Genomic DNA, 121896 nt, shown 5'->3' with positions numbered 1-121896 from the left:
CCCCAAAGGCCTCAGCAAGCCCCAAGTCCCTCCCAGGAACCCTCAAACCCCTCAAACCCAGCATCCCCCACATCCCCTGTAAGTTTCCCCCATGGCACCAGCCATGGCCATGTCTCCACATGTCACTGGCCATGTCCCACCATGTCCTCATCCATGGCTGTCTCCTCACCATGTTTCCATCCCTGTCATTGTCCCCAACATCCGCCTCTGTGCCCCTGTGCCCCCACGTCCCCATACTCCTCCATGTCCATGTGTCCCTATGTCACTCTCCATGTCTGTGTCCCACCATATCTGTGTCCACCATGACCACACCCATGTCTTAGTTCGATGTCTTTATTTTTACGCTTGTGTTGGATATTTTAAAGGGATGAAGAGAAATTAAAAGAAAATCAAGCTTAAAAGAAAAAGATTTCCATGTCCGTGCCTGTGAGAGTCTGTCCAAAATATCCTTCATTTTTGCCTCACAATTGTCATGAAGAAAAGACCACCGAAAAGTTAAAACTGTTGAGCCAGTGGGGAGGGGAAGTCATGCGATCATCAGCTTGTTTCCACAGGTGTTATTTGCATAACACACCACGCTGAACATGAAGAGGGCATTCTGCCCCTCCTGAACAATGGACTCTCCCTATCTCCTGGCCTGCCTGGCTTCAGCTCTGGGTGGTCTCCCACAGAAGACCCCTCTCATCTGTCCTCAGCCATTGTGACAGACAAGCAGAAATGCAAGCCTCTCCATCAAAGAACCAAGACTAGAAATCCCCGTGCAAGAAAACCCCCCTCGCACCTTCTTCCAGAGACTGGGACTGAACCCCCCCCAACTCGGGGGAGGTGTGCACAAAGGGGGGAAAAGCTGCCCAGAGTAAACGCACCTGCGAGCATTGGGCCATGGAAACAATGATTTTGCCTGTTGCTTGGCTAGGACTCTGTGTGCCCCCTTTTCTGTTCTTTCCCCCTCCCTGGAGACCTTTGTTTCGGCTCCCCTTCCCTCCAACGAAAAATCATATAATTGGAGCCCTGGTTTGCCGTGCTTTTCGAGATCTCCCCGGACGTGACTCAGTGAGCTTCAATGGCTGGACCCCAAAGGACAAAAGCGGCATCATGTCTCGGTAGCTATAACCCATCTTACCTCTTTTCCTCCCTCTTTCCTTATCTTCTCCCTTTTTTCCCCAGTTCCCCTTACCAACGCATTTCAGTTGTGGTTATTTCAATAAACCTGCATTTTGTTGATTTGTTACTGCAAATCCCCTGTGCCTTGTTGGTTATTTTTGCACCTAAAAATCATCGCGTTACCCATCCGCTGGGATGGATCGCAACAGTGCCGGCTGAGGTTCCACCTGCTTGGGTGGGAGAGAAGAACCTTTTTTGGTGGAGTTTCTACCCTACTGTCTCCAAAATTTTGGTCTTTTCCTCACTTTTTCATCATCTGCCTGTGGAAGACGCCCTTAGGCAACAGGAAATTAAAATCATGGAATCCCTGAAGTTAGAAAAGACCTCCAAGACCATCCAGAACTCCTTGATGCCACCAGAAGATAGGACTGAACACAAAAGATGTTCTGGGGTTGAAAGTCAGGAAATCTGCTCTCCCCAAGGAACTCCCATTGTTGGTCTACATCCTGATGGATGTTCTGCTCTCTGCATTCATCCAAGTGTCCAGAGGGAGCCAGGAAGATGTGGAGCCCCCCAGCCAGGTGTCATCCCAACACACATCACCAGGGCACTGCCTAACAGAGGTCACTGGGGATCATCCAACGTGGATCCTCCCATGGGGGATGGAGCTGGAGCAGTGCACAAAGCTCTTCCCACACTCAGGACACTCACAGGGCTTCCCTTAGTGACGCCTCCGTTGGTGTTTGGTCAAGGATGAGCTCAGGGAGAAGTTCTTCCCACACTCCCCACACTCTTAGGGCCTCTCCCTGGAGTGGATGCGCTGGTGGGAGACGAGGGCGAATTTGCGGTTGAAGCCCTTACCGCAGTCAGGGCAGCGGAAGGGCCTCTCGTCTGTGTGAATCCGCTCATGTCTGAGGAGAGTGGAGCTGATCTGAAACCTCTTCCCACACTCAGGACACTCATAGGGCTTCTCCCCGGTGTGGCTGCGCTGGTGTTTTCTCAGGTCTGAGCTCCACCCATAGCTCTTCCCACATTCCAAGCAGGTGTAGGGCCGTTCCCCCGTGTGGATCCTCTGGTGCTGGATCAGGTGGGATCTCTGGTTGAAGCTCTTCCCACATTCCCCACATTCATAGGGCTTTTCGCCAGTGTGGATCATCTGGTGCCGGATCAGGTCAGAGCTGTCTCTGAAGCTCTTCCAACAATCCCCACATTTGTAGGGTCGTACCCCAGTGTGGATCACCTGGTGCTGAATTAGGCCAGAGCTCTGTCTGAAGCTCTTCCCACACTCCCCACACTCAAAGGGCCGTTCCCCAGTGTGGATCCTTTGGTGCTGGATCAGGTTGGAGCTCTGGCTGAAAACCTTCCCACATTCCAAGCACTTGTGGGGCTTCTTCCTGCCATGAGGCTTCTCCACCAGCTCTGAGCTCGGGCTGCATCTCTGGCCATCTTCCTTGCTCAGGGGGGCTCTTTCCTCCTCGCAGCTCTCTGGGCTGGGTTTGTAGCCACTCCTTGTGCAGGATCTCCAGGGCTTTTCCTCGTCCTCCATCAGGCCAAGCCTTGGGAATAAAAAATCCTGGTTTGGGTTTAAAAAAAAAAAAAAAGAAAAAGAATAAGAGGGTGCCTTGTACTGGGAGTTCCTCCTTGCCCAACTTCATCTCAGGAACTAACTGGACATCTTGTGTCTGTAAGAACCTCCAAAACACCGAGATTCAGCACAAAAATTCTCCCAACACCAAGACACAGATCAAAAACTCCCCAAACATCATGATTTAGCAAAAACCTCCTCCAAAAGATAAAGATTCAGCCCCTGCAAAAAACCAAAGCACCAACATTTAGCCCAAGAAAGCTCAGAAACACCAAGATTCACCCCAGTGAAATTAATGGATCCTCCTCCCCAGATATCTGCTGCATATGAGGGGGCAATGCTCCTGGGGCTTGGGGTAGAGCCTGCAGATACAGGGAGAGATGGAACCTTGTGATGCTTCCTGTTTCTGCTCCTCCTCCTGTGTCTCCACTCTTCCTCACACTCGTCTTCCTCCTGCTATTCCCCCTTCTCCTGCACAATCCCACCTTCTCCTCCCTTGTGCATCGTTTGACCAGTTTGTTCCTCAACCCTGCTTCTCCTTCCCTTCTCCTCCTGCCCCAGGCCCAGCTCCCACTGCCGGCTCCCTCTTGCCCCCAAACCCACAGCATCCCACGGCAGGGGCAGGGATGGAGCTGGGGCAGGTCGGGCTGGGGCAGCGCTGGGCTCTCGGCCGCTCCCGCCCGCACTCGGTCCCCACTGCAGCCGCTCCCGCCAGGACAGTTAGGGGGGGCCCGGCCTTGGCGCTGCCCCACTCCCACCTCCCCAAATTCCCCTCAAGGGGGGCGCTGGGGCCGAGGTGGGGGCACAGGTGGGGAACGCTGGGAGCTGCAGGTCTGCCTGGCAACTGCTGAGTCATCATCAGCATGTGCCATGATTGGCTGAGCACTGCCTGAGGGGTGGAGCTGCAGCAAGGGGGGACACCCTGCTCCCGGGGGGATGTCCCACAAATGGGGGACCCCCATGAAAGGAAGAAGTGTAAAGTGTCTTTACAAACAGATGCTGTGAATCTGCTCAGAGACAGAGCCAGGAACTTGTACATAGGAAAGTGACAGGAGAAGCCACCAGTTTCAGAAAATGTTATTAATTAATGACAGACTGCTGCTTAGCCAAGGTCCTGCTAAATTCATGAACTTCGAGAAGAACGAAGACTTCACAGAGCCATAAATATCGTTTGCTATACGAAAGTGGGGAGCATATTAGGAAGGGGAAGTAGTAGGTGGATTGGGATGTCTGTAGCTCTCAAGTACTTCAGCCAATACGGAAAGAGAAAGGGAGATGTAGACAGGAAACTTAGGATGAACAGGAGGCTGTGTCCTCCAACAACTGGAGAGACCCCATAGGAAATGTCCCATGGCTTCTCCCATTTTTTTTGGAATGAAATTATTTTTACGGGAGTTCTCTGTATTCCATCTGAACAGAAACCTCTGGTGATGTCAATTTTTCCACACACCTTGGGACTCATCCAGAATTCCTTCCACTGTCGGGAGCAGTGGGCAGTGAGTGCAGCTGAAGGTGCCTCACCCAGTTTGGGTGATCGGCTCCCTTGGGGGGCAGCAGCACCGGGGATTGATTGGGTACCCGAGAGTGACCAGGAGACAGACGAGTGACACATCAGGGGCGGCTCTGAAGAGTCAGCAGGGAGAGAGCACTGAAAATCTCATCAGTGAGTGCACTGGGATCTTTGGGGAGTGAACATGGCAGGGCACCCATGCAGGGTAGAAAAGAGAAAGCCGGGAAGGGGGTCCTGTGCCAAAGGGATGATGATCCCAAACTATCTCTGAAGGGATCCATGCAAGAAGAGTGAGGGAGTTTCCACATTCTCCCGGAGGTAATTAAAGACATGGATACCCAGAGGGACAATAAGGGAAGTGGAGAAGGGATTTGGACAACACGGGATGGATGGTGTTGGTGTTCTGGGAAGAGACTGGGTGAAGGGGAGTGTGCAGCAATACGGTCAAGGCAAGAAGCAGCCAGAGGAATCTATGTGGTAAGAAAAAGAAAAGAGGAGGAAGAGAAAAATACCGAGGATTGGGATGTTTTTCAGCAGGGTCTTAACCTCAACATTTGCCAGCTGATCATTTGTATCCCTGGTTTCCAGGAGAGGAAAACAAGGCGGTCAGGGTTTCAGGGGGTTTCTCTGTGGGGGGCAGCGGCAGCACCGGGCGCAGAGCTGCGGCACCGGGAGCACGGGCTGGGGGCCTGTGGGGAGCTGCGGGGCCGGGCCGGGGCTGTGGGGCAGCCGGGGCTCAGCGCCGGGCGCTGCCTGACCCCACCAGCCCCGGGCAGGGCCGGCAGCGGCCCTCGGCCCCCAGGAGGCTGCGGGACGCCCCGGCCGCTGCCCGGCCCCGCGGAGCTGCCGGCCCTGCCCGCCGGGGGCGCCTTTGGACACTGCGGCAGGACAGGGAGCGGCTCTGGGATACGGGCTGGGGAGGGCACCCTGAGCACAGGGAAGAGGAGCAAGGAACACCTGGGAAAGGCGGATTGTACACGGAAAGATCAGGATTTTTCTTTTAAGGATTTTGTTTGGGTCACTGGAGATACGAAAGATTTTGCAGAAAGCTCAGCAGCTGCCAGAGGATGAGCACCCACAGGCACTGAGGGGGGCTGCAGGAGGGGCACAAGAAGGCCCTGCAGCACTTGGGCACAAAGGCACAGCAGGTGAATGCAAGAAGGGAGCAGCAAAAGGCCAAGCTGAAGGCAAAGGCCAGGGCACAGTTCCTACAGCCCCTGAGGGATCAACCCCAGGGCCCAAGGGGGCCCCAGCACCCAGGGCACGGCTCGGCCACAAGCACCTGGCAGAGGCATTGCCCTCCTCGGCAGGGGAGAGCCCACCCAAACAGCCCCTGGCAAGGAACCAGGGCTCCAGCTGCAGGGCACAAGGACACTGCAAGCACAGACAGCAGCACCCTCAGGACCAGCAAGTCCACCCCTTGATGGACATGGATTGGCAGGGCTGTCACAGCTCCCATCACACCAGGGACCCTCCACACTGAGAACATTCAGGCAGGGTCTGCATTGAGAGGAGGCCTCCCTTGATGGACACAGGAGCCTCTCAGTGCACTTTGAATCTTAGACCCAAGGGGGGAAAAATGCTAAAAATATGTTTAATTAGTGAGGAGATAAGTGGGAAAGAGCAGTGGTTTTATTCAACCACTGTTAGCTGATGTGGGAAATGGGCTTGAAATGCATGAATTTTTACTTGCTCCTAATTGCTATCATTATTTACTGGGAAGGGTTTTGATTCCTAAACTTGAAATGCAAATTAATTTTATAAAAGGTGATACAGAGGTCAGTTCTGTTGTACCTCTGTGTCATATATCTGTCTGGGCCTGCACTGCCACAGCTGCTGGGGAACACCACGGCACAATTCCACTCTGGGGCTCACTGACACCTACACTCTGGGCTGGCTGGAATAAGATTACACCATGAGAATGTTGTTTCTAATTAATGCTACTTTGATATTGTCAGTTAGGTTTGGGCCAGGGACGTGAGAATCAATTTTTATTCTTAGCAGAAGAAGTAGAAAAAGTCTTTATTGCTTTGGATTCTTTTTCTCGTGTGTTTGCGTGGCTGTTGGAGATTGCAAAATTTTGGTCTGGGTTTTCTGGTGTTTAGCTTCAGGCTGCATTTTGCAAAACTAGAAGAGCTTTAAAGGTGGCCCTTTAACTCATAAACAGTTAATAGAACACTCTTCAAAAATAACCCCCTAAAAATTAAAAATACCCCAAAACCTGGCTTTGAGGGGGGGGGGGGGGGCATGTGTGAGTACACCCTGGAAGAGAAGCTTCATTCCAGGCAGCCTCCAGAGGAGCTTTAGAAATGCAAATGAATGCTGCTGGGCAAAGTGTGGACAATGCACCTGGGTCCCTTGCCTGGGGCAGGAATTGGGCTGATTCCCTCTGCCCCTCACCCCAAGCTCTGCCTGCTTGCACTGATGGAATTTGCACAGCTCAAGGCAGAGCCCAGGGGGAGGATATCTGACCCTGCAACACAAACGGGTGAAGCTGAAAAGGGAAACAGCACATGGAGAATGTTGGGAAAACTTCACTATAAATAAATGGGGGGGGAATCATCCCTCTGCCCACTCCAACACGTGCTGTCACTGTCTGTGTTATATAGGGTGTATTAGAGCACTGAGATGTTCTAGCTATCACAAGTTCAGGGAAATCAGTTTGGAATCACAGTATCTGATGATTTAATTAGAGAAAAGTGGTCAATTGATGCAGTCTTGGCTCAAGGGAGCGCCCAAAAATGGGGAAAAGCTGAAAGACCACCAGAACAAATCCTACAACACCATGGACCAGCCCCTGGGAACCTGAACCAATTCATATCAGGAGCCACAGAACCCATTTCTCATTTCAATGGCATCATTAGATTACAAGCTATCCTCAGAATAACCAACCAGACAGCTCCAGCTCCTGACCTTCCTGCTGACCAATCCACTGAAATGAGGAACACAACACTTCACCATGGGATGGGATCAGATCATCTGTTAGCAGAAAAAGGAGGAGCTTGTGGAAAATTCAATGATTCAAACTGCTGTTGGCAAATAGATGACAAAGGAAAAGTGGTGAAACAGATAACAAAGGAAACAAGAAAGCTCATGCACCAATCCAAACGTGGAAAGGATGGGAATGTGTCCTAGTTTAAGAGGAAGTAAGTTTTCTGAGATATGCTCTAGTCAGCAATAAGTGTTCAGATTTTAAGATTAGCACCTAGTGTAGGCACTAGAGACATTAGACACGCCTCTGAGAACGCAGGGGTTAAAGCAAAGCACTCGCGGGGGGAGTTCTCTGGAATTCCAGCGAGGGAAGCAGGTCAGAGCTCCCGGCCCAGCTGCCCGCCGCTGGGCGGGGCAGGCGCAGCCAGGCGGTGCGAGGTAGGCCGGGCCTGGGACAGAGATGGGAGGTGAAGGGTCCCCAGCACAGAAGGGTGGGAGAAGCACCAGGAGGCATCGGGCAGCACCCCCACCCAGAGACAGAGCGAGCCTGTGCCGCCTTGAAATTTGATATCAAGTGCTGGCAGCACAGCCCGGCCGGCAGAGAAGGAGGGGGGGGTTGCAGCCAGAGGGGGTCCGGCCGCTTGTGGGAGCTTTTAACCCTTTCTCAGACAATGAAAACTTTGCAGAACATTAACCTTTCCTAGAAGAGAGATAGAGATGAAATGGAAGAAAGAAGTGTGCAAGTGTGAAAGTGAAGAATCTTAAGTGAGAAGAGACGATAAAGTAGCTTAGCCAGACTCTTCTGGTTATAGCCATGGACAGAACCATGTTCCTTGTGACACCGAAACTGCATCCAGAGGGAGGAAATGGCTCAGACCCAAGAAAGTTCAGTGTTAGTACCCCTCAGCACCAAGGAGGGAAATTTGAAGAAGACAAGTGTCCCAAAGGTGAGACTGTGCTCTGTTTGGAACGGGACAAAGCATCCTTAAAAAGACAACCCTAGGAGCAGCTCTAGTCCATGTTCAGTAGTGAGAGCACTAGACATAAAGGGAAGAGGTCATGACAGCAGATTTACTCTGGGCGGTGCCACGAGTGACCAGAAACACACGCAGTTTCAATGGTGTTTCCAGAAGAAGCCTGAAGCACGAGAAAGACTCCTCTCCTCTTGATGAATTGAGAATTGATTATCTAAAGACTAGTGATAGACTGAGAGTTGAAATTTGAGAAATAGATGTATTAGAATTTAGTAGAGAGAGGAGGAAATGTTTTTACAAAGTTTTCATTTTCCCTGCGTATTTCTTGTTATTTAGAGTTGTAGTTTAGTTAATAAAGTTTTCTTTTCTTTATTCTAAGTAAAAGCCTGTTTCGCTTATTCCTGGTCACATCTCACAGCAGACACCAGAGAGAAACTAATTCATAGGAGCACTACCATTGTGCCAGCCTCTAACCATAACAGAATGGGACACGGTTTCGTGGCTCCCTGGCAGACCATGGGTTATACAAATGCTGTTTCTCCTCTCATGTGCTACAGCAACTTTCATCTTTTTACCATGCTCCACACCTTGAGGGTGCAGCTCATTCAGCAGCGGAGCGAGGGGATGCAGGTGGCAGCCAGGCCTCCTGATCCAGAAACAGCTACAGACGGACAGGGAATGAGGACACTGAGAATAATCCCAAAACGAAAGAAGACCCAGGAAGAAAAAACAGAGTCAATGAGTGAATCTGCCTGGAGATAGGGTCAGGGATTTGTACATAAGGAAGTAATGGGAGAAGCCATCAGTTTTAGAAAATATTAGAAATTGACACAGAAAGTTCCTCAAAGTCCCGCTGAATTCCTGAACTTGCAGAAGAACAAAGACTTAACAGAGCAGTGAATATCGGCTGTTATACAAAAGTGGGGGTGCACATTAACACGGACATGCAGTTGGAGGATCGGGAGGTCTGAACCTTCCAAGCACCTCAGCCAGGGGGCAAAGGGAGCGGGAGATGAGGCCGCGAAAATGAGGATAAAAAGGAGGCTGCGAACTACAACAATGGCAGAGAGCGCACGGCAAATGCCCCACGGCCTCTCCCTCTGCTCAGCAATAAAGTCACTTTTACAGGACTCCTCTGTCTCTCTGGGCACAGAAACATCCGGCCACGGGAATTCCCCGCACAGCCCCGGGCACGGGGCAGTCCCCTCTGTCCCAGCCACAGGAACCGGGCCGAGCCAGCGCTGCTCCGCCAGCGGCTCCTGCCGAGGCAGCGGCCGCAAGGAGACCGCGGGCAGGGGATGCCCGAGAGAGGCCCCGAGCCCCTGGGAAGCCCCTGCAGAGCCATGGAAGCGGCTCCTGGCGGCACCTGTGAGCCCGGGGCGATCCCCGCTGGAGCAGCCCGTTCCCGAGGGATGTGTCCCGTGGGAGGGACCCCAGGCCGGAGCAGGACGAGGATTCCTGTCCCTGAGGGGAGGCTGTGACAGGACCGGGCTGTGACCCCCATCCCCTGCGCCTCTGGCTGGGGAGAAGCGAGGGAATGCGGGACAGAGTTAAGCCCGGGAAGGAGAGAGAAGTGGGGCCAGGATATTTTCGTAGGAATTATTTCAGTTCTCATTCTCTTGCCCTGCCATGTTTGATCATAAATTCAATTAATCTCCCCAAGCCAAGTGTGAGAGGAATGATGGATTTTGTCCTTTTAAACAGGCTGTGGGTCTGCTGGTAGATCAAACCAGCACTGAGAGATCAAAGAAACAATGGAAAAGATTCCACTGATTGATGAATGGGAAAAGATAGTTGCTTTTACAAACAAACTTTAGGTTTGCTGATAAATGAAACTGAACACTGAAAGATGAAAGAAACAAAGAGGGAAAACCCTAAATTCCATAAGAATTAAAAATTAAAAGGGAGGTTGTACATCAGAGGGAAATCTTAAGTATCGGGAATAGCGGGAAATTTGAACCTCTCAAGTACCTCAGCCAATGGGGAAAGAGAGAAGGGAAATGCGGCCGGGAAACTGGGATTAAAAGGGAGGCTGCGTCCTCCAAAAATTGGAGAGACCCCAGGGCAATGCCCCACGGCCTCTCTCTTTATTCGAATAAAGTAAAAGGATTCCTCTGTCTCCTTTTTGGACATAAACCTCTGAGGTTTGTGGATTAATTCTCCTGACAAGTGCGTTGTGCCCGTCACCAGTGATTGAACTGTCCCACCCTCACCCAGACCCTCGAGCCTTTCCTTACGCGCTCTGTTTCCTGCCCAGGGGGAGGAGGGAAGTGACAGAGAGGTTTTGGCCTCTCTCCAGCATCCCCTGCTCCGGCCTGGGCTCCTGCCGGGGCTGCAGGTGGGTCCCGGCTCCGTCCCGCACTCACCCCAGCTCCCAGCGCCCTCAGGTCCCGGTCACGCCGAGCTCCCGGCGGTTCGGGGCAGCACCAGCGGCTCCTTGGCCTCCTGCCCGGGCCGGGCCCAGCGCCGAGGCCGCTCCTCAGCCGCGGCTGCCGGGAAATGCCGGAGAGCGGGGAAAGGGAGGCGGGGCCGTGCCGTGTGCAGAGCCCGTGCCGTGTGCAGAGCCCGCCCCTCGCTGCGACTATCTGATTCTGCCGTCACTCTTCGTGCTCGCGCGGTGATTGGTGAGAGCGGGGCCAAGCACGGCCTCCGGTGCCGCCCCGAGGGCGGCCCTGGCTCGGCGGAGCCGCCATTACCGGATCGTCCGTGCGGGCCCGGGAGCGGCAGCAGCGGCCGGTGCCCGGTGAGGCGGCGACGGAGCTCGGAGGCGGCCCCAGCGCAGCCTCTGGGCACGGGGCAGCCCCCTCTGTCCCAGCCACAGGAACCGGGCCGAGCCAGCGCTGCTCCGGCAGCGGCTCCTGCCGAGGCAGCGGCCGCAAGGAGACCGGGGGCAGCCGCTCCCGCAGCGCCCTCACGCCAGCGGCAACACGGGCCGGACACGGCACAACGAACCCGCCCGAGCCCCCTGCCGCCCCCGAGGCCCGCAGCCAGCCCCGAGCCCCCGCACAACCCAGCGCGGCTCCCACCTGCGCTGCGGCCGCCCCCGAGCTCCGCCGCCGCCTCACCTGTGGGGTCCCGGTCACTCCCAGTATGTTCCAAATCACTCACAGTAGGATCCCAGTTGCCCCCAACACGGTCCCAGTGGCTCCCAGTCATGCCCTGTATGGTTCGTTTCACTCTCAGTCCCTCTCAGTAAGAGCCCCGTGTGGCCCCAGTCACACCTTACACGATGCCATTTACCCCTGCTGTGGTCCCAGTTGCTCCCAGTATAAGTCCAGTCACCTCCAGTATGATCCCAGTTACTCCCAGTACTATGCCAGTCACTCCAAGTGTCACCCCATCAGTCCCAGTATAATCCCAGTATGACCCCAGCATGGGCCAGCTACTCCCAGTATGATCCCAGTTGGTCCCTGCATTATTCCAGTTTCTCCTCTTCACCCCTACTACAGATCTGATCACTCCCAGTATGATTGCAGTCAGTCCCAGGATGATCCAAACCATTCCCAGTCCCTCCCAGTATATCTCAATTGCCCCCTGCATGCTCTGAGTTGTTCCCAGTCGCCCTCAGTGTAGTCCCAGTATATCCCAGTATGATCCCTGGTGCCTCAGTTCTGCTTCCAGTGGGTTCTTTTCCCAATCTGTCCCAGTCCATCTCAGTCCCTCCCCAGCAGCTGCTGCCATTTCACAGATCCTGCCTCCCCCCCCCCCCCCCCCCCAATTCCCGGGCACTGGGACCCCCCTGCATCCCCTTATCCTGCACCAACACCCCCTGCACCTTCTTACCCTGCACCAACACCCCCCTGCACCCCCTTATCCTGCACCAACACCCCCCTGCACCCCCCTTTCCCGGGTATCCTCCTCTCCCGGCCCCTGGATCCCCCGTTTCCGTGACCCCGGGGACCCCCGGGCCCCCATTCCCGGCCAGCCCGGGGCACCTCAGCCCCAGCCTCCCTTTGCTGGGAAACCCGGCCCTCTGCGGCCGCTCTGGGATTTGTGATTCCCCCAAAGGAAAGGGAGAGAACAGCAGAGGGAGAGAGAGAAGGAGATTGGGAATCAGGGGTCGGGTCCCAGCGCCCAGCCCTGCTCCGCCGGGGCTGGGATCCGCACCCGCAGGAAAAATTGGCTCCGCTGCTCGCGGTGCTTGCCCGGCTTTGGGCCGAGCCCAGCGGGGTCCGGGCAGAGTTTGAGTGCAGGGCCGGGAGTTCAGCACAGCCCGGCCCGGGGGTCCCGCAGGGCGCGGCCCTGGAGGGTCCCAGACGGATCCCCGAGGGATCCAGAGCGGGGCCAGGAGGGGATCCAGGTGAATTCCCTGGAATTCGCCCTTTTCCCCTCCCCCTTTTCCCCTCCCCCCGCGCTCCTCGGGCACTTTCGCTTTCGCGTCTCTCCAGCTGCGCCACAGCCGCGATCGGGGACGGCTGCGATGGCTCCAGCGCTGGGGCTGGGGGTGCTCTGGGGGCTCCTGGGGCTCCTGGGGAACCCGGGGAGCGCGACCAAAGGTGAGTGGGACCCCCCGAAACCGGGACCCCCCTGAACCGCAATTCCCGGGCACCGGGAACTCCCTAAACCTCCATTCCCGGGCAGGGGAACTCCCCTGAACCCCCATTTTGGGTCCTGTGATCCCCCATCAATCCCCTTCCTCGGCACCGGGACCCCCCTGTACCCCCTCATCTGGCACCGAGACCCCCTGAAACCCCATTTCTAGTCAGCAGGACCCCCCTGAACCGCAATTCCCGGGCACATGGAACCCCCTAATCATCCATTCGTGGGTACCAGGACCCCCCTGAACCCCCATTTTCGGTCCTGTGACCGCGAGCAATACCCTTCTCCTGAACCGGGACCCCCCTGTACGCTCTGATCTGGCACCGAGACCCCCCTGAAACCCCATTTCTGGGCTGGAAAACCCCCCTGAACCCCCATTCCAGAGCACGCGGACCCCCTTGAGCGCCCATTTCCGGCCACCTCGACCCCCCCCTGTACCACCTTCGGCAGCACTGGGACCCCCCTGTACCCCCTCATCTGGCACCAGGATCCCCCTGAACCCCCATTTTCGGTCATCGGCGCCCCCAGAACCCCCATTTTCGGGCACCGGGACCTCCTCGAACCCCGAATTCCGGGAAGGAAACTCCCCCTGAACCCCCATTCCCCGGCACAGGAACCCCATGAACCCCAATTTTTGGGCACTGGGACCCCCCTGGGCCCCCCCTAATTCCCCGAGGCGTTTCCTGGAAGGGGTTCCAGGGGTCCCAGAGGGTCCCCCGGGGTCCCAGGGGGTCTCAGCGAGGATCCAGCGGGATCCAGATGAATTCCCTGGAATTCCCCTTTTCCCCGTCTCGCTTTCCCGTCTCCCAAGCTGCGTCCCCGGGATCCGCCCGCCTCTCCCAGCCCCAGACCCCCCTTCCTGTGACCCAGGGACCCCCTGAACCCCCATTCCTGCCTTTCCCAGCTCCCAGACCCCACTGCCCTCAACACCGGGGATCCTTGGACCCCCTTTGGTGGGCACAGGGACCCCTTGGATCCCCCATCCCGCCTCTCCCAGCCCCTTCCTTGAACCTTGGACCCTTCCCGGCTCTCCCAGTTCTGCTTCCCGACCTTTGGACGCCCCCAGACCCCCCAATCTCTGCGTCCCCCCAGTTCTCCACCCCCTGCGCGTCCTGCGGGGGGTCCGGGCAGGTTCCGGGGGGTTCAGGGGAATTCCCAGGGTTTCCTCTGTCCCCCTCCCCCTCCCCGCGCTGCCCCGGTCACTTTCGCATCTCCCAAGCTGCGGCTCCGGGATCCGCCCGGGCACCGGGGACTGCCCCGGCACCAGAACCCCCTGACCCGCAATTCCCCGGCACGGGGACCCCCCGAACTTCCATTTGCGAGCGAACCCCCCTTCCAGGGCACAGAGACCCCCTTGAATGTTCATTTCAGACTACCGGGACCCCCCTGCACCCCCTTCCCCAGCTTCGATATCCCCTGCACCCCCTTATCTGGAGCCTGGAACCCCTTATACTCCCATCCCCAGGGCACGGAAACCGCCCTGAACCCAAACCAAATTTCTGGGCACCGGGTCGCCCCCGAACCCCCATTTCTGGACACTGGAACTCTCCTGAATCTCGATTTTCTGGGCACCCGGGAAGGGAACCCCCCTGAACCCCATTTCCTGGATACTATTATCTGGCACCAGGTCCCCTGAACCCCCATTCCGCTGAACCATGACGCCGTCGAGCACCCCATTCCATGTGAACAGAGACCCTCTGCACCCCTTCCACAGCCCCGGATCCCAGCCAGGCCATTATCTGGCCCCTGAACCCCGATTCGCAGGAAGGGATTCCCCCTGAACCCCATTTCTGGTCACTGGCACTCCCGGAACCCCAATTTTTGGGCACCGGGACCCCCTAAACCTCCATTCCCGGACAGGGGCACCCCACATAGCCGCTTTTTGGGTCCTGTGACCCCTCTCAATCCCCTTCCCCAGCATCGAGACCCCTCTATACCCCTTTATCTGGCCCCGGGTCCGCCCTGAACCCCCATTCCTGAGCACGTGGACCCCCTTGAGCGCCCATTTCCGCCCAGCCCGACATCCCTGTACCCCCTTTGCCAGCACCGGGACCCCCCTGAACCCCCATTTCTGGTCACCGGCGCCCTTGGAACTGCTGTTCCCGGCCACCAGAACCCCCTCGAACCCCAAATTCCGGGAAGGAAACTCCCCCTGAACCCGCATTCCCTGGCACAGGAACCCCCTGAACCCAAATTTTGGGCACTGGGACCCCCCTGCCCTCCCTAATCCAGGACTGGGATCCCCCCGCACTCCCATCAGTGCTCCGGGACCCCCTGCACCCCCATTGCCGGCCATCCCGCCCTCCCCAGACCCCAGTCCCCCCCTTTTCCTCGGCTTTTGGACCCCCAGATCTTCCAAATTTCTGCGTCCCCCCAGTTTTCCATTCCCGGCGCTTCCTGGAAGGGGTTCCAGGGCTCCCAGGGGGTCCTCCGGGGTCCCAGGGGGTCTCAGCGAGGATCCAGTGGGATCCAGATGAATTCCCTGGAATTCCCCTGGAATCTCCCCTTGGGAGACTTTCCCGTCTCCCAGGCTGCGTCCCCGGGATCCGCCCGCCTCTCCCAGCCCCAGACCCCCCTTTCGGTGACCCAGGGACCCCTTGAACCCCCATTCCTGCCTTTCCCAGCTCCCAGACCCCACTGCCCTCAACACTAGGGACCCCTGGACCCCCTTTGGTGGGCACAGGGACCCCCTGGATCCCCCATCCCGCCTCTCCCAGTCCCTTCCTTGAACCTTGAACCCTTCCCGGCTCTCCCGGTTTCCTTCGCGACTCTTGGACGCCCCCAGACCCCCCAATCTCTGCGTCCCCCCAGTTCTCCACCCCCTGCGCGTCCTGCGGGGGGTCCGGGCAGGTTCCGGGGGGGTTCAGGGGAATTCCCAGGGTTTCCTCTGTCCCCACCCCGCGCTGCCCCGGTCACTTTCGCATCTCCCAAGCTGCGGCTCCGGGACCCGCCCGGGGACCGGGGACTGCCCTGGCACCGGAATCCCCTGACCCGCAATTCCCGGGCACGGGGACCCCCCGAACTTCCATTTGCGGGCGAACCCCCCTTCCAGGGCACAGAGACCCCCGTGAACGTTCATTTCGGGGCACTGGGAGCCCCCTGTACCCCCTTCCCCAGCTTCGATAACCCCTGCACCCCCTTATCTGTAGCCTGGAAGCCCCTGAACCCCAAATCCCGGGCATGGAAACCGCCCTTAACCGCAATTTCTAGGCACCGGGACCCCCCGAACCCCCATTCTGCTGCACCAGGACCCCCTCGAGTACCCATTCCTGTGAACAGAGACCCCCCGCCCAGCCAGGCCATTATCTGGCACTGGGACTCCCCGAACCCCGATTCGCAGGAAGGGACTCCCCTGAACCCCATTTCCCTGGCACCGGCACTCCCAGAACCACAATTTTCGGGCACCGGGACCCCCTAAACCTCCAGTCCCGGACAGGGAAACCCCACATAGCCACTTTTTGGGTCCTGTGACCCCCCTCAATCCCCTTCCGCAGCATCGAGACCCCCCTGTACCCCGTTATCTGGCTCCGAGATCCCCCTGAACCCTCATTCCCGAGCACGCGGAGCCCCTTGAGCGCCCATTTCTGGTCACCGATGCCCCTGGAAACGCCATTTTCGGGCACCTAAACACCCTCGAGCCCAGAATTCCGGGAAGGAAATTACCCCTGAACCTGCATTCCGCGGCATGGGAATCCCCTGAACCCCAATTTTTGGGCACTGGGACCCCTCTGAACCCCCATTTTTTAGCATTGGCACCCTTGCCCCCCTTATCACTGAGATCCCCCCGGACCCCCATCAGTGCTCTGGGGCCCCCTGCACCCCCATTCCCGGCCATCCCAGACCCCAGTCCCCCCCTTTTCCTCGGCTTTTGTACCCCAGCTCTCCCAAATTTCTGCGTTCCCCCAGTTCTCCATTCCCGGCGCTTCCTGAAAGGGGTTCCAGGGCAATCCCTAAACCTCCATTCCCAGACAAGGAAACCCACCCGCACCCCCATTTTGGGTCCTGTGACCCCCCTCAATCCCCTTCCCCAACAGTGGGACCCCCGTGACCCACAATTCCCGGGCACTGGTACCTTCCCGAACTTCCATATCCGGGCGAATCCCCCTTCCAGGGCACAGAGACCCCCCTTGAACGTTCATTTTGGGGCATCGGGACCCTCCTGTGCCCCTTCCCCAGCCGCGATAACCCTGCACCCCCTTATCGGGAGCCTGATTCCCAGGCACAGAAACCCCCCGAACCTCAATTTCTGGGCACCGGGACCCACTGCATCCCCTTATCCGGCACCGGGATCCTCTGAATCTCAATTTCCTGGGCACTGGAACCCCCCTAAACCTCAATTTTTCAGTCCTTCCTGGAACCCGGGAAGGAAACCCCCCTGAACCTCATTTCCTGTGCACCGGGACCCCAGTGCATCCCCCTCATGCAGCACTGGGACCCCCTGCACCCCCATTCCGCTGCACCAAGACCCCCTGCATCCCCATATCCAGGACGGAAACCCTCCCAAACCCTCCGTTCTCAGGCACAGGACCCCACCCTGCACCCCCTTATCCATCACGGGATCCCCCTGCACCCCCTTATCCAGCCCCGATGCCCCCCCCGCACACCCCTTTCCCGGCCCTCCCCCTCTCAGACACCCCAGCCCCCCGCTTTTCCTTGACCCCGACACCCCCTGAACCCCCACTCCTGCCTTGCCCAGCCCCCACCCAGCACCTTCCTCAACACCGGGATCTGCCCGTGCACCCCCTTTTCTGGGCACGGGGACCCCCTGCACCCCCCACTGCCCTCACCCCCCCTTCCCCTGACCTGTGACTCCCTGAACCTCCGTTCCTGAGCATGGGGACCCCCTGAACCCCCTAATCTGGGACTGGGACCCCTTCCTGGATCCCCCTTCACGTGTTCTGGGACCCCCCCGCACGCCTCCCCGGCCCTCCCCAGACCCCAGACCCGCCCTTTTCCTTCACCTTTGCACCCCCAGATCTCCCAAATTTCCGGATCCCCCCGGTTCTCCACTCCCGGCGCTTTCTTAAGGGGGTCCCAGGGGTTCCCAGGTGGTTCTCAGAGGGCTCCAGGGCGGTCGCAGGGGGATCCAGAGGGATCCGGAGGGATTCTCTGCAATTCCCCCGTCCCCTCCCCCCGCCCCGCCCTCCTCGGTCCCTTTCGCTTCCGCGTCCCAACCTGCGAGACCGGGATCTGCCCGGTGACGTCACTGACAGCACGGGTTGCCATTGGCGGGTAGGAAATAGCGGCACCAATGGCGGGGCCGGAGGCTGCTCTGGGGGCGGTGTCAGGTCTGGGGCGGGGTCAGGTCTGTGGGCGGGGCCGCAGCGGAGCAGCGCCATGGCTGCAGCGCTGGGTCTGGGGCTGCTCTTGGGGCTCCTGGGGGACCCGGGGGGCGCGACCAAAGGTGAGTGGGAACCCCGAAACCGGGACCCCCTGAACTTCCATTTCCGGGCTCCGGGACCCTCGTTAACTTCTGTTACCGGGGTTACCGGGCCCGGGAACCCCCCTCCATAGTCCCATTTTGGGTCCTGTGACCCCCTTCCATCCCCTTTCCCAGCACCGGGACCCCCCTGTACCCCCTCATGTGGCACCGGGACGCCCCTGAACTCCCATTCCTGGGCAAGAAAACGCCCCTGAACCGCCATTTCCTGGAATCTGAATCCACTGAGCCCCCGTTCCTGAGCACGGGGACCCCCATGAAGGTTCATTTCCTGGCAGCGGGACCCCCATGCACCCCCTAATCCGGCCCCGGGACACACCGGAGCTCCCATTCCTGGGGATCAGGATCACTTTGAGCCCCGAATGGCGGCACGGGAACCGCCCTGAACCCCCATTTTTGGGCACGGGGCCACCCCTGAATCTGCATTTCCGGGAACTGGGACCCCCCCTGCACCCCAGACAGTGCTCTGGGACCCCTCTGTCCCCCCCTTTTCGGACATCCCGCTTTTCCCAGACCATTTGGACCATTTCGTTGACCTTTGGATCCCCCAGATCATTTCAGACTACCGGGACCCCCCTGCGCCCCTTTCCCCAGCTTCGATATCCCCTGTATCCCTTTATCTGGAGCCTGGAACCCCCCTATACCCCCATTGCCGGGCACGGAAACCGCCCTGAACCCAAATTTCTGGGCACCGGGTCGCCCCCGAACCCCCATTTCTGGACACTGGAACTCTCCTGAATCTCGATTTTCTGGGCACCCGGGAAGGGAACCCCCCTGAACCCCATTTCACTGCACCAGGACCCCCTCGAGCCCCCCATCCATGTGAACGGAGACCCCCTGCACCCCTTCCACAGCACCAGATCCCAGCCAGGCCATTATCTGGCACTGGGACCCCCCCAAACCCCGATTCGCAGGAAGGGATTCCCCCTGAACCCCATTTCTGGTCACTGGCACTCCCGGAACCGCAATTTTCGGGCACCGGGACCCCCTAAACCTCCATTCCCGGACAGGGAAACCCCACATAACCCCTTTTTGGGTCCTGTGACCCCCCTCAGTCTCCTTCCCCAGCATCGAGACCCCTCTGTACCCCATTATCTGGCACCGGGACTCCCCTGACCCCCCCACTCCTGAGCACGTGGACCTCCTAGAATGCCCATTTCTGCCCACCTCGACCCCTCCATACACCCTTCGGTAGCACTGGGACCCCTGAACCCCCATTTCTGGTCACCAGCGCCCCTGGATATGCCATTTCAAGCACGTGAACCCCCTCGAACCCTGAATTCCGGGAAGGAAATTCTCCCTGAACCTGCATTCCATGGCATGGAAATCCCCTGAACCCCAATTTTTGGGCACTGGAACCCCCCTGAACCCCCATTTATTTACACTGGGAACCCCCTGCCCCCCCTAATCCGAGACTGGGATCCCCCTGGACCCCCGTCAGTGCTCCGGGACCCCCTGCATCCCCATTCCCGGCCATCCCGCCCTTCCCAGACCCCAGTCCCCCCCTTTTCCTGGGCGTTTGGACCCCCAGATCTCCCAAATTTGTGTCCCCCCAATTCTTCATTCCTGGCGCTTCCTGGAAGGTGTTCCAGGGGGTCTCAGCGAGGATCCAGTGGGATCCAGATGAATTCCCTGGAGTTCCCCTGGAATCTCCCCTTGGGAGACTTTTCCCCGTCTCCCAGGCTTCGTCCCCGGGATCCGCCCGCCTCTCCCAGCCCCACACCCCCCTTCCTGTGACCCAGGGACCCCCTGAACCCCCATTCCTGCCTTTCCCAGCTCCCAGACCCCACTGCCCTCAACACCGGGGATCCTTGGACCCCCTTTGGTGGGCACAGGGACCCCCTGGGTCCCCCATCCCGCCTCTCGAGTTCCTTCCTTGAACTTCCATTTCCTGGCGAAGCCCCCTTCCGGGGCACAGAGACCCCCTTGAATGTTCATTTCGGGGCATCGGAACCCCCCTGTGCCCCTTCCCCAGCCACGATAACCCTGCACCCCCTTATCGGGAGCCTGGAATGCCCTGAACCCCCATCCTCGGGCATGGAAACCGCCCTGAACCCCGATTTTTGGGCACCAGAACCCACTGCATCCCCTTATCCGGCACTGGGACCCTCTGAATCTCAATTTCCTGGGCACTGGAACCCCCCTGAACCTCAATTTTTCAGTCACCAGAGCCTCTTGAACCCCGGAACCCGGGAAGGAAACCCCCCTGAACCCCATTTCCTGGGCACTGGGACCCCAGTGCATCCCCTTATGCAGCACTGGGCCTCCCTGAACCCCCATTCCGCTGCACCAAGACCCCCGTGCACCCCCATATCCAGGACGGAAACCCTCCCAAACCCTCCATTCTCAGGCACAGGACCCCACCCTGCAGGCCCTTACCCATCACGGGGATCCCCCTGCACCCCCTTATCCAGCCCCAATGCCCCCCCCCGCACCCCCTTTCCCGGCCCTCCCCCTCTCAGACACCCCAGCCCCCGCTTTTCCTTGACCCTGGCACCCCCCTGAACCCCCACTCCTGCCTTCCCCAGCCCCCCACCCATCACCTTCCTCAACACCGGGGATCTGCCCGTGCACCCCCTTTCCTGGGCACAGGGATGCCTTGCACCCCCCACTGCCCTCACCCCCATCCCCTGACCTGGGACCCACTGAACCTCCGTTCCCGGCATGGGGACCCCCCTGCACCCCCTAATCCGGGACTGGGACACCTCCTGGACCCCCCTCACGTGTTCTGGGACCCCCCGCACCCCTCCCCGCCCCTCCCGCCCTTCCCAGACCCCAGACCCGTCCTTTTCCTTCCCCTTTGCACCCCCAGATCTCCCAAATTTCCGGATCCCCCCAGTTCTCCCCTCCAGGCGCTTCCTTAAGGGGGTCCCAGGGGTTCCCAGGTGGTTCTCAGAGGGCTCCAGGGCGGTCGCAGCGGGATCCAGAGGGATCCAGAGGGATTCTCTGCAATTCCCCCGTCCCCTCCCCCCGCCCCGCCCTCCTCGGTCCCTTTCGCTTCCGTGTCCCAACCTGCGAGACCGGGGTCTGCCCGGTGACCGGTGACGTCACTGACAGCTCAGGCTACCATTGGTGGGCAGGAAATAGCGGCGCCTATGGCGGGGCCGGAGGCTGCTCCGTGGGCGGGGTCAGGTCTGTGGGCGGGGCCATAGCAGAGCAGCGCCATGGCTGCAGCGCTGGGTCTGGGGCTGCTCTGGGGGCTCCTGGGGCACCTGGGGGACCCGGGGGGCGCGACCAAAGGTGAGTGGGAGCCCCGAAACCGGGACCCCCTGAACTTCCATTTCCGGGCCCTGGGACCCCCCGAACTTTCATTTCCGGGCCCTGGGACCCTCCTGAACTTCCATTACCGCGCATGGGAACCTCCCCATAGCCTGTGGGGGGCTTGTGACGTCCACTTGATCCCCTCCCCCAGCACCGGGACCCCCCCCCGAACCCGCCATTCCCGGGCATCAGAATCCACTGAGCCCCCATTCCTGAGCACGGGGACCCCTTGAGCGCCCATTTCTGGGCATAGGGACCCCCCTGATCCCCCTTCCCCAGCACCGGGACCCCCTGAATCGCCATTTCCCGACACCGAGACCCGCTTGAACTCCGAATTCCGGGTAGAGAATCACCTGAACCCCCATTCCTGGGCAGGGAAAGCTCCTGAGCCCCCATTCCTGGGCATGGGGCCTCCATGAACGTTCATTTCCTGGCAGCGGGACCCCCCTGCACCCCCTTATCTGGCGCCGAGACCCACCGGATCTCCCATTCCTGGGGTTCAGGATCCCTTTGAACCCTGAATCGCGGCATGGGAACCCCCCTGAACCCCCATTCTTGGGCACGGGGACACCCCTGAATCTCCATTTCCGGGCATCGGGGATCCCCCTGCACCCTCTTGTTCGGGACTGGGCTCCCACTGCACCCCCGTCAGTGCTCCGGGACCACCGTGCCCCCCTTTTCGGGCATCCTGGTTTTCCCAGACCCCAGACCCGCCCTTTTCGTAGAACTTTGGAGCCCCCAGATCTCCCAACTTTCTGTGTCCCCCCAGTTTTCCACTCCTGCCGCTTCCCGAAACGGGGTCCCAGAGCGTCCTGGGGGTCTCGGGGGGGGTCACACTCGGGTCCAGAGGGATCCAGATGAACTCCCTGGAATTCCCCGTTTCCGTCCGTCCCCTTCCCCCGCGTTCCCTCGGTCTCTTTCTCTTTCCCGTCTCCCAAGCTGTGTCCCCGGGATCCGCCCGCCACTCCCAGCCCCAGACCCCCCTTTCCGTGACCCAGGGACCCCCTGAACCCCCATTCCTGCCTTTCCCAGCTCCCAGACCCCACTGCCCTCAACACTGGGGACCCCTGGACCTGCCCTGTACCCCCTTTCCCAGCCCCGATAAACCCTGCACCCCCTTATCTGAAGCATGTAACACCCTGAACCCACATTCCTGGGCTCAGAAACCGCCCTGAACCCCAATTTCTGGGCACCGGGACCCCCCTGAACCTCAATTTTCAGGCATCAGGACCCCTTGAACCCGAGAACCCGGGAAGGGAACCCCCTGAAACCCATTTCCTGGGCACTGGGACCCCAGTGCGTCCTGTTACCTGGCACCAGGACACCTGAACGCCCATTCAGTTGCACCAGGACCCCTCGAGCGCCCCATTCCTGTGAACGGGGACCCCCTGCACCCCTTCCACAGCACCATAGCTCGGCCAGCCCATTATCTGGCACCGGGACGCCCCCGAACCCCGATTCGCAGGAAGGGATTCCCTCTGAACCCCATTTCTGGTCACCGGCACTCCCGGAACTGCAATTTTTGGGCGCCGGGACCCCCTAAACCTCCATTCCCGGACAGGGAAACACCACATAACCCCTTTTTGGGTCCTGTGACCCCCATGAATCCCCTTCCCCAGCATCGAGACCCCCTCTGTACCCCCTTATGTGGCACCGGGTCCAACCTGAACCCCCATTCCTGAGCACGCGGACCCCTTGAGCGCCCATTTTTGCCCACCCCGACCCCCCTGTACCCCCTTCGGCAGCACTGGGACCCCGCTGAACCCCCATTTCTGGCCAACGGCGCTCTCAGAACTGCTATTCCCGGCCACTGGAACCCCCTCGAACCCCAAATTCCGGGAAGGAAACTCCCCCTGGACCTGCGTTTCCCGGCACTTGGACCTGCCCTGAACCCAAATTTTGGGCACTGGGACCCCCCCTGCACCCCCTAATCCGGTTCCGGGGTCCCCCCGCACCCCTGTCAGTGCTCTGGGACCCCCTGTACCCCCATTCCCGGCCATCCCACCCTTCCCAGACCCCCGTCCCCCCTTTTCCTCGGCTTTTGGACCCCCAGATCTCCCAAATTTCTGCGTTCCCCCAGTTCTCCATTCCCCCATGCGCTTCCTGGAAGGGGTTCCAGGGGTCCCAGAGCGTCCTCCGGGGTCCCAGGGGGTCTCAGCGAGGATCCAATGGGATCCAGATGAATTCCCTGGAATTCCCCTTTTCCCCGTCTCGCTTTCCCGTCTCCGAAGCTGCGTCCCCGGGATCCGCCCGCCTCTCCCAGCCCCAGACCCCCCTTCCTGTGACCCAGGGACCCCCTGAACCCCCATTCCTGCCTTTCCCAGCTCCCAGACCCCACTGCCCTCAACACCGGGGACCCCTGTACCCCCTTTGGTGGGCACAGGGACCCCCTGGATCCCCCATCCCGCCCCTCCCAGTCCCTTCCTTGAACTTCCATTTCCGGGTGAACCCCTGTTCCTGGGCACCGAGACCCCCTTGGATGTTCATTTTGGGGCACCGGGACCCGCCTGTGCCCCCTTCCCCAGCCCCGACAACCCCTGCACCCGCTTATCTGGGGCCTGGAACCCGCTGAACCCTCATTCCGGGGCACGGAAACCACCCTGAACCCAAATTTCTGGGCACCGGGACTTCCCGAACCCCCATTTCTGGGCACTGGAACTCTCTTGAACATCAATTTTCAGGCACCCTGGAAGGGAACCCCCCTGAACCCCATTTCCTGGGCATCCCGTTATCTGGCACCGGGCCCCCTGAACCCCCATTCCTGTGAACAGAGACCCCCTGCCCAGCCAGGCCATGACCTGGAACCAGGACCCCCCCGAACCCCGATTCGCAGGAAGGGACTCCCTCTGAACCCCATTTGCCCGGCACCGGTGCTCCCGGAATTGCAATTTTCGGGCACTGGGACCCCCTAAACCTCCAGTCCCGGACAGGGAAACCCCACATAGCCGCTTTTTGGGTCCTGTGACACCCCTCAGTCTCTTTCCCCAACATCGAGACCCCCCTGTACCCCTCATCTAACTCCAAGATCCCCCTGTACCCCCATTCCCGAGCACATGGACCCCCTTGAGCGCCCATTTCCAGCCACCCCGACCCCCCTGTGCCCTCCTCAGCAGCACCGGGACCCCCCTAAACCCCAATTTCTGGTCACCGGGACCCCAGTGCAGCACTGGGACCCCCTGCACCCCCATTCCGCTGCACCAAGACCCCTGTGCACCCCCATATCCAGGACTGGAACCCTCCCAAACCCTCCATTCTCAGGCACAGGACCCCACCCTGCAGGCCCTTACCCATCACGGGGATCCCCCTGCACCCCCTTATCCAGCCCCAATGCCCCCCCCCGCACCCCCTTTCCCGGCCCTCCCCCTCTCAGACACCCCAGCCCCCGCTTTTCCTTGACCCCGACACCCCCTGAACCCCCACTCCTGCCTTCCCCAGCCCCCACCCATCACCTTCCTCAACACTGGGGATCTGCCCGTGCACCCCCTTTCCTGGGCACAGGGACCCCCTGCACCCCCCATTGCCCTCATCCCCATCCCCTGACCTGGGACCCCCTGAACCTCCGTTCCCGGGCATGGGGACCCCCCTGCACCCCCTTATCCGGGACTGGGACCCCTTCCTGGACCCCCCTCACGTGCTCTGGGACCCCCCACACCCCTCCCCGCCCCTCCCGCCCTTCCCAGACCCCAGACCCGCCCTTTTCCTTCACCTTTGCACCCCCAGATCTCCCAAATTTCCGGATCCCCCCAGTTCTCCATTCCCGGCGCTTCTTTAAGGGGGTCCCAGGGGTTCCCAGGTGGTTCTCAGAGGGCTCCAGGGCGGTCGCAGCGGGATCCAGAGGGATCCAGAGGGATTCTCTGCAATTCCCCCGTCCCCTCCCCCCGCCCCGCCCTCCTCGGTCCCTTTCGCTTCCGCGTCCCAACCTGCGAGACCGGGATCTGCCCGTTGACCGGTGACGTCACGGACAGGTCGGGCTGCCATTGGCAAGCAGGAAATAGCGGTGCCAATGGCGGGGCCTTTGGCACCTCTGGGGGCGGGGCCAGTGTTGGGGCGAGGCCAGGTCTGTGGGCGGGGCCGCAGCCGAGCAGCGCCATGGCTGCCGCGCTGGGTCTGGGGCTGCTCTTGGGGCTGCTCTTGGGGCTCCTGGGGGACCCGGGGGGCGCGACCAAAGGTGAGTGGGAACCCCGAAACCGGGACCCCCTGAACTTCCACTTCCGGGCACCGGGAACTCCGTAGGCTTCCATTCCTGGACAGGGGAATTCCCCTGAACCACCATTTTGGGTCTACTGTAACCCTTCCATCCCCTTCCCCAGCACCGAGACTCCCTATGCCCTCTTATTTGGCACCGGGACCCCCCTGAACCCCATTGCTGGGCAGGGAAACCCCCCTGAACCGCCATTCCCGGGCATCAGAATCCACTGAGCCCCCATTCCTGAGCGCGGGGACCCCTTGAGCGCCCATTTCCTGGCACCGGGACCCACATGAACCCCGAATTCTGGAAAAAGAATCCCCTGAACCCCCATTCCTGGGCACGGGGACCCCCGTGAACTTTCATTTCCTGGCAGCGGGACTCCCCTGCACCCCCTTATCTGGCCCCGGGACCCACTGCATTTCCCATTCCTGGAGTTCAGGATCTCTTTGCACTCCGAATCTCGGCACGGGAACCCCGCTGAACCCCCATTCCTGGGCACGGGGAAACCCCTGCACCCCCTTATCCGGGACTGGGACTCCCCTATACCCCCGTCAGTGCTCTGGAACTGCTCTGCTTCTCATTTTCGGGCATCCCGCTTTTTCCAGACTCTTTGGACCTTTTCCTTGACCTCTGGACCTCCTAGATTTCCCAGCTTTCCGTGTCCCCCCCGTTTTCCACTCCCGCCCCTTCTCAAAACAGGGTCCCAGAGGATCCCTGGGGTCTCAGGGGGGTCGCAGGGTGGAACCAGAGGGATCCAGATGAACTCCCTGGAATTCCCCTATTCCCCCCCCCCCCCGCCTTCCTTCCCCCCAGGTTCCCTCGGTCTCTTTCTCTTTTTCCCATCTCCCAAGCTGCGTCCCCGGGATCCGCCCGCCTCTCCCAGCCCCAGACCCCCCTTCCTGTGACCCAGGGACCCCCTGGAGCCCCATCCCTGCCTTTCCCAGCTCCCAGACCCCACTGCCCTCAACACCGGGGACCCCTGTACCCCCTTTGGTGGGCACAGGGACCCCCTGGATCCCCCATCCCGCCCCTCCCAGTCCCTTCCGTGAACTTGGACCCTTCCCGGCTTTCCCAATCTTTCTCCAATCTTTACGTCCCCCCAGTGTGTGTTCTGCTGGGGGTTGGGGGGGGTTCTTGGGGGTCCAGGAGTGGCCCAGGGGGTATTCTGGGCCCCGCGACCTCCCTGAATTTCAGTTCTGGGCACTGGGACCCCCCTGCACCCCCTTATCCAGTACCAATTTCCCCCTGCATCCCCTTTCCCATCCATCCTTTCTTCCCCAGTCCCCAGACCCCCCTTTTTCTTGTCCCTGAGACCCCCTGGACCCGCATTCCTGCTTTTCTCAGCCCCCAGCTTCCCTTTTTCTGTTCATCAAGGACCCCCAAAACTCGTATTCCCAGGTCTCCCCACCTTGTGACCCCTTTCCTCGGCACTGGGGACCCCTGGACCCCCTTTCCTGCGCACAGGGATCCCCTGGAACCCCCATCCCACTTTCCCAGTCCCTGCCTTCCCCCCTCCCCTTCCATAACCCTGGAACCCCCCGAGCCCCCATTCCTGGACACCAGGACCCCCTGCAGGCCCTTTCCTGTCCATCCCACCTCTCCCACCCTGCACACCCTTTCCTTGGCCCCAGGATCCCCAAACCCCTTCCCAGCTCTCCCAGTTCCCCTTTCATTGATCCGTGATCCCCTCATCTCCTCCAAATTTCCGTGTCCCCCCAGTTCTCCACTCCATGCATTACCTGAAAGTGGCGGTGTCAGAGCCCAGCCCGGGAATCCCCCAGTACATGTCCATGGGGTACCTGGATGGGATCCCCTTCACGCGCTATGACAACGAGCGGGGCCGGGTGGAGCCACTGACAGAGTGGGTAAAGGATTCAGTTGATCCGGAATATTGGGAGAGGAACACCCAGATCAATGTGGGGTGGCAGCACATGAATGTCAGGGACCTGGAGACACTGCGGGAGCGGTACAACCAGAGCGGGGGTGAGTGGGGGGATCTGTGGGGCTGGGATGGGAACTGTGGGGCTGAAATGGGAACTCTAGGGCTGGGATGGGATGGGATCTGTAGGGCTGGGATGGGGATCCATGGGGCTGGGATGGGATCCATAGGTCTCAGATGTGGGCTCACAGGGCTCCAAGGGGCTGAAAACGGGGATCCGTTAGGCTGGGATGGGATATTTTGTGATCCACGGGTTGGGATATTGATCCATGGGGCTGGGTTGGGATCTATGGGGTTGGGATGGAATCTGTGGGGCTGGAATGGGATCTGTGGGGCTGGGATTGGGTCCATGGGGCTGGGATGTGAAATCATAGGGCTGGGATGGGATCTGTGAGGCTGGGTTGGGATCCATAGGGTTGGGATGGGGATGCATGGGGCTGGAATCGGATCTGTAGGGCTGGGGTGAGGGTCCATGGAGCTGGGATGGGATCTATAAGTCTCAGGTGTGGACTCATGGGGTTCCAAGGAGGTGAAATGAGAATTCATTAGGCTGGGATGGAATATCTCGTGATCCATGGGTTGGGATATGAATCCATGAAGCTGGGATGGGATTTGTGGGGCTGGGTTTAGATCCATGGGGTTGGGATACAAATCCATGGGGCTAGGATGGGATATGTGGGGCTGGAATAGGAACTGTAGCGTTAGGATGGGATCTGTAGGTCTCCAGTTGTGGACTAACAGGACTCCAAGGGACTGAAATGGGGATCCATTAGGCTGGGATGGAATATCTTGTGATCCATGAGGCTGGGATGGGATCTGTGGGGCTGGGCTGGGATCCATAGGGTTGGGATGGGGATCCATGGGGCTGGAATGGGATCTATAGGTCTCAGGTGTGGACTTACAGGGCTCCAAGGGGGTGAAATGAGAATTCATTAGGTTAGGATGGAATATCTCATCATCCATGGGTTGGGATATGGATCCATGGGAGTGGGATATGAATCCATGGGGCTGGGATGGGATTTGTGGGGCTGGAATGGGAACTGAATGGCTGGTATGGGTTCTGCAGGTCTCCAGTTGTGGACTCACAGGGCTCCAAGGGGCTGAAACGGGGATCCATTAGGCTGGGATCGGATATCTTGTGATCCATGGGGCTGGGATGGGATCTGTGGGGTTGGGATGTGGATCCATGGGGCTCCAAGGGGCTGGGATGAGGCTCTGTGGGTCTCCCTCACACTCTGGTGCTCCATGGGGCTGAAATGGGGCTCTGTGGGGCTGGGACACAATTCCATGGGTCTCTGTGGGTACAATCCCTCCAGGTCTCCACACATTGTTGCGAGTTTATGGCTGTGAGCTCCTGTCCGATGGGAGCATCGGTGGATCCTACCGGAATGCCTACAACGGGCGGGATTTCATCTCCTTTGACCTGGGATCCGGGAGATTCGTGCCGGCCGACAGCGCTGCTGAGATCACCAGGAGGCGCTGGGAACAGGAAGAGGTGGCTGAACATTGGACGAATTACCTGAAGCACGAATGCCCGGAATGGGTCCAGAGGCACGTCAGATACGGGCAGAAGGAGCTGGAGCGCAAAGGTGGGAGCAGAAATCCTGTGGGAATTTGGGATTTGGGGATGGAGGACTTGGGAACACAGTAATTCCTGTGGGAATTCTATGGGTAGATCTCACTTCCATCCCATTCCTATGAAATTCCATGGGCAGATCTTGCCCCCATCCCATTCCCATGGAATTTCATGGGCAGATCTTGCCCCCATCCCATTCCCATGGAATTTCATGGGCAGATTTTGCCCCCATCCCATTCCCATGGAATTCCATGGTCAGATCTCTCCTGCATCCCATTCCAGTGGGAATTCCACGGTCAGATCTCACCCCAGTCCCACTCCCATGGAATTCCACAGATGTCTGTCACCATTATCCCATTCCAGAGCCCCCTGATGTTCACGTGTCTGGAAGAGAGGAACACGGGACGCTGATCCTGTCCTGCCACGCGTACGGATTCTACCCTAAAACCATCGCAGTCAGCTGGATGAAGGGGGGTCAAACCTTGGATCAGGAGACGGAGTGGGGCGGGATCGTTCCCAACAGCGACGGCACCTTCCACACCTGGGCCAGGATCGAGGCGCTGCCGGAGGAGCGGGAGCAGTACTGGTGCAGGGTGGAGCATCCCGGAATGCCAGAGCCCGGGATCTTTGCTTGGGGTGAGGCTGGGAATGTGGGGATTGGGAATTTGGAATTCCTAAATGGTGATTCCCCTCACCCTCCTCACTATCCCACGTTTCCCAGAGCCGACATCTGGCAGGAATCTCACCATGGTGGTCGCTGTGTCTGTCATCGCTGCCATCCTTATCCTCATTGTCCTCATCGGATTCGGCGTCTGGAAGCTCCAATCCGGTAACACACGGGATGGGGGTCGGGAAGGGACACGGATCCACCCGGCACTGTTCTGGGAATCCTGTGCCACCCCCCACGCTGATCCCACTTTGTTTCCACAGGGAGGAGGAACAGGAATGGATACAACCCGGCAGCTGGTGAGTTCCAGTGGTGGATCCAGCTCTAGATCCCCTCTGTGCAGATCCCAGGATGGATCCTGGGGTTAATCCTGGTGGGTGATCCATGCTGGAATCTCACGGATCTTCTCTTTCTGCAGGAAAAGATGTGGGAACCAACGGCTTGAGCACAGGTATGGAGCAGGATTGGGGTGGGATTCCAGAAGGAGATCAGGGCAGGGGCAGGATGGACAGACTGGGATCGGGGAGGGATTCTGGATCAGAGCAGGGTCCAGAGTGGGATCAGGTGGAATTGTAGAGTGGGATTGGAGCTGGATTCTGGAGTGGGATCAGGAGGGATGGATGGAGCAGGATTGGTGTGGGAGGGATGGAGTGAGGTCAGGGCTGGATTCCAGACAAGAATCAGGTGGGATGGAATGGAACAGGATCAGGTTGGGGTTCCAGAGAAGGATTGGGGCAGGATGGATGGGGTGGAATGGGGTGGGATGGATGGAGCAGGATTGCAGCAGGCTTGGGGTGGGATCACATGGGATTCTGGAGCAGGTCCTGCTCTCCATGGGCTCCAGCCAGGTCCATCCTGTGGAATGGGGACAGGGACAGTGTGACACCATGACTCTCATTCCGTCAGGAATCACTGCCTGAGCAATCCATGGAGTTGGATCTGGCCCCTTCCCTCTTCTCTGGAAAGCTGAGAGCTGCCAGCAGAGCTCATCCTGCTGCTGCCACCCACCCCACAGCTCTTGATAAACAGATACATTTCCCATTTTCCAATGTTTTAAAGGCAAGAACCGCAAATATTCACAATGCTTTGCTTCTGGTGTGAAACTATCCTGCTTTGGGCAATAAATGCTGCTTTGGGCAATAAATCTGGGTTCCCTCCTCCAGTCTGGCAGTTCATCTGTGGGAGCCAAGAATGGGAATGGGGTCACTGGGACAGAGATGGAGATACTGGGAGCAGGGATGGGGACACCAGGAGCTGGGATAGGGGCAGCAGGACCAGGATGGGAACACCAGGAGCAGGATGGGGACACCAGGGGCAGGATGGGGAGATCAGGAGCTGGACTGGGACACCAGGAGCAGGATGGGGGCTTGCCAGCCACACCCGGCTCCATCTCCCGGGATTAATTTCCCGCTCCGTGTCCCATGTCTGAGGTGTCCCCAGAAGGGTTTGGCCACGCTGGGCTCCTGGAGGGACAGTCGGATGGGGGGAGGGGTCAGGCCAGGCCTTGTTGTCCCCAGAGGTCCTTGAGTGTCCCAAAGTCAGGGCTCAGGATCTCAGAGAGGTTCCCTGGCCATGACCACGGCCATGACACGAGCATGAGATGGCCGTGAGAATGACCATGAGTGACACAACCCTGAGATGACCATGACCATGGGATGACCATGACTGTGACCATGACCATGACACAACCACAACCCTGACCATGAGATGATTTGAACCGAGAGATGACCATGGGTTGGCCATGACAGCACCATGGCCTTGAGGTGACCCTGACGTGATTGTGGCCATGAAGTGACAATGACATGGTCATAAGATGATCATTAAAGTGAGATACCCTGAGCATGAGATGATGGTGATCAGGAAATGACCATGACCATGTGATGGCCATGAGATGACTGTGATCATGAGATAACCACAACCATGACCCAACCATAGCCCAGAGATGACCATGACAAGATTGTGGCAAATGAGTTGAACATGAGATGATCATAAAATGACCATGACCATGCAATGACCATGACACAACCATGATCATGGGATGGTCATTACAAAGAGATGACCATGAGCATGTGATGATTGTGACCGAGAGAAGATCACAAGGACACCATGGCCATGTGTGATCATGAGGTGACTGTGAGCTTACCATTACAGTGAGATAACCATGAGCTTAAGATGATGGTCATCAGGAAATGACCATCACCCTGAAGTGGACATGAGATGACCGTGACCATGAGATGATTGCAACCAAGACATGACCACAATGCAACCATGGCCATGTGGTGATCAGGGCCATGAGATCACTGTGACTCTCATCGTAATGCAACCACAACCGTGAAATGATCAAGATCATGACAAGATTCTGACCATGAGTTGACCAAGAGATAACCATGACCATGACAGAACCACAGATGTAAGATGACCACGATGTGATTGTGGCCATGAGCTGACCATGAGGTAACAATGAGATGACCATGACTCTGAGATGACCATGACATGACTGTGAGCATGTGATAGCTGAAACCAACAGATGACCATGACATGACCATGACCGTAATGTGATCCTGACCATGAGATGACCATGAGCATGAGATGATGGTGATCAGGAGATGACCATTGCCATGATATGACTGTCACCTTGAGATGATTCTGACCATGACACGACCATGGCTGTGAGATGACCTAATACGATTATGGCCATGAGTTGACCCTGGGATGACCATGAGACGACCATAAGCTGACCACGACCCGGCCATGGTCTGGAGCTCCCCAGACCCCATCACTGCCCTCAGCCCCAGGTTCATCCCGAGCTGAAATTGTTCATTTCCCATAGATAGTACTAAAATCTGAGCACGGCGCAGCCAATGGAGCGCCGAGAAATCAGGGACGTCACTGGTTGCCAGGCAGAACAGATTTCCCCTTCCCGCCCTTGGCGCGACAGCCAATGGGAGGCCGCGTGTTGTGTGACGTCACCGCGCTAATGCGGAAGTGGCGAGCGCGGGGGCTGCCGGGATCGGGGCGGCCGTCGCGGATCGCGATCGGTCCCGGTCGGCTCCGGTCGATCCTGATTGACCCCCATCGATCCCCGGCCCTCCCCGCCGCGATGTTCTTCACCTGCGGCCCCAACGAGGCCATGGTGGTGTCGGGTGAGTTCGGGGGGCCCGGGGGCTCCTGGGGACCCTCAGAACTCCCGGGAACCCCCAAATCCCCTCAGAATTTCCCGGGAACCCTCAGAATTCCCCAAAAACTGCCGGGAAAACCCAGAATCCCCCCAAAACTGCGGGGGACTCCCAGGATTCCCCCCAAAAATCCCAGGAGCCCCCCAAACACTCCCTGAAATCCCCTGAATTCCCTCCAAAAACCTCCCGGGAACCCCTAGAATCCCCCCCCGCCCAAAATATCCTGGAAAGCCCCAAAATCGCCCAAAATTTTCCAGGAACCCCCAGAATCTCCAAAACCTCCCGGAAAGCCCTAAAATCCTCCCCCAAAAGCCTCCAGGGAATCCCCAGAATCCCCACCCCCAAAACTCCTGGGAAACCTTCCGGGACCCCCCCAAACCCACCCTGGCACTCCTTGGACCCCTCCCAAACCCCCCCAAACTCCTCCAGGGACTCCCCAAACCCTCCCCGAGGGTCCCCCCATCCATTTTATCCCCCGAGAATCCTGGGGACCCTTCCCAAGTTATCCTCCAAATTTTCCCCCAAAATTCCCCCCTTCAAAACCCCTGGGGTCCCCCCTGACCCAGCCAGCCACCCCAAACCCCTCCTGGGACCCCCCAAACCCACCCCGGGGATTCCCGGGGGTGTCCCTGTGTCCCCCCCGGGATTTCGGGGTCCCCCAGCTCTCAGTGCCCCCCAGGTTTCTGCCGCAGCCCCCCGGTGATGGTGGCCGGGGGCCGGGTGTTGGTGATCCCGTGCCTGCAGAAGATCCAGCGGTGAGGAGGGGCCCGGGGGGGTTTTTGGGGTTCGGGGGGTGGGGGGGATCCCCAGAGATTTGGGGTGACCACCCCGGCCCCCCCCAGGATCTCCCTGAACACGCTGACGCTGCCCGTGCGCAGTGAGAAGGTTTACACCCGCCACGGGGTGCCCATCTCCGTCACCGGCATCGCACAGGTACCCCCAGAACACCCCAAAAAACACCCCAAAAATCTCTCCTGGACTGCCAGAAATACCCCAAAAATCCCCTCCTTGGCCCCTGAAAATCCCCCTCAGAATCCCCAAAAATCCCCTCCTGGAATCCCAAAACTCCCTAAGAAATCTCCCATCAAAACCCTAAAAATCCCCCCTGGACCCCCCAAAATATACTCAGAACCACGAAAATCCCCACCGGGATCCCCAAAATGCCCCTCGGTACTCCCAACCCTCCCCGGACCCCACACCCCACTGGGACCCCCAAAACCCCCATTCAGAACCCCCCCAAAATCTCTTTAGGATTCCCCAAAATTCCCCCGGGACCCCCCAAATCCCCCCAGAAACCCCAAATATCCCACGCGGATGCCCCTAAAACCGCACTCTGAACCCCGAAATTTCCGTGGAACCTCCCAAAAATGCTCCGGGACCCCCAAATTCCCCCCGTGATCCCCCAAAACCCCTCTGGTGCGCCCCTGCCCGACCCAACCTGGGTGGCGTTGCCCTTTTAATTGAGGTTGTGGTGGGGCCTACTTAAGCGCGTTCTTAAAGCGGCGATGGTAGCGGGAAGCGCAAAACAACGCGGGGGGAGGGGAGGAGCCCTTTAAAGGGGGTTTGGCGTGGTGGGGCCCATCAGAAACATTTGTAGGGGTTAAAAACACTCCTAGAAAGGGCATTTAGGGATGGGGAATCCCCTAAAAGGAGCTCGAAGTTTGGGGATCGCCAAACCCCTGGAATGGGAGGGGGAATCGTCCTTAAAAGAGGTGTGGATTGGTGGGGACCCAACAATTCCTTAAAAGCGGGCAAAATCCTTTCAAAACCCTTTAAAAAACCATCAAAAAGGGTTTGTGATTGGGCAGCCTCCCTAAACCCTTCTTAAAGGGGCCAAGGTCCAATTCTTAAGGGGCTTGGGGTGGTGGGGACCCCGAAATCCCCCTGGAGGATCTTGACCTCCCTTAAAAGGAGTTTTTGTTGGTGGGGACCCCTTTAAGAGGGGTCAGACCTCCCAGAAACGGGTTGGGGGTGGTGGGGACCCCCAAACCCCTTCCAAGAGGATGAGACTCCATAAAAGGGCACTGTCCTGGTGGTCCCCACCCTGTCAAGCAAGCAGCCTCTTAAAAGGACAGTGCCACACCTACTCCTTAAAGAGGCCACACCAATTTTGGGGGGTCCCAGGGATACCTGGGGGGGTCCCCAGATGATGCCAGCCCCCCCCACAGGTGAAGATCCAGGGGCAGAACAAGGAGATGCTCGCAGCTGCCTGCCAGATGTTCCTGGGCAAGTCAGAGAGTGAGATTGGCCAGATCGCCCTGGAGACACTGGAGGGTCACCAACGTGCCATCATGGCCCACATGACTGTGGAGGTGTGGCTGGGGGGAGCCATGCCTTCTTTGGGGAACCCATGCCCCTCCCAAGACAGCCTCACCCACTTTAAGAAATCCCAGATCTATTTGGAAAGTCCATTGGCCCAAAAGTCACACCCCTGAGGTGTTCACACTCACCTGGATAGACACACCCCCTCAGGGGCTGGTTCCCCCCCCCCCTTGGAGTGGGATGTGACCCTTTAAGAGACCCTGCCCCCATTTGACCCATAAGCTCCACCCCTTGAAAAGCCCCATCCCTGGAGGAGTCCACAGCACTGGTGAAGCCACACCCACAATATTCCACCCTTTTGCCAAAGCCCCGCCCACCAGCACGAGACCATCTTTCCCTGGCCCCACCCCCTTTAAAGTTATGCCCACTGTGCCCTGCCCCTGCCATTAGGCCCGCCTCCTTTCCTGATCCCAGTATTAGCCCCACCCCAGCTCAAAACCACACCTACCAACTCCACCCCATGACTCAAGCCATGCCCGCTGGGTCATGCCACACCCCTGCCCTAATCCTGACCCCACCCCTCAATGTTAGGCCATGCCCACCCAGCTTCCCCCAGTACAAACCCCACACATGGCCCCACCCCTTAAGCCGCACCCACCTAGCACCACCCCCTTGCTCAAGCCATGCCCATTTTGGGTCAAGCCACACCCCCTAAGCTAAGCCACTCCCCTGACTCCACCCTCGGGTCAAGCCACACCCACCTGGTCACACCCCTTGTTCAAGCCACGCCCCTTGTGGCTCATTCCAAGCCCCCTAAGCCTCAAGCCACACCCCCAAAACCAAGCCATGCCCACTTGGCTCCACCTCTTGGTTCAAGCCACACCCCTTGGTTCAAGCCATGCTCATTTTGATCAAGCCACATCCCTCGATCAAGCCACATCCACCTGGTTCCTTATCTCTGTACAAACCATGCTCCCAAACAAAGCCACACTCATCTGGCTCCTCCCACTTTCTAAAGCCACGCCCAATTGGCTCAAACCACACCTCACCTTAAGCCTGATCTCTTCCTGCTTAAAGCACACCCACAGAACCAAGCCACACCCCCAGGATATCACCTCACCTACCTAGCGCCACACTCTGTCTCAAGCCACGCCCCCTGGATAAACCACAGCCACCAGCACTGTGCCTTTCTCTGCTAACCCTTCCTTTTTTTCTCCCTGCCCCACAAAGCCCCATCCCAGTAAGCCCTGCCCAATTTAAACTCCACCCCCCACCCCCTTGGGCCCCACCCTGCTAAGCCCTGCCCCACAATGTCCCACACTATTTGAGTCCCACCCTGCTAAACATTGCTCAGTTCGAACCTCTGCTAAGCCCCTCCCCTGGCTAAGCTCCACCTACTTGAGCCCCACCCCTCTAAGCCCCGCCCCTTTGAGCCCCACTCTGCTGAGCTGTGCCTAATTTGAGCCCCACCCTACTAAGCCTTGCCCCTTTTAGCCCCACCCCAATGAGCCCTGCCCAACTTAAACCCCACACTCAGGCCCTCCCCAGCCAAGTCCCACCCCCATTTGAGCCCTTCCCTACTAAGCCCTGCCCCGGCCCCACCCAGGAGATCTACAAGGACCGGCAGAAGTTCTCGGATCAGGTTTTCCGCGTGGCCTCGTCCGACCTGGTGAACATGGGCATCTCCGTGGTCAGCTACACCCTCAAGGATGTGCACGACGAGCAGGTGATGCACCTGGGCATGGCTGGGGACACACCTGGGCATGGCTGGTGACACACCTGGGCACAGCTGGGGACAACCAAGATACACCTTGGATACACCTGGAGACATCTGGGGACAGCTGGGACATACCTGGGACAGACCTGGGGGGCAGCTAGAGATAGCTGGGCACACCTGGGACATACTTGGGACACAACCAAGACAACCAGGACACACCTGGGACATACTTGGGACACAACCAAGACAACCAGGACACACCTGAGACACACTTGGGACACAACCAAGACACTCAGGACACACTTGGGACACACTTGGAGATGCCCAGAGACAAGATGGGGACACCTGGGACACACCTGGGCACAGCTGGGACACCTGGGGATGCCTGAGACACACCTGAGATGTGTATGGGGGGATGGGGTGACACAGGTGTGACAGAGAGGTGACACAGATGTGACAAAGGTCTGACACAAGCGACAGAGATGACACGGGTGTATCAGGGAGGTGTGACAGGTGTGTCCCCATGCAGAATTACCTGCGCTCCCTTGGGAAGGGCTGCACAGAGCAGGTCCAGGGATGACACAGGTGTGACATAGGTGACAAGGAGGTGACACAGTTGCGACACAGGTGTGACGCAGCTGACAGGTGACACAGGTGTGACAGGTGTGTCCCTGTGCAGGATTACCTGCGCTCCTTCAGGAAGGGCTGCACGGTGCAAGTCCACGGACAACACAGGTAATAGGGGGGTGACACAGGTGTGACATGTGTGTCCCCATGCAGGATTACCTGCGCTCCCTCGGGAAGGGCCGCACGGCGCAGGTGCAGCGCGACGCCCGCGTGGGAGAGGCTGAGGCCAAACGCGACGCCGGGATCCGCGTGAGTGACACCAGGGACACCTGGGGACATTGGGGGCACACCTGGAGACACCTGGGGGCAGCTCCTGTCAGTCACCCCCCATTATTCCCCGTGTCCTCCAGTGCTCTCCCTGTGGCCCCCAGTTCATCCCAGTGCTCCCAGTACCCCTGATAGCCCCAGTACCCTGTTCCCTAGTGTCCTCCCAGTGCCCCCTTCATATTCCATTCCAGTCTGTCCCAGTCCCTCCCAGTGCCCCCAGTACCCCATTCCCCAAACTGCCCCAGTACCCCCAGTGCTCCCAGTACTCTCCCAGTACCCCACTAACTCCACTCCAGCACCTCCCAGTTCTTGTACAGCTCCTCCCAGTACCCTCAGTACCCCAGTCCCTCCTAGTGCTCCCAGAGTCTTTCTAGTCCCATTCCAGTTCCTCCCAGTCTTTTCCAGTACCCCCATTCTCCAAACTGCCCTAACACCCCCTGTGCACCCAGTGTTCCCAGTACCCCATTCCCCAGTCCTTCCCAGTCCCATCCCTGTGCACTCCCAGTCCCTCCCAGTCCATCCCAGCCCCTTCCATCCCCTTCCAGTCCATCCCAGTTCCCTCCCAGTCCATCCCAGTCCCTTCCAGTTCCCTCCCAGTCCATCCTAGTCCCTCCCAGTCTTTTCTAATTCCCTTCCAGTCCTATTTCAGTCCATCCTAGTTCCTCCCAGTTCACTTGCAGTCCCTTCCAATTCCCTCCCAGTCCCATCCCAGTCCATCTCAGTCCATCCCAGCCCCTCCCAGTCCCTCCCAGTCTCTCCTAGTCCATCCCAGTCCCATCCTAGCCCATTCCAGTTCACTCCCAGTTCATCCCAGTCCCTCCCAGTTCCATCCCAGTCCCATCCTAGCCCATTCGAGTCCCACCCAGTCCCTTGCAGTCCCTCCCAGTGCCGTTGTCCCCGCAGGAAGCGCGAGCGAGGCAGGAGCAGGTGTCAGCGCAGCTGCTGAGCGAGGAGGCCACGGCGCGAGCCCAACGTGACTTCCAGGTGGCCCAGGCTGAGTGTGATGGAGCCGTCAGCGCCCGCAGGGCCACGGCTGAGCTGGCCTTCCAACTGCAGGTGAGGCCACACCTGGACAGGGAACACAGCTGGGACAGGTAACCAACACAGGTGGGACAGGTAACCAACACCTGGGACAGATAACACAGCTGGGACAGGTAAAACACCTGGAGCAGGTAACAAAATCACCTGGGACAGAAAACACACTTGGGGCAGGTAACACTTGGGAGTGTCACAGGGCCATGGCTTATCTGGTGTTTCAGTTACAGGTAACTCACACATCTGGAGATAGGTAACAAACACCTGGGGGGGCGGGGAATGGGGGCTGGGAGCTCACCTGGAGCACCTGGAACACTCCAGAACACCTGGAACCTCCACATCCTGGGGTTACCTCCCAAATTTGGGTCTCTTGGGCCACCTGAGGACACCCCCAGGCTGCCTGAGCTCCCCCTAGAGATACCTGTCCCCCTTGTCCTTCCCTGATGGATTTGTGACCTGTCCCCTGTGTCCCCCATACCCGTGTCCACTGTGCCCCTATGCCTGGGTCCCTGTGTCACCTGTTCCCCATGTCTCTCCCTTGATGGGTTTGTGAGCTGTCCCTGTGTCCCTTGTCCTCGTGTCCCTTCCCTAATGGATTTGTGTCCTGTCCCCTGTCCCTATGTCCCTGTGTCACCTGTTCCCCATGTCCCTCCCTTGATGAGTTTGTGAGCCGTCCCTGTGTCCCTTGTCCTTGTGTCCCTTCCCTAATGGATTTGCATCCTGTCCCCTGTCCCTATGTCCCCGTGTCACCTGTTCCCGTGTCCCTCTCTGAATGGGTTTGTGACCTGTCCCTGTGTCCCTTGTGTCACCTGTCCCCCTGTCCCCGTGTTTTGTGGAGATAAATAAAGCTCCACAACTTTGTGAAAGTTGTAAAGCCGGTATGTTTATTACAGTGCCAAACGCATGCGGAGATTGCTCTCCTTAAAAGACATGAGTACCTCTGGGATCTCCAGGTCCTTTTTTATCCCCCTCTCAGATACATATGCATGCAATTTCACAGTAGGTTCATACATATTCCTTTTTACAAATTTTGCGTGACATTTGTTGCTAGTTTTTCTTTATCAGAAAGAATTCCTAGGTCAGGTTGACCTGCTCTCACAGCAGTCTCTGTCTCTCTTTATCACTCTCTGTCTACCCTCCTTATCTCTGTCCTTCACTGAAGCAGTTTCTCTGAGCCTAGGCTTTTGCAGTCAGGCTAAACAGCAATGTTTTCAAACTACAGACCAACTCAAAGATGTACATTTCACCTAAATCAAAATGGATTTCTGCTCTGGAGAATTTGTACTCTGTCTCACCCATGTCCCTCCCCTGATGGATTTGTGTCCTGTCCCCATGTCCCCAGGCGGCGCGTTCCCAGCAGGCCATCGCGGCGCAGCGCGGGGAGGTGGCGCTGGTGGAGCGGGCGCAGCGGGTGCAGCTGCAGGAGCAGGAGGTTGGGCGGCGCCGCCAGGAGCTCGAGGCCACCGTGCGCAAACCGGCCGAGGCCGAGCGCTACCGGCTGGAGCGGCTGGCCGAGGCACAGCGGTGAGACATTGCCCCTTTAAGGGTGGCCATGCCTCTCTGGGGATGAGCCATGCCCTCCTCTGCTCTGGCGTGGTGGTGTTCTGGGGAGTTCCACCTGTTGCCCTTTTAAGAGAAGTGTTGCCCTTTTAGGAAGCAACACCCTCATTGTGGTGGGTCCCACCAGTTTGGGTCCAGTCATTGCCCCTTTAAGGAGGAGCCATACCCTCACCCAGAGTAGGCCCAGTGGCAGTTTAAGGTGTCCCATCCATTACCCTTTTAAGACAAGGATTGCCCCTTCAAGGAGAAGCCACACTTTCACAGTGGTGGGTCCCACCACCTTTGTAAAGCCATGGCCCTTTTAAGTGAGCCATGCCCCTTGAGAGAGAAGCCACGCCTCATCCCAGTCAGCCACCATCACAACTTGGTGGACCCCATCAGTCTGTAGCCATAACCCGTTTAAGATACATGTTGCCCCCTCTTGGTTGCTGTCACTGCCCTTTTAGGTCCCATTGCCCTTTTTAAGATAAGCTATGCCCCTTCAAACAAACCACACCCCACTGTTGAGCCCTCTCATATTGCACCATTGCCCCTTTAAGAGCAGCATTGCCCCTTTAAGAGCAGCTCCACCCCCTGACTTTGCGCCCCCTACAGGACTCAGGTGCTGCTGCAGGCAGAGGCGGAGGCCGAGACCCTCAAGGTGAGTCTGGGGGGCCCGGGGCAATCTGGGGGATCCCAGGTGAGGTTTGGGAGTCACAGGTGAGATTTAGGGGGCCCTGAGAGAATTTTGGAGGTCTCAGTTGGATTTTGTGGCCCCAAATCTGGAAATTTTTGGGTTTTCTGGGGGATTTTTGGCTCTCCCAGAATTTCAGGGGGTCCTGATCTTGTTTTGGGGTTCGCAATCCCATTTTTGGGATTCTCAGTCCCATTTTCAGGGGTCCTGCCCTCCTTTCCATGGCCCCTGTCCTTTTTTGGGATTCCCAATCCCATTTCCCTTGTCCCTGATGCTGTTTCAGGTCCCCAATCCCCATTTTGGGTTCCCAGTCCCATTTCCAATGTCCCCAGTTTTGTTTCGGGTCCCCAATCCTGTTTCATGACTCTGATCTCATTTCCAATGTCCCTGATCCCATGCCAGTATCCCTGATCCCATTTCCATTGTCCCCAATCCTGTTTCAGGTCTCCAGTCCCATTTTGGGTCCCTGATCCCCTGCTGGTGTCCCCAATCCCCTTTTGGGCCCTGATCCCATTCCTGGGTTCCTGATCCTGTTCCTGGGTCCCTATCCTATTTTGGATCCCCCGATCTCATGTTGGGTTCCCAATCCCATTTAGGGTCCCCAGTCCCGTTTCCTGTCCCTGATCCTGTTTTGGGTCTCCTATCCCATTTCGGGTCCTCGATCCCGTCTCGGTGTCCCCAGTCCCATTTGACTCCTCAATCCTGTTTAGGGTCCCCCATCCCATTTTGGGTCCCCAGTCCCATTTTTTGTCACTGATCCCATTCCTGTGTTCCCAATCCCATTTCCAATGTCCCCGATCATGTTTTGAGTCCCAATCCTGTTTTGGGGTTTCCGATCCCGTTCCTGGGGCTCTGCCCCCATTTTTGGGTTCCTGATCCCATTTTTGGGGGTTCTGTCTCTATTGTGGGTCCCCGATCCCGTGTTGATGTCTGTGATCCCCTTTGGGTCCCTGATCCCATTTTCAATGTCCCCAGTCCCGTTTCATATCCCCAATCCCATTTCTGATTTCCCCAATGCCATTTCGGGTCCCCGATCCTGATTTTGGGTTCCCAGTCCCATTTCTGAGCTCTCTGACCCCATGTCTATGTCCCCAGTCCCATTTTGGTGCCCCCTACACCATTCATGTCCCCGCAGGTGACAGGTGCTGCCCATGCCATGGCCATGGCCTCTCATATCCATGCCTGGGTTCCCAATCCCACTTTGGGTTCCCAGTCCTACTTCCCATGTCCCCAATCCCATTTTGGTGTCCCCAATCCCATTTCCCATGTCCCCAGTCTCATTTTGGTGTCCCCAGTCCCATTTTGGTGTCCCCAGCCCTGTTTCATGTCTCCACAGGTGATGGGCACTGTCTCTGCTGTGGCCTCTCATGCCCATGCCTGGATTCCCAATCCCATTTTGGGTTCCTAATCCCATTTCTGATGTCCCCATCCTCATGTCCACGTCTCCAATCCCATTTCCCATGTCCCTAGCCCCATTTTGGTGTCCCCAATCCCATGTCGTGTCCCTGATTCTGGTTTTGAGGGTTCTGTCCCCAGTTCGTGTCCCCAGTTCGGTGTCAGTGTCCTCAATCCCATTTCCAATGTCCGCAATCCCGTGTTGGTCTCCTCAATCACATTTCCAATGTCCCTAGTCCCATATTAGTGTCCCCAATCCCATTTTGGTGTCCCCAACCCCATTCGTGTCCCTGCAGGTGACGGGCGCTGCCTGTGCCACGGCCGTGGCCTCTCATGCCAGATTCCCAATCCTATTTCACATGTCCCCCATCCCGTTTCCAATGTCCCTAATCCCATTTTGGTGTCCCCAATCCCGTGTCATGTCCCTGATCCCATTTTTGGAGGTTCTGTCCCCATTTTGTGTCCCCAGTCCCATGTCAGTGTCCTCAATCCCATTTCCAATGTCGCCAATCCCCTTTTGGTGTCCCCATTCCCATTTGGTGTCCCCACAGCTGACGGGCGCTGCTCATGCCACAGCCGTTGCCTCTCATGGCCATTCCTAGGTTCCCAATCCTGTTTTGGGTTCCCAGTCCCATTTCCCATGTCCCCAGTCCCATATCTGATGTCCCCGACCCCATTTAATGTTCCCAATCCCTTCTTGTGTCCCTGCAGGTGATGCCCCTGCTGTGGCTGTGACCTCTCATGCCCGTGCCTGGGCTCCCAATCCCACATTGTGTCCCTGATCCCATTTTTGGGGGTTCTGTCCCCATTTTGTGTCCCCAATCCTGTGTCCATGTTCTCAATCCCATTTCCAATGTCCCCAATCCCATTTTGGTGTCCCCAGTTCCATATTGTGTCCCCGCAGGTGACAGGCGCTGCCCATGCCACAGCCGTGGCCTCTCATTCCTACGCCTGAGTTCCCAATCCCATTTCCCATGTCCCCAATCCCATTTTGGTGTCCCTAACCCTATTCGTGTCCCCACAGGTGACAGGCACTGCCCGTGCCACAGCTGTGGCCTCTTATGCCCACACTTGAGTTCCCAATCCCATTTTGGGTTCACAGTCCCATTTCCCATGTCCCCAATCCCATTTCCCATATCCCCAATGCCATTTTGGTGTCCCAAGTCTCATTTTGGTGTCCCCAACCCCGTTTCATGTCCCCACAGGTGACAGGCGCTGCCCGTGCCGCGGCTGTGGCCTCTCGTGCCCGTGCTGAGGCTGCGGCGGCTGCGGCCAAGGCCGAGGCCTTCGGGCAGTTCCAGGACGCGGCCGTGGTGGATCTGGTGCTGCAGAGGCTGCCCCAGGTGGGGACACCGGGGACATCTGGGGACAGCTGGGCATGTTTTGGGGATGTTACTTTAAAGACCCTTTGGGACCTTTTGTGGGGACATTTTGTGGACACTTGGGGGACATTTTCAGGATGTTTTGGGGACACTTTGAGGACTCTTGGGGACACTCTGGGGGTGTTTTGGGGACATTTTGCAGACACTTGGAGACACTTTGGGCATGTTTTGGAGACACTTTGGGATCCCTGATTTTGGGATTTATTTTGGGGTTGCCTGATTTTAGGGTTGATTTTGGGGATTCCTGAATTGGGGACAGGAATTTAGGGATCCCAGGATTGTTCTGATTTTGGGGATCCCTGATTCTGAGGATCCCTGATTCTGGGGATCCCTGTTTTGGGGCTGATTTTAGGATCACTGATTTTGGGATCCCAGATTTGGGGCCAATTTCAAGGCTGATTTGGGGATCCCCATTTTGGGGCTGATTTCAGGATCCCTGATTTGGGGTTGACTTCATCCATTTAGGGATGGCTGATTTTGGGGCTGATTTTGGTATCCTAGGTTTGGGGTGGATTTTGGGATCCCTGATTTAGGGTTGATTTTGGGGCTGATTTTAGGATTCCAGGTTTGGGGCTGATTTTGGGATCCTTGATTTGGGGTTGATTTTGGGGTCCTTGATTTGGGATCCCTGATTTTGGGATCTCTGACTTCAGAGTCCCATATTTGGGACCTATTTCAGGGCTGATTTTGGGATCCCTGATTTTAGGTTCCCAGGTTTGGGGCTGATTTGGGCATCCCTGATTTGGGGGCTGATTTTTGGATCCCTGCTTTCGGGATTCCTCATTTCAGGATCCCCGATTTGGGGCTGATTTTGGGAGCCCTGATTTGGGATCCCTGATTTCAGGATCCCCAATTTGGGACAATTTTCAGGGCTCATTTTGGGGCTGATTTGGGGATCCCCGATTTGAGGATTCCTGATTTGGGTGCAATTTTGGGGCTGATTTTAGGATCCCAGGTTTGGGGCTGATCTGGGGATCCCTGATTTTGGGATCCCTGATTTGGGGCTGGTTTTGGGGCTGATTTTAGGATCTCAAATTCAGGGCTGATTTCAGGATCCTCAGTTTGGGGCTGATTTGGGTGCTGATTTGGGGAGCCCTGACCTGGGGCTGACTTGGGTATCCTTGATTTGGGTTGATTTTGGGATCCCTGATGTGAGGCCGATTTGGGATCCCCGATTTGGGGCCAATTTGGGGGCTGATTTGAGGATCCCTGATTTTGGGATCCCAGATTTGGGGCTGATTTTGGGATTCCTGCTGTTGGGCTGATTTGAGGATCCCCAATTTGGGGCCAATTTTGGGGCTGATTTGGGGATCCTCAGTTTGGGGCTGATGTGGGGATCCCCGGGTGGGGGCTGATATTGGTGCTGATTTGGAGAATCCCTGACCTGGAGCTGATTTTGGGATCCTGTTTTGGGCTGATTTTGGGATCCATTTGGGGCAGGTGGCCGAGGCGGTGGCGCAGCCGCTGCTGGGGACGCGCCGGGTGACGCTGGTGGGCGGCTCCGGGGCCGTCGGGGTGGCCAAAATCCCCTCGGAAATCCTGGACTTGGTCACGCGGCTGCCGGGGGCCGTGGGGGCGCTGGCCAGGGGCTCCCAGGTGAGATCGGGGAATTCAGGGAATTCTGGGGTTCCAGGGGGAATTTGGGGGGTGCCAAGGGGGATTTGGGGGGTCCCAGGTGGATATTTGGAGGATTTTGGGGGGTGCCAGGAGGGATTTTGGGCCCCCAGGTGAGCTTTAGGGGAATTTGGGAGATTTTGGGGTCCTGAGGGGGTTTTGGGGCTCCCCAGTGAGCTCTAGGGGAATTCAGGGAATTTTGGGGTCCCAGGGGGAATTTGGATAGTTCTAGGTGGAGATATGGCAGATTTTGGGGGGTCCCAGGAGGAATTTTGGGCTCCCAGGTGAGCTTTAGGGGAATTTGGGGGGTCCCAGCTGAGCTTTAGGGGGATTTGGGGGTCCCAGGGGGGATTTTGGGGCCCCCAGGTGAGCTCAGAGGATTCAGGGGGTTTGGGGGTGAATTTGGGGGTCCCAGGTGGAGTTTGAAGCAGCCCAGGTGAATTTTGGGATGATTTTGGGGTGAATTTGGGGGATTTTGGATGGGCCTGGATGGGGTTTGGAGGTCCCAGGTAAGTCTGGGGAATCCTGGCAGGATTTTGGGGTCACAGGTGGATTTTAGGGGTCCCAGATGAGGTTTGAGGGGAAGTTGGGGGATTTTGGGGGGTCCTGGAGAAATTTGAGTGGGGTCCCAGATGGATTTTAGGGTGAATTTGGGGAATTTTGGGTGGTCCTGGATGGGGTTTGGGGGTCCCAGGTGAGTTTGGGGAATCCCGGAAGAAATCTGGGGAGTCCCAACTGGGATTTGGGGTGAATTTGAGGGATTTAGGGGGTCTTAGGTGGAACCCGGGGTCTCTGAGTGGATTTTGAGGGGGTCCCAGATGGATATTGGGGAATTTTGGGGGATCCTGGATGGGTGTAAGGAGTCCCAGATGGGGTTTGGGGAAGTCCCAGGTGAGATTTGGGGTGAATTTTGGGGTTCCCAGGTGGATTTTAGGGTGAATTTGGGGGATCTGGGAGCCCAGGGGGATTCGGGGGGTCCCCGATGGATTTTGGAGGTCCCCAGTGAGTCTGGGGAACCCTGTGAGAATTTTGGGGTCCCAGGTGGAATTTTGGAGATCCCAGGTGAGGTTTGGGGGTCCCATTTGGATTTTGGGGTGAATTTGCGGGATTTTGCAGGGTCCTGGACAGGTTTGGAGGTGCCAAGTGAGATCTGGGGTGAATTTAGAGGAATTTTGGGGATCCCTAAGGGGAGGTGACACCCTCAGGTCCCCCCTTGTTCCCTCAGGTGACCCCGACGGAGCCCGAGGGCGGCACCAGAGCCACTGAAACATCTCAAAATTCCCCCAAAGTGTCCCTGAGTGCCACCTCCCAGTGACACCAAAGTGCCCCCAAGTGCCACCACCCCCCCAGAGCCACTGGGACCCTGCTGTGTCCCCAAAGTGCCACCCAAGTGCCACCAGCCCCTGATGCCACTGCGTCCCCAAAGTGCCACCGGTGGCTCCTGAGGCCACCAAGATGCCACCGGCCCCCAAGTCCCTTTGTCCCCAGAGTGCCACCATGCCTTGCATGTCCCCAAAGTGCCACTGCTGCAGTGTCAGCATGTCCCCAAATGTCATCATGCCCCCCAAGTGTCCCTGTGGTCCCACTGTCCCAACGTGCCACCTTGTCTCCTAGCTGTCCCAGAAGTGCCACCACCCTCCGGTGTCACTTTGTTTAAGTGCCATGCCCAAATGTCATCATGTCCCCAAGGTGCCACCACCCCCTGCAGTGTCCCACAAGTGCCACCCCCGAATGTCAGCATGTTCTCAAAGTGTCCCCACAGTGCTACCACCCCTATGTCCTCTGTGTCCCCAGAGTGCCACCACTGCTGTGTCACCCTGTCCCAAGTGTCCCCAGGGTGCCACCTTGTCCCTGAAGTGCCACCACTGCAGTGCTAGGTCAATAAATGTCCCTATGGTGCCACCACCCTCTGTGTCCCTGCAGTGCCAGTACCTCAGTGTCACCATGTCAATAAAGTGTCCCCAAGGTGCCACCACAGCAGTGTCCCTGTGTCCTTTAAGTGCCACCACCCCTACAGTGCCCCCAGAGTGCCACTGTGTCCCCAAAGCGTCACTCAGGTACCACCATCCTCCCTTTCATCATGTCCCAAATGTGTCCCCAAGGTGCCACCACCTCCCAATGTCACCTTGTCCCTAAAGTGCCACCACCCCTTGCATATCCCTGAAGTGCCACCTTTAAATGCCATCATGTCCCCACGTCTCCAAAGTGCTGCCACCCCCCCCATGTCCCCATTCCCTATAAGTGCCCACCTTGTCCCTTGTCCCCAAGGTGCTCCCAAGTGCCACCACCCCCGGTGCCACCTGAATGTCCCCAACCAGTGACGTTCTCATGTTGCCACCACTGACAAATGGACACCCTGTGGGCACTGTGGGGAGAGGAGGGGACAGGTGACATTGGGGGCCCTCAAGTGACACAGGGACCTCTCAGTGACCCCAGCTGACAATGGGGACCCTGAACAGGGACGCAGGTGACATTGGGGACCTTCAGGTGGGGACATGGGACCTCCAAGGTGACAATGGGGACCCTAAAATGACCCCAGAAAATCCTAAAGTGACTCTGGGACTGTCCAGATGACCCCAAGGTGACAATGGGGACCCTCAGCTGGGGACATGGGGACACCCCAGTGACAGTGAGACTCTCCAGGTGACCCAGAGGTGACAGTGAGACCTCTCCCAGTGACCCCAGGGGACTCTCAAGGTGACAATGAGACCCTCCAGGTGACACTGGAACCCCTTTAAGTGACACCCAGGTGACACAGGGGACCCTGAGCTGACCCAGATGACATTGGGGACCCCCAGGGGGAGACACAGGGACCCTCCAGGTGACCCAGGACCCTGCAGGTGACACAGGAGGTGACACAGGAGGTGACACCCATGGTGGCTTTTCCATCCCGAGTTTATTCCGGACCCGGGGGCGACTTTTCAATATGAAAAACAAAAGAAACGGGAACAAAAACATCCAAAAATGGGAGAGAGCGACCGGACACCGGGAACGGCGACGGAATCAGGGAGAAACTGAAGGGAAATGGGAAAAATGGATAAAAATGGAGAAAAACAAATAAAAAATGGGGAGAAACTGACAAAAAATGGGGAAAAATGAACAAAAATTGAGGAAAAAAAGGAACAAAAATTGAGGAATATGAACCCAAAATGGAGAAAAATGGGTCAAAAACTGAGCAAAAACAGGGAAAAAAATCAACAAAAAATTGGAAGAAAGGACCCCAAAGTTGGGAAAAAGGAATGGAATTGGGCCGAGAGTGAACAAAAACAGGGGAAAAAAGAGCAAAAATTGGAAAAGTGGAAAAGAAGACTAAAAATTGAGGAAACTGACCAAAAACGAGGAAAATTGTTTGAAAATGATGAAGAATGAGGAGAGACTTAAATGAGAGGAGGGAAATGAACCAAAAAAGGGGGGGAAATGACAAAAAATATGGAAAAAACATTCAAAACTTAGGAAAAATTACAAAAAAATTTGGGAAAATGGAGCCAGAATGGGGCGGGGGAGGGGACAGGAGGCCGTGGTGGCAGCGGGGGAGGGGCGGAGGTGATGGTGATGATGATGAAGGTCAGCAACTCTTCCAGGACGAGGCTGAAGGTCAAGAGCTCTTGGAGGCTCTTCCATGATACGCATGATGGTGGTCAAGGCCAAGTGACCAACCCTGATGAAGGTCAGCAACTCTTCCATGGTGAGAGTGAAGGGCAAAAACTCTTGGAGGCTCTTCCATGATGAAGGAGATTATGATGAAGGTCAAGGCCAACTGACCAGCCCCAATGAAGGCCAAGGGCTGAGGATGATGAAGATCAAAGACTCTGCAAGGACCATGATGAAGGCCAGGAGCTCTTGGGGGCTCTGTGAGGAGGATATGAACTCTGGGGACTCTTCGAGGATGATGAAGGTTGGAGACTCCTTAACAATGATGAACCTTGGGGATCCTTCAACAATGATGGAAGTTGGAAGCTCTGACCATGATCAGGATTGGAGACTCTTCGATGATGATGAAGACTGGAGGCTCTTCAAGAATGACCATGATGAAGGCTGGGGACTGTAAGGACAATGCTGAAGGCTGGGGACTCTTCAAAGATGATGATGATGGAGGTTGGGAACTCTTCAATGCTGATGAAAATTGGGAACTTTTCAAGGATGAAGATGACAGAAGTTGGGAGCTCTGACCATGATCAAGATTGGAGATTCTTCAAGGATGGCAAAGATCAAGAACTCATTGATGATGATGACAGCTGGGGACTCTCCATGGATGACAATGATGAAGACTGGGGACTCTTCAAAGATGGTGAAGCCTGGGGACTGTGAGGACAACACTGAAGGCTGGGGACTCTTCCAGGATGATGCTGATGAAGGTTGAAGACCATGAGGACAACGCTGAAGGTCGGGTGGGGACTCCGCTGCTGCCGCCGCCGCCGATGGCCAAGGCCAACACTGACGATGATGAAGGACAATGACGATGACACCGAAGGCGCCGCCCACCGGTTGACGCCTCTCTGGGACAACACCAGGAAAGGGAGGAGCAACACTGCCAAGGATTGGGACATCTGGGGAAACCCCTCAGGCCTCCTCTTCGGCCTCCTCGCCGAAATCCTCCTCCTCCTCGGCCGTGGCATCCTGGTACTGCTGGTACTCAGACACGAGGTCGTTCATGTTGCTCTCGGCCTCGGTGAACTCCATCTCGTCCATGCCCTCGCCCGTGTACCAGTGCAGGAAGGCCTTGCGCCGGAACATGGCCGTGAACTGCTCCGAGATGCGCTTGAAGAGCTCCTGGATGGCCGTGCTGTTGCCAATGAAGGTGACGGCCATCTTGAGGCCGCGCGGCGGGATGTCGCACACGGCCGTCTTCACGTTGTTGGGGATCCACTCCACAAAGTAGGAGCTGTTCTTGTTCTGCACGTTCAGCATCTGTTCATCCACCTCCTTCATGGACATGCGCCCGCGGAAGACGGCGGCCACGGTGAGGTAGCGGCCGTGCCGCGGGTCGCAGGCGGCCATCATGTTCTTGGCGTCGAAGACCTGCTGGGTGAGCTCGGGCACGGTGAGGGCGCGGTACTGCTGGCTGCCCCGCGAGGTCAGCGGCGCGAAGCCGGGCATGAAGAAGTGCAGCCGCGGGAAGGGCACCATGTTGACGGCCAGCTTGCGCAGGTCGGCGTTGAGCTGCCCGGGGAAGCGCAGGCAGGTGGTGACGCCGCTCATGGTGGCCGACACCAGGTGGTTGAGGTCGCCGTAGGTGGGCGTGGTCAGCTTGAGGGTGCGGAAGCAGATGTCGTAGAGAGCCTCGTTGTCGATGCAGTAGGTCTCGTCCGTGTTCTCCACCAGCTGGTGCACGGACAGCGTGGCGTTGTAGGGCTCCACCACCGTGTCCGACACCTTGGGCGACGGCACCACGCTGAAGGTGTTCATGATGCGGTCGGGGTACTCCTCGCGGATCTTGGAGATGAGCAGCGTGCCCATGCCCGAGCCGGTGCCCCCGCCCAGCGAGTGGGTCAGCTGGAAGCCCTGCAGGCAGTCGCAGCTCTCGGCCTCCTTGCGCACCACGTCCAGCACCGAGTCCACCAACTCGGCGCCCTCCGTGTAGTGACCCTTGGCCCAGTTGTTGCCAGCACCGCTTTGGCCTGGAAAAGGGGAGGAAGGGTTGGTTGGGGTCTTCAAACCACCTTGGAGAACCTTCAAACCACTTTTGAGAACCTTTACACCATGTTTGGAGACCTTTAAACCATCTTTAGGGACTTCAAGAACCTCAAAACCACCTTGGGGAGCCTCAAAATATCTTTTGAGGAACTTTGAACCAGCTTTGAGGATCTTTAGGACCCTCAAACCTGGAGACCCTCTCAGTACCTTTGGGGGCCTTAGGTAGCTTCAAACCATCTTTAGGGACTCTCAACCCAACCTTGATGACCTTGACGACCCTTGAGTCATCTTTGGGGATGACAAGCACATCCATTTCCATCTTGAGAATGTTCAAGTAACCTTGGGGACCTTCAAACCATCTCTGGGGACCTTTGAGACACCTCTGAGGACACCTGATCCCCCCCAGCTCAGCCCCTCCCTGTGGTAACCCTTGGCCAGAGGCAGACAAGGACAAGTTGGGTTGGGGTCTTCAAGCTGACTTCAGGGACCCTCAAAACACCTTCGGGAACACTGAAGAATCTTTATTCACTTTTGGAAACCTTCAGATTAATGCTGAAGACTTTGCAGACCCTCAAACCATTTTTGGGGACCTTCAAAACATTTTTGAGAACCTCGGGAAACTCTTCACCACCTTTGGGACCTTCCGCCCACTCTTGGGGACCTCAAATACTTCTGTCCCCTCTTCGAGGACCTTCACATCACTCTTTAAGGGACCTCGATCCCACCTGTGGGGACCCTCAGGGACCTTCAACCCCACGCTTTGGGGACATTCAGTCCCAACTTGGAGATCCTCAGGGACCTTGATCCTACCTGTGGGGACTTTAACCGCACTTTGGGGACCTTCATGTCACCCCTGGTGACACCGGAGGATCTTCAAACCCTCCTTGGTGGGATACTTGGGGATCTTCATGTCACCCTTGGGACACCTGAAGACCTTGATCTCCCCCTTTGGGGCCCTGCCATCCCTTGAGGCCACCCCCTGCTGTCCCAGATACATCCCAGGTGTGTCCCCAGGTGTGCTCCCACATGTCCCCAGCGGCCCCAAACATTGCTGTGTGTCCCGAAGTGAACCTGATGTCCCTCAAGAGTCCCCAAGTGTCCCTAGATGTTCCCCAAATACCCAGAGATATTCCTATTGTCCCTCAGCAACCCCCAGCTGTCCCAAGATGCCATCAGGAACCTTCAGGTGTCTGTAGATGTCCCCAAGACTCCCAGGCACGTCCAAAAATGTCCCAGGTGTGTCCCAGGAGTCTGAAGCTGTCCTTGCCACGTGTCAAGAGACCCCAGATGTCCGTCAGGAGGCCCCAGGTGTGTCCCAAGTGTGTTCCAATGTCCCCAGGAGCCCCCCAATGTCCCCAGGTGTGCCCCAGATGTCCCCAACCATGCCCAAGATGTCCCAGGTGTATCCCAGATGTCCCTGAGTGTGCCCACAGGTGTTTCCTGATGTCCCACAGGTGTCCTCGATGTGCCCAGGAACCTCCAGGTGTCCCAGGTGTATCCCCAGGTGGCCCAGGTGTGTCCCAGATGTCACCAGGCGTACCCCAATGTCCCCAAGTGTACCCCCAGATGTGCCCCCAGGTGTCTCAGTTGTCCCCAAGCATGTCCAAGGTGTCCCCAGGTGTGTCCCAGGTGTCCCCAGGCGTGTCCCAATGTCCCCCGGCATGCCCAAGGTGTCCCAGATGTGTCCCCAGATGTATCCAGATGTCCCAAGTGTGTCACTCACCGAACACAAAGTTGTCAGGCCGGAAGATCTGCCCGAAGGGGCCGGAGCGCACAGAGTCCATCGTGCCGGGCTCCAGATCCACCAGGATGGCCCTGGGCACGTATTTACCCCCTGGGGACAGCAAAAACGTCACCAAAATGCAGAGAATTCAACCCAAAACCAGAAGAGTTACCTCCAAACCAGCCAAAATTAGCCCAAAACCATCCATAATCACCCTAAATACATCTATGTCAACCTATAAACACCTGAAATACTCAGAATTACCCTAAAACCAAGAAACACTACAAAACAACTCAGAAACAAACCAAACCAACCCAGAATTACCCCAAACACACTCCAAAACACCCAGAATTACCTCAAAACCACTAAAATTACACCAAAACAACTGGAATCATCTTCCAAACGAAGAGAATTGCTCCCAAAACTCTCAGGCTTAACCCAGAAATACAAAAAATAGCTCCAGCAAAAACCAAAATCACTCCTAAAATGCCCCAAACCACCCCATGTGACAGCAACACACCCAAAATCGCCCCAGATGTCTGAAATCACCCTAAAACACCTGGAATTACACCAAAAATCAACCCCCAAAAAAGCCCAAATCACCCCCAAACCACCCAGAATTACCCCATAAATAACTGGAATCACCTCAAAACCATTCCAAATCCATCTAAGTTCACCACCAAACACCCATAATCACACCCAAATCATCCCAAAATTACCCCAAATCTCCTGGAATCAACACCAAACCACCCAAATTCACCCCAAAGCCAGGAAAAATCACCCCAAAATGGCTCCAAATCCACTCAAAATGAACCCCAACCCCCCCCAAATTACTCCAAATTGATTAAAATCATTCCCAAACCATCTAAAATTACCTCAAACCCACTTTGGACCAAGCCTAAAATATTCAAAATCACCTACAAGTATCCAAAATTGCCCCAGAACACCCCAAAATGACCTAAAAACAATCCAGACCTCCCTAAGACTCAACCCTAAAGGACTTCCAAAATTCCCAAATTCACCCCAAAAACAGCCCAAATAACCTAAACCTCCCAAAATCACCTCAAAACCAGCCCCAAATTCAATCCCAAAACCCCCAAATTAATTCCAAATCCTCTCAAAATTACCCCAAAATCATCCCAAACCAACGCCAAAATAACCCCAGAAGTGTCAAATTCACCCCAAATTCTCAAAGCCACCCCAAAAACTCCCCCAGAGCAACCCAGAATGGGACATGGGGACAGGGAGGAGACAAATGACAATGGACAGGTGACATCGGGGGGGAAGGGGGGAATGGACCCACAGAGGACAGGGTGGCACACACGGGTGACAAAGGACAGGTAACACCAGGGGAATATCAGGGATAAGGTTACAATGGACAGGTGACATGGGGGGGCGGGGCCATTTGGGACAAGGTGGGGGTCACAGGGGACAAGTGACACGGGGGGGGGGGGGTGACAATGGACAGGTGACACTGGAGGTACATTGGGGACAAGATGTGGGTGACACAGAACAGGGTGACACTGGGAAGGACAAGATGCAGAGACACCAGGGGAGTGCCACTGGGAGGTGACACCAGGGGGGTCACAGGGTGACACAGGAGGTGGCAATGGACACCAGGGGATCCCCAGAATTGAAGGTGACAGGGGACAAAAAACACTGTGAGGTGACAATGGACAAGTGACACTGAACAGTGATGGGACTGGGGGTGACATTGGGAGGTGACAGGGCAAGGTGACCCCACTGGGGTAATAAAGAAGGGGATAGCACTCAGGGACACAAGAAATGAGATGACACAGGGCATGGAAAAGGACAAAGTGAGACTGGGAAGTGACAGCAGGATAAAGGTGACACTAAGGGAAAAGCATGGGGACACAGTGACATAGGGGTGACAAAGTGGTAACACACAGGAAAGTGACATTGGGGGGGTGACAGTGGGGACACAGTGACACAGGAGGGTGACAAAACAAAGAGTGGCAATGTGGAGGTGAGGAAGTGACACTGGAATTGACAAAGTGACAGCAGAAGAAAGTGACAAACAAAGGAATGTGACACAGGGGGGTGACAGGTGGACAAGTGACACTGGGGAGAAGACAAATGCCACCAAGTGCCACCCACACTGAGTGACACAATGGGGGGGAGGGGGGAGGGCAGAGGAGCCCCGGGGGGGTGTGGCAGCTGTCCCCAAGTGCCACCAGTTGTCCCCAGGTGTCCCCACCTGTGGCCTCGTTGTAGTAGACGCTGATGCGGTCCAGCTGCAGGTCGCTGTCCCCATGGTAGGTGCCCGTGGGGTCGATGCCGTGCTCGTCACTGATCACCTCCCAGAACTGTGGGGACAAGGGGACAGCTTGGGGACGGCTCAGGGACAGCCCAGGAGCAGGTGTGGGGCAAAAAACGTGAATTTGGGGAAAAAACCTCAGGGATTATGGGAGGGAAAATGGGGATTTTAGAGAGGAAAAGGGGGGCTTGGGGGCGTGGTCAGGGGTTAAAAGGGGTGGGGCTGGTGGAGGAGTGAGATCAGCTGGGCCACGCCCACTTTGTGACAAATGGAACCCAAGTTAGGGGAAAAATAAGGATTTGGAGAAGAAAAAAATTGTGATTTTTAGGGGGAGAAATGCGGATATTAGGGGAGAAAATGGGGGTTTGGGGGTGTGGTCAGGGTTAAAAGGGGCAGGAGATAAAGAGGGGTATGGTCAGGTGGGCCCGGCCCACCCAGACTCAATTCTGGGGAAAAAATTAGAATTTTGATTAAAAAAAACAAAACAAAACAAAAAAAATCGGAATTTTAAGGTGAGAAATGGGAGTTGAGGGCTAAAAGTGGTTGAGTTTAAGGAGGGGCGAAGGCAGCTGGGCCACACCCACTTTGCTACTCCGGGGACCCCATTTTGGGGGAGAAAATGGGGATTTGGAAGTAAAAAAAATCAGGAATTTTAAAAAAGGAAATTTGGGTTTTAAGATACGAAATAGCAGTTGAGAGGTATCAAAAAATCTGGATTTTAAGGAAAAGAAATTGGGATTTAAAGGAAAATTGATGGCATAGTCTGGGATAGAGGAGCAGAGCTGTGGAGGAGAGGGACTACGCCCACTTTGCTACACCCAGGATTTATTTTGGGTGCAAAAAAGGGGATGTTGGGATCTTATAGAAAGAATGGGATATAAATGCAGCATCACCCACTGCCCCACGGCAGTGTTTTTGGGGAAAAAATGAAAGATTTAGGAACTTAAAGGAATTTGGGGTGTAGCCAAGTGACAGGCAGGATCCACAAGACCTCCCCCACAGCCAGGACCTTTTTCTGGGGTGAAAAATGGGGATTTTGGGGGCTTTTAAAAGAAATTTAGGGTGTGCTCAGGTACTAGAAGGGTGTGGCTACAACACACAGTTGCCACGACAGCTGCCACGACCGTTTTTGAGGGTAAAAAGGCAGTTTTAAAGATTTTTTTGTGGTTTGGAGGCGCGGGGAAGGGGAGCGGGCGGGCTCTGTGAGGGAGGGGCGTGGCCAGGGCAGCGCGGTCCCGCTCCCCAAAAGGGCGGGAACGGGGAAAATGGCGGCAAGCGTTCAAATTCAAACCAACCCCTCCAAAATCGGCTCCCTGCACCCCAAATCGGCTTTCTCGTCACCCAAAATCAGGATTTTTACACCCAAATTCGGCTCTGGGGGCTCCAAGATTTGTATTTGAAGTTGAGATTCCACCAATGTGGGGGTTTGGGGTTAAAATGGGCCGGGGGGGCGATGCAGCGTGAGGGGAAAATGAAGTGAAAAAAGGTGATTTTGGGGTTAAAAATGAGAAATGAAGAAAAAAATGGGGATTTGGGGGCTTTGGAGAACAGAATGGCATTACAATATTTATTTGGGGCAAAAGCCTTTAATTTTGATATTGTTAATTCAAAAAAACAGGTATAAAATGGTGATTTCGGATAAAAATGGTGGTTTGGTGATCATGAGGGAAAAATGTATTTAAAACCCTACAATTTTGGGTAATAGAAGAAAAAAGGGCTTACAAATAATGTTGGAAGTGAGAGTGAAACGAGGATTAAACCCCAGCAACGTAAGGTAAAAAAAACAGGCTTAAAAAAGCTGATTTTGGAGATGAAGAAAGGAAGTGGTTAAAATCTGGCGTTTTTAGGGGGTTGTGAGAAAAAATGGGTTAAAAAATAGGGATTTTGAGGGTGATGGGACAAATAGGTTAAAAAAGGGCAGTTTAGGGGAATGTAGGAAAGAAATACCTGCAAAAAAAAGCTCATTTTGGATAAAAATGGAGATTTTGGGCAAATGACAAAGAAAATGAGTTTAAAACGTTCAAATTCGAATAAACAGCATTTCAGAGTAATAAACCCTGCATTTTGGGGCCCTGGGAAACAGTGGGTTAAAAAATATGTTTTTTGAGAGAAAATGTGAGTTTGGTGCAGAATTACATGTTTAGTGACAGGAACATGGGGAGAAAAGCATATCTAAAGGCAAAAAATGTGAATTTTGGGGTAAAAAAAAGTGGATTTGGGGCTAAAACTCAATTTTTGAAAGTAAATTTGACCTGGTAAATACCAGTATTTTCTGTACAGTAAAAACCCTTTTTTGGGACTCAAAATCGCAATTTGGGTTCAAAACCTCTTTCCCAAAGCTAAAAAAAAAAAAAATCGCTTTTTAGTGTTAAAAACTCCAGTTTGAAACGTTTTGGAGAACAAAGATTTCAGTGTGGGGCAGGAAATGGAAATGTTCATTTCGGGGGCAGGAAATGCGGTCTGGAGACACAAAGAGAGGGGGTTGGGGCTGAAAAGGGCGATTTTGCAACAAAAAGTAACATTTAAAAAAGAAAAAAACTAAGAACTATTGGGTTAAAGGAGACCGTTTTCTGGGTGAAGTGGATATTCAAAGGGAAAAAGGGATTTTTGAAGCAGTAAAAATTACATTAGGGTCTGAAGAATTGCAAATTCCGAGGCCCAAAACAACGCTTTTTTGGGCAAAAATCACCAGCTTGTGCAAAAAAAAAGAGAAAAATTTAAACAAACCCCGTTAGTTTTGGAGAAAAAGCGGCGATTTTGAGGCTAGAAAGAAGCGGATTTGGAAGCACAAAGCTGCGATTCTTCCCCCGACCCTCCATTTTGGGGCTGGAAACCTCCATTTTGGGGCTCGGAGCTCCCTCCGAGCTGCAGAAAATCCCGATTTTAACCCTAATTTCTACTTCTGGAAAATAAATCCAGTCCTTTTTCTCCTCCAAACTCCACGTTTTGGGGATAGACCCAAGATTTTGGACAGAAATGCTGTTTTGCAAAACAAAGATGCTGAGCTGGAGCTCCGAATCTCCATCTTGGGGCTGGGAAAAAAAAATGTTTTGGGGCCAAAAAGCTGCGTTTTAGCAGCAAAATAACCTTTCATTAATGAAAAAGATCCCTTAAATCCAAAACATTAACATTTTGAGAACTAAAATATACTTTTTTGAAAATTAAGTCATCCATATTTAGACGTAAGAAGGACATTTCAGTTAAAAAAGCTGATTCAAAGTAAAAAACCCATCAATTTTGGAGATTAATATTGCAATCTAAAGACCTTAAATTTACATTTAAGGAATAAAAAAAACCTGCTTTTGTCATAAAATCCCGCAGTCTGAAAGCTTAAAAATCCTGATTTTGCGGATATAACAGTCCCATTTCGGAAAAAAATTAGTAACACACCTCTTATTTAGGGAATAAAATCTTTATTGTGGATATTAAGCCGCTTTTTTGGGGGGGGGGGGGGGGAAATCCTCCCATTTTCGGGTCTGACCCCTCCGGGCGTCACGCCCCGTTTGGGGGTAAAAAAATCTTAATTTTTGTGGCACAAAATCCACATTTTTGAGGTTAAATTACACGGTTTTGCAGTGAAATAGCCGATTTTAGGGGCGAAAATACCTAGTTATGGGGTGAAAACAACCGATTTCAGACTGAAAAAGCAGCATTTAATGTATGGTAATATAAAAACGAAACAAATCATGTTTTAAATTTAATTATAAATATATTATTGTAAAAAAACTCATTTCGAGGTTAAATCCTTTAATTTCGGGGCTCCTCGCCGCCATTTTGGCGCCTTCCCCGCCCATCCTCAGCCAGACCCCCCTGCCCAGATTACGGGCAAAAAGCGCCATTCGCGGCCAAATCTTTGAAAGTCATTTAAACTAAGATAAAATAGTAATGTTTTCTTTAAACACCCCCCAAAAAGGCGATTTTGGAGGCGAATTCGCCGCGGTTCGGAGCCGCCGCCCTTAGCCGCCATTTTGCGGCCGCGTGCGGGGAGGGGGGGGGGGGAGGGCGTTCAGCCCACCGAAAATCCTCATTTAGCGACAGAACCTCCCGATTTTAACCCCAAACCCGCCCCATTCAGCAAATCCCCCTTCCCTCCCAGCCGCTTCTGTGGGGGTAAAACGCCGATTTTGGGCTAAAATCGCCCTGGTTTGGGTCACCCTTTGTCTTGGCGCGCGGGGGATGGGGGGGCTCTTAAAGGGGCAACGCCGCCGCGGCGGGGGATGAAGGCGGGGCCCGCCGCGCTCACCTTGGCGCCGATCTGGTTGCCGCATTGGCCCGCCTGGATGTGGACGATCTCCCTCATGGCGGCGGTGGAGTCTGGCGGGGGGGCTCGGGCCCACCCGGACGGCGCGGAGGCGCTCGGAAAACTGAATAAAAAAACGTAAAGAGGCGGCGCGGCCCCTTTAAGCGCGGAGTGAAGGCCCGAGCGCGACGGCGGTGAAAATGGCGGCAGCGGCGGCCCCGCGCGCGCTCATATAGGACAAAGTCGGGGCGCCCATTGGTCGGCACCGCCCGCTTTCCATCCATCTATTGGATAATTATGTTGTCAATCCAGCTTTCTGCGCTTCAATTGGTCTAAACTTCTCTTAAGCTCCTCCCACGGAGCTCCTGCGCTCTCAGAGGACCACCCCGCCCCATCCCTGTGATCTAGTGATGATCGACACGCACGACAGCCAATGGAAACTGCGGATAGGCGTTGGCGCGCGGAGAGAGCGGCCAATGGGAGCGCGGGGGGCGGGGCCCGGCGGTGAAGGCGCGGGAGGGGTGAGCGGGGGGGGGAGGGAAGCCGGGGCCGCTTTTGGGGTCCTTGAGGGAATTTTGGGGGAGTTTGGAGGTGATTTGGGGTCCGGAGTGGTTCTGGAATATCCTGGCGGGATTCGGAGGTGGTAGCGGGCATTGGAGCGGTCCTTGGTGAGGACTGAGGGCCTCGGGGGCAGTTTTGGGGAGTCCCTGAGGGAGACTGGGGGGGGTCTCTGACGGGGATTTGAGGTTTCTGAGGAAAGTTTGGGGTCTCCGAGGGAAGTTTGTGGGCTTGGCTTGGCAATTTGGGGTTCCGGAGAGAAATTTTGGGGTTTCTGAGGGGAGTTGAGACTTGATGATGGAATTTGGGGATCCCTGAGGAAGGTTGGATGTGTCTGAGGGAGGTTTGGGGTCCATGAGGGGAGCTGGGGCTTCCGTGAGGGAATTCAGGGTTCCTGAGGGAACTTTGGGCTCTCTGAGGGGGTTGAAGGGTCCTGAGCGGAGTTTGGGGCGCCCCTGATGTGAGTTGGGGTTTCTGTGAGGGAATTTGGGGTTCCCGAGAGACGTTTGGGTTTCCTAAAGGAAATCTGGGTCCGTGATAGGGGTTGGTGGTTCTGTGAGAGAATCTGGGGTTCCTGAGGCGTGTTGGGGGTTCCATGAGAGAAGCTGGGCATTTGATGAGGGAATTTGGGCTCCCTGAGGTGTGTTGGGGATTCTGTAATGGAATCTAGGCTTGGAGGTCCCTGGGGGGATTTTGGGTCATTTGGGTGCAGCTTGGGGGGTCCCTGGGACATTTTGGGGGTCCCTGGGTTTGTTTTGAGTCGTTTTGGGGCAGTTTGGGAGGTCCTGGGCAGGGGTTTGGGGGCTTCTGGGGTGGTTTGGGTCCTTTGGGGTCAGCTTGGGGGTCACTGGGTGATTTTGGGGGGTTCCTTGGAGAATCTGGGGGTGTTTGGAATGGTCTTGGGGCAGTTTAGGGGGATTTTGGGGGGGAGTGGGAGTTCTGGGGGGGTCCCTGGAACAGTTTGGGGTTTTGGGGGCATTTTGGGGGGTCCGGGGGGGTGGGGTTGGGGGTCCTTGGGGCAATTTGGGGGTGCCTGTGGGGTTTTTTGGGGTATTTGGGGCATTTTTGGAGGGTTTTGGGGCAGTTTGTGTAGTTCTGAAAGGGACTTTGGGGCTTTTTGGGTTATTTTTGGGATGCTTGGGGGATTTTGGAGGTTCCAAACTCATGACCCTCCCCCCCAATCCCCCTTTGCAGTGCCCTGGAGGATCCAGCTGTGCCCCCAGATGTTGAGGGCCCCCAAAAACACCTTCCCTGCTCCCGAAATGCCCCAGATGTGATCGGCGAGGGGCCAGATCCAGATGCTGGGGACCTGAAAATGCCCAAAGTGGCCCAAAACACCTCAGAGGCTCCAGATGTGGCCGCAGAAACCCCAAATCCAGATGTGCTATGGGCCAGAAATGGGCACCGGACACTGCAGGTGGACAGTGACACAGATGTGGAGGAGGAGGAGCCAAACCCAGATGTTGGGCCACAAAAATGGCTTAAAATTACCCAAAATGTGCCTGAAACTCCAGATGTGAGGCTAAAAACCCCAAATCCAGATGTTCCATGGCTTAAAAGTGGGCGTGGCACCCTGCTGGTGGAGAGCGACACAGATGTGGAGCAGGAGGAGGCTGATCCAGAAGTGGAGCCCTCAGAACGGCTGAAAATTACCCAGAACGTCCCAGAAACTCCAGATGTTGCAGGAAAGACCCCAAATCCAGAAGTTTCAGGCCCAAAAATATGTCACAGCATGGAGCTGGTGGACAGTGACACAGATGTGGACGAAGATCCAGATGTGCAGCCCCAGAAAAGGCTTAAAGTGACCCAAAACATGCCTGGAATTCCAGATGTGGAGGTGGAAACCCCAAGTCCAGCTGTGAGGGCACCCAAAATTGGACACTGGATAATCCTGATGGACAGCTACACAGATCTGGAGGGAGAGGAGGAGAATCCAGATGTGCAGCCCCAAAAACAACTCAGAATGACCCAAAATGTGTCCGAAACTGTGGCAGCAAAACTCCTGAATCCAGATGTTTCGGGCCCAAAACTCTGTTCTCAGATGCTGCTGGTGGACAGTGATACAGATGTGGAAGATGAAGTGAATCCAGATGTGCAGCCCCCTAAAAGGCTCAAAGGGACCCAAAACGTGCACAGAATTCCAGATGTGGAGGTGGCGACCCCAAATCCAGCTGTGGAAAGCCCCAAAATTGGCCATCAGACACTGGTGGAGGACAGCGACACAGATGTGGAGGATGATCCAGATGTGCAGCCCCCAAAAAGGCTCAGAAGGGCTCAGCATTTGCCCAAAGCTCCAGTTGTGCGATGGGGGACACAAAATCCAGATGTTTCAGGCCCCACAATCAGGAGTCAGATGCTGCTGGTGGACAGCGACACAGATGTGGAGGAGGATCCAGATGTGCAGCCCCTGAAACAGCTCAGAGTGGCCCAAAATGTCCCCGAAACTCCAGATGTGGCTGCGAAGCCCCCAAATCCAGATGTTTCAGGCCCTGAAATCAGGTGCCAGGCATTCCTGGTGGACAGTGACACAGATATGGAGGAGGAGGTGAGTCCAGATGTTGAGACCCTAAAAAAGCTTGGAATGACCCAAAATGTGCCTGAAAGTCCAGATGTGGTGGCACAGACCCCAAGCCCAGATGTTGGAATAACCCCAAATGGGTGTCAGGCACTGCTGGTGGACAGTGACACAGATGTGGAGGAGGATGAGGTGAATCCAGATGTTTGTCATTCAAAAAGATGGAAAATTCCTCAAAATGTGCCCCAAACTCCAGATGTGCCCCCACAGCCCCCAAATCCAGCTGTGAAGAGGTCACAGAGGGGTCATGGGGCACTGCTGGATGACAGCGACACAGATGTGGAAGAGGAGGCAAATCCAGATGTTGGATCCTTAAAAATATTGAAACCAGTCCCAAACGTGCCTGAAACTCCAGATGTGAGGCTGAAAACGCCAAATCCAGATGTTTCAGGCACAAAAATTGGGTGTGGGACGCTGCTGGTGGGCAGCAAGACAGATGTGGAGGAGGAGGAGACAGGTCCAGATGTTTGGCCCTCAAAAAGACTGAAAATGACCCCAAATGTGCCTGAAAGTCCAGATGTGCCCACACTGGCCTCAAGTCCAGCTGTTGGAGGCTCTGAATCCAGATGTGGAGCCTTGGTGGGGGAGAGTGACCCAGATGTGGGGGAGGATGAAGCTGAACCAGATGTTCAGCCCTCAAAAAGACAGAAGATTACCCAAAATGTGCCTGGAACTCCAGATGTTGGGCTGAAACCCCCAAATCCAGATGTTGGGAGGCTCCAAGGGACCCAAACTGTGGCCGAGACGCCAGATGCGGAGGGAGAGGAGGAAGGGTGGGATCCAGATGTGGCCACCCAGCTGTTCCTGCCCCCAAATCCAGATGTGGGGGAGGCCGAGGCGGACGCAGATGTTGGGAGCCCAGAACAACTCAAAATGACCCAGAAGCCACCAGAAATTCCAGATGTGGAGGAGGAAACCCCAGATCCAGATGAGGAGGAAGAACAGGAATCAGATCCAGATGTGGCCACCCAGCTGTTCCTGCCTTCTCCAGATGTTGGGAGCCCAGATAGCGCCAAAATGGCCCCGAAGGACCCCAGAATTCCAGATGTGGAGGAGAAAGAGGAGTCAGATCCAGATGTGGCCACCCAGCTGTTCCTGCCTTCTCCAGATGCTGGGAGCCCAAAAGGCCCCAAAACTACCCCAAAGGACCCCAAAATTCCAGAGGTAGAGGGGCTGCCCTCTCTGGATCCAGATGTGGCCACACAGCTGTTCCTGCCCCCACATCCAGGTGTGGAGGACGGCCTAAATCCAGATGTTCTGGGTCCAAAGCAATCCAAAATGGCCTCAAATGACCCCAAAATTCCCATCGTGAGGACAGAGACCCCAGATCCAGATGTGGAGGGGGAGGAGGACTTGGATGTGGCCACCCAGCTGTTCCTGCCCCCTGATCCCGATGTGGAGGGGGAAGGACCCTCAGAACCAGGTATTGGGTCCCCAAACCCACCCAAAAGTCCCCTAAACCTGCCTGAAATTCCAGATGTGAACACAGAGAGCCCAAATCCAGATGTGGGGGAGTCACTGAGGGGCCACAGGACATTGCTGGGGGATGCTGATCCAGATGTGGAGGAGGCAGGCCCAAATCCAGATGTGGCAGCCTCAAAAAGACCCCAAACAGCCCCAGAAGTCCCTGAAATTCCAGATGTGGAGGTGGACACCCCAAGTCCAGATGTGGAAGGGCCGGGGAGCCCTGGCCTGAATCCAGATGTGGCCACCCAGCTGTTCCTGCCCCCTGCCCCAGATGTGGAACCCCTGGAAAGCCCCGAAAGGGCCCCGCACGAGCCCCAGGTTCCAGATGTGGAGGAGGCGGCCCCAAATCCAGATGTGGAGGGTCCCCCAAGCCCCGCCCAGGAGGGAGCAGAAGCTCTGCCCACCCCGCAGGTGAATTTGGGGGGTCCCGGGGGATTCTGGGGGTCTCTGGTCCATTTGGGAGCCCCCCGGGGATTCAGGGAGGGCTCCAGGTGGATTTTTTGGGGTTCCCTGTGAATTTGGGGGGGTCCCAGGTGGGATTTTGGGGTTCCCAGTGGATTTTGGGAGACCCAGGGTGGTTTGGGGGGGTCTCAGGTGAATTTTTGGGGGTCCTGGGTGATTTTTGGGGGGGTCCCAGGTGGATTTTGGAGGTTCCTGGGAGGGTTTTGGGGATTCCCAATGGAATTTGGGGTGAATTTGGAAGATTTGTGGGGTTCCCATTGGATTTTGGGGTCCCCACCACAGCCCCTCCCTCCAGGTGCGGCGCAGTCAGCGATTGGCCCTGAGGGGAGGGGGTGGATCCTCACGTGGCCCCGCCCCCACCCAGAACGGGCATGATCAAGGCTCCAAGCCACGCCCCTCACACAAGCCACGCCCCCAGAGGGGGCAGGACCAATCAGCAGCAGTGCTTGAAGAGGCCACACCCTCAGTGACCATAAAAGGAAATGGGCGGGGCTCAGTGGCAGCCCCACCCCCAGAGGAGGAGGAGCCAACAGAGGGTGCCAAGCGCAGGCTCCGCCCCCGGGCAGCACCAGGCTCCGCCCAGATCCGGGTAAGGACCAGTAGGGACCAATAGGAACCAGTACAAACCAGTGCAGACCAGTAGGGACCAGTACAGACCGGTATACACCCGTGCAGACCCGTGCAGACCCGTACAGACCAGTACCCCCAGTGACTCTAAATTGACCCCAGTACAGACCAGTGACTCCACCCAGTGCTCCCAGTATAGACCAGTATGGACCAGTATAGAGCACTATGGACCAGTATAGACCAGTAAGGGTCAATACGGACCAGTACAGACCAATATGGACCAGTACAGGCTGGTACACACCAGTGCAGACTGGTACAGACCAGTACAGACCAGTACCCCCCCGGTGACTCCTAAGTGACCCCAGTACGGACCAGTGACCCCCCCCAGTGCTCCCAGTATAGACCAGTATGGACCAGTGCAGGCCAGATTAGAGCACTATGGACCAGTATAGACCAGTACAGACCAATGTGGAACTATAGTGACCAGTATAGAGCAGTGACCCCCCAGGGACGCCCCAGTGACCTCCCAGTACGGACCAGTACAAACCAGAACCCCCAGTGCTCCCAGTACAGACCGGTGCCCCCATCCCCCTCCCAGCTGCTGCTCTGGGGCTGGTGGCACCTGGGCATGTCCCCAAAGTGTCCCCAAGGGGTCTATGAGTCCCTCAGGATGTCCCCAAGCTGTCCCCAATGTGTCCCAGTGTCCCCAGTTGCTGTTCCTGGGGATGGTGGCACCTGGGCATGTCCCCAAAGTGTCCCCAAGGTGTCCCCAAGTCCCCCAGGGATGTCCCTGCTGTGTCCCCAAACCTGTCCCAAACCCACCCCAGTGTCCCCAACTCCTCAGGGATGTCCCCACAGTGTCCCTGACTCTCTTAGGGATGTCCCCAATGTGTCCTCAATGTGTCCCCAACCTGTCCCAGTGTCCCCCAGATGTCCCCACCCGCCAGTGATGTCCCCACTGTCCCCAGGTGCTGTTCAGAAGCCTGGTGGCACTCATGATGTCCCCAGTGATGTCCCCAATGATGTCCCCAGGTGCTGTTCCCAGGCCTGGTGGCACTCAGGGATGTCCCCAGTGATGTCCCCACCGTCCCCAGGTGCTGTTCCCAGGCCTGGTGGCACTCAGGGATGTCCCCACTGATGTCCCCACTGATATCCCCACTGTCCCCAGGTGCTGTTCACAGGCCTAGTGGCACTCAGGGATGTCCCCACTGTCCCCAGGTGCTGTCCCCAGGCCTGGTGGCACTCAGGAATGTCCCCAGTGATGTCCCCCCGATGTCCCCACTGTCTCCAGGTGGTGTTCCCAGGCCTGGTGGCACTCAGGGATGTCCCCAATGATGTCCCCACTGTCCCCAGGTGCTGTTCACAGGCCTGGTGGCACTCAGGGATGTCCCCACTGTCCCCAGGTGCTGTCCCCAGGCCTGGTGGCACTCAGGGATGTCCCCACTGTCCCCAGGTGCTGTTCACAGGCCTGGTGGCCTCCCCGGCGCTGCGGGTGGCCCTGGGGACGCTGGGTGGCACCGAGGCCACGTCAGTGCACGACTGCAGCCACCTGGTGACCGATGGCATCCGCCGGACACTGAAGTTCCTGTGTGCCCTGGGCAGGGGCGTCCCCATTGTCACCCCCCAGTGGCTGCTCGAGGTGACATTGGGGACAGCAGGGGGGGGGGACATCGGGCACATTGGGGGGGACAATGGGGACAATTGGGGGTTGGGGGGGTTGGGGACATTGGGGACAATCAGGGATTGGGGATATTTGGGACATTATGGACATTGGGGACAATCAGGGATTTGGGGACATGGGGGACTGGGGACATCAGGGGACACTGGGGATTGGAGACAGTCAGGAGGATTGGGAACACTGGGGACATCAGGGACATCAAGGGGATGTTGGGACATTGGGGACATCAGGGGGACATTGGGACATCAGGGACACCGAAGTTCCTCTGTGCCATCACCAGGGGTGTCCCCATTGTCACCCCCCAATGGCTGCTGCTGGTGACATCAGGGACAGTGGGGGGTTGGGGACAATTGGGGGACTTGGTGACAATGAGGGGAATTTGGGGACAAGGAGAAGGATTTGAGGACACTGGGGACAGGGGGTGGCACTGGAGACTTTGGGGGGCATTTGGGGACATTGGGTGGCCTTGGGGACAATGGGCATCTCGGGAACATTGGGGACAGCTGGAGTGGCCTTGGGGACAGGGGGACACTGGGGACATGGTGACAAGGGGGATTGGTCTTGGGGACATTTAGGGGTGGGTGGGTGACCTTGGGGACAGGGGGAACTCAGGGACAATGGGAGGGGCCTTAGGGACAGTGGGCGTGGCCTTGGGGACTTTGGAGCCTTGGGGACCGGGGGTGGCCTTGGGGACAGAGGGGCTTTGGGTGGCAGGGGAGGGTGACCTTGGGGTCAAGGGGAAGGACTTGGGGACAATCAAAGGGACTCTGGGTGGCTCTGGTGGCCGTGTGTGACCCGTGTGTCCCCGCTGTCTCCAGAGCTCCCACAGTGGCCGCCCGCTGTCCCCAGGTCCCTTCCTGCCCCGGGACCCCCCCTGTGAGCGGCGCTTCGGCTTCCGCCTGCGCCCGGCGCTGGCCCGGGCCCGAGAGCGGCCCCTGCTGCAGGTGACACTGCCCCACATGTCCCCACGTGTCCCCACATGTCACCTAACCCATCCCTGAGCCAGCCTAAGGCATAGCAATGGCTCCTGCTGCTGGTGACACTGGCCCCACATGTCCCCAAATGCCACCTCATGTCACTTCATGCCACCTAACCCATCCCCGACCCAGCCCCAGGCATGGCAATGGCCCCTGCTGCAGGTGACACTGCCCCACGTGTCCCTAAATGTCACCTCATGTCACCTAAACCCACCCCTGAGCCAGGCACAGCAATGGCCCCTGCTGCAGGTGACACTGTCCCCACATGTCCCCAAATGTCACCTAAACCCATCCCTGAGCCAGCCCCGGGCACAATGGCACCCCCTCCTGCAGGTGATGATGACATTAATGTCCCCAACTGTCCCCAACTTCTCCAATGTCCCCAATGCCCCAATCTCCTGAACCCCTCAATGTCCCCAGCCCCTGAATGTCCCCAGTGTCCCCCTGATGTCCCCAATACCCCATCCCCCCCAATGTCCCCAATGCCCCAATCTCCTGAACTCCTTGATGTCCCCAACCTGCTTAATGTCCCCAACATCCCCCCAGTCATCCCCAATGTCCCCAATGCCCCAACCCCCCCCCAATGTCCCCAATGCCCCAATCTCCTGAACCCCGCAATGTCCCCCAACCCCTGATGTCCCCAATGTCCCCCTGATGTCCTCTCTGTCCCCAGGGCTACCAGGTGCACGTCACCCCCAGTGTGCAGCCGTGCCCCGAGGACATGCGGGACATTGTCACCTGCTGTGGTGGCACCTTCCTGCCACAGCTGCCCCGGGAATATGCGGTGAGGGGACCGCGGGGACAGGGGACACTGGGGACATGGAGGGGGATTGGGGACGTTGGGACATTGGGGACAGTGGGGACATTGGGGGGACATTGGGGACATTGGGGGATTGGGGGATCTTGGGGTTTCTCCTGGGGGGTATTTCAGGGGTTTTGGGGGGGTGCTTGGGGTTTCTCATTCAGTTTTTGGAGGTTTTGGGGTTTCTCACTGGGTTTTTGGGGTTCTTAGGGACTTCTCACTGGGTTTTGGGTGGTTGGGGTTTTTTGGGGGGGGTCTTTGAGGTTTTTTGGGGGGCCCTCACTGGGTTCTGGGGTATTTGGGGGTTTTTGGGGATCCCAGGTTGTGCTCTGGGGGGAGACCCCATTGGGGGTTTTAGGGGATCTCATTGGGGTCAGAGGGTTCCTATTGGGGTTTTGGGGATTTCTCACTGGGGGTTTTGGGGGTCTTTTTGGGGTATTTGGGGTTCTTTTGGGGTGTTTGGCGTTTCTGATTGGAGTCTTGGGTTGTTTGGGGGTTTTTGGCGTTTCTAGCGGGGTTTTGGGGGTTTCTCACTGAGGTTTGGGGGTATTTGGGGTTTCTCTGTGGGTTATTTGGGGTTTCTCTCTGGGTTATTTGGGATTTCTGATGGAGTTTTCCCCCCAAGCCCAGTGTCCTGGTGATCTCGTGTCCCCAGGACAGGGCTGTGTGGGTTATTTGGGGCTTCTGACGGGATTTTTGGGGTTTTTGATGGGTTATTTGGGGTTCCTGATGAGTTATTTGGGGTTCCTAGCAGGGTTTTTGGAGTTCCTGATGGGGTTTTTGGGGTTTCTCTCTGTGTTTTTTGGGGTTCCTCACTGTGGTTTTGGGGTTTTTCCCCAGCCCCATGTCCTGCTGATCTCGTGTCCCTAGGACTGGGCTCTGTTTGTTATTTGGGGTTTCTCACTGGGTTATTTGGGATTTCTGATGGGGTTTTCCTGCCAAGGCCAGTGTTCTGGTGATCTCGTATCCCCAGGACAGGGCTGTGTTTTTTTTATTTGGGGTTTCTTTCTGGATTTTTGGGAGTTTTGATGGGTTATATGGGGCTTCTGATGGTGTATTTGGGGTGCCTGACAGGTTTTTTGGGGTTTCTGATGGGTTATTTGGGGTTTCTGTTGGGTTTTTTTTGGGTTTTTCCCCCAGCCCCCTGTCCCGGTGATCTTGTATCCCCAGGACTGGGCTGGGTGGAGTTTGGGGTTCCTCACTGGATTATTTGGGGTTCTTTTGGGGTATTTGGGGTTTCTGATAGGGCTTTTGGGGTTCTGACACTGTTTCCCCCCAGCCCAGGCTGCTGGTCATTTACTGTCCCCAGGACCGTTGGGATCCCGTTCGGGTTTGGGGTTTCTGATGGGGTTTTGGGGGTTCCTCTCTGGGTTTTTGGGGTTTCTCACTGGTTCTTGGGGTCCTGACCCGATTCCCCCTAGCCTTGTGTCCTGGTGATCTCCAGGACCTTTCTGATCCCATTGGGGTTTGGAGTTCCTCTCTGGGTTTTTGGGGGTATTTGGGTTCTTTTTGGGGTTCCTCTTTGGGTTTTTGGGGTTTGTCATGGGGTTTTTGGGGGCTGTCTCTGGGGTTTTGGTGTTCCTTATTGGGTTTTTTGGGTTTCTCTCTGTGTTATTTGGGCTCCCTGACCATGTTTTTGGGGTACCTGATGGGGTTTTTGGGGTTCCTGACTGTGTTTTTGTGGTTCCTGACTGTGTTTTGGGGGTTCCTGACTATGTTTTTGGGGTTCCTGACTGTGTTTTGGGTCCCCAGCCCCGTGTCCTGGTGATCTCGTGTCCCCAGCACCGGGCTCTGTTATTTGGGGTTTCTCGCTGGGTTATTTGGGGTTCTGATGGGGTTTTTGGGGTTCCTGACTGTGTTTTGGGGGTTCCTGGCTGTGTTTTTGGGGTTCCTGACTGTGTTTTTGTGTCCCCAGCCCCGTGTCCTGGTGATCTCGTGTCCCCAGGACCGCAGGCTGTGGCCCTCGGCCGTGGCCGCACGGCTCCCGCTGCTCTCGGTGGAGCTGCTGCTCTCGGGGGTGCTGCAGCAGCGCCTGGAGCTGGCACCGTTCCTGCTGAGCCCCTGGCAGCCCCCCAAACACACCCCTGAGCCCTCCCAAAACACCCCAAATCCCACCCAAAACCAAACAAATCCCACCCAAAACCAAAAAAATCCCGCCCAAAAACCCCCAAATCCCACCCAAACCCAAAAAAATCCCGCCCAAAAACCCCCAAATCCCACCCAAAAAACCCCAAATCCTGCCCAGAAACGGAAAAATCCCCCTCGAAAAACCTCAAATCCTCCCCCACAAACCCCAGATCCCACCCCAAAAACCCCAAATCCCCCCCGAAACCAAAAGAATCCCACCCAGAAACGCCCAAATCCCACCCAAAGTACTCCAAACCCACCCCGAAAAACCCCAAATCCCCCCCAAAAACAAAAAAATCCTCCCCAAAAAACCCCAAATCGCCCTCAGAAACGCCCAAATCCCACCCAAAATCCCCCAATCCCACCCCAAACCCAGTCCCGGCCCCATTCCGGGGGCTCCACCCCTCCCCCGAGCCCCCCCAGGACCCGGAGTGAGCGGAGACCCCCCCAAAATCCCCCCCCGAAAACCCCAAATTCAGGGACTCGCCAAAAATCCCCAAATCCACCCCAAAAATCCCCAAATCCACCCCAAAAAACCCCCAAACGGCCCCGGGGTCACTCAGAGGGTCCCGACCCCGATTTTGGGGTCCCAGACCCCCCACGGGAGCCCCCCAGGATCCGGAGCCGTCAGGGAGCCCCCCAAAATCCCCCTCGGGACCCCCCAAATTCAGGGACATCCAAAAAACCCCCAAATCCAACCTCAAAAACCCCAAACCCGCCCCCAAAAAACCCCAAACAGCCCCGGGGTCCCCCTGGGGGTCCCAACCCCAATTCTGGGGTTCCAGATCCCCCCCTGGAGCCCCCCTGGACCCGGAGCGGGCGCAGACCCCCCCCAAATGCAGGGAACCTCCAAAAAACCCCAAACCGGCCCCAAAAAGCCCCAAATCCCACCCCAAAACGCACCCGGGGTCCCCCCGAGGGTCCCGCCCCCAATTTTGGGGTCCCCGAGCCCTCCCCGAGCCCCCCCCGGACCCGGAGCCGCCGGGGGGCCCCAATAAAGTGAATTTGGGCTGCGGAATTTGGGGTTCTGGGGGTTCTTGGGGTCAAAAATCCGAAATTTTGGGGGGGAGGAACTGGGAGAGTTTGGGGACATCCCGGGGACAGCCCTGGGGTGGCCGTGGGGGGGTTGGGGACACAATGGGGACACTTTTGGGGACATTAGGGAACCCTTGTGGACACCGGGGATCCTCTTAGGGACCCCCTGGGGACATTGGGGACCCCCCCTGGGGTGGCCATGGGGGGTTGGGGACATCAGAGAGCCCTTGGGGACACCAGGGACTGTCTCGGGGACACTTTGGGGACACCACGGACCCTTTTGGGGACCCCCCGGGATTGTTATGGTGACCTTGGGGACATCAGGGACTTCCATGGGGACACATTGGGGGCATCAGGGACCCCCGTGGAGACAGTTTGGAGACAACGGGGCCCTTCTGGGGACATCGGGGCCCCCCTTGGGGACACCAAGGTCCCTTTTGGGGACCCCTTGGGGACATTGGGGACCCCCCTGGGTTGGTCATGCGGGGGTGGGGGGCATCAAAGGTCCCTTTGGGGACACTGGGGACCCTTTGGATTTAGCCCCGCCCCCTAATCCTTAGCCAATCAGCGCTCTCGTGGCATGGCACTGCAGCCAATGGCAGCTCAGGATGGGCGGGAGTTTCGCTACCATGGAAACGCCCGAGGCGGGTCACCATGGTAACGAGCGAGGACGCTTCCGCGTTTCTGCCCCGCCCCCTGCCGCTCTTAGCCAATCAGCACTCGCGGAGCCGAACAGCCAATGGCGGTGCAGAAGGGGGCGTGAACAGCGTTGCCATGGCAACGGGGCGGCCGGGCCTGCGGCGGGAAAAGCCAGAAAAGGTAAAAAAGGGAATAAAAAGGGAAAAAAACGGGAATGAAACCCGGGATTGGTGTGGGGCGGGAGAGACTGGGGGGGCTGGGGGACAGCGGGACCCCTCGAGGATGGGCGTGGGGTGTTCGGGGACCCTGACTGACCCTGCCAGTACCAAATGCCCCCTCAGGACCCTGACTGGCTCTGCCAGGACCCCATTCCCCCCTCAGGATCCTGATTGACCCTGCCAGGACCCCTTTCCTCCCTCAGGACTCTGATTTACCCTGCCAGGACCCCATTCCTCCTTCAGGACTCTGATTGACCCTGCCAGGACCCCACTACCCCCTCAGGACCCTGATTTGCCCTGCCAGGACCCCGTCTCCCCTCAGGACCCCAGTTTACCTTTTCAGACCCTCATTTACCCTTCCATAGATCCCCGGACCGCATTAACCCCGCCCAAAGACTGCACTGAGCCTTTCAGGACCCCATTTCCCCTCCTAAGACCCCATTTCGCCTTCCAGAACCCGATCCCCTCTTAGCCCCGCCCATCTCCCCCAGAGGCGCCCTCCCATTGGTCGGAGGGGGAGGCGGGATCCGGGAGCCGCCGCATCTGATTGGCTGAGGCGGGAGCGCGGGAAAGCGGCGGCGGGGGCGCCTTCCCGGCGTGCACCGCGCGGGGGAACTGGGAGAGACTGGGAGCGGAACTGGAAGGTACTGGGGGGAACTGGGAGGGACTGGGAGCGTGGGGAGGGGGAACTGGGAGCAACTGGGAGGGACTGGGAAGGGCTGGGAGCGTGGGGACGGTCTGGAAGGTGAGTGGGACTGGAGACAGGCTATACTGGTCCATACTGGGAACTGTCCCCCTACAGGTCGCCGATGGCCGAGCCCCGCCCGGGCCCTCCCAGTGCTCCCAGTGCCTCCCAGTACTCCCAGTTCTCCCCTCCCAGTGCTCCCAGTGCCCCCCAGTGCTCCCAGTTCCCCCCTCCCAGTGCCCCCCAGTGCTCCCAGTTGCCCCCTCCCAGTCTGGAGGGGCTCATTCCCCCCTCCCACTTTGTGCTGCGCCCCAGGTGAGGCTCCCAGTGCTCCCAGTGACCTCTCAGTAACTCCCAGTGACCTCCCAGTGCTCTGAGTAGCCTCCCTGGAACCCCCAATAACCTCCCAGTAACCTCCCAGTAACCCCAGTTCCCCCTCCCAGTGCTCCCAGTAACCCCCTGTGACCTCTCAGTAACTCCCAGTTCCCCCTCCCAGTGCTCCCAGTAACCCCACTCCCCCTCACAGGTCCCTGGGGGCGGAGCTTGAGGCAGAAAGGGGGCGTGGCCATGAATTGGAGGTGGAGCTGAAAGCACTGAAGGGGCGGAGCCAGCACCTGGAGGCAGAGCTTGAAGCAGAAAAGAGTCGGAGCCATCGGCTGGAGGCGGAGCTTGAAGCAGAAAAGGGGCGGAGCCAACAGCTGGAGGCAGAACTTAAGACAGAAAGGGGGCGGAGCCAAGTGCTGAGGGTGGAACTCGATGCCCTGAGGGGGCGTGGCCAGCAATTGGAGGCAGAGCTGGATGCAGAAAAGGGGCGGAGCCAAATCCTGGAGATGGAGCTGGAGACCTTCAGGGGGCGGGGCCTCAGCCCAGAGGGGGCGGAGCCAAGCCCGGAGCAGGTGAGGCCTCGGTGCTCCCAGTTACCCCCAGTGCTCCCAGTTACTCCCAGTTCCCCCCAGTGCTCCCAGTTACCCCCAGTGCTCCCAGTAACTCCCAGTTACCCCCAGTACTCCCAGTTACCCCCAGTGACTCCCTGTAGCTCCCAGTGTTCCCAGTTACTCCCAGTGCTCCCAGTGACTCCCAGTAACTCCAAGTTACTCTCAGTATCTCCCAGTGCTTCCCAGTAACTCCCAGTGCTCCCAGTAACTCGCAGTCTCACCTGTCCCAGGTGTTCTGGGTTTGTCTCAGGGCCGGAGCCACCCCGGGAGGGACTGGGGACACCTGGGGGGACAATGGGGATATTTGGGGGCACTTGGGGACACACCAGAGCACACCTGGGGGGACTTGAGACACACCTGGGGACATTGGGGACACACCTGGGGGCACACCAGGGCCACACCTGTGGACACTGGGGACACCTGGAGGCTCCTGGGTGCGTCTGGGACATCTGAGCACACGTGGGGGACATTGGGGGCACACCTGGGGATGTTGGGGACACACCTAGGGGACGTTAGGGACACACCCTGAGGTGCCCCAGGTGTGTTTAGGGTGTCTCAAGTACATTGGAGGTGGTTCAGGTGGGGTTTTTGGGGTTCTCCAAGTGAGTTTGAGGTGTCTCAGGTGAGTTTGGAGTGCCCCAGGTGAGTTTTGGGGGTCTCAGGTGAGTTTGGGGTGCCCCAGGTGAGTTTTGGGGGTCTCAGGTGAGTTTATGGGATCTCTCAGGTGTGTTTGGGGTGTCTCGGGTGAGTTTCAGGTCTCTCACATGTATTTGGGATCTCAGGTGAGTTTGGGGTCTCAGGTGTGTTTTGGGGATCTCTCAAGTGAGTTTTGGGGTGTCCCAGGTGAGTTTTCTAGGTCTGAGGGGTGTTTGGGGTCTCAGGTGAGTTTCGGGTCTCTCAGGTATATTTGGGGTTCCCCAGGTGAGTTTCTGGGTTCCCCAGGTGTGTTTGGGGTCTTTCAGGTGTTTTTGGGGTCTCGGGTGTGTATTTGGGGTCCCAGGTGAGCTCTCTCTCCCCAGGTGCTGCTGGGCCGCTGGCGCCAGAAGGTTTTCCAGCTGCTGCTGCAGGTGAGCCTGCAACGGGGCCAGGAGCTACGGCTGCAGGGACAGGTGAGGGGACAGGGAAGGGGACAGGTGAGGGGACACACCTGGGACAGGGGACAGGGGAGAGCACACCTGGTGCCGGTGAGGGGACACAGGGACAGGTGAGAGCACACCTGAGACAGGTGAGAGGACACAGGGGACACACCTGGGACAGGTGAGGGGACAGGTGAGGGCCTGGCATGCCTGTGACAGGTAAGGGGACACAAGGGACACCCCACACCTGGGGCAGGTGACACCCTGGACAGGTGAGACCCTACAGGTAGGACCAACCCCACACCTGGGGGGACCCTCTGGGGTCACCTGTGTCCCTTTGGGGTCACATGGACACACCTGTGTCCTGGGAGGGTCTGGCGGTCATCTGGGCAGGTCACCTGTGTCCCTCAGGGATGTCACCTGTGTCCCCCTGTGTCCCCCTGTCCCAGGTGCGCTCCCTGGGTGCTGTAAGGATGTCACACCTGTGCCCCACCTGTGTCACACCTGTGTCACACCTGTGTCCCTGTCCCAGGTGTGTTCCCTGGGTGCTGTAAGGATGTCACACCTGTGTCACACCTGTGTCACACCTGTGTCCCTGTCCCAGGTGTGTTCTCTGGGTGCTGTAAGGATGTCACACCTGTGTCACACCTGTGTCACACCTGTGTCCCTGTCCCAGGTGTGTTCTCTGGGTGCTGTAAGGATGTCACACCTGTGTCACACCTGTGTCACACCTGTGTCACACCTGTGTCCCTGTCCCAGGTACGCTCCCTGGGTGCTGCAGTGGCCGCCAGGTCCCGCCAGGTGTCGCTGTTGGAGCTGCGGCTGCGCCAGGGGGAGCAGGAGAGACAGGTGAGGGACACCTGGGGACATTGGGGACACACCTGGGGACACACCTGGGACATTGGGAACACACCTGGGGACATTGGGGACACACCTGGGGCAGTGGAGGGCCACCTGGGGACATTGGGGACACACCTGGGACAGGTGAGGGACACCTGGGGACACACCTGGGGACATTGGGGACACACCTGGGACACGTGAGGGACACCTGGGGACACACCTGGGGACATTAGGGACACACCTGGGACAGGTGAGGGACACCTGGGGACACACCTGGGACAGGGGAGGGACACCTGGAGACATTGGGGACACACCTGGGACATTGGGGACACACCTGGGACAGGTGAGGGACACCTGGGGACACACCTGGGACAGGGGAGGGACACCTGGGGACACACCTGGGGACATTGGGGACACACCTGGGACATTGGGGACACACCTGGAACAGGGGAGGGACACCTGGGGCCATTGGGCACACCTGGGGCAGGTGAGGGGACACCTTGGGGACAGCTGGGGGGTTGGGGACACCTTGGAGCCATCTGGGGCCAGTCTGGGGACAACGTGGGGCTGTTCCGTGTCCAGGCCCTGTCCCAGGAGCGGCTCCGGGCGGAGGCGGCCGAGGAGGAGCTGGGGAAACTGGGCCAGGCCCTGAGCCGGTACTGGGGGAACTGGGAGGGACTGGAGGGGACTGGACTGTCCCCATCGCTGTCCCCAGGCTGTTGGGGACACTGGGATGAACTGGGATGAGTTGGTTTGTACTGGGATGAACTGGGATGTCCCCATTGCTGTCCCCAGGCTGTTGGGGACACTGGGGGTTACTGGTTTGTACTGGTTTGAACTGGTTTGTACTGGGCTGTCCCCGTTGCTGTCCCCAGGCTGTTGGGGACACTGGGCGTGGCCCTGGCCGATGTCACCATGGCTGTCGGGGCCCTGGGGACCCTCAGTGAGCGCCTGGGACGGGCCCAGCACCGACTGCAGGGTCAGTGACACTGGGGACACCTGGGGACACTGCAGGGACACTTTGTGGGAGGACTGGGGACACTTTGGGGACACCTGGGCACACCTTGGGGACACTTTGTCAGGATTGGGGACACTCTGGGCACAGTTTGGGGACAGTTGGGGGGTTTGGGGACACCTTGGAGGCATTGGGGGAGGACTGGGGACACTTTGGGGGATTTTGGGGACACCCTGGGGACTTTGGTGTGGTGGGGACACTTTGGGGACAATTTGGAGGTGTTGGGGGATGATTGGGGATGACTGGGAACACCTGAGGGGGGTTGGGGACATTGGGGGAACACTTTGGGCCTGTTGGGGACACCTTGGGCCATTGGGAATGGTTTGGGGGGTTGGGAACACTTTGGGAGGGGTAGGGATGCTCCTGGAACATCTTGGGGACACTTTGGGGACATTTGGGACAACTTAGGAGGGATTGGTGACACCTTGGGGACTGTGGGGACACTGTGAGGACACTGGGGACACTGTGGTGGCCGTGCCCACTGTCCCTGTCCCAGTGTCCCCTCTGTCCCCAGCTCTGGTGGCCTCAGGGCGGCTCCGGTGGCGGCGGAAACCAGAGGGGACAGCAGGGGACAGCAGGTGAGTGACACCGGGGACACTGGGGGTGGCACTGGGGACATTTGGGACATCAGGGTGTGACCCTGGGGACATTTGGGACATTGACATGGCCCTGGGGACAGCAGGGTGACACTGGGTACATTGGCAGGTTACTTTGGGGACACTGGGGACATTGGGGACAGTGGGTGACTGACACTGGGGACACTGGGGGTGGCACTGGGGACAGTAGGCACAGCAAGTGTGGGACACCAGGGGTGGCACTGGGGACAGTGGGGACATTGAGATGACCCTGGGGACACTGTGGGGCTGGCATTGGGGATGCTGGGGACAGTGGTGACACCGGGGCCATCAGGGGTGGCCCTGGGGACAGTGGGGACAGTGGTGACACCGGGGTCACCCTGAGAACACTGGGGTGGCACAGGTGACATCAGGGGATGGCTGTGGGGACAGTGCTGAGCCCGGGGGTGACACAGCAGCTCTGTCCCCTCTGTGTCCCCAGCACGGTGGCCCCGGAGGTGACATCGGAGAAGGTGAGGAGGTGGCACCGAGGGGCCAGGGGTGGCTCTGTCCCCAGGGTGTCACTCCCATGTCCCCCCCAAGCCACCAAGGGTGGGGACAGGACCCAGCCACGCCCAGGCACAGGTGGGTGTGTCCCCAAATGTCCTCAAATATGTCCCCAATGTCTCCAAACGTGTCTCAAATGTGGCCCCAGTGTCCCCAAATGCGTCCCTGTATTCCCAATGTCCCTAGTGTCCCCTCAGTGTCACCAGATGTCCCCAGATGTCTCCCAGTGTGTTCCCAAATGTGTCCCTGAGTGTTCCCAAATGTCCCTCACCGTGTCCCCAAGTGTGTCCCCAGTGTCCCTAAATATCCCTTCAATGTGTCCCCAATGTCCCCACGTGTCCCTAAAAACGTCCCTGAATGTCCCCAAATGTCCTTCAACATCCCCAATGTCTTCAGTGTCCCCTCAATGTGTCCCCAGATGTGTCCCCAGTGTCACTCCAGTGTCCCCAACATGTCCTTGCAGTGTCCCTGGCCCCGTTGGTGACGCAGCTCCAGGCCCTCGGTGCCGCCATCCTCGGGGACATTGGGGACCCCGCAGTGCCAGCGCCCCCGTGGGGACACCGGTGATGTCATCGGGGACACAGGTGACATCATCAGGGAGCGGTGGCACTGCCAGGACAGAGATGACATCACTGTGGAGGTGGTTACATCACTATGGTGATGCTGATGATGTCACTATGATGGTGATGACATCATGGCTCTGCCCCAGCCCTGGCTCGGTGTCACTTTGTCCCTGCCCAGCCCCTGATGTCCCCAAAGCTGCCACAACCATCCCAGAGGGTCCTCGAAGAGTCCCTAATGTCCCCATGGAGCTTCTTTGGTGTCCCCAACCCCCCCAATGGCCTCCTGGTGTCCCCACATGTCCCAGGAATGTCCCCAGTTTACCCAAGGAGTCAAAACCCCACCCAAAGTGTCCCCAAAGGTGGACATGGTAACAGAAATTCCCATGGCAACAGAAGTCCTGCCCATCCTGTGCTGCCATTGGCTGCTGTGCTCAGGACTGAGAGCGCTGATTGGCTGGGTTTGAAGGGGGAGGAGCTAAACACAGAACCGGGCCTGAACCAGTATAGACTCAACTAGGAACTGGGATAAATTGGGAACTGGGCCCAAACCAGTACAGACTCAACTGGGAACTGGGATAAACTGGGAACTGGGCCTGAACCAGTACAGATTGAACTAGGAGTGGTCTCAAACCAGTACAGGGGCTAAACTGGGAACTGGGATGAGCTGGGACCAGTGCCTGAACTGGGACCAGAACCCCAGACTGGTCCAGGAGCCACAGTGATCACTCACAGACCCAGCACTGCTTCTGGTTTGTACTGGTTCATACTGGTGCATATTCCTCCATAGTGATTTATGCTGGTTTGTACTGGTTTGTACTGTTTCATACTGGTCCATACCGGTCACTGGCCGTACTCCAGCCCCCCTGCGTGTTACCTGTGCTCTCCCAGTGGTGTCTGAGCTGCAAGTGCGGGGGACAGTAGCCACAGGAGAATGGCCACGGCCTGAGGGTCAGCAGGAATGGCCACAGGGGAACGGCCACGGCCTGAGGGTCAGCGGGAATGGCTGCAGGGGAACAGCCACAGCCTGAGGGTCAGCGGGAATGGCCGCAGGGGAACAGCCACAGCCTGAGGGTCAGTGGGAATGGCTGCAGGGGAACAGCCACAGCCTGAGGGTCGGGGGTCTCAGGGGAATGGCCATAGCCCAGGCTCAGCAGGACGTGCCGCTCGCCCTTGGGCCGTTGCCACCAAGCGCTTCCTGTGGTCCCGGCGGTGCCCGGCCTCACCGGCGTGTGTGCCGTGCGGCCACTGCGGCACAGGAGCTCGTGGCCATGCAGATTCACCAGTGTCCAGCTGGGCTGCAGCGGGTTGGTCAGCAGGGGGATGTCCAGTGTGGTCACTGTGGTGGTGGCTGGCTTGGGTTTGACGTAGAAGATGGTGGGCAGCTGCAGCGGCATGGCCAGAGTGGCGGCGGTGTTGTCTGGCATGATCCACGCGGGGCCTTTGTCATTGTCATAGTTGTCATCATTGTCATCGCCATCATTGTCATCATCACCATCCTCCATGTGGATCTTGATCTCCTGGGATGGCAGAGACGGGGATGTGGCAGTGGCCATGCGGAGCTGGAGGAGCTCCATGGTGGTGGCGTGGGTGGCCCAGGAGGAGGAGAAGGAGGAGGAGAAGGAGAAGGAAGAGTCATTGTTACTATGGATTGTCACAATGTCGGAGTGGATTGTCACATTGTCACCATGGATTGTTCTGTCCCCACCTTGGATAGTCCTAATGTCACCATGGATAGTCCTAATGTCACCATGAATGGTTCCGTGTCCACCATGGATGGTCCTAATGTCACCATGGATGGTCTCGATGTCACCATGGATGGTCCTGATGTCATCATGGATTGTCCCGTCCCCAACGTGGATGGTGCTAATGTCACCATGGATAGTCCTAATGTCACCATGGATGGTCTTGATGTCACCACAGATGGTCCTGATGTCACCATGGATTGTCCTGTCCCCACCATGGATGGTCCTGATGTCACCATAGATCGTCCCCTCACTGCCGTGGGAACACCATGGTGACAATGACGATGACAAGGATCCTTCTCCTCTGCAGTTGAGCCACAGGGCCTCAACAGAGGGTCCATGAGGAGGAGGATGAAGATCTTTCTCCACCGTGGTTGGCACGCAATGACCCACTGGGACCGTGGGTGGTGTGTGACAATGACAGTGGAGACTCTTCACTACCATGGACTGCCCCTGATGACAATGGAGACCCTTCATGACCATGGTCGGCCTTTGATGACAATGGAAATCCTTCATGGCCATGGTTGGCTTGTGATGATGATGACGATAAAGGCGAAGACCCATCAAGACCACGGATGGACTCATCTCCATCATGGACATTCCACAACGTTAATGACCCTTCAGGAAGATGAATGGTCCTTGATGATGATAATAAAGACCCTTCACCACGACAGATGGTCCATCATGATGATGATGAGAAAGGCAAAGACCCATCCAGACCATGGATGGCTCTTGAAGATCAGGGATGGACCCGTCATGGTCATGGATAACCTTTGATGGTGACAATGACAGTGAAGACCCATCAAGGCCACAGTTGGACTCATGACTGTCACAGATGTTCTACAATGATGATGACCCATCAATGATGATGACCACGGATGTTCCTTTACATGGTCCCATCATGACCATGAATGTTCTGTGACGATGATGATGCCGATGACTCATCATGACCGTGAATGTTCTGTGACTATGTCGATGACGATGCCCCACCACGACCCTGCTGGCCCCATCCCCCTCCAGCTCCTGCAGGATCTGTCAGCATGGCTCCACCACATGCCCCATTTGCAGCACGCTGGCCACCAGCAAACTCCAGCTAGAACCCTCCAGGACCCCCCAAATCGTCCCCAGGATTTTCCAAAACCCCTCCTAGAACCTTCCAGGACCCCTCGGGAGCCCCCAAACCCCACCAAGGACCCCTCAAGGCCCTTCAGGTCCTCCCAGATCCTCTCCAGGAATTGCCAGAACCCCCAAACCCTCTTGGGACCCCTCAAATCCTCCCCAGGACCCCTCAAATCCTCCTCAGGACCCCCAACACCCCCCCTCTGAGGCCCTTTTCTGTAATGCCTCCAATTGGGAATAAAAGTTGACTTTACAGAAAGTTCCTGGAAAACTGGGAATTTGCTGGAAAATCAATGTTTATTCCCAATCTGAAGCATTAAAATACAGGAATTTTCAGGAAAATAAACTTTTATTGCCAATTTGGGGCATTAAAAACTGAGAATTCCTTGGAAAAATCAACGTTTTATCCCAGTTTGGGGCATCTGAGGGGTCTTGGGTCCTGTTTTTGTGGATTTCCATGGAATTCCCAGTATTTTAGGGGTTTCCAGGGAATTCCCGGGATTTTGGGGTCCTGGTCCCATTTTTTTGGGGATTCCCGTGGAATTCCCTGGATTTTGGTGGGGGGTGTCCATCCCATTTTTGGAGTATACCTCCCCTCTTCCCCCCCCCCAATCCATTTCAGTTTCGAGTCTCAGACCTCGCCACCGGTTTGGCCACGCCCCTTTCTTCAATCTGACCAATCAGAGCTTGGGGCGGGGCCTAGGGGACACCGCCTGTCTGGGGGGGTAAATGAGGTCCCAGAAGGTGACTGGGGTCCTGGAAGGGGAAATGTGGCCTTGAGAGTGGGGGGCTCAGAGTCGTGGCAGGGGAAATGAAGGTCCTGGGGGTGTAAATGGGGTCCTGGAAGGGCAAATGAGGGTTCTGAAGCGTTCATTGGGGTCCTACGGACGGAATTCAGGACCGTCATCTAACCTGCCAGGACCCCCATTTACCCCTTCAGGACCCTAAATGATCTATGTAGGATCCCATTTCCCCCCTCAGGACGCTCATTCCCCCGCCAGGACCCAGTTCACCCCCTCAAAACCCCATTTTCCCTTCCAGGACCCCATTTGTCCCCATAGCCATGGAAACAGCACCTGTGAGTGACCGGGGCTTGCTGGGTTGGTCCCTGTCCCCAAATATCCCCAGTGACGTCACCCCAGGAATTCCCATCAGTATTTTGGACAATTTTAATGAAAATTCCGCAGATTTATTTCAAATCCTGTGCTGGGACAGTGGCAGGGGACAGGTGACAGCAGCGATGTCCCCAATGGTGTCACCACCCCGATGACATCACAGTGGTGACATCACTGTCCCTGCAGCAGCCTCGGGATGTCCTCGATGGCTCTTTGGCACCTCTCAGCCACTGCATGGGCACCGGGGCCACCAGGGAGCCTGCGGATGTCCCCAAGTGTCCTCAGCAGGTGACGCGTGGCCAGGCGGCTGCTGGCCTCCCACAGCCGCTCGGCCTCGGCCACCTTGGCCACCAAGCCCTCGGGGACATCGGGGGACGCCTCATTTGTCCCCTTCAGGGCAGCCTCGATGTCCCCGAGCCGGTGCTGCAGCTCCCAGGGGAACGCGGTGGCTTTGTCACACGCAGCCACCAAGCGCTCCAGCAGCCCCAGGGCTGCTTCTGCCCGCTGTCCCCTTGTGGTGGCCGCCCCCTCCTTGCTTCTGGCCACCATGGCATCTTCCATGGCCTTGGAGGCTGCCTCCATCTCTTTGCGGGCAGCCGCCAGCCGGGCCTCGTGCGCAGCCTCCTCCGAGTCCATCTTCTCCTTGTCCGTGGCCAGTGGCAGCTGTCTGGCCTCGGCCACCAGGTTCTCCTGAGCTGTCCCCCAGCGGGTGGCCATGTCCTGCAGGTCCCTGGCCTGGGTGTTGGCGGTGGCCGCGGTGGTGGCCTCCCTGGTGGCTGCGTCCCTGCAGGCGTCGCGGAGCTCGGTGGCCTCTCGGGCCAGCCGGGCCCAGCTGTCCTCGATCATGGCCACCGACTCCCGCCAGGCACTGGCTGCGGCTGTCACATGGGCCCAGGTGGCCCCCAGGTTGGCCCTAAAGGCATCCAGGGCCTGGCCCAGGGAGGTGACACCTTGGTGGTCCAGGGTGTCCTGGAGGTGACCGATGAAGGTCCCCAGGGCCTTGTGCAGGGACCTTGGGGATACGGCCAGCAGCACGTCCCCGTATGGCCCGGCCACGGTGGCTGCCAGCTCACCAAGCGTGGCCACCACGGCCACCAGCGCCTCCAGCAGCTGTGGAGGGGAAAGGGGAGGTGTCAGGGATCTTAGGGCACTTGTGCCCTCCCGGGGTAGCCCCTCTGCCCTCCCAGTATCCCGTTTGTTCCCTCCCTGGAGGGCTCTGCTGTCCCCTCTGTCCCTGTGTCATCCCCTCGTCCCCTCTGCCACCCTCGGTCCCCTCCAGCCCTCTGTCACCTCCCCCCTTCCCGCCACGCTCCTGTCCCCTCCTGCCCCTCCCTGTGTCCCCTCCGTTCCTCCACCGTCCCCTCCTCCCCCTCCGCCCCGCGCCGGGATTGTCGCACCTCGCGGGGCTCCATGGCCGCTGGGGACACTCCGGGGACTCTTTGAGGACACTCCGGGGACACTCCAAGGGCCGCTGGACGGGATAGGGGGGACACGCCCGGGGACACTCGGAGCACACGCGGAACGGGCACGGCCGGATGGGGGCAGGGCGAGGTGATGTCACCGCCCCCTCCGCCCCCCCCGCCCGCGGGGCCAGGGCGGGGTCCCCAAAGTCCACCCCCCATGTCCCCAACGGGTCCCAATGTCCCCAACAGGAGCCCAATGTCCCTTCGTGTCCCGTTGGGGACACTGGGGACACACCGGGGTCCTGTTGGGGACACTTTAGGGACATCGGGCACATCGTGGTGACCCAAAACGGGACAAAGGACGTCAGGGCCGCCCCGGTGTCCCCAAGGGAAGGACACGGGGGTGGCCCCAAGGTCTCCAATGTCCCTGGGGTGTCCCCGTGCCCCGGCGGTGACAGTGCCACCCCTGTGTCCCCACCCTACCCCTGCCCTGCCAGCGCCCCCTGTGCCACCTCTAGCCTCCGCGTCACCTCCTCATGCCCCTCCCCCGAGGTCCCCAAGGCCACCACGATGTCCCCGAGCACCCGGGCAGCGCTGGGGAAGCCCTGTCCCCTTGTCCCCCACGGTGTCACCTCCCTGTCCCGAGTGACAGCGGCCACCAACGTCCCCAGCGCCCGCGTCACCTCCTCCAGCTGCCCCAGCACATCCGCGGTGGCCTCGTTGGTGGCCGCGGTGGCCTCGGCGCTGGCCCTGGTGGCCGCCACCCGTCGGGCGCGATCCCGCAGGCGCAGAGCCATGTCCCGCTGGTGGCCCGCAGCAGTGGCCAGGTGACGCCGCGATGTCTCCAAGCCCCGCCAGGCCACCTCGCAGGACACGGCCACCGCCGCCAGGGCCAGCAGCAGGTGACTGTCCTCAGCCACCCCCAGGGCGGCGCGGGCTGAGTCCAGGGACACTGCGGGGACACCACACAGGTGGCATCAGGAACACAGCAGTGCCACCAGCCCAATGTCACCAACCCAGTTCCAGCCAAGTGTCCCCAGTCCTGTCCCAGTGCCACCAGCCCAGTGCTCCCAGTGCCACCACTCCATTGTCCCCCTACCTATGTCACCATGCCAATGTCACCACTACCACATATAGCACCAGCCCAATGTCACCAGTTCAATCCCAGTGTTCCCCACCCCGTCCCAGTGTCCCCAGTCCCTTCCTGATGTCCCCATCCCAGTGTCCCCTCTCAGTGCCCCCAGTCCTGTCCCACTATCTCCATCCCAGTGTCCCCAATCCTCTCCCACTGTCACCTGTTCCAGCCCAGTGCCACCAGTTCTGTCCCACTGTCACCACCTGAGTGCCACTACCCTGGTGTCACCAACCCAGTTCCAGCCCAGGGTCCCCAGTCCTGTCCCAGTGCCACTGGTCCAGTGCTCCCAGTTGCAGCTCAGTGTCCCCCCCCCCCCATTGTCACTGTGCCAGTGTCACCACCCCAGTGTCACCAGTTCAATCCCAGTCTCCCATCCCGGGGCAGGGGGAGGTTTCTACTGGTTTGTAGGGCTCCATGCTGGTCTGTACTGGTCTATACTGGTCAGAGCAGGGGAAAGTCTCTGTTGGTCTGTAGATATTCATACTGGTCCAAACTGGTCTGAACTGGTCCCCGCTGCTCTATACTGGTTCATACTGATCCTTACTGCTCCATAGTGTCTTATACTGGTCTGTACTGGTCTATACTGGTTTATACTGGTCAGGGCAGGGGGAATTTTCTGCTGGTCTGTAGATATTCATACTGATCTATACTGGTCCGAACTGGTCTGAACTGGTCTGTAGTGCCTCCCACTGAGGCAGTACAGACTCACAGTACACAATACTGCCACAGTGTGCTATGAAGATGCATACTGGTCTGAACCAGTTTATACTGGTCCATACTGGTCTATACTGGTCTGAACTGATATACACTGGTTCAGGCAAGGGGAAGTTCTACTGGTCTGTAGATATTAATACTGGTCTATACTGGTCTGAACTGGTCTGAACTGTCTCTCACTGAGGCAGCACAGACTCACAGCATACAGTGCTGCCACAGTGTGCTATGAGGATGTATACTGGTCTGAACTGGTTTATACTGGTCTGAACTAGTTTATACTGGTCTGTACTGGTCCATACTGCCCCATATTAGTCCATACCATTCCACACTGGTCCATACTACTCTATACTGGTCTGTACTGGTTTATACTGGTCACGGAGGGGGAAATTCTCCACTGGTCTGTAGATATTCATACTGGTCCATACTGGTCCATACTGCTTTATACTGGTCCATACTGGTCCATACTGGTTTTTACTCACACACGGTCCCACACAGCACCATCAGCCCCATGGTCAGCCCGTGCCCAGCCCGCAGCCAGCGCTGGCACCGCCGTGCCCGTCCCTCCTCGCGTTCCAGTGTCACCGCTGCCGCCTCAGCCATGGCCCCGACCTGCCACAGCCGCTGCTCGTCCTCGTCCCCCAGGGTCCCCAGGGCCACCGCCGGGGCCACCGCGGCCTCCCGGGCCCTCTCCAGCCCCTCCCGGGCCACCCGGGCCTGTCTCAGTGCAGCCTCGGCCTCAGCCAGTGCCGTGGGGACATTGTCTGGTGTCCCCAAGGCCTCGGCCAGGGCCACCAGGGCCGCCAGGGCCCGGTGCCGTGCGGCCTCTGCTGGGGCCACCTCGGGAGGGAGGGCAGGGGGGGACACCTGAGGACATGAAAGGGGGGTTAGGTGGGTGGGTAGAGGAGGGGTTGGGGGGATTCTAGGGGGAGTTTTGGGGGTCCCAAGTGGGATTTAGGGGCTCCCAGATGAGGTTCCCCAGGGATTTGTGGCTCCCCAGTTGAGAATTCCCAAAGATTTGGGGTTTCCCAGCTGCCCAGGTGAGGATTTGGAGGATCCCAGGGATCCAGGTGAGGGTCTCAAGGGACTCCCAGGTGAGATTTGGGGGGTCCCAGGTGAGAATTCCCAAGGATTTGGGGTTTCCCAGGTGTCCCAGGTGAGGCTCCAGGGAGGTTTGGGGGTTCCCAGGTACACAGGTGAGATTCTGGGGGGTTCCACTTGAATCCTTCCGGGAATTTGGGAGGTCCCATCCCCCTTTTCCCCATCCCCGGCCCCTCGGAACTCCCCAGACTCCGGAACTTTCCACTTCCCTTTTCCCTCCCAGCCGCACCCACGGCCCTGGGGATCCCCAAACTTCCCCAAATCCCCCCAAATCCCTTCCAAATCCCCCCAAATCCTTCCCAAATCCCCCCAAATCACCTCAGGTACCTGCTGGGGGCGACCCTGGGGTTTTGGGGTTCCCACCTTGAGCTCCATCCCCGTCCCCATCCAGAGGCTGCGGCCGAAGTTCTGAGGGCAGAGGGCGTCGAGGCTCGGAGGAGGGAGGGCCCCACGCCCTGATCCTCCCCCGAAGGGCAGAACTGGCCCTGTCAGGACCTCAGGGAACCTTTCGGGGCTGGCTTTAACCCCTCGGGGTCTGGATCCATCCATCAGGACTCCATTTCCCTGCCAGGACGCCAGTGACCCCTCAGGGCCCCAATTTCCCTGAACAGGACCCTGATTTACCCCCATTCATCCATTCAGGACCCCAATTACCCCTCAGGGCATTCATTTATCTCTTCAGGAACCATTTTCCCCTCAGGACCCCATTTATCCTTCCAGGACCCCATGGACCCCCTCAGGGCCCATTTACCCCACACAGGGCTCAGATTTCCCCTGCCAGAACCCGGATTTAGAATTGGCTTTGGGGATTGTTTATGAAGATCCAGCAGGATTTGGGGTCTGGGATATGGGATTGTTTGAGGACCCAGGACTGGAGATCTTTTAGGATCAGATTTGGGGTATCTGGCAGCATTTGGGATCTGGGATTTTTGGGATCCAGGGTTTGGGATTTGAGAGCATTTAGAATTGGTTTTGAGTGTCCAGTAGGATTTGAGATCTGGGCTTTGGGATTGTTTGGGATCCAGGGTTTGAGATTATTTGGGACTATTCCTTGGGGTCCAGCAGGATTTAGGATCTGGAATTTAACACTTCTTGGGATCCTGGATTTGGTGTAATTTTGGAATTGCTTGGGATCTAGAATTTGAGATAATTTGGGCTCATTCCTTGGGATCCAGCAGGATTTGGCATCTGGGGTTTGGGATTGTTTGGATTGGTTTTGTGTATCCAGCGGCATTTAGGATCTTGGATTTTTTTGGGATCCAGGATTTGGGATTTGAGAGCATTTGGGATTATTCCTTGGGATCCAGCAGGATTTGGGATCATTTGGGAACCCTGGGACCCCCAACCCCCACCTCCGATGTCCCCAAGGGGTCCCTTTTACTGCCCTTCCCACCCTCCCATTGATGGCCCTGCTTCTCTCCACGCCCCATTCAGGCCCGCACAGGCCCCGCCCAGTTTCGTTTCCTTCCAGGCCCTGCCTCTCTCCACGCCCCATTCATTGCCCGCCCCTTCCCGCACCTCAGGCCGCGCCCCCTCCGCTCCCCATTGGCTGTTGCTCCCCCTTCCCTCCTCACCCCCCAATCCCCGCCTCCCCTGCTCCGCCGCTTCCCATTGGCCTAAAAATGCGGACCCGCCCCCTATGGGCGTGGCTACAAGACCGATCGGCGTTGATTGACAGGTTCCGCTCAGCGGCGGCCCCGGGGGGTACAGCCAACGCGGCTCGGGGGGACCGGGGAGGGGCTGGGGGCGTTTTGGGGGGTTCAGTCAATGTGGGGGAGCCCGGGGGTTGCCAGGGGGGTCCTGATGAGTGTGGGGGAACCCATGGATTGGGGAGTCGGGGGTAGGGGGGGTCCCCTGAGTGACGGAAGGGCGGTGAGTGGGGGTCCTAGCACCCTGGGGGGGGGGGGTCATGGACCGGGGGGGTCCCAGCGCTTTGGGGGGGTCGGTAAAGGGGAGGGAGGCAGTGAATGGGGGGATTCCGCTGCGTGGGGGTGCTCTGGTAAATTGGCGGGAGGGGCCCTGGTGATAACGGGGGATCGTGGCTGATAACAGAGTGGGAGACAGGACCGAGCCCCAAGGGACCATCACACTGCCATTAAATTGAGTGCACGGTGCACACATGAGCAAATAGATTATTTTGTACCAACGAGCAGCCACAAGGAATTACCAATAATCAATAATCAAGTACCAGAGCAAAATACTTGTGAAAGTATTTTTTTTGCAAAAGCCAATGCAGACTTACAGCAGCCAATGCAGAATTGCAGCAGCCAATTATTAAATTGTCATTTATGACCCGGCTGTGCTGAAGGCACAGTGGAAAGCTGGAAGCTGCTGAGGGGTCTCATTCTCCCCTGTCCCTGAGTGTCCCAGAGTGTCCCCAGTGACATCACCCCAGGAATTCCCACCAGGATTTGAGACAGTATCAATGAAAATTTCCAGAAAATTCCCCAGATTTGTCTCAAATCCCATGTGGGGAGGGGAGAGGGGACAGGTGACAGCAGTGATGTCCTCAATGATGTCACCGCCCCTATGAGGTCACAGCTGTGACGTCACGGTCCCTGAAGCAGATTTGGGATATCCTCGATGGCTTTTTGGCACCTCTCGGCCACCGCGTGGCTGCCGGGGCCATTGGGGCCACCATGGCCATCACAGGGACTCAAGAGGAGGTCGTGGATGTCCCCAAGTGTCCCCAGCGGGTGACATGTGAACAGGCGGGCGCTGGCATCCCAGAGCCACTCGGCCTTGGCCACCAAAGCCACAGGGACATTGGGGGGTGCCTCATTTGTCCAGTCTAGGGCATCCATGATCTCCTCGAACTGCCACTCCATGTAACTGCTAAACATGGAGGCACTGTCACACGCAACCGCCAAGCGCTCCAGCGGCCCCAGGGCCACCTCTGCCCAATGTCCCCTCCTGGTGGCTGCCCTTGCCCGGCTGGCTCCCACGGCCTCGTTGGTGGCCAGAGCCACCTGGGCATCATGCTCAGACCCTGCCAAGGCCTCTTCCTGCCTGTCCAGGGCCACCATGAGCTGCTGGGCAGTGGCCGCCAGGTTGTCCCCAGCTGTCCCCCTGTGGGTGGCCTCGTCTTGTGGGTCCTTGGCCTGGGCGTTGGCCGCATCCTCACAGGCATCACAGAGGTGGATGGCCTCCCAGTACAGGTGGCCCCAGCTGTTTCCGAGTATGCGCTCCAGCTTCCACCAGGCTCTGTCCATGGCTCTCGCATCAGCCCAGATGGCCCCCGGGGTGGCCCCAAGGGCAGTCAGGGCCTGGCCCAGGGAGGGGACACCAGGGTGGCCCAGGGAGGTGACATCACTGTGGTCCAGGGTCTCACGGAGGCTCCAGGTGAAGTGCCTCAGGGCTGTGTGCAGGAACTCTGGGGACACGCGCTGCCGCACGTCCCTGTGTGACCCGGTCACGGCGGCCACCACCTTGCCCAGGGTGGCCACCACAGCCACCAGCGCCTCCAGCACCTGGAAAGAGGACAGGGGAGGTGTCAGGGACCTGGTGGCATTTGTGGCCTCCTGCAGTGGCCCCTGTGCCCTCCTGGGGTCCCCTTTGCTGCCCCTCTGTCCCTTTGTCACCTCCCTGTCCCCTCTGCCACCTCTGCTGTCCCCTCTGCCACCCCGCCCCTCCCCCCCTCCCCCCCACCGCACCGGGACTGTCGCACCTCTTGGGGCTCCATGGCCACTGGGGACACTCCAGGGACACTCCAGGGACACTCTGAGGACACTGGTGGGGGGCGAACACACCCAGGTGACAGCTGGGGCACGCGGGAAGGCAGCGCAGCTGGAGAGGGGAAGCAGGAAGAGCTAAAGTCACCGCCCGCAGCCGGGGCAGGGTCCCCAATGTCCCCCCCAATTTCCTCGATGGGACCTCAATGTCCCCGCAGGGTCCCCAAAAAGGCCTAAGTGTCCCCTGATGTCCGGTTGGGGACACTTGGGACACACCAGGGTCCTGTTGGGGACACTGTGGGGACATCTGGGACATCGTGGTGACCCAAAAGGGGAGAGGGGGGATCATTGCGGCCCCGACGTCGCCAAGAGAAGGGCACGGGGGTGTCCCCAAGGTCCCCAATAGGACCCCAGTGTATCCCCAGTGTCCCCAGATGGACATTGTGGGACACTTGGGCCTTGTGGGGGACCTCAGGGCAACACCAGGGCCATGTGAGGACACTCAGGGGACATTGGGGTCCCATTGGGAACACTGTGGGGACATTGAGAACCCTGCCCTGGCCCCACAGGTGGGGGAAGGGCAGGGGGGACAGTGACATCATCGTCACCTCTTCCCATTTCCTCCATCCGGCCGTGCCACGTTCCTGTGTGTCCCCAACTGTCACCTGGGTGTGTTTGCCCCCCAGAGTGTCCCCAGAGTGTCCCTGGAGTGTCTCCAGCGGCCATGGAGACCCAAGAGGTGTGACAATCCTGGTGGGGGAGGCAGGGGAGGGGACAGGGGGCACACAGGGGTGACAGAAGGGACAGGAGAGTGTGGCAGGAAGAGGGGAGGTGACAGAGGGGTGGAGGGGACTGAGGGTGACAGAGGGCTGGCAGAGGTGACAGTGGGGGGTGGCAGGGGGTGGCAGAGGGGGCAAGGGGGCGACAAAGGGACAGAGGGAACAGCAGAGCCCTCCAGGGAGGGGACAGAGGGGACCCCAGGAGGGCACAGGGGCCACCCCGGGAGGGCACAAGTCCCTGACACCTCCCCTCCTGTCCCCTTCCCAGCTGCTGGAGCTGCTGGTGGCCACAGTGGCCACCCTGGGCGAGGTGGCGGCCACCGTGACCGGGTCACACAGGGACGTGCGGCAGTGCATGTCCCCAAAGTTCCTGCCCGCGGCCCTGAGGAGATTCACCCAGAGCCTCCGTGAGACCCTGGACCACGGCGATGTCGCCTCCATGGGCCACCGTGGTGTCCCCTCCCTGGGCCAGGCCTTGGCCGCCCTCTGGGCCACCCCTGGGACCAACTGGGCCGATGTGAGAGCCGCGGCCACGGCCTGGCAGGAGTTGGTGGCCGCGCTCAGGGAGAGATGGGACCGGCTGCAGGAGGAGACCACTGAGCTCTATGGAGCCTGCACACACACGGGCTTCACCATGGCCATCACCCGGGCCACCGACCTGCAGAACGAGGCAACCCGCCAGGATTGGGATATGGATTTGGAAGACCTGGTGGCCATAGTCTGGTTTCTGCCGGTGGCCCTGGACATGGATGAGGGGGCCTGGGCAGGGGCTGTGCACGAGGCCCAGGGGGCTGCAGCCGCCAATGAGGCCATGGGAGAGGCCGTGGTGCCCGCCAGCTTGATAAGGGCGGCCACCAGGAGGGGAAATTGGGCAGAGGAGGGCCTGGGGCTGCTGGAGCGCTTGATAGAAGAGTGTGGCAGTGTCAGTTCGTTCTTCCAGGAGCTGCAGCGGCAGTTCAGGGCCATCAAGCCTTATCTGGAGGGGACAGAGCAGGCGTCCCCCAATGTCCCCATGGCCTTGGTGGCCAAAGTGGCCGAGTTTGAGCACCTGTGGGATGCCAGTGCCTGCCTGGCCAAGGATCACCTGCTGGGGATACTTGAGGACATTGACAACATCCTCTTGAATCCCTATGCTGGCCCAGGTGGCCGAGCAGTGCCACAAAGCCATCAAGGACATCTCAAGACTGCTGCAGAGACAGTGATGTCACTGCTGTGACGTCATCGGGGTGATGACATCTCTGGGGTCATTGCTACTGTCACTTGTCTCTTCTCCACTCCCCACATGGGATTTGAGGCAAATTTGGGGAATTTTCATTGAAATTGTCCCAAATCCTGATGGGAATTCCTGGGGTGACATCACTGGCGACACTCAGGGACACTCTGGGGACACTCAGGGTCGTGTAGATACTCAGGGACAGGGGATGGGGGTGAATGAGTCGCCTCAGCAGCTTCCAGCTTTCCACTGTGCCTGCAGCAGAGCTAGGTTATAAATGACAATTTAATAATTGCCTTCTGCAATTCTGCATTGGCTTCTGCACAACATTATTGAACACAAGTATTTTGCTATGGTACTTGATATTGATATTGATTATTAATAATTCCTTGTAGCTGCTTTTTGGAGCAATTTAATCTATCAGTTTATGTGTGCACCATATAGCCTATTTAATGCTATTTGATATTATAGCATAGGCCTTAAAATATTCAAAATAGACAAATATTAAATAGATAAATAATAAGTGTTAAAATAGAGACTATGCAATGTTAAAATGCTTTTGCATAATTGACTCAGGAGTAAAACAATTCCCTTGTTCCTCACACCTGTGGATCAGCCTCTCCAGGCGATAACAGTGACACAAACCTGAGAAGAATTTATGAATTTATCAGGGAGTGTGCAACAACAGGATGGAACCAGAAGAAGAAAGAAATAATATTAATCTAATCTACAGAATGCCCTGCAGACAAGTCAGAGGTTCAAACCAAACAAGAGCTCCTGGAACATCCAAACCTCCCGGGAATATTTGAATAATGTTTAAACTCAGGAATGTGTTTGTAGCCCTGCAGTGGAACCGGATCTGGAGAACGATGGGTTAAGTTTCGGAGGAGTTCCTTGGCCAACTGCTAAAATCCTTTTATAGCCCTTATCAAACTTTTACAATTTTCAAGGAGAGAACTTTGTTTCTCACACCCGGCTGCGATCTGGGGGGGCCCCGTTGCTGAGCACTGACGCCGCCCCGGGTGTCGCTGGAACCCCCAAAAACTGCAGCCACCAGCAGCCCTTGTTTGGGGTTGGGTTTTTTCTGTTCTTTCCTTGTTACTTGTGGATTTTTTTCCCATTGAGATACTGAGAGGCACTGATGGCTGAGTGCTTGAGAAGGCGGGGAGGGGGAACTCCTCTGGTTTTTGGGAGTTTCTCTGGGAGGGGGCACAGAGATAGCGGGAGAATGGGGGGCAGGGGTTGGGGGCAGCCTCTCTGTCGCTCTTTGTCATTGGAGGAGGGCGGCCAGGCTGTCACTGCAGAGAGAATTCAATGGCACCGCTGGAGCTCAGCCCTGAGGGACCCATCACCGTCTGTGTGCCTTGGGAATCCTGAATTTCCTGTGCCCCGGGAATCCTGAACTTCGTGTGTCCCTGGAATCCCGAACTTCGTGTGTCCCGGGAATCCTGAATTTCCTGTGTCCCGGGAATCCTGACCTTTGTGTGTCTCGGGAATCCTGAATTTTGTGTTGTTAAAAACGAAAGCGGGCTCCCGGTGCTAAAGTGATTTCAGCATTTATTATAAGAAAAAGAAAGGCCCAAAGCAAAGGGGCCTGGGGGCTGAGCAGGAGCATTCCCGTCGAGGGTGCTGCAGCACCGGCGCTGCGGCTGATTCAGCAGCGATGGCCCCGATGTTCCAGATGGAGCAGCACCGATTCAGTGGGTCAGAAATCCCTTTATATCCTGCTTTTTGTCCCTTTGATTTGGTTTCTTTTTGAATCCCTCATTTGCATGAAGGTTTAAGGCGCTTGATTGGCCCATTACTGTTCTGTCCAGGCTGGCTGGTTTTGCTTGGGGGGTGCTGCACTTTACTGAGGTGTGTTATGGTACGCTGAGTATAAATATAAAAAGAGCAGCTATAAATATCTATTTATAGAAATAAATATATATTTTATATGTATATATATTTTTCTATATATTTAATATATATAACCTAGATTTTATATATATATAAATATATATAATAATAAATATAATAGATTAGATATAATAGATATCTTATATATTATATTTAATATATTTTTATAAGAATATAGATGTTTTTATATTTATATTTATATATAAAATATATAAATACATATTTATATAAATAAAAATAGTAGTTATAAGAAATATAACTTTTACAATATAATAGCCAAACTAACAGTACATGCTTAACCATCCATCAACTATTTACTACACTTTCTAACCTATTTTTGGCAATTCCCCCCTCTAACTATTTGATCAGGCTTCCAGCCTGCATCAACCTTTTAGAGTTCAACTTCTACTTTTCTCAGTTTCTCGTATTGTTCAAGCACATCTCTGGCATTCTGATCACCCTGTTCTTTCGTTAACGTGACTTTTTCACCATTTTTCCTTTCCACGTTCCCTTGCAGCATGATGCTGCTGTGGACAGTGCTGGTCACTATCCGGACTAGACATGGAATTACACATGGTAGGAATATTACACTTGCTAGTGCACACGCCACAAAGAAGACCAATTTCTTCCACCATTTACCATTCCAGGTGAGCAAGCTGTCCCACCAATCGGAGTCTCCAAACAAGGGGGTCCATTTTCGTGCTCCAACATAGGTTAGTTTTCTATATTTTGAGGAATGTTTTTAATTACATGACTGTGGTCATGGATGTCTAGGCAGCATTCTGAAGTATTAAATTTCTCACAGATGCCTGCTTCCTCTGCAGGGAGGTAGTCCACTGCAAATGGGATCTGGTAAATTACTGATGGTGTTGGTTGTTGCTGCTGGTTTAAGAGATCGATAGTCAGAGTTGTTTGACTGGACATGATTTTGAAATAAACCAGGCAGGAGATTTTTTTTCTCCTTCATTGCCTTTATTAAAAGTGATCGGCTGAAGGTTGGGAGGCTCAACGGATCCGCGGCCAGAGTGGCTCAGAGAAGGAGGAATGCGCAGCTTTGTCCACTAAAGGGGGGGGGCGAGGGGGGGGGGGGGGCGAGGGGGGGGGGGGGCGAGGGGGGGGGCGGCGGGGGGGGGCGGGGGGGGGCGGCGGGGGGCGGGGGGGGCGGGGGGGGCGGGGGGGGCGGGGGGCGGTCCTCACCAGAGCAGTGGCAGTAGCCCCGTGTCTCAACTTTGAGTTTTCCAGGCCTGGGCTCTTGGTTCCAGCTGATGTCTAAGCTCAGGGCGAGGGGCAACAAAGGTTCCCAGCATCTCTGCAGGCTCAGTACTCTGTTCCTCACGTCCAGACATCACTGCGATCTCTTCATTCTGTGTTTGCTCGTTGTTTTCTGAGTCCTTTCGGTAAGTTTGGTGGGGTAGCTTCCCATGGCATGCTGGTTCCGAGCTTATTTTGCATTCCCTCTGATGCCCCCTACCATGTCCCCTCCTCTCACCGTTCGGGGAGAAGGGCCATCAACCTAGCCCCAGGCAAGGCTATACCGATACAAAAGGAGCAATTAGCGAAAACGACCGGTGATTACAATAACAAACAGGTAAACTCCACCTTGGCAGCAACTGGTTTACCTGGTTCACTCTGCAACCTTTTTTTTTAAAAAAAAGGCAGATTTTTTTACTTATAGCATAAGCTAACCACAAACAATCCTTTTTCCCAGGTAGTGTATCTTTTCTCAGTATCTTTGAAACCATAGGAATAGAAACCAACAGGCTTTGTTGGACCCTCAGGACCCTGCTGCCAAATGTGTGCTGACATTTGCCCTGAGGAGGCAAATCCCCATTCCACCTGAAAGGGATCTGTGGGATGGACAGGGTCCAGTGCTTGGTAAGATGTTGCTTCAAAAATCAGCAATTGCAATGTTTCCCCCAATCCCATTTCACCCCTTTGTTGAGCAAGTCATTAAGGAGAACAAATGGGTCATTCTGGTTACTAAGAAATCTATCTGGTGTTTCTACAGGAGATATAGCTACTATGGTTTTTTGAAGGAAAATTGATGTAGGTTTAAGTGTTTCTGAAAGCCCTAGAATTAAATGGGGTCATAATTTCAGGCTTTACAGGTGATTGCATTGGTAACTCATAGCTTGTAGTCAATTTTCTTTCATGCATCATTTGCAAGCAAGCAGCTTTGTGAATGTTTTCCAGGGGTTGGCCGGGGGTACCAGCTCTGGTTAAAAGGTCTCCCCTTTCCAAGGGGTTGAGGCCCCTGTCCAATGAGCTGCACACTGAGTCAGGGACCATGGGATGCGTCTGTCTCCCATTGTTAAGCACACCCCATGTTCCCAGCACCCACCGGCTGCTTGTTCTGACAAGAGAATCTGATGTCCCCCGGTGAGAGACACTTGGCATTTGTGCTCTGTTTCAGATTTGTGGGGGAGAAACCTCTACTGCTTTGCAAGTTTTGGTAATTCAGTGGCAGTGTACGGGATTTCTTTGGTGGTCAAGATCCTCATTATTGATATAGCTGCATTCTGTTTTAATTAGTGGTTTCGTGCTATTGTAACAACAGTGTTCCCCACAATTTTTCATCAGAGCTAATTCTGTTTGAGGGTAATTTTGATTAATGTGAGAAGTTTCCTTCTTTTCTGTCTCTTTTGAGGAATCAGCATTACGTGAATTTTTAACATGCTCCTCTCTCAAGGCAGCTCGTAATAAATTATTTTCATTTTTTTCTTCATTTACTTGTTTTTCCAAAACCTCAACTAAGTTTTGAAGGAAGTCTATTATAGCATTTTCCTCACTTTTTCACCTAAAGTGAGTTTCTATGGCTGCTGTGAGACAGGCTTCCAAAACTGAGCAGAGGAGGGTTTTATTTTTTCCCAGTTTGACTTTTGTTTCATGTTGCAAAGAACATATTCTATCAATAACATTTTCTAAATTAAACCAATTGCAGTTTGCCCATTCTCCTCCTGGAGAAGGTGTGGCATTGTATTTAGCAAGCAGAGCATAAAATTCAGCTTTACCTTTTGCTCTGAGGTTTTGAGTCATTTTGTGAAGGGACCAAAACCACGACAGGGAGGTGCAAACTTAAGTTACAGAATCTCACAGCCTTTGCTGTGTTCCCCTTTGCTTCCCTGGGTGGGTGAAGAGACAAAATCTGCCTGGTAGGCCCTGCTTAGTTTCTTTAGGTTGTCTCTTCCTTCCCAGACAGCGCAGATGCGCACACACACACACACACACACACATGCACAAAACAGTTATTTTGTGAAGGGACCAAAAACTACAACAGGGAAATACTGATTTAAGTTACATAACCACAACCACACAGCTCTTGCTGTGTTTCCCCTCACTTCCCTGGGTGGGTGAAAGGACAGATCTACCTGGGAGGCCCTTGCCTAATTTCTTCAAGTTGTCCCTTCCTTCCCAGACAGTGCAGATGCACACCAACACAACAGAAACAGTTCCCCCTTTTGCACGGAGAGATCTTTTGTGAAATTTTGGAGACAGAACCCTCAACAGAGAATGGGGATTGCTTTTTACCTGGGTGTGCACAGTTTGTGGGAAATTTGAATCCCACCCCTTGTGGAGTGGAACTTCCTTCCCCTGGTACAGACTGCACACAGCCCTGCAAACCCCTCTGTCTGTCAGAATCCTGTCCATGACACCAATTTAATGTCACGATCTGTCCTTAGGAACGGGTTTGTGATGGTTCATTAATTGATCTCAGAGTGCAAAAAAACCTGACACGGCACAGGGGATTTGCAGTAAAAATCAAAAACCAATGCATCTTTATTGAATGATCACAGCAAAATGCATTAGGGGGAATTGGGGAAAAAGGGAAGAATAAGAAAAAAGTGGGAGGAAGAGAAAGGAAGGTATAGAGCTACCAAATGAAGAGAAATGAAATCCTTCCGAGTCTTCAGTCGATGGAGTTCCCCTGGTCACTTCACGGGAGATCTCAGAGATTCTGGTCAATTCCAACTCCTGTTATAGTCTTTTTAGATGGGGGAAGGGGGTGAGTCTTGAAATTGAATCAAAAGTAGAAAAGAACAGTCTACTGTAATTTCTGGGAAAAAAAAAAAGGTATTGCAGAAGGGTACAAACAGTCCATATTCTCAGCAGTGGGTGAGAGCCATTGTCTCCTTGGTCCAATGGCCACAGCTGCAGGCAAACATCTGGCTTTGGTCAGCTCATCTCCCCCCACACATCCCCTGGTTGGGGGTTTCAGTCCCAGCCCTTGGGAGGAGGGGGAGCTTCTCCACATGGGGGTCTCATGTCTCAGCCCTTGAGGGAGAGGCTTCTCCCATCTCAGTCCGTGCCTCACGGTGGTCATGAAGCAGATTTGCGGTTTTCCGTGAGGACCACCAAAATAACCCTAGAAAAGTCCAGCCAGGCCGGGAGGTGGGGAAATTCCAGGGCCATTGTTGTGAAGCGGGTGCAAGGGAAGAAAAGGGCAAGGTGTCCCCCTTCTCCTTTTCATTGGGTTCAGTCTTCATGGAAACAAACACACCTGCAAACTACAGCTGGGCAAGCCAAGGGCTTTGCTCAGGCCTCAGGGTCTTGGTGAACAACTCTCCTGAGCGAGACCAGGATTCCAACCAGGGTCTTTTTCGGTGGTCCCAGTTTCTGTCCTTTTCACAATGATCCTGAGGCAGATGAGAGAAACTTCGGACAGAGACTGACACCGTCCTCAGCCACCCCTAGGGCAGTGCGGGCCAAGCCCAGGGACACTGTAGGGTCATGGGGACACCGCACAGGTGCCACCAGGGACATGGCACTGCCACCTGTCCAGTGGCACCAGTTCAATGCCAGTGTCCCTGTGCCACTGTCACCAGTCCTGTCCTGGTGTCCCCAGTTCCATCCCAGTGCCGGCAGTACAGTGCCACCAGCCCAGTGTCCCCAGGGCTGCCCCACTGTCACCACCCCAGTGTACCCAGTTCAATTCCAGTGCCACCAGTTCTGTCCCACTGTCCCCACCCAAGTGCCAACAGCCCAATGTAACCAACTCAGTGCCAGCCCAGTGTCCCCAGTTCAATCCCAGCGCCACCAGCCCTGTGCTCCCAGTGCCACCACCCCATTGTCCCCATACCAATGTCACCAGCCCAGTGCCACCAGTTTCAGCCCAGTGTCTCCAGTCTCATCCCAGTGCCCCCATCCTGTCCCAGTGTCCCTGTCACAATGTCACAGTTGTGTCCCAGTGTCTCCATTCCAGTGTCACCAGTTGTGTTCTGGTGTCACCAGTTCCACCCCAGTGCCACCAGCCCAGTGTCCCCAGTCCCTTCCTAATGTCCCCATCCCAGTGTTCCCTCCCAGTGTCCCCAGTCCTGTCCCAGTATCCCTGTCCCTGTGCCACCAGTCCCTTCCCACTGTCCCCACTTCCAGCCCAGTGTCCCTGTCCCAGTGCCATCAGCCCAGTGCCACCAGGGATGTCCTGATGTCACCACCCCAGTTCTATCCCAATGCCACCAGTTCTATCCCACTGTCACCACCCCAGTGTCCCTGGGGCTGTCCCAGTGCCACCACCCCTGTGTCATCATTCCAGTGCCACCAACCCAGTGGCACCAGTTCTGTCCCACTGTCACCAGTGTTTTTGGGGTTTTGGGGGATCCCAGGCAGAGTTGGGGGGCTCATGGGGGGTTTGGGGAATCCCGGAACGGTTTTGGGAGGTCCCTGGTGAGGTTTGGAGGTCCCAGGGGAGGTTTTAGGGGTCCCAGGTGAGGTTTCCAGGGAATTGGGTAATCCCAGTTGAGAATTCCCAAAGATTTGGGGTTTCCCAGGTGAGAACACAGGCCAGGGGCTCAGAGGGGCTGAGGGGGGAGGGCCTGGGGGCGTTCTGGGGGGGCTTCAATCAATGGGGGGGTCCAGGGGGTGTCGAGGGGAAGGTGTGGTGAGTGTGAGGGGGTCCCATGGATTTGATTCCTCAGGTTTTGGCTTTTCTATTTTTCAGATTCTGTGCTGCTTTACTCTCTGGGTCTGGGCTTCATATTAAGGGATCCTGAGCTCTGTTCACAGAGCAGGGAGACAAAACAATTCCTGCTCTAGCTGGGAGCCCAAGGACAAATAATCCAAACTTCAGGCCCAAGGGCATAAACAACGGGCACTGAAGAGAGAAAAACAAGAAGGATGGGACTTCATCATCTAAAGACATAATTGGACAATTAACTCCAATATGCAAATGGAGCAGAACTTATAAAAGTGACAGACCTCGTGACCGGCCGTCCATTTTGTGGCCATTTTGGTCCATCTTGGGCGTAGCCCTGGCTGGCCTCTTGTTCTGCCCAAGGTGTATCCATCGAGGCCTTTTAACAAATGCCTGCTTTATTGTGTAACCTTGTCTGGCCTCTGTTCTAGGTCAGCCTTGTGAAGGCCTCAGTTTGTGGCGGGCACGAAGGGAGCCGAGGCACCTGGGCAGGGCTGGAGCAGAGGCAGAGGAAGGTGCAGCTGCTGCCCCCAGCCCGCGGCACTGGCGGGGCCCAGGTGCGGGGCAGAGGGCGCGGGAGGCCGAGAAGCTCGGGAGGAGCGAGAGAGGCGTGAGCGGCTGCAGGGGCGCTGTGTTTATGGGGTGAGCGCGGTGGGAAGGGGCGTTTTGTGCTCGGGAGCGCAGCGGGTGCGGGGCTCGCTGTGCCCCGGGCCGGGGAGGGCGGGCGCTGTGAGCAGCGGGGTTGGATTGCGGGGCTGGGCTTGGCCTGGGGCCGGCAGTGCTGGCGCAGGGATCGTTCCGGCACCGCCGTTCCGGAGCGCCGCGATCGGAATCTCGCTCTTTCTCTCTCTCGTTGGTTCTTTTAATTTCTGCTCAGAACTGTTAAAATTCCGTGTGTATATTCTGCTGCGAGTGCTGTAGTGATAATATCCCGAGAGACAGTCCCCTGAGATTAGCACTGAGAAACTGGGGAGCCCTTACCGGGGAGAGCCTTGTTTTTCAAATGCAAACTCATTGGACTCTCAGAAAAGATCTGGCCGCGGTATCGAGGAGCTAGAGCACAATCAGACGAGGCCCGAGTTTGGTAGTTGGGATAAGAGATTAATATCAAGTTTGATTTCCCGTAGACGCGAGGAGAAATCCTCAGGGTGCTCAGGTGAGCTGGAGTATGCGAGGCTCTTTATGGTGCCAGCATGTCAGCGGAGCCCCGCAGCAAAGCAAAAGGAAGAGCATCCCTTAGTCTGAAAGGGAAAAGGGGAGAAAAGGGAAAAAAGAGCCAATATTGGCAAACAAAAGTAAAACAAGGGAGGAAGAAGGCTCAGATCGAGTCGCTGCCGCCCTGAGGGTGGGGTCGGTCGGGTCCGGGCCAAGGCGCGCCCCCCCCGCCGCCACCGCCCCCCCGCCGCTGCCGCCGCCAGCGCCGACACGATCGGGGGGCGGGGGAGGCGCAGCTCAGACGGGGCCCAGCCGGGGAAGGAGGAGAAAGGCGAGCGCGGCCAGGCAGGGATGGCACCGGCCCTGGGCCAGGAGGAGGAGCCGGGGCAGAGCCTTGTGCCGGGAGAGGGGAGGGGATGGATGGCGGGCACCGCCCCGAGAGCAGGAGGAGGAGCCGGGGGCGGAGCCTTGTGCCGGGAGGGCGGAGAGGGAACCTCCCATGGGGGCGGGGTCTCTCCGCCCCCAGCCCTGTCAGTTTCCATGGCAACCGTGAACGCCGGACAGCGGCTTCGGGGGATGACGTCACCGGCGCGGGCGGACGCGCAGCCCGGGTTAAAAGACGCAGCAAATCCCGCGTGGGGCTCCCTAGGATCGGGGGTCGGTAAAATAGATTATATGGTACAACAGGGTCAGCCGAACCAGAGAGCTCCTGCTCCAGCAGCTCCGGGGAAGGTGAAATTGATGAACTCATTGCAGCCTTGAGCAAGCGAAGGAGGGGAAAGATCGTGAGAAAAGCCATCAAAGAGCGTAGCCCCATAGTGAAACGTAGTAGATAAAAAAAGAGAAAATAACCGGTTTTACAAGCCCCACTACGACCAGCAGTTGGCAACCAGGGTCCAATATACGTTAAGGTTCCGTATTCTTTTGTGAAAAATACGGTTCACTTTTCTGTTAAAATTTAAAAGTTTAATAAAGGACAACAGGAGGCAGACTCAATAGAGACACTCCTCCAAGAGCACTCCTAATAGTTTGGGAAACACCCCTTTTATACCATTTCTATTGGATCAACCTGTTGCATATTCATAGACTCTTTTGCATATCCACCATCTAGTTTACATATTTCAGGAACTGTTTAGCATGGCTCCTCCTCAGCTCTGCCTTTTTAGAGCATATGTGTTTCTTGGCTGTGGTTTTGGTTCCCTCTCTTGATCACTTCCACTCTGGGCCTTGGTCCACACTTTCTTCAGACGGCAGATGCTGACAGTTGGCACATCAATAGCAGGGTGCTCATGACGTGTTCACTGGATGTTATCCCGACCAAACAGACAGTTCACTCCTGACTAGATCAGCTACCACTACTACTAGGTCTAAGTTTTTGTTAATAGCAAAAATAAAAGCAAATTTATTTTAACATTGTACATGCAATATTCATCTTAATATTTGCAAAAAGCCAACTATATAGTATGCATCTATAACAATCCCTTCCCTTCCCTTTTTACAAATCGTTTGGTTTGAGCAGTATTTCTTTTTTTCTATTCTCCATTATTTGCTCTTTTTTTTTCATAAATAATTTTTGTTTCTTCCAAGGGGTCTTTCTTATTATTTTGTATGCATATAATCTTTTGTGCAGTCCCAGATGTAGTCAGTTTTGGGTCATTGTTACTGAATCATTAAAAGTGAAAACCAGGGACAAAGACTCTCTAACTAGTCAAAGTTATAAAGTTGTATGTTTATTACACTGGTGGGTGGCACGGGGTGGGGGAATTCGTCCCCAAAATGCGTGACTGCACTGCACAAGGGTTTTTGCCTTCTATTTATTTCCCAAAACAATACATATGCACAACCCCAGTAACTCCCATCCCCGCTTTTTATTTGTTATTAGTCCTTCACACGTGCATAATTCTTCTCTTGAATTGGGTGGATGTAGTGGTTTTGGTTTGCCAATTTCAGGTTTCCCAATTTTGAGATTTTCCCAGCCAACACACCAAAGAATGTGGTGGGTTCAGTGCTGGCCAATCACCAATACACTCCCTTCCTGCTGTGAGATGGGATTAGGAGAAAGGCAAAGCAGGCTCAAAACTTTAAAAGGGTATAAAGAAAACGTTTTTTAAAGTAACTAAAAAGAAAAAAAAAGTAGTAAGAATCAAAACAAATCCTTCAGAACGCTTCTCCTTCCCCCACAACCTTTTCTTTTCCACTGACAGTGTAAAGAAACCAAACCTAAGATTTCCAGTCAGTTTACCACCTCCAAAATAGTCTTTCTTCAGTTCACTGAGGGAGAGAAGTCCCTCTTGTTAAGGTTATGGAGACTTTACCACAAGAGGAAAAAACCCAGTTGTCTCGTGGTTCTCAATTTTATCCCGAATAGCAGCTGCCCGGGGAACCCTGCTATTGTGAAATCCTTCCCATTGCCACAAGCCTTCCCGCTGCTCCTCGATGGGCCATGTCGACTTGTGGGGTATTGTTTAAATGATGAGAAGTTCAAAGGCAAAAGTTCTCATTATCTATTTCTAAAATCATCTTCATCCCTGGGAACAGAGATCTTCTCCTGGGAGTACAGGACTGCTCTTCTCTCTTCTTCTGTTCAAACTTCTTATGGGATCACAGCTATTTCAACATCTGCTTATCTTAGCATGGAGGCTTTTGCTCGATATCAATTTGAACACTTTCACCTCCCCATAGTTTCATGAGTTATAAGGAAAAAGAGTCCTTCCTCCATAGCTTACAAGAGGATTTCAGCTCCAAAAACAAGGCATCTCTTCCTCCCTCCCACCGACTAGAAAGGAGAGAGTTCCTGAGTTTTTTTGTCTTTAACATGTGTGTTTCCCAGAGGCGTCTCCAGCTCCTCAGTTGTCCAACAGACTGTCACTTACACAAAAAGCTTTGCATCACTCCCCTGAATTTCCTCCCATTCCAAACCATGACAGTCGGTGTCTCAAATTGGGTCAGTGGTACCAGGGATGAAGTCAGGAAGGTCTTTGTCAGGTCTCTGTGACCCTCTGGCACGATCTAAGGCTTTGTGATGGATTAACATGGAGTCCAGGTGCTGGGCATTGTTCTACTGGTTTCAATATGTTCCTGTAATGGTTCACTTGCTCCACTTCCTTCTACAAATGAGCTCATAATAAAACAATTAGCTTTAACTTAAGCATCTAATAATCATTAACCAATTGTTGGTGTATCTGACGTCAATATGAATTGGTTCTAACCCTCAGCTAAAATCTTAAATTTTTAAAATCATGATTCAATCCCTACTCCTTCTTCGAGGTTGGTAAATTCTTTTAGTAATATATAGATTCTTCTTCATCAAGCCAACTTATGTGAAAAGTGTTTCTTAAAACTGTACCATATGTTCTCAATATTGAAGTTAAAGCTGCTACTTGCTGCAACAGTCTCTAATTCTAAATAAGTACTCTAACAGACAAAATCAAACTTATAGTAACTAAGATAAGTAAAACAATAATTGGATGAATGAAGGTACTGAGCAAGTTGGTTGCCATTGGAGACTACTCAAAAAAGCACATCCCACTAATGATGGGATGGGTCTTTTTCCAATCTTTTAAATACTTTCTGTATAGTCTCTGTGTCATGGTGTATTGTAATCAAAGTTATTTTCCTTTTATCTTTAATATCTTTAAGAATTTTCTTTAATTCATAATGTTTTAACAATTTAACAATAACCAAAGTCAAGTACATCCCTATAGGCACAGGCAATATTTCTTGGACAATGATCAAATTCGCCTTTAGATGTTGGTATGATACGACAGGTGCCTGATAGGAAAAAGCGCATCCTTTGATTTTGACAAAGTTACAAATGCACAAGTTAAATTGAGTTTCCTTCACAGTGATCTCATCTACTATTATAGTGGGGCATGCTGTTCTGAGGCAGATACAACTTTTGTTTTGTATACACAGGCAAGGTTGTCTGGTTAATGGGGTGCATTTCAAAGTGATAAATATTTTGCTTTGTATCTAAGTCTAAACTCAGTGCAGTTAATTAAGCATTTGTCACAGTATTTAGGATTCTTGATGAGATTCATGAAATCTATCTTGGACAAACAAATATTTAGATCCCCAAATATTTCTTATTTCTTACACAGTTGCATTTGTAATTTTTAGCATTTGACCCAGAGACTTATGGGAGTTAAAATCATAGGCTTTCCCTTGGCACTTATATACTGGTCACATGATATGGAAGTGGTGCTGCATTAGCTGTGGTTACAGCAATAACTATAAATGCCACAACTCTCTAAGCTACACCTACTTGATTATCTATTACAATGACAAGTCTTTCTATTCTTTGGGGGATTATTAAACTGTGCTTATCATTTTAGTCACACTCTATTTATTTTCTCAAGAAAGTTTTAATTTCAATTTGCTGTTACCCAGTGCATCTTTCTAAAGTCCCTCAGGAGCCTTCTTCACTTGGGAATGATGGATCTAAGTGCTTTGTTCCTGAATCTTGATTGCAGTAAAGGTGGTGAGGAGCACTTGGAATGGTCCCTCCCATTGTGATTCCAGAGTCTTCTCTGCAAAAGACTTAACACACACATAATCCCCAGGCTGTGTGTTATGTACTGGTTCAAAAAAAATTCTTTGGTTACTGTTGTCTTATATAGCAAGAGTTCTCTTATCATTATAGTGCAAGGGTTCCATATCCTCAGAGTTTCATACCTCCTCGATGTTTCTCACAGGCAGTTTGTCTAAGCACTGACTGTTTCTGGTCCTTGCAATAGTCATCATCCAACTCCTCTGACTCCAGACCCCACCAATCCACTCTTTTATACCACTGTTCTTATTGGCTACAGGTGTGGCCTGTTAACATCAGGCCTGCTCCTAATCTTTAATAATTGGCGCAGCTGCAACTCTTTAGGGGATCAAATTACATTCTATACCACCTTCCTTTACCCATACCGTATCCTCCTACAGGTTACCTCCTGCATTTTGGCAGTTCTAGTAGGGAAAGCTTCTGGCCAGCCTGAAAAGGTATCTGTTAACAGCAATACGTGTTGATAACCCCCTCTTCTGGGCAGTTCTGAAAAAGCAATTTGCCATTGTTGCCCGGGTTCATACCCTCTCTTAATTTGTTCGAGCTTTGGTTTAGGAGTATTTTTGGGATTCGTTTTGACGCAAAGGCTGCATTGGTGAGTTACCTGAATCACTGTACTTTGCAAGTTTCTGGTTAGGATTCCATCTTTCAAATGATTATACAAGGCATCTATTCCCCAGTGTGTTTTCTCATGTTCATCTTTCACTGACCACAGCATATAAGAGGGGATCACAAGCTTTCCTTTCCCTTCATCAGCTTTTGCCCACAGGCCATTCCCGTGTTCCCTGGGGAGACAGGGCAGCCAGAGCTGTCCCTGTGCCCAGGGGACAGCCACTGTCACCTCTTACAGCATGCTAATCAAAATCGTGACATAGACACTATGTTCTGTTCAAACAAAATATCAGTCTTTTCTAGTTCTCTTCTTGCACAATCTAATTAAGCACTGTGCCTACTTACACTTGTTTTACTGCTTTGCAAAAAGGCTGTGCTAGTCACAGCCGAAACTCTGATATGCCCACAGACACAGACACACGCACCCGCACCCCCCTTTATTATAACTTCTTGATTATAACTTCCATTTTCTTTCTCAATAAGCCTTTTTTCTTGCTTACTTTACTTTGGCTTACTTTCCTTAGAAATTTGTCCATCTGGGATTAAGGCTGCCTCAACTGTCTCAACAATTACCTCAGTTTTAGCTGCTTCTTTTGCCTCTCTGTCTTCCAGCTCATTCCTTTCCTCCATTACACAGCTCACTTTTTGGTGTGCCTTGATGTGCATGACGATTACCTTTTCAGGTAGCTGGATTGTCTCCAACTGTTTTATTATCTCTTGAGCATGTTTAATGCTTTTTCCTTGTGAGTTCAACAGTCCTCTTTCCTTCCAGATGGCTCCATGTGCATGGACTACCCCAAATGCATACCTTGAGTCTGTGTAAATATTGATTTTCTTTCTTTTTGCCAGCTCTAAAGCCCGGGTTAAGGCAATTATTTCAGCCTCCTGTGCCGAGGTGTTGGTTGGTAATGATCCAGACTCTATTACCTCTTGGCTTGTGGTAACTGCATACCCAGCTTGCCTTTTTCCGCTGATGGCGGAGCTGCTTCCATCAGTGAACCAGGTCTCAGTGTCCTTGAGAAGGATGTCCTTCAGATCTGGGTCTCTGGAGTAGGTAGCTTTGATAGTCTCCAGGCAGTCATGGATCATAGGTTCTCCCGTACAACCACTGAGGAAAGAAGCTGGGTTTACAATGTTAGTTACCACAATTTCTGCATCATCCTGTTCCACCATTCTGGCTTGGTATTTCAGAAATCTCTGTGGGGGGAGCCAATGTCCCCCCTTTACTTCCAGCACTGCAGACACTGTGTGGGACACCAGCACAGTCATCTTCTGGCCCAGGGTGAACTTGTGTGCTTCTTGGATGTTCACTGCCACTACCACAACAGCTCTGGGGCATCCTGGCCACCCCTTAGCTGCTGCATCCAGCTGCTTAGAGAGGTAGGGTGTCGCAATACGACACGAAATGAACGACACACACGCTGAGATGTCCAAGGCAAAAAAGGCACGTTTATTTCTGGACCTCGATATTTACAGAATTCCAAAAGTGACCATGGATTGGAGGATGAAATTGCCACCTCTCCAACCACACTGCTCAAACCAACAGTCCATCAATTCTCTCCTCCTCCTCCAGAAAGGACTGCAAAACAATCATTATTTACATGAAAAGTGTGTAAGAAACCCCATTACAAAAATGTAAACATCAGAAGGCTTATAAGAACGTTAGAAGAACAGGGTGACATCTCACCCTTTTTCCATTGAAAACAAACAAAAAAAACCCATAAAAATGAACAATGTTAAAAGGATAAATGAACAATGTTCAGTGTCCACTCGTGAAGGAATCATCAAAGTGATCACTCGCATTGTCGGCATCTGAGTCATCACTCGATGATTCATCCACTTGATGACTTTCAGTTTGGTCACGGTTTCCATTTTGCCCGTGTGCCGGATTCTGTCTTTGCAGTCGCAGGTCAGGACGAACACACTTCAAAGGTACCCAGCGTACCCCAGTATCTGTGGATACACAAGCATACCCACGACCTGAAGCGATAAGGTCACATGGACCTTCCCACTGCTTGGTGACTAAATTCTGCACCCAAACCTTTGCTTGAGGCTGATGTGTCTGATCCAGAGCCTGCAACAAAAGGTGATGATTCAAAATGACAGGATTATTTGAATTCTGTGCACAGTGAGATGATTGATGGTGTACAAAGCTTTTGCCAGCCGACTGTGGGGTTTTACATTCCCTGTTTTTGCTTTTGAAGAATCCACTTCAGAGTACCATGAGCATCTTCTACAATAGCTTGACCAGCCGGAGAATGAGGGATACCAAACCTGTGTGACACACACCACAACTGCAGGAGCTGCCAAATCTTCTGCAATGTGTAAGCAGGACCATTGTGTCCTTTCAAATCAAACAAATCAAACAAGGGAGACAGTTGTGCCTCAGTGAGTCCCAAGTACAGACGTAACCAAGTGATGACGCCTACCAATTTCTGGGCGTCATTCCGTGTCTTTACAGAATGCACAAATTGCACCTCCTACTATCGGATTGTTTATTCCAGAATTTTGACCTCCAAATACTTCCAAGGACGTTGTTGTTGTTGAACCTTTTCTGGAGCCACCTGCAGCCCATGAGAATGCAAAGCATGGAGCAACTGAGGCTGAATCCTCAGCAGCTCATCCTGAGTGGATGCAGCCTCCAAAATGTCGTCCATATAATGATACAGACGTGCATCAGGAAACTGCTTGCAAACTCCAGACAAGGCAAGGGCCACATACCACTGGCATATGGCAGGGGAATTGCGCATGCCCTGAGGCAATGTCCTCCATTGATATCGCTGTGTGGGCCCAGCATTGTTAATTGCTGGCACCGAGAAGGCAAATTTTGTTTTGTCCTTGGATGCAAAGGAATTGCAAAAAACAATTCTTCAAATCCATGATGAGGACCGGCCAGTTTGCGGGAAGCATGGTAGGCAGTGTTCCGATGCTTTCCATGACGGCATTGACCTTTCGGAGGTCTTGTAACAACCTCCATTTCCCAGGTTTCTTTTTGATGCTGAAGACAGGAGTGTTCCAAGGACTGTTAGAAGGCTCCAAATGACCCTGGTCCAACTGCTCCTGCACCAAATTCCGAAGGGCGACCAATTTATCTTGAGGGAGGGGCCACTGCTTCTGCCAGACAGGTTTGTCCACCAGCCACCGTATAGGAGGCGTAGGACACTCTGTGCCCTTTACTGCAGTGGCCCCCATCAAAAATCCATCCCGATGCGCACCCCCCAGACAGACAGAACCTCCCTTCCCCAAAGGTTGGCAGGAGTTGAAGTAACATGAGGCCAAATCGAGGCCGTCTGTCCCTCCAGGTTCGCAACCAGCACGGGCCGCTGGCTCACGTAACATTGCGCCATTCCTCCCAATCCTGTGGCAGGCATCTCCCCCAGATCCAAGGGCCAATCCGGGGGCCAGGTGACAAGGGAGAGGACTGTGACGTCAGCACTGCTGTCGAGAAGCCCGTGGAGGTGGATTTCCCATGGTGTCGCACCAGGAACTGACAGGATACACAGCATCTTGGGACGGTCCTTGGTCAGGACAGCAGTCCAGTGAACCTGAGGCGGCCCAGTGGATCCAAAGCCACCAGCTCCATGCAACCGGTCAGTGTCCTGCAAACAGAGGACTTAAAAGGCACAAGTTGAGCAAGTTGTGTCCCTTTTGGGATTGTGACGAGGGGGGTGGGTGTGGAGACCATGGCACAAATCTGCTCTGTGAAGTCTGCATCAATGAGCCCCAGGTGCACAATGATGCCCCGAAGGGTGGAACTAGACCTCCCTATAGGGAGAGCACTCATGCCCTCACCCAAGGGACCAAAGGCATCCAGGGGAACCTTGTGTATTTCAGAAGATTCTAAGACAGCTGTTGCTGCGGTGCAGACATCCGCACCTGCTGATCTGCGGGTGCTGGCTGCAAGCCGGCAAAGGAGACCTCCATTGGCACCTGGGTCTGGAGAGAAGCTTGTGTCTGAGCGCACCTCTCCTGCTGCATGCTCCACTTGACATTTCCCGTGCCTGGTAAAACCTGGCCATTAACATGAACAGCCTTGCAAACACTGGACATGTGATTTGGCCTACCACACCTATTGAAGTGAAGGGAGACGACCATCCGATTGATGAGCATCGACTCCGATTTATTGATCAAATCAGCCACCTTTTATAACAGTGTTAATTAACTTCATGCATATTGCAAAATTCGAGCTCATGATAGGCTACAGAGAAAACTCTAACCCCTCCTTTTGTTTACAATACCTGTGGTTTGTTTATTGAAACCAAGACCAGTGTTCTCACCGTGATATGAAAAGTTCTCAAAACCTTCATATCTGTTCCCAGAGCAGCTATCTGTTCCCAGAGCAGCCAAGGACAGAATGTTTACCTGTTATGAGAAGACTGTCTGAGAATCTTGTTGTTTATAAAAATGTGCTTGAGAACCTAATTATTTACAGAATCAAGCCTGGGAACTGCTGCTTTGCAGCTGCCTTTTACTTTTCCATCAGCTGTATACCTTCATGGCCTCTTTCTTTAAGCCACGTTTGAACCAGGCTCTCCACACACACTGACTGCACAAGAACATGGGGAATTTGACCTTCTGTGCTTTCTTCCCCCGCTTCTTGCCAGCCTGCGCAGCCCCCTGCTGTGGCCTCCTGCCCTGCGGTACCGCCCAAACTGACTGCACAGCGGCAGCCACGGCAGCCAACTTCTGACCCAAGGGGACAATGTCTGCATAGACCTCCACCATCTGGGAGATAGTGGGAAAACCAGGTGTCCGGTCCAGCTGTTCGTCTCTGCACGGACACACGTAGGATGGCCTTGGGACAGCCCGCGCTTCAAAGGACAAGTCTGGACTCTTCAGATTTTCAGTCTTTGATATTGTTTATTATTTCTTATCTACAAAATTTTCTTCCAGCCCGACAGAGGTCTGACCAGCAAGGCAGCCAAGGGCACTCTGACCTCCCACTGGGCTGTCGTCTATTTTTATACTAAAAACTACGTACATCATATTTACCTTTATTTCCCAATACCTTTCAGCCATATTAGCAAGTGCACCTTCACCAAGGGCCAATCCCAAAGTGCCAACATCACCACAGAAAATGGATGACAAGAAGAAGAAAGAAGAAGGACAAGACACACCCTGATCCTTCCATATTGTCTCCATAACCCCCCTAAATCCTAAATGTACCAAAATCCTAAAATCTGTTTTTCCACCCTGTCAATACTTAATTCTTACACCATTCATCCCCAAGTGACTCTCTTGTCCTCAAACCTTTGGCACATCCCTTGCAGGGTCAAAATCCAATAACCAGGTGCTTCTGGCAACATTCCAGGATTTCCAAGCCCTCCAAGGGTTGTCTTGGTAACTCTGGACATCCGGAGTCATGTGCTGAGTTCCCACAACCAGGCATAGCCACTATGACCCTCCTACAAGCATCGTTGCAATTACACCTCACAAGGTTTGCGATCACAGCCCTCCTTGCCACAGGATCAGGCACCTGCCTCTCCACAGACACAGTCAGCCTTGCCGCAAATGCCATGAAAGGCTCATCATCCCCCTGGACAATGGTCGCAAACGGCTGCTTTGGAGCAGCCATTTCCAGGGTCTGAACAATCACTGCCATGCCCAGCGTGTGGCACTGGTCAAGCACAAGGGGATCGAATTCAACCTGCCCCTGAACATTTTCATAAAGCCCTGTGCCCAGCAGCATGTCAAGTGACAACCCCATGCTTGGGGTCCTGCAGCGCCAGTGCAGCATTCTGCAACACCGTGTGGGCCCAAATGAGCCCACTTGGTCTCAAAAACATCATATTGCACAGGGTCAAAAAGAGAATGCACCACCACGGACGGAGGTCATGAGGCGTTAGCATGTCTGTAGCAACCCTCCCGAGAGTCTGCATAACCTCAGTAGACCCTAAACCATGCTGAGCAACCACCTCACGGACTTCCCTCTCCAGCTTATATGAAAGGGGTTCATGGGTGTTATGAGTAACACCCCTGAGCACAAGGAAAGCCTGGGGACCCCCTGGCAAAGCCACTGCACCTGCTGTGTCCTGGTCCTTGGGCCCCACAGGGACAAGAGGAGATGATTGACTGGGAGCCGGGTCAACACCACTTGTCCTTGTGCCCCCTGCAGCACCAGCAGAGCCAGAGGAACCCACTCCATGACCCTGCGGATGCCATGAAGAGACAGTCTGATCTGTCCCCCAGCACACCGTCCCGGGGCGGGGAGGGAGCCTCCACATCGCACAGAAACTCAAACTCCCCCTCGTCCATGTCCAAGACAGAAGGGCTCCCCAGGGAATTCTGAGCAGTACAAGAACCAGACCCCTGCCAAAACTCCTCACACTTTTTCCACTGCACCAGCAGCGATACCATGTCCATGGTGCAATCATCAGAGAGGGCCTCCATGAGGCAGACCCCCACGAGAGACCATGCCTCCCTGGAGAACGCTTTCGCAGGGTCTGAAAAGAACCCTCGCTCTCTGGCCCACAGGAATAACCTCTCAAAATCACTCCAGGAAACAGAAACCTTTTTCCACTCCAGGACCCCCCTCCAGAGGTCCAAAACAAGGGAATCTTCCTCGAAATCCCCAGAGGTTGCCATCACCACAAGAACAGCAGGCAAAGCACCAAAGAAGGGGGGACAACATGACCTCACCGGCAATCCAGACTCTGTGTCTCAGCCTAGGCTGCAGTCACTTTGGCGGTCACAAGATGTTGCTATATGACACAAAAAACCGCAAACGCACACCACTGTTCTCAAGGTGAAGGAAAAGGGATGCTTATTTTCTGACTCCAACATTTATAGTTTTCCAAGAGTGACAGTAGATTGGAGGGTGACAGTGCCACCTCTCCAATGGCACTGGTCAAATCAACAGTCCATTTAATTTTTTCCTCTTCCATAAAGGAATGCAAAACAATGAGTTATTTACAGAAAGTGTGTGAGAAAGTTCACTACAAGAATGTCAACATCAGAAGGCTTAGAAAATCTTAAAAAACCAGGGTGAGAGAGCAGGGCGGGCTGCCTGCCCACCGCGGCAGGGCCTGACGGAACACGGACCAACGCCCCACCTCCGGCGGCTTCCACTGCCTGCACATGCCCGGCAGGTTGCGCAGACTGAGAAATGGGGGAAGCCGCCCCCCCCGCCAAAGATGAGACGTATGCTGAAGCGGATGAATCCGCTACCACTGTGCTTAGGGGGTATTTTGTGGAAACGCCACAATTTGGTCGAAGTGTAGTCACCAAATCAGACTCAAGCAAAGGCATAGGCTGAGCCAGGTGCTCCCTGCAGCCCCTGAGTGCCAGGAAGGCATAAATTAAGCTGAGCATTAGTAATATATGGTCAAATGTTAGCTTGTTGGCCTTCTGGATGAGTTACAGTGATCGCGATAGCAGATAAAGCACCAGCAATTGATCCACCTAACCCAACAACTCCAAAGGTTGATTGAGTGAGGGGCCATGTTGGAGGCCAAACAAGCTGTGAAATTATAGTTACATCTGCTTCTGTGTCAAGTAAACCTGATATTGTAGTTTCTGGGTGATATCCCTTAGTAGTGACCAAACATTGTATTACCAGACACTCTTCTGTCACCTTTTGAGTCCAGAGAACCTGAGGTGGTCCTGTAGATCCAAAACCTCCAGTGCCACGAGTCCGGTCCACTACAGTTGGAACAGAACTTATAAAAAGAACAAATTGAGCAATACAAGTACCTTTTTGAATAACATCAGGAGGTTCACTAATGGACACCATAACCTGAATTTGTCCCACATAATCAGAATCAATAAGACCCAAATGGACATTAATACCTTGAATAGTGCTACTAGATCTTCCCATTAGAAATGCACTCAAACCTCAGCCTATAGGACCATGGGCATCAAGAGGCACTTTAAATATACCTCTTGTTGAAATAGTCACTGTGTCAGCTACCGGTATATCAATCCCTGCCAAGCCTCTTGTGGTCCCTGTGTATCAATCACAAATGGAGAGTTTTGCAGCACCGGCAGGGCTTGTGATTGTTGTCGGGGTATTTGTGTCTCCACTCACCCCTTCGCGTTCCTCTTCCAGTTTCCCTGCACTTATCGACCACCTGAAAAAGATCTTAACTTAAAAAATTTAGCAATATGGCCAAAGTTACCACAACGATGACAAGGCACTTTACTGGCCCAAACTACCCTAGAGTGTGCACTTCGTCCAGCAGTTTGATGGCATTGGGTCTTCACATGCCCTGATTCTTCACAAGCAGAACATCTGGGTGAAGACTTCATGACTCTTGCTAAAGCAGCCATTTTATGTTCAACTGAACTGACCTTTGAGCAAGCAACTACAAGATCAGACAGCGAGGCTTCTCCTGGTAAAGAATCAATAATTCTCCTACAATTGTCATTCGCATTTTCTCGTGCTAGCTGTCTGCATAAAATTTGCCTCAACTTATCATCTTCTGCTTGCTTCTCAAGGGCTGCAGCAACCCTCTCCACAAACTGCAGAGAAGATTCCTTCACCCCTTGCTGGATGGTAATATACCTTGGTTTAGGAGCTGCCATCTCCATTGTTTTAAGCAAGGCACTCATACCCAGCTGCTGGGCCTGTGCCAGAACCAGGGGGTCCCATCTTGCCTGTAAATCCGGGTTAGAGAATGGTTCATTGCCCAGCAAGGCATCAGCTCCCACAGCGTGATGTGGATCCTGCTGAGGTAATTGCATATTGTCCAAAGCTACTCTTTAAACCATTTGTTTCCAGGTAGCTTGAAACACACCATACTGCAATGGTTGAAACAGAATTGTAGCAAAGTGAACAATATCATCAGGTGCAAGTACATCAGCATTTAAAACACAAAGCACTTGCATCACCTGCGAAGAGTTAATACCATACTGGTCTACTTTGGACTGAAGGTTCTTTACAACCCTCCATGAAAAAACCTGATGACTGTCTTGTTGTCCTGAATTAGGAGCAGCTTTGAAAACAGGAAAAGCCACAGGGCCGCCAGAAGCAGCAGCAGTCATCCCCATCCTTCTAGGTAGACCTATTTTCTACAAATTCCAGTCTCCTACTTCAGCTGCTTTCATTCTTACATGCTCCCAAAATTGCAAAGGATGTTGAGAAGTCACAGCCACCTGGAAGGGAGGCAAAGTCCAGGAAACAGCAGGCCTGGATCTGCTATGAGGTTTAACAGAAACAGATTCCTATGTCTTTTTAGATGTACTTATAACCGGCAGTTCATCATCAGAGCTGTCACTAGACAAGGCAGGACACAATATTAAAGACTGCATTTGTTCTACTAGTTCAGGAGGGAGTTGGGGGGCAGATGGCTCAACTGAGGGTGGAGCAGAGGCAGACGGCTCAGAGGGGGGCAGAGAGGGGGTGGCTGGTTCAAGGGAACATAGAAAGGAGACAGATGACCCAAAGGAGAGGGAGGGGGGAGCAGCTGACTGAGCGGAGGGCGGGGGGGAGCAGCCGACCCAGCCTGTTTTTCACTTTGCTTCTTTTGTGACTTCATTTTTGCTAGTTGCTGTGCAGGTGTGAGATATTTTGGTCTAGCACTCAATTCTGCTAACTGTTGAGCAGGCGAAATATACACAGGTTTAAAAATAGTCTTTAGGAGATAAGTACCGAGGAACAGTCCCAGACTACCATTTGATTCTTATGATAGCAAACCCTGGGGAAAGCTCCACGGCAGCTGCAGCAACCTCCTCAGGGGGAGATACATCAACAGGCTCAGCCTCTTCTTCCTCCTGTTCCTCTACTCCAGTTTCTTGCTCTAATTCCTGCTCCTGCAGTTCCTCCTCTCTATCTTGTTCTACTCTCCATTCCTTCACTGCCTCATGCAACAGCCCCTAAGTAGCAGTCAAATCAACAACAGTCTTAGCCCCCTTAGATATCACTTCCCATAGTCTCTTCCCAACCTTTTTCCATGCCCTGACACTGAAGGCAGTGTTGGCATCAGCTTCAAAGTCCTGTGATTTGCATCACATCAGTAAACTACGAAGAGCATAATCAGAAGTTTGAACATTTTTTCTTTTCAGTAAAGTTTTCCACGTGGACAAAACAATCATTTCCTCCTTTGATAAATTATTTCCCATGATTTTTCCCAATCACTCACCTCAAATCAGAGTCTGAATTAGGTCCAGATCTCCACAGCATCACTGCTGCCTTCACTCATATTTTTTTAGGGTACACTTCAACTTTCTTTTCTTCTTTACAGTCCTGTTGCAATCACCGCGGACGGCCACCAGATGTCATTATAGAGTACGACACAGTACAGTAATACACGACTCCATCAAAAGGGTGCAAGAAATAAATTTATTAGAGCAACATTGCTTTTACGGTTCTTCCGCATATTTACGCCCATCTAACACACATACAGTGCCCATTGGCCACAAAAAAGAAACAAAGTTCCCAGCAGGCAACCAGGGAGCCATGTCATTCTGGGAGCCAGCCCGAATCCATATCTCTTAACTTTCTCTCCTTTCTCTGGTCTCCATGGTAACAACCTTGGTGTTCCTTCAGGAGAGATATGGGGCTTCTCCTTATCTTCAGGAGGCCTTGCTAGCTCACAAGGACAGCACAGAATGTCTTTCCCACAGGGTTGTCTGGTTAATGGAGTGCATTTCAAAGTGATAAATACTTTGCTCTGTATCTAAGTCTTAACTCAGAACAGTTAGTTAATGTTATAAATGATCAAATCGTGAGCCAAAACTATCAAAAGTTTAGCAAAGATTTTTTAATTTGTCTGCGAGACCGAAGTTAAGTCTTTAAAATCACCACAACCAAAGAGACAGCGTTGAGCCGGGGATCAGCACCGGGTGAACTTGGATCTGACCTCCCGAGTGTCAGTCCTCTCTGTTCACACTCACTGCTTCTTGCGGCGAGGTTTTATACAGTTTATTCTGCCTGAGGCAAAGACGACCAGATTTCCTTTGTGTCTCTTCACAAACATTGCTGTTTCTTTCCATGTGCAGAGGTGGACAAAGGCTGAGTCCAGGTCTGCCATCAGGTGTCAATCGGCTTCAGAGGAGCCGTGTATTCAGATGTATCAGTTTGGCGCCACTGACTATCTTGATAGATGCAATCGGCAAGGTGATAATTATTCTTGAGTGGCTCCCAACAGCTCGGGGATACTGGTGATCATCATCCCGGAAGCTTCTATTCTTACGTTAAGGCGTCGATCGTTATCTTAACTTGTGTGCAGGAACCAGTTCAATCTAAATAGACAGCTGCTTCTGGCCGGGATGGTCAAAAGACATGTTTTGGATTTCACAATATTTTATCCCATACATTAATAGCATGAATTATCCCTGCCATATATTACAATCCCTCCACTTTTATATCACTAATTTAATTCATGCTTCTTTTATAACCCAAATTGCTAAATTCTTTTTATTTCTACTTCTACCCACCTGTAGTAAACCCCATAGGTTTAGCAAAGGCACCATGGAGAATTTGAACTATAGGAATGCTGGTACAGCAGCAGATAAGTTCCTGTCTCCCTGACCCCCCGACTCATACCCTATCTGTATACCTATGTAAGGCAATGCCTTTGTAACCCTTAGCTATTAGCCATTTATGTATACACCTAACCCCTGACCATTGGTCGAGCTTGGATCCTTTCCAAGGCTATAAAAGAAGCATACTGTACCCCATTAGTTAGAAGAAGAAGAGCAGAGACCCTTCACAGACCTCCCCAAATAAAGCCATCTTCTTGGAACAGCCTGCGTCTTCTCCGTCTCCTTCTCCTCTCTCTCTCCGTCTGCTGCAGCCTCAAGCCAAGGGCAACTTTAGCTAGGAAGAAAAGAGCTGAATCCTAAGAGCTTGCTAATCTCTATAACAGCTGATAAACACCAAGCTTGCTAGGGGTTTGACCCGCGGCGTTGGCCTGAGCTGATGCCTCCTCGGGGACTGAGATCCTGAGCTCCACTGCTCTACTGTATGATAAGGCTGATCAGAGGCTTTATTATTACCCCCCACCATTAAGGGTCTTTCACAAAGAGAGCAACCTTTATTACACTACCCTGTACTCCCCCTGTGGAACACCCTGATACTCAGCATTATGTACATTTAGTATTACGTACATTTGTTTTCACTCATTTCTCAAATTTTGCCAATACTTAGGCAGCATTGCTGGCATACTTCTTTTCTCCCAGTCTCATGATCTTAGATGTGTTGCCCCCGGAAGCCACCTCCGGGTCCACGGGCACTATTGCTATCTGCATCCCCTGGACCACAGAATGGATCAGTCTAATAAAACAAGGAATTAGACATGGCAGGAATAGGATTCTGGCTACTGAACACAGAATGAAGAACATAACTTTGTTCCACAGTCCCGTTCTTGGCTGTTTTTAATGGCCGGGAAATGCTCGGGATGGCCTTGGGGCAGCCCGCGCTCCAAAGGACAAAAGAAGTCTTCAGGTTTCTCAGTCTTCAGTGTTTATTAATTCTTATCTACAATATTTTCTCTCGGTCCGACAGAGGTCCGCACAGCATGTCGGCCATGAGCACACTGACTGCCCTTGGGGCGGTCACTTATCTTCATACCCAAAACTACATATTAAGATATTTACCTTTTCTCCCCAATATCTTTCACCCTTATTGACAAGTACACATTCAGTAAGAACCAATCTCAAAGTGCCACCGCTGCGAGAAAGCGCTTCCCCCGACCCCTTTTCTCCCCCCCGCATCCCCCCTTCCGATCTCGCTTCTGAGTCGGAGCCTGAAGCCCCTGTGCTCTCTGGGGTTTCAGGACGTTTTAGGGATTTCTTGGGGTTTCTGGGCCTTGGAATCGGAGGCTTTGATATTATTCCCTGCTCCCGTTCCTCGAGAGCTTTTTCCCCCTGGCTAACTGGGGCCAGAGTCAATCTCTGCCGAGAGCCTTGCTCTCCTCCCCCTGCTTCTAAGGGTCCCGCAACTTCTTGTTGCCTTTCCAGTCTTTTTGACTGCACAGAAATGCCTTCTAACATTATTCTTGCAGGCGACAGCAACTTTAACGCTGTCTCATCTTTTTTTGTGGCTAAGAGATATAAGTGCCTATTAATTTCCTGCCAAAAACCTACTTCGAATAGCAGACATGTCTCTGAAAATGGGTAATTAAGTCTGACCCACAATAAAAGCTGTGTCAGCTCCTTCTTTGAGATCCCGACCATATATGATTCAGCCACACCTTGTAAGGCAGAAAAAAATTCCCAGCTGTTCCTGGGAGAGTGTGCCCCCCATGTTCTTATTTTTGAACTTCTCACCGAATCTCTGTCGTCAGAGCAGTCCGAAGGCTCCCGATCTCCATCCAGCAGGTCATGGGAGGTGGATCCAGAGGCACCTTTCTGGTTCCGATCTGGGCTGTTTTGCTACGAACTTTCTTTGGCAGAAACTGAGAGATGTAATTCTCAGTGACTGCTGTCTTTTTCAGACTCTCTCGGCCGTTTTTTTTTTCTTCTGGCTTGTCTCCCCAGGAGTTATCAGTGTTCTCCTGGGAATCCGTCCAAGTCCGGAGCTGTCCTCTCGGCTCTTCAGGGCTGATACTCCCCCCGCTTTGTGGGAGTAGCCCACACAGCGGACGCCACTTGTCCCGTTCTCGGCTGTTTTTGATGGCCTGGAAAGGCTCGGGATGGCCTTGGACAGCCCGTGCTCCAAAGGACGAAAAGAGTCTTCAGGTTTTTTCTCAGTCTTCAGTGTTTATTAGTTTTTATCTACAAGATTTTCTCTTGGCCCGACAGAGGTCTGCACAGCACGCCAGCCATGAGCACACTGAGAGCCCTCGGGGCGGTCACTTATCTTTATACCCAAAACTACGTATAAGATATTTACCTATTGTCCCCAATACCTTTCACCCGTATTGACAAGTGCACTTTTAGTAAGAACCAATCTCAAAGTGCCACCACCACCACAGAAGATGGAGGCCAAGAAGAAGAAGAAGAAGAAGGACAGGACACGTCCCAATTCCTCCATCTTACTTCTCTAGACCCCCCTGTACCGAAATTCTAAAACCTGTGTTTCACACTATAATTAACCTATCCCTTCACCATTTATCCCCGTGAGATCCTCCCATCCTCATACAGGTGTCGTCTCCTGTGCAGGATCAAAGTCCAGCCACCAGACACTTCTGGCAACATTCCAGGACCTCCGAGCCCCCCAAGGGTGGTCTCGGTGTCTCTGCACATCAGGATTGATGTGCTGAGATCTCACAAAATCCATCCCTCAGGCCTCTGTTCCAATTTTGAGACTCTTGGATTGTCCCATTTCAGAAGCTGTTCCAGGGCTGAACCTTCCCCTGTCCATGGCCATTTATCTGCTGACTTCAGCCCCCCACAAATCCAGTAATTTGACAATCTCAGTTCAGTTGCAATTTCTTGCATCAAGTCAATAAATAGATTTGTGTTGGGGGAAGGTAATTCCCCATCAGCATATTGTTTCTGAAGTAATTCATGCTGTCCTCCCAGAGTTTTTAATGTCTCCTGTTCAACTCACTTTCTCCTCAGTTCTGACTGCCTTCTCTTCAATTCCTGTGTTATCTCCCTCATTCTTCCCTCAGGAACCCACACCATCTTTATTTTTCGTTAAACAGACAGCCCTTTCATATTGCAGGCACACCCTATCATAATTTGTCTGTGCCAAATCCAATATAATTGGTTCATTGCTCAAGGTAAACTTGCTATCAAATTTAAAATTTCTTCCCATCCAATACATTTTCCAGTTCATTGTGCATATCCCCAGCCTCGCATTGTCATAACACAATGGATTCACCTGGTGATACGTGACAAAGATCGATTCCATCTTTCCCCCAACCACATGGTTCGATTACATTGGTCACAAATGAAGATTGACATTATTTCTGCACTCCATTTCCATACCTGATGCTTGTGCTCATCTGACTGCCCATTCCTTGACCCTGCCTTGGGATTGATACACCAAATCCCTTTATCCAATTTACATAATTTGACCCTCGTGCCGTTTCTCCAACACTACCTGCCAGGCTCCTTGATGCATTCCTCCGGGGCTTGGTATGCTGAGGGTTTCCTGTCCCCTTGCTCAGCTGGGACCACCTGAGTGCAACTTCCACACTCATCTGCGGAGCACTCCTTTCTGCCTTTCATCAGGACCTCAATGTGCAGACTCTGCATCCCGCACATCGCTAGGCTCAGGACAATCAGGATTCCCACCAGGCATACTCCTCTGCCTT

General features: G+C 55.1%; 7 protein-coding genes and 1 pseudogene across 7 annotated transcripts; 4 read left to right on the top strand and 4 right to left on the bottom strand.

Annotated features, from left to right (window-relative positions):
* Positions 1–352: 352 nt before the first annotated feature.
* LOC128945509 (zinc finger protein 501-like) lies at positions 353–10588 on the bottom strand (annotated as a pseudogene).
* Positions 10589–12486: 1898 nt separating this feature from the next.
* LOC128945482 (class I histocompatibility antigen, F10 alpha chain-like) lies at positions 12487–30849 on the top strand. Its single transcript, XM_054289247.1, has 12 exons — positions 12487–12600; positions 15021–15088; positions 23475–23552; positions 24843–24862; positions 25226–25512; positions 27253–27516; positions 28789–29061; positions 29412–29684; positions 29770–29877; positions 29979–30014; positions 30134–30166; positions 30622–30849. Exons 1-12 carry the CDS (start codon positions 12525–12527, stop codon positions 30633–30635), a joined length of 1530 nt encoding a protein of 509 aa, XP_054145222.1. The 5' UTR covers positions 12487–12524; the 3' UTR covers positions 30636–30849.
* Positions 30850–32762: 1913 nt separating this feature from the next.
* FLOT1 (flotillin 1) lies at positions 32763–47111 on the top strand. Its single transcript, XM_054289251.1, has 12 exons — positions 32763–32858; positions 33571–33646; positions 33734–33824; positions 35060–35203; positions 36760–36879; positions 37651–37746; positions 38668–38820; positions 40142–40323; positions 40954–40999; positions 43633–43770; positions 45250–45405; positions 46649–47111. Exons 1-12 carry the CDS (start codon positions 32816–32818, stop codon positions 46736–46738), a joined length of 1335 nt encoding a protein of 444 aa, XP_054145226.1. The 5' UTR covers positions 32763–32815; the 3' UTR covers positions 46739–47111.
* Positions 47112–48300: 1189 nt separating this feature from the next.
* On the bottom strand, positions 48301–59510 carry LOC128945484 (tubulin beta chain). The gene is made up of 4 exons (XM_054289250.1): positions 59302–59510; positions 54999–55107; positions 52781–52891; positions 48301–51041 (listed from the first exon to the last, which is right to left on the bottom strand). Exons 1-4 carry the CDS (start codon positions 59356–59358, stop codon positions 49984–49986), a joined length of 1335 nt encoding a protein of 444 aa, XP_054145225.1. The 5' UTR covers positions 59359–59510; the 3' UTR covers positions 48301–49983.
* Positions 59511–59803: 293 nt separating this feature from the next.
* Positions 59804–70946, top strand: MDC1 (mediator of DNA damage checkpoint 1). Its single transcript, XM_054289316.1, has 9 exons — positions 59804–59819; positions 61051–64309; positions 64656–64949; positions 66381–66566; positions 67424–67549; positions 68256–68366; positions 70137–70199; positions 70300–70425; positions 70935–70946. Exons 2-9 carry the CDS (start codon positions 61172–61174, stop codon positions 70944–70946), a joined length of 4056 nt encoding a protein of 1351 aa, XP_054145291.1. The 5' UTR covers positions 59804–59819; positions 61051–61171.
* A 1370-nt stretch (positions 70947–72316) lies between these two features.
* Positions 72317–78964, top strand: CCHCR1 (coiled-coil alpha-helical rod protein 1). The gene is made up of 10 exons (XM_054289256.1): positions 72317–72365; positions 73206–73403; positions 73615–73984; positions 75043–75132; positions 75859–75948; positions 76522–76595; positions 76815–76918; positions 77469–77532; positions 78011–78153; positions 78539–78964. The coding sequence occupies exons 2-10, from the start codon at positions 73213–73215 to the stop codon at positions 78640–78642; spliced, it is 1230 nt and encodes a 409-aa protein (XP_054145231.1). The 5' UTR covers positions 72317–72365; positions 73206–73212; the 3' UTR covers positions 78643–78964.
* Positions 78965–82230: 3266 nt separating this feature from the next.
* On the bottom strand, positions 82231–84119 carry LOC128945507 (uncharacterized). Its single transcript, XM_054289272.1, has 2 exons — positions 84012–84119; positions 82231–83724 (listed from the first exon to the last, which is right to left on the bottom strand). The coding sequence occupies exons 1-2, from the start codon at positions 84024–84026 to the stop codon at positions 82786–82788; spliced, it is 954 nt and encodes a 317-aa protein (XP_054145247.1). The 5' UTR covers positions 84027–84119; the 3' UTR covers positions 82231–82785.
* Positions 84120–84496: 377 nt separating this feature from the next.
* LOC128945580 (uncharacterized) lies at positions 84497–87513 on the bottom strand. The gene is made up of 4 exons (XM_054289315.1): positions 87292–87513; positions 86346–86730; positions 84642–84969; positions 84497–84611 (listed from the first exon to the last, which is right to left on the bottom strand). Exons 1-4 carry the CDS (start codon positions 87511–87513, stop codon positions 84497–84499), a joined length of 1050 nt encoding a protein of 349 aa, XP_054145290.1.
* Between the last annotated feature and the right edge of the window lie 34383 nt (positions 87514–121896).

Source organism: Melozone crissalis, unplaced genomic scaffold (genome assembly GCF_028551555.1).
Source record: "Melozone crissalis strain CALT ecotype California unplaced genomic scaffold, PUWL_Pcris_2 ptg000066l_1, whole genome shotgun sequence".
Lineage (NCBI taxonomy): Eukaryota > Metazoa > Chordata > Aves > Passeriformes > Passerellidae > Melozone > Melozone crissalis.
The sequence above is the reverse complement of the archived record's forward strand: the minus strand, read 5'-3'. Positions and strand labels throughout refer to the sequence as shown.

What these genes read in the sequence shown, in the direction of transcription:
- LOC128945484 (XM_054289250.1), bottom strand. Translation starts at nt 59,358, where the DNA reads ATGAGGGAGATCGTCCACATCCAGGCGGGCCAATGCGGCAACCAGATC. An exon ending in GCAACCAGATCGGCGCCAAG is followed by an intron (nt 55,108 to 59,301) that starts GTGAGCGCGGCG and finishes TTGTCCCCACAG; the next exon opens with TTCTGGGAGGTGATCAGTGA. An exon ending in GCCTGACAACTTTGTGTTCG is followed by an intron (nt 51,042 to 52,780) that starts GTGAGTGACACA and finishes CCCCTTTTCCAG; the next exon opens with GCCAAAGCGGTGCTGGCAAC.
- FLOT1 (XM_054289251.1), top strand. Translation starts at nt 32,816, where the DNA reads ATGTTCTTCACCTGCGGCCCCAACGAGGCCATGGTGGTGTCGG. An exon ending in AACGCGACGCCGGGATCCGC is followed by an intron (nt 37,747 to 38,667) that starts GTGAGTGACACC and finishes TTGTCCCCGCAG; the next exon opens with GAAGCGCGAGCGAGGCAGGA. An exon ending in CGGCTGGCCGAGGCACAGCG is followed by an intron (nt 40,324 to 40,953) that starts GTGAGACATTGC and finishes CGCCCCCTACAG; the next exon opens with GACTCAGGTGCTGCTGCAGG.
- MDC1 (XM_054289316.1), top strand. Translation starts at nt 61,172, where the DNA reads ATGCCCAAAGTGGCCCAAAACACCTCAGAGGCTCCAGATGTGGCCGCA. An exon ending in CCCCCCAGTGGCTGCTCGAG is followed by an intron (nt 66,567 to 67,423) that starts GTGACATTGGGG and finishes CGCTGTCTCCAG; the next exon opens with AGCTCCCACAGTGGCCGCCC. An exon ending in AGCTGCCCCGGGAATATGCG is followed by an intron (nt 68,367 to 70,136) that starts GTGAGGGGACCG and finishes TTGGGTCCCCAG; the next exon opens with CCCCGTGTCCTGGTGATCTC.
- LOC128945580 (XM_054289315.1), bottom strand. Translation starts at nt 87,513, where the DNA reads ATGGATGGATCCAGACCCCGAGGGGTTAAAGCCAGCCCCGAAAGGTTC. An exon ending in GGTGCTGTGTGGGACCGTGT is followed by an intron (nt 84,970 to 86,345) that starts GTGAGTAAAAAC and finishes GTGTCCCCGCAG; the next exon opens with TGTCCCTGGACTCAGCCCGC. An exon ending in CGGGACAGGGAGGTGACACC is followed by an intron (nt 84,612 to 84,641) that starts GTGGGGGACAAG and finishes GGGCTTCCCCAG; the next exon opens with CGCTGCCCGGGTGCTCGGGG.
- LOC128945482 (XM_054289247.1), top strand. Translation starts at nt 12,525, where the DNA reads ATGGCTCCAGCGCTGGGGCTGGGGGTGCTCTGGGGGCTCCTGGGGCTC. An exon ending in CCCGGGGAGCGCGACCAAAG is followed by an intron (nt 12,601 to 15,020) that starts GTGAGTGGGACC and finishes GCGTCCCCCCAG; the next exon opens with TTTTCCATTCCCGGCGCTTC. An exon ending in CCCGGGGGGCGCGACCAAAG is followed by an intron (nt 25,513 to 27,252) that starts GTGAGTGGGAAC and finishes GTGTCCCCCCAG; the next exon opens with TTCTCCACTCCATGCATTAC.
- CCHCR1 (XM_054289256.1), top strand. Translation starts at nt 73,213, where the DNA reads ATGGCCGAGCCCCGCCCGGGCCCTCCCAGTGCTCCCAGTGCCTCCCAG. An exon ending in CACTTTGTGCTGCGCCCCAG is followed by an intron (nt 73,404 to 73,614) that starts GTGAGGCTCCCA and finishes TCCCCCTCACAG; the next exon opens with GTCCCTGGGGGCGGAGCTTG. An exon ending in AGGGGGAGCAGGAGAGACAG is followed by an intron (nt 75,949 to 76,521) that starts GTGAGGGACACC and finishes TTCCGTGTCCAG; the next exon opens with GCCCTGTCCCAGGAGCGGCT.